General features: G+C 40.2%; 4 protein-coding genes across 6 annotated transcripts; 3 read left to right on the top strand and 1 right to left on the bottom strand.

The window, feature by feature from the left end:
• The first annotated feature begins 15,810 nt into the window (after positions 1-15,810).
• Positions 15,811-54,076, top strand: ACSL1 (acyl-CoA synthetase long chain family member 1). The gene is made up of 21 exons (XM_030946946.1): positions 15,811-15,914; positions 24,868-25,095; positions 31,026-31,140; positions 31,513-31,577; positions 32,800-32,901; positions 36,492-36,591; positions 36,759-36,937; positions 39,646-39,678; positions 39,856-39,907; positions 40,672-40,745; positions 41,509-41,586; positions 43,891-44,025; positions 45,633-45,767; positions 46,503-46,598; positions 47,613-47,685; positions 48,380-48,468; positions 50,818-50,934; positions 51,294-51,437; positions 51,972-52,073; positions 52,175-52,246; positions 52,446-54,076. Exons 2-21 carry the CDS (start codon positions 24,901-24,903, stop codon positions 52,584-52,586), a joined length of 2,097 nt encoding a protein of 698 aa, XP_030802806.1. The 5' UTR covers positions 15,811-15,914; positions 24,868-24,900; the 3' UTR covers positions 52,587-54,076.
• A 1,247-nt stretch (positions 54,077-55,323) lies between these two features.
• CENPU (centromere protein U) lies at positions 55,324-68,053 on the top strand. Of its 2 annotated transcripts, none has more exons than XM_030946949.1 (12): positions 55,324-55,587; positions 55,692-55,760; positions 57,118-57,235; positions 58,572-58,677; positions 58,998-59,088; positions 60,129-60,201; positions 61,107-61,224; positions 61,606-61,684; positions 62,725-62,772; positions 64,073-64,134; positions 65,343-65,499; positions 66,157-68,053. In XM_030946949.1, the coding sequence occupies exons 2-12, from the start codon at positions 55,710-55,712 to the stop codon at positions 66,289-66,291; spliced, it is 1,038 nt and encodes a 345-aa protein (XP_030802809.1). In that variant the 5' UTR covers positions 55,324-55,587; positions 55,692-55,709; the 3' UTR covers positions 66,292-68,053. The 2 variants fall into 2 exon arrangements, with proteins under 2 accessions (XP_030802809.1, XP_030802808.1); XM_030946948.1 differs by having other exon boundaries at positions 55,328-55,587; positions 55,689-55,760; positions 66,157-68,051.
• PRIMPOL (primase and DNA directed polymerase) lies at positions 66,614-78,867 on the bottom strand. Its single transcript, XM_030946947.1, has 12 exons — positions 78,673-78,867; positions 77,528-77,619; positions 76,442-76,583; positions 74,969-75,116; positions 73,396-73,680; positions 71,592-71,754; positions 70,296-70,393; positions 69,806-69,892; positions 69,612-69,720; positions 68,361-68,443; positions 68,236-68,282; positions 66,614-67,252 (listed from the first exon to the last, which is right to left on the bottom strand). The coding sequence occupies exons 1-12, from the start codon at positions 78,850-78,852 to the stop codon at positions 66,947-66,949; spliced, it is 1,740 nt and encodes a 579-aa protein (XP_030802807.1). The 5' UTR covers positions 78,853-78,867; the 3' UTR covers positions 66,614-66,946.
• A 3,754-nt stretch (positions 78,868-82,621) lies between these two features.
• On the top strand, positions 82,622-94,839 carry CASP3 (caspase 3). 2 transcript variants are annotated; one of them, XM_030948125.1, is made up of 8 exons: positions 82,622-82,750; positions 86,840-86,973; positions 88,043-88,135; positions 88,979-89,103; positions 89,608-89,736; positions 91,588-91,763; positions 92,249-92,366; positions 93,441-94,839. In XM_030948125.1, the coding sequence occupies exons 3-8, from the start codon at positions 88,062-88,064 to the stop codon at positions 93,665-93,667; spliced, it is 849 nt and encodes a 282-aa protein (XP_030803985.1). In that variant the 5' UTR covers positions 82,622-82,750; positions 86,840-86,973; positions 88,043-88,061; the 3' UTR covers positions 93,668-94,839. The 2 variants fall into 2 exon arrangements, with proteins under 2 accessions (XP_030803985.1, XP_030803986.1); XM_030948126.1 differs by having other exon boundaries at positions 82,643-82,738; positions 93,441-93,778.
• Positions 94,840-108,884: the final 14,045 nt, after the last annotated feature.

The raw sequence follows: 108,884 nt of genomic DNA on the forward strand, positions 1-108,884 counted from the left end.
ATCTGGTTTTGATGGCAGTGATCTGTAGTGCAGAAATGGAAGAGAGCTGCTTTTGCAGATAGTGGTGTGGAGGCATGGGCTGGTGGAGTTCCACTCACCATGTGCACCTGTGTTAAGGAGAAAGGAAGCAAGTATGTACTTATCAGAGAATCTGCAGTTAGAAAATAATTTCCTGCCCATCCATCATCTTTAAATTACTTTTTAACCTTTGCAACTCTGCTGTCTGTAGACACCACACCTGCACAGTGGATGTGAGTGGGTAACCACACTAATAAAGAATTAGCAATCCACACTGAATAAGAGGATGAAGTTATTCCAGGGGAGCAGCAGCTATTTGAATACCTTCTTTCAAGATATTACTGTAGCTAACCTTTTGTTTAGGTAGTCAGGGAGTTTTTGCTCCTAGCTGAGCTTGTCAGAAGGAAAGAGACAGACAACTGTGTAACGTGAGAAGGTAAGTCAGAGTTGTGCTTACTACCTATGGAGACCAATGGCTTGCTTAGAGATGTAGTTATGACTGTCTTTACTGTTGTGCTCCTCTCCTGTTGTGGCCTGACTAATTGTGTGTAGTGGGCTATGTCACAGATCTTAAAACAGTTCTTTCCATCTCTTTGTGGGTATTCTGTCTGGTTTTATGTGTTTGCAGTGCTGTGTGCCTCAAGGGGTAATGATCAAGCACTCTGCCACTGTTGTGCCACAAATGGCTGAAAAATAAGTCTTGCTTTTAATTTTATCCATCTCAGCCAAGCCTCAAATGCCCTTCTTCCTGTGCACTGGAGATTTTTGGCTTGTTTTATTTAAACAATAAAAGAGATTTTGGGAGATTTTGTTATGATAAAGCCTTCATAACAAAATCCAGGCTTGCATTTTTACCTGCCATGGAAACAAAACCTAAATAACTGTTAAGATTGTTAATGGTTTGCTTAAATGTAACACTTCCAGATCAGCCCTTCTTATCAGTCAGAAGTTTCTGGGACCTTTTGTGTTCTGGTCCAGCCTAGCACTACATTACCCACTCCTGCCTCGCTGAGGGCTTATTATTGATGCTTGTAAATAGCTCTGATCATAACAGACTGCAGGTGTTTGAGATATGGATATCAATATTGCACTCAGAATTTATCAATCAACCTATCTGTAGATGCTTTGTACTATTATCTCCTAATGAAAATGGAAGTGCAACCCCTGGAAAATGGTAGGGGACTTGAAAAGAAATAAGGAAACTTGCCAGCAATCCTTGTGAGCCCAGGGTTGTTGAGCCTTGCACTGTGTAATAGAAATTGATGCTGGTTTTGGATATACAAGTGAACCTGACGTTTCACTGGAGATGTGAGGAACACAAAGTAGCAAAATAAAAAGATTCAGGTAAGCTCCTATTACAGCACTTCCACCAAAATAACACTCAGATGCTTGGTCTTTCAACAGGTGATGGCTGCAAGCAGCACAGTGCACTTGTGCATGTCTGAGTTTCAAAATTTAGTTGCTGTGTAAGTGAAGCTGGGTAGGGGAGTGGAGAAGAGTAGCCTGTTACAGCAAAGGCTCAGTGTGATTTCATATATCTTTGGAAGGTGATTAAGCTTTGTTTTGGGCTCAGCTCATTACACAGAAGATTGCTAGAAAGAACAATTATTGATCTTAATTTCTTCTAGAACTTAAAGGTTAAAGGAGAAGTTTAGTCTGTCTTCACATAATTGAAGCTTGCAAGCTTTTTGAGGAGAAAATGGTGTGCATTCTTGAAGGAATTGTAGAGGAGTCAAATGCATTGACACACAGTATTTGGCATTTGACTACTCCTGAAGTCACTGCAAGGTGTGGGATGCTGCGCAGGGCAGACCGAGTTGGAAGAATTCCCTGGAATTAGAAACACTTCTGCTTTTCCCTTCCTGCAGGACAGTAGGGTAACCTACTTCTCATCTTCTAATGGCCACGAAAGATAATGAACAGCCCTCTATGGCTGTGCAGTGGCACTGGCTTGGAACTCAAAGTGTTCCTTTTGTTGCTGCTGTTTTTCCCTTAAAAATGATCCATGCTGAGTTTTGTGAAGCCTGCTGTGAGGAGTCTTGGATCTTCTGTAATGGAGGGGAATAGAGCTAAAGCACAGACTGGGGCACAGTATGAAGAGCTGCACTGTGCTGTTCTCTGCTGTAACAATGAGATGAATGTCCACTGGTGGCTGAGCCTCTCTAACTCCTAGTGACTGCAGAGAGGGAGCTGCATTTGTTGCACTTCTCAGGTTCTGCTTGCTCTATGCAACCATGATGGATAATGAGCTATTCAAAGCCATTTGGACTCATTTGTCTAAGTAGAGTGTCAGCTCCAGGCTAATCCTGTGAATTATTTAATCATCTTCTACCCCTGAGAGCACAAGTGCGGAGATGTCTCTGGAGCACTTAATCATTTGCGTGGTGTTTACTCAGTTTATACCTATGCTTCCATTTTTTTGCTGTACTGTGTGAAGATGCATATGAACTGCCTGCAGGGCCTGGGTGAACTGAAGGGAAAGGTTCTGCAAGCCTTCCCTGCACTGGGGTTTTGCACCCAACGTGTGGGGTGGAGGCTTCATCATGAGAATGATGAATTTCCCCTAGCTTGAGAAAAGCTTCTTGGTTTTCTTTCCTTGTAACCATGCTTAACCCATCAGCTGCTTGTGAATGTTTTAATTCCTGATTTATCTGTCTCACAGTCATGTTCCTGAAAGCCAGACTGGGGCTGATTCCCAGCCTAGATGTGATAGTAGCTTTCTGCAGAGAGAGAAGCAGAGCATGTAGATGCTTCTAAGTAACCCAGTGATGCTGGTTTCAGAAGTCCTTGCTGGCTTGTTCTGTTTATGCAGCCTGGGATTTGGATTACCTCAGTGTATGTGTCAGCTCAGCCCTGTGACTGGTTACACATCAGGGTCCCTGACAGGAACCCCAGACAATGTTGTTTTAAACACTGCATCTTTCAACTTGGTCCACAGTCTGCCAGTGTTATACACTGCCTGTGTAAAACTGCTCATTTCTAATCCTCTAAAATAATTTTTGATGCCTAGAGTGACCTGTTGTCCTGGCATGGGACTTGTGGAATAACTGTGTGGGGTAGCGGTGTAGTGGAGGAAAGGAAAAATGAGATCATGATGTGATAACAGCATGCAGACTGTCAATCCAGAGATTCACAACTGAACAAAAAAGTTTGGAAGTAATGATTAAGGTATTAAAACAAATTTTCATCAAGTAATATGCTTACCCTGATGATTTCTTCTTCCTAACAACGATCCAAAGATTTTGCTGTTGCTGTTGATTTTATCTGGAGAGCACTGTCAGTATTATCACAACAATTAGCCTGCTGAAATTTAAGATGGATATACCATTCTCTGCTGGTGTTTTAGTGAATACTTACTACATCCTGTACTTATTTGCAAGCCCATTCACTCAAGGCAAGATGCCAATTGCATGCTTCTTCATTGGGCAGAGATCTTTTGATCAGTTATCTCTCCATAATCTTTTTGAATTTCACTTGCACTTGGTATTTTCAGATGCTGTACATATAAATGAGAATATTTTCCACTTTGTTGGTCCCTTGACAAACGTAGATATTGGCTGAACAATTCTTTTGCTTTCCACTTAACACAAGTATTCTTGTGAAATTTGTAGCAAGTCTAATATCACTGTATACACGAAATTTTCTTAAGTCCATTTCAACTGTATGCACACAATGTATATGAATGAAACATATAAGGAAACTGAAATTCTACAAGATCACATAATGTTGAAAATGAATGTTTCATAACCATCCTGAAACAAAGTGTATGAGTTCTGGACATTGCAAACTGGAAAGAGAAGAACTAATCCTGACTAATGTCCCCAGGCAAGTGATTTTCTATGACCTAAAGGACTGATTTTTTTTTTATTTTTTTTTTTGCTTTGGGAAAGAATCAATTTTTCTGCATGGAAGTAAGCAGGACAGAAATGTGGCTCCTGGGGAAGAAAGCAGAATTTCTCAGAGGTGAAATCCCTTTGGTTCTTCCCACTGGTCACATATTCTCACTCTTGATGCTCTTCCTGCTTAAAAGCCCCAGGTCCTAATACAAGTTTTTTAAAAGAACCCTCACACTTTCCCTGAGAAGCTGAAACGCTTTTATGCCAGAAGGTTACTGAATAAGCAAGTGTACACTGAGCTGAGTAAGAATGTCTGAGGAAGAACAAACTCTTTTTACATTTCTTTTATTAGGGATTTAGGTCTGAATTTGGAGTTGCTGATTTAAAGAGGCAATATTAGGCAAGTTGGTGATGACCTTCTTTTTACCAGGCCATACCACGTGGAAAACCAGGGGAATCTTAGCCTAGATTTCAGTGGAAGTAGGGCTGAGAGAGTCCCTCAGCATCAGTGGTAACTTGATTCTGTTGGACTGGGAGTTATTTGCAAGAATTTTGATGCACAAAAATAATCACATAAATCTTTAAACTGCAGTATTATCTGAAAGACACTAGTAGCTTCTTATTAATGAAAATAGTATTTTTGACCTTCCACTTTGAATTTGTTTCATGTTTTTATTTCTAAAGGGTAATGAACAAATTACTTTTACTTAGTTGTTGTCTCAAAAGACTAAAAAGAAAGACATTGCCTCCAAAAAAAGATACCTTGAGTATACCTGCTTCTGCAAATTTAGACTGCTCTTTTTCAAACCAGGTTGTGGTTGTGCATCTACACAACTGCAGTTTGGTGAAGAGGCCCATCCATATTTTCATGTCCTGCAGAAAAAACCCTACTTGGTGGGAGGGTGCTGCTGCTCTATCAACATGCCACATGCCCTATCAGTGGAAAAGCTCAGTAAAGGTTCTTTCTTCAGAAATACTTTTGATACCATGAAGAGTTTAGATACTTGAAGTTTTAAAAATTTCAGAGACACTTTGGTCAAAGCCATTTGCATTGGGACTCCAATACTCTGGGAATCCTTTGTGGATGCTCAAGTGAGTTTTCTACTTGTTGGAGGACTTGCACTTTAAGATATGCAAATTCTTTAAATTGTATGTGCATTTAAAATCTGAGTGTACTAAGGGTAAATAAAACTGTGGAAAACCAGTGCCATTTTACTACAGATAAAAGCTCTCTAAGCAGCAATAGATCTTCTAGGCAATACTCTGTGTATAATTAATATCCTAATCTAGATTCTGCTGAAGCTAGGGGAAGGATTTTCATCAACTCCAGAAGAAGTTAAATGAGGTTATTAGCTGACCACAGTGTTCATGTGCCCATGTAATCATGCTAAAGGACTTCAAAAAATCCAGTGCTGCCTTATTAGTTAGTATAGTGATAAGGACGAGACCATTACTGAGTATTGGCCTATTTGGACTAGTTGAAAAAAGGTTGAAGATGATCTCTGCATTCTTCCTGCTCCTTTTGTATTTCTATTTCACAATTCTTATGGAATTGACCTGTCGGAAATGTCCCTGTGCTTCACCACCCTATGCTGCATAAGGTGATAACATATGTCAGGAAACATCTGTTGAGTTGCTTCAGTTGGCTGGCTTTTCCTGAAGTTTAGAATTATACAGCTTTCACTCTGTGTTCTGAAGGATTGCAGCACCAGTTGGACACCAACACACCATCATGGCATTAACAGTTGAGTGGAAGTTGCATTCAACAAGTGTTTGAAGGTAAAAAGAGAATATTGAGTGTATTGAAGGAAACTGAATGAACCTGTATTTTTACAAAGCTAAAAGCTACTTTCAGCTTCATCACTTACCATCAACAATCCAAGATTAGTGTGTGCTTACTAAGAAGGACATGCTACTGGACACACCTGGTGTTGTTTTCTTAGCTTTCTTTCTGAAGGGGGCACAGCATATGGGGATCATGCACCCTGCAGCCTTGTCCAAGGAGGCCACAGGCCAGCTGCAGGCAGAACAGTGCCATTATGGACAGTAAAGCACTTGCCATGAAGGTGAAAATATTATCCCACTTTCTGGAAAGGTTATTTGCTATTGGAAATATTTTTGGTGGGTTTTTTTTGTTTTTCTTACTTTAAATTTCTAATTTCTCTAATTTGTTACCAGCTAATCTCTGAGTTGTTATTGAAAAGTTACCTCTGCTTTATGTTGCCAGTTCAGGTGTGTTAGCCAAAGAGAGAAGAGGGAAGTTTGCATTTGCAATTCATTTAATGTCAAAACCTGAAGGGGAATAATTGGGTAAGGAATTCTGGAGTTTGTAGTTTCACTCTAGGACACCCTGGGCTGTATTTAACCTTGTAGGTATTCAGTTAACAATCTAAGAACAAAAACAAGAAGCAAAGGCTTCCTTCTATGGGCTTATGAAATAATTTTCAGCTTGTCATTAACTCTGTCAAGCCAAACTGATATCTGTTGCAGTCTTCAATAATTTGTGCCAAATCATATGTTTCAACCCTTAGTAATTTCATCTAGGAGTGTTTCAATCTTACTCTGGGTTTTGTTGGTTTTTTTTAATGTACTCAGTGCTCAAAGCTAAGATCCCTGGGTCATCATTCTCCATAGTCACATCTGGAAATTAAAATTTAAAAAAAAGAATTGCCCTAAATGTGTGGGGGTTTTAAAGTTCTGTCAGTAAATGCTTATATAATGAAAACTTCATGTGTAACTACAGCCATACAGGCTGCCATGCAGGTGAACTGGGAACATGAAGTCAGTTTTCCTTCCTGGGCAGCTGGAAGGCACAGGCTTCTCTATGACCTTGGGGTGAGCCTTGCCACCTGTTGCCCTTTTTATACAAAAGTAGCCTGTGCCAGCCAGCAAGGGCAAGCACTGACCTCCCTGGGGAGAAGCAAGAAGAGCTCAGGAGGGCAGTGAAGCAGTTTGGCAGAACAGTCTGGGTTGGAGCACGTGAAATGCTTGTGAGTGGGACAAGAGCCCCAGGCCTCACATGCTGCCAGCAATGCTCCTGCCTGCTGGCACTGCCAGCACCTGCACCTGGTACTGCCACTACCATGGCCAGATACAGCAGGCACTGCTGGCTGCTGCTGCAGGGAGCCCAGCTTAAAATTACTCTTTCAAAATGATTGAGTGTATCATTTCTCTTCAAGCATCTTTGTAATATTAATAATTTCAAAAAACAATTAATGGAGGATCAAATAGGAAAAGAAGCCATAAAATGTTTATATAACTTGACATAAAGCAATTGCCTTTAGTTTAGCTAATGTAAAGTTTGGCTAGATCAGCTTAAAAAAATTTTATTTAAAATTAAACTTTAAGTCTGAACTTAAAATCTTTGCTGTTTTCATCTGTCATATTCACCTATCAATTTCTCAGCTTCTAACTGTTTACAGCTCTCCTGCTATATATATATATATATATATATATATATATATATATGCTGCCTTTGCCTTGTGGAGAAAAAGAGTCATTATCTAAATAGTGACCCAACTGCTGGGTTTTCTGCCTGTATATCAGCATTCAGGCTGGTAGTGATTCAAGGCTCAGAAATACATACGAGATGTGGTCAGATAAAATTTGCATTATCACACAGAGGTTAAACAACCTTGCAGTAGGATTTGTCACTGCTTCATAGATGAAAATATCAGGAAGAAACTTGATGTATTAAGTTTTGAGACAGATAAAGTTTGGGGATTTTCAGTCTAGTAAATTTTTGCTGCTGCTAGATATTTCTAGACAGAGATTTTGAAAAATCAGTTTTCTAAAATACCAATATGTAGGTGTCCATTAATGTAATGTAAAAATAAAGCAAAGCATTTCAAATAATAATTTTTAGTACCATTAGGTGGTTTGTTACAAGAAGTAATAGTCAAATATTCCTACAGGCCCATCTCTATATAAAGAAATGGGCATTTCATTACCAGGATGCATAGTAAAAGATATCTTTCCAAAAATAAATAAATGCCTTCTCATCACTCTAGGAGTTTTGCATCTTAAAATACAAGAAAACAAAACAGAGAATGAGCTCTGCTCCAGTTGGGCTGTGGTGTTACATGGGGCAATGGAGGGTTGCATGGATGGCAGGCCATGGCTGGAATAAGGAAAGATCAGGCATATGATAAAGTGAGATCTCTCCAATAGGTAACTGGAGTGGTAGGTGTTGTAAGTGGGATGTGCTGGGGAAGCAGAAGTGATGGCCTGAACAGCTCATGCTGTTCAGGAATAGGATAGGGGAGCGTCATTTCCAAGAACTACTTGGTGTCCCAGCTTTAAAAGTTTCTTGGGTCCATGCATGATGGCAGAGTTCATGATAGCCAGCACTCACCTGCAGGGAAACAGTGCCAATACCTGGTACCTGTTTTGTGTAGACAACTGGATACATGTGCTACAGATAACTTGATTTATGGTGGTTCCTTATACCATAGACATGGCCAAAAAATGCTTATTTTCCTCTCATAACCAATGTTTAACTAAGGAGAGGCATATTTAACCTGTTTTTCATGTCCATTTCTCATAAACACAAGTTTGTGTAGGCAAGTTTGCTATTCACAAGCCAGACCTATTTTTTTTCCCTGCAGCAACTCTGTGAATCACCCCATTGCAGTGGAGGAAGGAGGGTGGAATTGCTTCCACACATTTTCAGAGACAATGCAGGTGATTGATGATGAAGGGCCTTGACAGGTTGTTCACTTAATCCCTGGATTGGCTTTTATCCCAAATGAAGGTGTAGTTTACTGACATACCTTGCTGTGGAATACTTTCATGGGCTATATGATGATCTTATCCATATCCCTCAAGCCTTTTATTGAAAGTATTCCCAGGACTTTTCTTCACCACAACATTAACTCGTGAGTTGGCTTCTCTCTCAGTGTCTAAACACTGCTTTGCACAGAAGCAGGAAAGAGTGTACAACCTCAGCTTTGTAGGTGTGAAGGAGCATGAACCAACACCTGAGCTACTCCAGCTGCCAGCCTGAGCTCCCTGCACTTAGTCCCCTGTTCCCACAGAAGCTAAGCACTGGATTAGGGCTTGCCACACATGGGAACTGTAAGTTTTTTCCAGAAGCCTGTGCTTTGGCATCTGTTTTTGCTTACAGGGGTGGCTCCTGTGCATACTCTCCATTCATTTAAGGCAGGCAGCTGATAGCTTCCAATGCCTGCTTGTCCATTGTTTTGATCTGGCATCTGCAAGCTTGATTTGTTTGGCATTTGATGGCCTGGGGCAGATGAGATGTGGGGCCAACCTTTCAAAAGCAGAGCTCTGTTTACACACAATTCAAGTATTGTGACATAAGTGTTACATGAAAATGCAAGTGACAGGATTAATGTACATGTTCCAGTCTGCAGATGAGTTTCGTAAGAAATAAGAGGCTTTTTGGAATGCTAGGCACTAATTTAAAATCAGAGCCTCAAAATCACTATGTACAAGCTCTTTGGCTTTGGGAGAAAGCTTGGGGCTGATTAATTAATTCTGTTTTCCCTTTCTGTCTCCTGTAGGCACTAGCATTGAGTTGGAGGAGCCCAAATGAATCCTTGCAAAGGTGGAGCATGCTTTTTAGCTGACAGCTTTGGGGAGGTGAGCACACTCAGATTGAGACATCTTGTAGAGGAGATGTTCCATACCATGACATCTGGCCTGCTCCTGGGGCTGAACTTGGCTTGTGCATCAATTCTCATTTGAGATAGTTGCAAGGAGGTGTGGGTATGTGAAGAATGTGAGAACATGTTGTGCATTTAGAGGTCATTGCTGGTGAGGGATATTCAATATACTGTAGTCTGGCACTATCTGGGGTTCTCCTCTTTGGTTTTGTGTTAAACATGTGCCAGTGAACTGTAAATTCTACTGAATAGAACAACTTACTCCTTTTGTCAGCCAGAAAAGACTGTGATCAAGATATGTTTCAGCAGAATTGATGGTATTTTATTTTTCATACACTTTGCTTCTTAGTTGGAGTCTAAACATAATAAATATTTAACTTCTGAGCTTTCTTGCTCTGATTATTTCTGTGTAATATTTTACTTGATATTCAGTTAAGCAGATGAAACATTATTGTTGGTTCATCTGTTTTAGCAATATAGCTTTATACATTTCAATGTCTCAAGTAGTTATTAGAAGTAAAGAACATATACTTTATCTCTTTTGTGTGATGTCTTTAACCCTCAAAAAGATTGAATAGTGATTGGGGAAAATTTTTACAACAGAAAAAGTGAACAAGTTGGCTCGTTCATATTGCATTGGCATAAACAACCAGCAGAACATTCTTGTTATATTTGTCGTTTCACTTAAATAACTTTCAAATTTGAAAAGCTTTCTGTTGATCATTTTGATGAAGTAAGTAGTAAACTTACTAGTAAACTTGCACCTGTGTACAGCTTAGAGGAGGAAAGGGGTGTTCTTTCTCTGAACTGTGAACCAAAGTTCAGAGAACGAGGAAGCACCAGCAGTAAATGAACTGGCACAATTGAGTCTGTTGCTGTTTTAGGCTGACTTTTCCAGTGCTGTGTCATTACATAGGGACCTTGTCATTTGAGGAAATAACATTTTTGTTAGCCTGACATAAACAAGCTGAATCAGTTATGACCAGATTGTCTTGTTTTTACTGGACAGAATACTGTTTCCATGGGACTCCTCTGTTTCCTTCATATCTTCTGGGATTCAAACTGACACCTTAATGCTGTGCAAAGGGCAGTTCCTGTGTGCTGAGTGTGAGCTAAACAGAGACTTTTTCCAGTTCATTCAGAATTCCTCAGATCCCAAACCATAAGATACACATTTATCTTATAGAGGGTAGGGAGCAAGAGATGGAGAAATATTTGATAAACAGAGGCAGCAACAGAAAGTGGAAGGAGTAGTCAACATAGCTGAAAAATCCTTCCTGTATTTAAAAAAAAAGCTGCAAAGTCCTCAAAACCCAACAAAGTCATTACATGCTTAAAAACATGGAATTGCTATTTTAATTTGCTTTGTAATTTCTTTCCTTTTTTTTTCCTGAAAAAAACTCTCTAGATATCTTTTTATATGTATGTATCTGTGTATATATATATCAGGTCTCCTTTCAGGTCTCCTTTCTCCTTGTGCCATAGAAATGTCACAATTTTTTATCTGTGCCTTTATACAGAGGATTTTTAAACATTTTATTTTCCTGATTAGGTATCTCATTGTTCAGAAGACTTAATACTCAACACACTCATGACTTCCTTACTTCTGTCTTTCTAAGTTGAAGAACTATTTAAGGCAACATACTGAGGGTAAGTGAAGCAAGCTTTAGGCTGGCTCTGCACAGACCTTTATCCAGGACCCTGCCAGTACAGCTCATTCATTAACTCAGTTTGTCTGAGTTTGTTTTCATCCATGTGAAAGGCAGATGACTGTAGTTTGTGGGAATTCCTTTACATATATTTTTCATCTCTGACCTAGGACAGAGTTTCTTACTTCTGGGCCTCTCTTACCTTTGGGACGTTTGCTGCAGTGCCCAATATGATATGTTGTTTCTTAGATGAAACTGCACTTATATGATGATCAGGGGAAAAAAGACATAGATCAGGGGAAAAAAAGGGTGTAGAGATAACCAAATTCAGTTGTCCTCAACAAACCAGTTCATCTGTTGCCTACAGTATCTTATTCTAGTATCTTCTTCACAGACTACCTTTTTATTCCAGCTCTAGTTGTCATAGAATCATGGAATCATTTAGTTTGGAAAAGACCTCTGAGGTAAAAATCCAACTATTATGTAACTGTCATATAACCTCAAACTTAGGTTCCCATGTCACCATTGTCTTTCGATATACGGCAGGAATATTATGTGCACTTGCAGCCCAGAAAGCTGAGCACATCCTGGGCTGCATTACAGGAAGAGTGCCAGCAGGTCAAGGAAGGTGGCATATGTCCTAGTCTTGTCCTCAGTCCTAGTGTTGGTTCCTGTTGTTCCTCCCTGGGCCTCCACAAAGACCCCAGACATGACCTGTCCCCTGAAATTGCCCAAGGCTGTTGGTTAAACGGCTTGGTATCACCTGTCTGGGTGCCCTGGGGGACAGCAGAGCTCCTGGGGAAAAGCATCTCTTCTGCTGGAGTTGTCCTCAGGTCCTGCTGGTTCCTGACTCTGGAGGGACTCCACCCCCCTTTCCTGCTCCCTGGCGTTTCTTGTCAGTACTGACATTCCATTTCTCAACTGTATGAAATTTACAAATGCAAAATGAGCATTATTCCATTTCTTACTAGGAAGAGGGTTGTCAAGACAGAAGCAACTATTCCTGCTCCATAGACCCAGTAGCTCATGGGTTTTGATTGCTATATATGTTAGATATTTTGAAGTGCTTATTTATATAACATTTCTTTGGTTTTCTTCTCTTGAGATTGTACACAAATGTTAGCAGATGCAGATATAGTATGGTAGAAGGCTAAACAGTCTGTTTTGTGTAAAACTGATACACTTGGGATGGTTCTGAGATGATACACTTAGGGTTACCTGATTCAGTAGAGTGATGTGCATACCCTGTAAAGAAAAATAAAAGGAGTACAATTAAATAAAAAGAAAACAGTAATGACAAACAGTACATATATATAAGAACAGTACTCTGATATCAATATTACAGGGGAAAAAATACCAAGCTGAAAATTCTATAATGTTCATATGCTGAAATGGAAATCCTTTGGTTTGGGTAATCTATGGGATAATTATTAACGCCTGTTAACATTGTGTTAATATCATCGTCCTGGAGAGAGAAGGGATCCAAGAAAAAGGATTGATTTTCTAAGGATCACCTTCTCCAAGCTCAAGAGTGGTCCATCCTCACATGCAGTGAAGCAGAGATGATCATCCCCCTCTACTCAGCATTGAGGAGGCCACAGCTGGAGCACTGTGTCCACTCTGGTCTCCTCCATACAAAAGAAACATGGAATACTGGAAAGAGTCCTGTTAAGGGCCATGAATATGGTAAAGGGACTGGAGTTTTTATCGTATGAGGTGAGGTTAAACCTCAAGAAGGAAAAACCTGGGGCTAGGGGAGGATCTTGCTGGTGTGTAATACCTGTTTTGCAGGGAAAGATGGAGGCAGATCCTTCTTGATGAAAGGACAAGAGGCTGTGGACACAGACTGGAATACAGGGGACTCCCTCTAAACAAGAAAGCCAGAATCTCCTTTTGAGTGTCTTTGTTTACTTATTTGGTATAGCTGATGTACTTAAAGAGCTGATTTTCTTAATGAAATGGGTTCAGGGCCTGTATGCCCTGTACACCAATAAAAAGAGTTGGTGAAACCTCAAATATAGTTAAAATGTGTATGTAGTTGGTAAAGGGTCCTAGACCCATCCTGATCCAGAGGAACACCAGGTTCCCTTGCTCCCCTGTGTAAGACAGTCCAATATCTTCACTGTAGATTTTATGCTCCTACTTCCATGTTACCTGCGTATTTTTTCCTACACAGTTTGGTTGAGACTGGGTCCCTATCTTTTCTGATCAGCTGGCAAAAAGCTGATTTCAGACAGTAATGTAGTCCCTGGATGTATAATGCAGTGAGCATCAAGGGGCATCAGAGAAGTGATACCTGGAATTACTGAGATACCTATTTAAATATTGTGTTGCTGAGAATTTTGCAATTTCATGTTGCTGACAGAATTCATTAAAAGGTACGAGACATACAGAAAGAGAGAGATTTTTTAGAGACACTCTTTCCAGTGAAAGACGAGAGAAAACCAGTTCTCTAAAGTTTCTTGGAGAAAGCACTAAAATGTGGCCCTTAGAAACCCAGTTGTGGAGAAACGTGCTAATAAAGGATTAACTAGCATAGTAAATAAAATAATAGTAAGCTTTGGTGTTTGGCAGATGGAACATAAACACATTCAGGACAAAGCATTAAATCACCTGTGCCTGAGATGTGTATGCAACTCTACCTCACTTGTTTCTTTCATCCAAAATCCTGAACAAAATGCAAAAATCATTTGGCAGAGTCTGGCTGTGTCTATATGAGCACAAAGTGTGGTGCAATAGGAGGGAAGCAGGACAGCCTACCCATGGCAGAGCAGCTGATGTCCATGCCGCTTGTGCTCTGGGGCTTTCCTCAAGTAGCTTTAGTGTGGTACTACAAACTCTGTGCCCATTAGCAGCAACAGTCAGGGAGATGTACTCCTGGATTAAACGCTTTCAATTCCTTTCCTGAGAAAGGGATTTATTTTGAATTTCTGAGTCACTCCATAGTGTGAACCAAGTGCAGTTACGTGGGGACTATCAGCAGCTTCACAATTGCCCTCCTCCTTTGTTCTAAAAAGTGAATATAGGCTCTTTCCTTTCTTAAAATGCTGTTCTGCAGGAAGTCTTTTGCCTGGTTTATACTCCAGTATAAACTGAAGCATTAAGAGACACTAGTTGCCTTTATGTAAAATAAAAGTACCTCCAGTAATTTATAGAATACTATATATATGTATGTGTGTGTATATATATATCTCTATATGAAAGTGTACAGCCTTAACGCCCATACACACACTTAAAATAAAGAATACCCAGGAAACAGGGAAATTATAGCAATGCAGAATGTGCAACATAGTGGGACTTTGACATGTGAGATGATGATTTACACGTCGAATGGACCAATGCAGCACATAGCCAAACCGAAACCAGTTGAGGTAACTTAACTGCCATCCAGAGGGGCCTGGACAGACTTGAGAGGTGGAGCCATGACCCTCATAGAGCTCAACAAGGCCAAGTGCAAGGTCCTACATCTGGGTTGGGGTGATCCCAAGCATGAATACAGGCTGGGCAGAGAACAGATTGAGGTGTAGCCCTGGGGAGAAGGACTTGGGGGTGTTGGTGGATAAGAGGCCAGACGTGAGCCAGCAAATGTGCACTTGCAGCCTAGAAAGCCAAATGCGTGCTGGGCTGTATCAAAAGGAGTGTGGCCAGCAGGGGCTGGGACAGGATTCTGCTCCCGCTCTGCTCTCATGGGACACCATCTGAATACTACATCCCGCTCTGGGGTCCCAAGCACACGATGGACATGGACATCCCCAAGCAGGTCCAGAGGAGGGCCGTGAAGATGATCAGGAGCACCTCTCCTGTGAAGACAGGCTGAAGGAGCTGGGGTTGTTCAGCTGAGAGAAGGCTCTGGAGAAAAATACAGCAGCCTTCCAGTATCTGAAGGGAGGGTGTGGGGTCTGCAGGACAGCTTGAGAGAGTCTCCTTACACAGGCATTTAGTGATACGAAAAGAGGTTATAGCTTTTAAAATGAAATAGGGTGGGTTTAGATTAGATCTGAACAAGAAATTCTTTGCTATGAGATAACTCTGAGACACCAGAACAGGTTGCCTGGCAAAGCTGTGGATTCCATGTCCCTGGAAATGTTCAGGGCCAGGTTGGATGAGGCTTTGAGCAGCCTGGTGTATGCAGGCAGAAGTTCCAATGGCAGAAGTTCCAATGGCAGAAGCATTGGAACTAGCCGATTGTTAAGGTTCCTTCCAACCCAAACATTCTATGATTCTGTGATAACTATCGGGGTCCTGATCAAGCCCCAGCCGCCTCAATATGCCCCTCAAATCCACAGCAGCTCACAAAAAAAAGTTTGGTAGAGGTAAGCAACAAATTGCAACAAGGTCGTTGTCCTCTTCCAACACCTTCGTACTTCAACATATGTCCATTTAGCATATTTATACCAGATGAAGATGTCCTTTCGGGAGCCGTAAGAAAGCCCTTGCTTTGCGAGCTGTCACCTCAGACCTGTAACGTGTTAAGCGGCAGTAGAGCCAGTGCTCCCCTCAGCTCCCTGGCCATCCCTGGCACAGTACATTTCCACCGCCCTCCCCGCGGGTTCCGGTGAGTTACTGTGGGCAGGGGCAAGGGGAAGGGGCGGGCCGGGAGACAGACACGGGGAAGGCCGAGGGGCAGCCCCGCCGGGCGGCGCGGACGGGAGGAGGAGGAGGAGGCGGAGGCGGAGGCGGAGGCGGGCCCGGCACACGCACACGCCGCTCCCGCCGTGCAAGGCTTAAAAAGGGCGGCGCCGAGGCGGCGCGTACAGCCGTGGTCGCTGCTGCTGCCGTGGGAGGTGAGCTGGGTTCGGGGGTTCTGCTGCCATTGGGGCCGGGGGCCGTCAGGGACGCGCCACCGAGGGAGGCGGCCGGGCCTGCTGGAGCGGCCGCCGCGGGGCCGGGGTGGTCTGCGCGGCCGCTGTCACCGCGGGGCCCGGCGGTCCCGTCCTATCCCGCCGCCGGTCCCTGTAGGCTGTCTGTGTGGGGCCGCGGGGCTCTCCTTCCCGGCCCGCAGTGGGATCAGCGTCCCCCGGAGCCGGCTGGGCTTCCCCTCGCACAAAAGCCTTCAGGAAAGCGTAGCTGTCTGTCTCCGGCCTCCCCCCGGCGCTGCGGCAGCTCGGGCTGGCCGGGCATTGTTCGGCGCCGGCGCTGCCCTCCAGCCCGGCTCGGCTCGGCCTGGCGCGGGGTGAGCGGCTCGGCCGGGCCGAGCAGCAGGTAGCGGGCTGGACAGCGCGGTGCTGCCCGCTGGCCCCGCGGCTTCGCGTTCGTTTAGCTGCCGGACTTTGCCTTCGAGTACGTTGTTCTTTCGGGTGTGAATGTAGCATGTACTTGATGCAGCTTTTTTTCTTTTTCCTTTAAAGCAGTTTAGAGTGTGTGTGGAAATGGAGCGTGAACCAAGCTGGCCTAAAATGGAAGGTTGAGTGGCTTTGACTTTGCAGGCCTCCTCTGCTGCTAGGTAGGACTTGCAGTGCTACAGCGCAGAGATTTAGCCTGGTTACCCGACGCTTTTGTTCTAGGATGCATACATTTCTTATTCCTGTTGAACAGGAATTGCAACACTTGAAGCCTTCTAAATTTCTAAACGGCATGTCTGTGAGCTGTCTGGAGTGTTACGGACACCCTCCTGGACTATGTAATCTAAACATATGCCTCCCTTGGGTTAGCGTCCGAAATATGATGGTCAGGTTCTTGATACTAAAGAACAGATCTCATCCATGTGGTGTTAATAGATTGCCTTTTTCATCTGCATTGCTTTACAGGGAATCATGCACTCTCCTCAGCCTGGTCAGGAAAGTTTATTATTGCCTCTTTGCTTGGGAACGTGCTCTCAAACTCACAAGCTGAGATTTCTCAGCCCCAGGATTTGGATCAGATTTCTTGCATCAAGAAATTGAATATAAGAGGCCATTGAGTTTACTGAAAAATACCTTTCTCTTTCTCTTGCAACAATAGCAGTATTAATAATGCAAAAACTGATACATAGAGTTCTTCATGGACTCTTGCTGTTGCTGCCTTTTTAAAGTTTAAGGATATGTAGCTTGTTTGTTTTGGGATGGGGAAATGTCTGAAAGATGGCTGATGGGAAAAATCTAAAGCTTGTCATTACAAGTTGCTGTTGTGTGTAGTGTTATCAATTCAAGGTCTTAAGCAAACAGCCTTAACCTAGTCTGAGGACTGCATGATTACAATGAATTTACAAAGGTGGCTTCTAAATATGGTAGATGTTGTTTTACAACTACAGCTTGAGCAATATGAGGTTGGAAATAAGTCCTCAGTTTTTAAGAAGGAAACCCCCAAGTAGCTTTTTGCTTCAAGGACAAGTACAAGGTTGATATTGATAGAAAAAACAAACCCAATAATTTATAGTGGATGGCAAGACAACTTTGAAATACTTTTGTGGGTAAGTGACTTGCCTATTTTTTGAGTGAAGTCTGTGTAGCTGGTTCTCCCTTCTCCTGGCCTTCACTAGAAAGGAATACTTCATGGGATTTTTGGGAGGAGGCAGAGGTGGGTTGTACCTTCCCTTTTTTGTGTGTGTTGTTCTCCAGTGGGGCAGAGTAAAGTTTTCTCTTTCTTATCCTTCCAAGAAAACAACACTTTTGCTAAAGTGAACAACAGAAGGTAATAATAGGTTTTTGTGTTTTGTTTTTCTTGATAATATGGTTGATGGAATTGGGTAGACTGAAGAAAACTAATGACATGAAATTTTTTGAATGTGCAGCAGAGATGAGAGATATTCTGGGCAAAGGGATACATTGCTCGATAAATTGGGCTTCTGGCGGTCTTATGAACAGACTGACTGCCATATCCTGCTTCCCTGCTATGCTAAATTAAAAGTTCAGATATGTTAAATATTTCACTATGGTAAATATAACCAGTGGTAACTCCCTAGAAATCCTCACAAGTAAGAGGGGTGATGCTTTATTCATTGGTGAATGGTTTCGTGGGGGAGTTTACAATGCTGTGTGGCTCAGGGAAGCTCTGCTGTACAGCGTTGACCTTTCCAGGCTGTAGGCTGAGCCCTGTCAGCGGATGTGGGGCTTGCATTTCCGCAGATCCCACCTGACTCCTGAAACAAGGACACTTGATAGTATAAGCTTCTGCTCTCTTACTGCTTTTCACATTGAGAGTTACTCATCTACACAGGGAAAATATGATTTCCTACCCCTGGCAGGGAGTTTGGAGCTAGATAATCTTTAAGGTATTTTTCAAACCAAGCCATTCTGTGATAGTAATTTTTTTTTTGTTTGTTAGGATTTGAATCTTAGTAGTATTGGTAGTTTGCTCAAAACTGATTGAAAACAGCTTGCATGATTTTACAGAGATGTAGAGGAAAAATGGATTTTGCTTTTGTAGTTGAACCGTTTAAGTGCTATACCAGAAGTGCATGATGTTCTATTTCCAGAAGAGGATTTCTCCCTTTTTTTTAATGAATTACTGTTCTTGAACCCAGAACTGTTAAGCTTTTTAGTTTGATACTGCATGTGCTGTGTTTTGGAAATTTGGCTTCTGCAGGCGGACTGCAATAATAGCCTAGTAAGGTTGAATTAGTTTCCTAGGAAAGCAAGAAGAAGATGCTTACTATCACTGACTCAGAGTAGATGCAGGCATACTTTAATACCTGTTGTCAGAAGATTGTTCTGTTTGTCATACTATTTTTTGGGCTGCTGGTGTTGGGAGGTCACTCAGTGAGCCAATTCTCTTAAGTACTTACTCATAAGCTTCTCATAAGTACTTACTGATCTTCCAGTCTCAGAGTGTTAAGGGTTATTTTTTTGTAACAACCTGCTGGATGTGAACCCTATCTAGTGCACTGCAGTGGGGCTTAGTGTGCCTGACCCAGGTTGCCTTCAGCAAGAGTTCAGATATCAGAAGTATGAGTGAGAAACTCCTTCTCACAGAGTCTCAAGTGAGCACTTAAACCATGTGTTAGCTTGATACTGCATACTGGGCTTTGTGAATAGTAGCCTTTTCCTGGGAGGAGCAGAACGAATAAGTTGGTATGATCTACTCACCTTGAGTATGATCTACTCAGCTTGAAGGAAGTAGCAGGAAGAAGCTGTTTGGTTCTGTATGGTGGTTTTCATCTAAATGGTGTTTGGAATGACACTAGATTGACAGAGTAGTGCCATGATGTACTTGCAAATCAGAGTTGCAGGGATGCAATTCTAATGGATAGCAGTGTAGGCTGAATAATAAATATTTGCAGGCATCTTATCTGGTTTTTGGAGATGAGAAACCAGCAAGACTGCTTAGTGCCATGTTGTGTATGTACAGGCATGGATTAAAGGTAACTCAAAGTGATCATTCTCTGAAAGGTTTTAGTGGTAAGTGTTGGTTTTTGCTTTATGCACAGGGTTGGTTATCAAATATTGTTGGAGGACTGTAATTGCACAGAAGGCATTGAGCAGATTCTTGTCACGTGTTTCAACTCCTGAACTGGAATAAACTCCAGTGACCTCACCAGTGTGCACTCAAATTACTTACTGGACCTCACTGAGAGGCAAGAATCCAGGTGGAGTTCCACTTGATTGCAAGGGGACTGAGGCCAAATGTCTGAGGATGGGCCTGTGACTTTCCTTGTTGATGTGAACAGAACCTTGACACACCCATTTCAGATTTAGTGCTCCTTAAAGGTTGCAGCAGAAGCCTTAACTTTGATTGCACTTTATGAAGTAAGTCAGTGTCCTAACTTATGGGTCTGAATCCAGCTTGTAGGTTGTTTCCCTCCAGTTCTGCCTTGTCCCAAATGCAGGAAGAGAATCTGAACCAGTAGAGGGAACCTACACCCTGGTATGTGATGCCCCATGGTTGCTGAGAGCCTGACTTAGGGAGCTGAAGAGCAGTTGGATGTGAAGTGTGAATATTAAGGACCTGGTGGTTCCTCCTGCCTGGGATGTGTTCCTAGTTCTCTAGTTCTTTCCTCTTCACTCTTGCAGGAAGGTAAATAGGTTAGTTACTGATTTAAAAGAAGGGTTTATAGCTCTCATGCTTGGCTGGATAAACTAGGTGATTGCTGGGTAAGATTTAAAAAAAAAAAAAAGTTGAGGAGAGGCCGGGGGTGAGGCAGAGGTGGTGGAGGAGGAGGTCATAGTAGTGGATTAGACAGTTCAGTGTGTTTGGTTTTTTCAGGCAGATTTTCTCTGGCTGAGGAGTCATATATGACTCCTCATATATGACATGACAGGCTGCACCACAGTAGGCATCTTGCTGTCCTGTTTGTTATACAGAGCTTAAACTAGGATTTCTTCAGGTCTCAAATACCAAAGCTCCTTTGCTGTATCGTGAAGGTGGTTGTGGTTTGCTTGCTGGTTAGTTTGGCTATGTTACAGGTGTTTGCAAGACCTCAGTCAGATTCCCCTCTGACTGCAGGACAGGCAGAAAATCCTGGGAGGATTTGTAAGCAGTGTTTACGGTTTTGTGCTTAATGTGTAGTATTACAGTAGTCCACCCTCTTCCCCAGCTGTGCTGTTGTGTTTTCCTTCTGGGAGCTAATGGCTATCTGGTCATTGAAAAGAGAGTTGATCTAGTTGAGAACTAGCATCATGAATAATATAGAGAGATTGTTTGCCAGATCACCTCCCTTGTGTCTGCCTGGCTAGTGGGGAACGGGTTGTGGCAGCATGTTACCTAGGACAGGGTGAACTGACTCAAATTTAAGGTGATTATAAATGCACTCTGAGATTAGGGTTATGTATTTTATTCAGACAAAAGGATTGCTCAGGTTAATAGCCAAAGCTATTTGTTCTACCTGGTTTTTTATTCATAATAAAGGGGCTAGAACATGATTCTGCACTTGTTCTTTCAAAGGCTGAGTGGAGAAAGGCTTAAGTAAAAAAGAGATCCTTGGGAGCTGTGCAGTGTAACCTGTAAGAGTAAGTAAAAAAAACTCAGACTGCAGTGGCAGGTAGCTGTCAGGACAACTCAAAGGTATGTGGGTGGCTGGTTCCCTGTTTCAGCATATCATAATGAAAACATCAAAACATCATAATGCTGTATTGCTCTTAATAAGAGATAGGCGGCTTGTCTTGTAGATTTCTCCTCCCTGCAAGAGGCTGTAGAAATTACACAGCCTGTTCTTTTACACCATGTGATGGACCTTCCTTTATGGCAGTGCTAGTGTGTTGTTTATCTAAATATTAGCATAGAGAGAAAGAAAGGCCATTGGTTCTTGGGGTTGTTTTCTCTGCACTACAGAAGGCAATGGCTGCTCTCCTGTTCTCTTCTGTTGCACTCGAACCATGTCTGGCTATGGGCAGACAATAGGCAGGCTGCTGCCCACTGTAAATAGACCATTGTATGCCCAGAGTAGGAGCAGCAAAGAACGGCAGAGCCCTGCCAACTTGGGTCGCTGCCTTGAGATACTGGCTGTGCTGTAAAGAATGAGTCTTGGGTGCTGCAGGGTGGGTGGGTATGTGTGAGCAGAGAGAGCTGGCTTTGTCTGAGACTTACAGAACTCCTTAGCCACGTTGATATGGTGAGTTCAGAGGGATGCCTTTTTGGGCTGCACTGGGGGAATTGTTTCTTTGGAGGTGTCAAGGCAGATAGTTGTCTCTGAAGCAGTTTTGCCTCATTACCCAAACTGCTTTCCCTCTGGTCTTAAAAAAAAAAAAAAGCAAGGTCTACTGATTGCATTGGGAAAAAAGTGCTTTTGACCTCAAATGTCAATTCTGCTCTTTCCCCCACTGCATGTAGCAATCTGAGTATTACAGACTGGTACTGTTCATTTGGCATCTCCTTCCTTTTGGTCTTCAGCTGTGTCTCACACTGGGGCTTAGTTTGAGTCTGTCCCTTGTGTTCCAGATCCTGCTTGGTAAGAAAGAATTGCAGGACTAGAATTTGTGAAGAGAGCATGGCCTTTTTTGCTTGTCTTGAGTGAGCAAAGTTAGCTGGGCCCTTCCTTGAGGAAAACAACTGAAAGCTAGATGCAAGCTCCACTGTGAGGATCTTTGTATCTCAATGTGAGGGCTCTAAACCATTCTCCTTGGTCATGATAAAAACCCAGGATGTCTGATGATGTTGGAGCATGAGCCAACTAGATACTGAGATGACTTGAAGGCTGGAAGTCATTTTCTTCATGGGGTATATTTGGATGCATATGTTAAGAACGCGAATTTATTGTCTTGGTTACACCTGGCTTTGCCCTAAATGCAGAAGACAGGCTCATATGACTTAACAGATAGTGTTAAAGCTTGCAATGGCTTAGTCTTGCAGAAAACTGTGACCTCACCTTGTCTTTTGTGTGGGTGAGGCAGAAGGTATAATAAGATATTGTTTCGATATAAACATAAGCAGCAAAATGTATCGTTGTATACCTGATAACTTGTGGTGTAACTGCTCAAGAATGGTTTTATGTTGCAGGCTTCCCTAGAAAGAGCTGGTCAAGGAAATGAAAAGCAGAGGTGTGTATGTCTTCTCTTCACCCAGGCTGAAATCATAGCTGATCCTTGACTATAATGGGACTGTTGTGTGAATTAAATTATGTTTGCTTCAGTTCTTGTTACCTATAAGGGCATCACAGCCTTTTGAGTAATTCAAATTACACTGCATTCCTAAATCATAGTGTGTGTGCAGGACACTTCATGACTAATGCAGACAGAAAAGCAGTTTTAAAAGTCAAAGGTGCTCATTGTGGAGCTTGAGGAAGGAGCGGAGCTAAGTTTGGTCTTAACCATTACCCACATCATAGACCCCCCTTGTCTAGTTTCATAATATGTTGTCTATGAGAAATGTGAAGTTAATCAACTTTTAAGTCCAGACTTCCTTGTTGATGTATGAGGTTTTTTTATTCTTACTGTTCATCTGTGTATAGTAAAACTTAAGAAGTAGTTTTCACACCTGCAATGCTAATGAACATGATTAGGCATGTAAAAAGCAACTGCGTGGTGATCATAACTGTTTAGTCAATAACTGATTCCTTTTTAAAAAAGGGAAAATGAAGAGCTTGTTTATATATTCAGTTCATCTCTACCTTCTATTGCTACCACCTCATGTGTTGTGGATTTTGATTTTAGTCTGCTGTGTATCACTGTGCAAAGAACAAAAAGGCATTTCTGTAGTGGACCTGCACTGCCTGTCAAGGGGATGCAGCTGTGCCCTAGGGCTGTGCCAGAAGAGAAGAGTGTGGGGGAGAGAGAGCAATGCCTGCTGCCTGGGGATTACTCTATGGGTCTAGGACTGTTCCAGAGATGGAACTTGACTCCATCCTGACTGCCCCCATTCATGACCTTGCTTCAGCCTGTCCTGTTAACACTGTGAAAGCATGGGCCCTTTGAACTAATTTTATTACTATTTTGCTGTCTCTAGCAAATCTTGTCCAAATACTGGTTAGACTTTTTGTGAACTAGACCACGTTTCTGTTGTCTGGCTGAATAACTGATTGCAGCAGTAAGGATTTCAAGGTCAGACTGTAAACTAGAGATTTTCCTGTAGAAATATGAAAGGCTAACCGGGTATAGTTGGTCCTAAAACTTATAAACATAATTCTGCACGTTTAGGTGTCAGAGTCTCATGTGTCACCATCCTGCAGCGGTGGCTCCTTACACAGTATGATTGTAGCTGTTAGCTACCTCTTTTGACATTCTCTAGGACCTTTGTTTAATTCTGTTGTCCGTAGGCAATGGCTAGGACCTAAATTACCTAAGTAAATACATCTCTTTGTTCTTCAAGCAGGCGGGGCAGCGCTGCCGGCCGTGGCGGGGTGTCGGGCGGCCGTGCCGGTGCCGGGGCCTGAGCGCGGTGGGGTGAGCGCTGCCCGCTGCCATTGGCCCCGCGCGGGCCGGCTGCTCCCGCTCACCTCTCCCCTAGTGGGCATCGGCCGGCCCTTCGGCATGTGACACACGTCCCGGGAGACCTTGGCTGTAGAGGAGAGCAGAGAGCACCAGCTGAGCGGACTGCAATCCTTTTTTTTTTTTCTTTTTTTTTCCTGCAGCTGGTTCTTGCTGTGGAATATCCGTGTCAGTGAGTGCTGGCAGGGATCAGCCTCTTCCAGCTCTTCTTCTGTGTGAACGTGACAAATCAAATGTGCTTCCTGTGCTTGATTGTATTGCTGCGTGCTGCTGCCGTGGGCCTCATTTGCCACTGCCTTAGTCTGCCTCATGACCAGAGATAAATTACTGGCATGGTGCTGGGAGAAATAGGAAACTTGCTAAGTACCATGGAGGAGCTATGGGAGGATACTGGCTTTGAAATCAGCTTGTTGTACTGACCTTTCTGTGCATGTCTGAACGGGAGAGTAGAAAAGAGTTTATTTTACTGGACTTAGGAAGGGAAAAATCGTGCTCCTGCTATGCTCCTATACGATCAGGATACTCTCTGTTACATGCAGGCAAGATAACGTATGTCCCTGCCCTTCGTTTCCCAGACTTCCCTGCTTGATGACTAACTGTTTAAACAATCTTACAGTCCGTCTACTCTACAAATAACTATTTTACCTTTGTGAAATTCTCTCCTTTAACGAAAGGTCTTCTTTTTTAAAAAATTTGAGTGCTGTCTCTGCTGAAAGCAATACTAAAACCCTGAAGAAACTCCCTCTTCTGAGCCCCACCTATTTTTCTGGAGTATAAACTAATAATTGCTTGCTTACTTAATTGCAGAACAGATTTCTAAAGATTTTGCCTGCCTAGTGGCAGATCAGGTTATTTTGACAGTGGGAAGCCAGTAGGACAAAGCATACATTGCTGCCCTACAGCAACAGCAAATCAAAAGTGCATTTCAGATTTTTTGTGCAACTTTTTTTCATACCAACAGATTCCAGCATTGGAACAAGTGCAGTGAACTGCAATGCAAGCGCATGAGTTGTTCAGATACCTACGGATGCCCGAGCTTGGGGATGTCAGGCAGTATGTGCGCACCCTTCCGACAAACACGCTGATGGGCTTCGGCGCCTTTGCAGCCCTCACGACCTACTGGTATGCAACAAGACCAAAAGCAATAAAACCACCATGTGATTTAGCAATGCAGTCTGTGGAAGTAGAGGTAAGTGCCACTTGATGGATGCTGTAGTTCACTGAAATTTGAGCCCTAAATGCAGCATTGAGGGAGACCAAACACTTGATTTACATTAGGGTGTTTCTAAACCTGTAGTGTGGGGAGAATACATTTCTGAAATGTGGCTTGAACTCATTATTTTGGCTTTCTGAATATGAAAACCAGCTTGAGGTTTGAGGAAATGACTTATCACAGGAGCAGAAGATTCTGCTGAGACAACTGAGCTTCTGATCTCACTAGTGACAAAACTTGTTAGAATTGGCACAGTGTAGTTTTCAATTCCTGGCCACATGATGACCTATTAAATTAGGTCTTGGGGTCAGAGTAGGTATACTGGTATATACTGATTAGGCTAATAACTCTTCTGTTATTTTTAGTGTATAATAGCTGACACATGAGACTTTATATTGTGTTACAAGCATCAGGAGGGTACTAATTGTCCTCAGATGATCTGTGGAAAGAAATACTAGTCTGCCAAGAGATCCCAGCCATAGAGTAAGTTGAAATTAAACCAGCCACCTGCTAAACTCTGGATGTTAGCTTAGCTTTGTCTTGCACTTTTTAGAAGCAGAGTTACTTTTAGGTGGTGGCTTTTAAAAAGTGAAGTCAAATAGTCTGAGTGGAAGAAACTGTTGCTTTGTGAGCAAATACAGACAGCAGATTGCAAGGCTGGTTTTTTTGGGTGTTGTGGTTTTATTGATTCTCTTGCTCACTACAGAGTCAAATACTAATTCTTTCAAGAGTGTTCTTTCTTCAGGAGAGACAAGGTGTTTCTCCTTTTGAAGGAAGGGGAATTTTGGAAGGTTGTGATCTTTAAGGGAGATAACTAGAAAATGTAGAATTTTAAAGCTAACAGCTTCTTGCCTTACTGATAGTCAGAGACTACTAATATAGTTTTTTATACATATATATATACTTGGAACTGAAGTCTCCCTTTACACTACATTCTTCTGCATGGATAGACTGCATCTAGTTGTCCTATATTGAATGAAATGAACATGACTTTGTGCTTAAGACCAGATATAACTACAAACTGATGTAAACAAATGTGGCAGAGTAGGTCAACTTCATGAACTGTAGCAAACTTCTGTCATTACTTCAAATTGGGCGCTTTTTTCAATGTTTTATACTGTTGAGATTGAAGAATGACACATTAGTTGGCCCCTCCATTCACAGTTTATTTCCCAGTCTTCTCAGTGGAGCATGCAGCAAGTGTAGGGACACATCATGTTACTGTAGCACATAATGGTCTGCTACGAGATGTACACAAAAGGGAAACAAAAAAATGCAGCCACAGTGTCATAATTGTTAAAAAACACCTATGTTCAAGCAAGGTGTAGAGTAAGGGTCTGGGAGTTAGATCTCACTTCTTGGTGAACTTTTCCAAGTCTGTCAGCAGATGTGTAGACAACAGGTAGAATAGTCTTGTAAACCAGCACATCTTGGTTGCTGGAATGAGCTAGCAGTGCAAGTTTTCCAGCTGTGGAGTGCCTCATTAGGCAGTGTAGACTTCAGCAGATTTGTGGGGGGCATTGCATTTTAAGATGGTAAGACAGTAGCTTTTAGCTGTCCATAAATCCCATGACAAATGCTTATTTGCTTGAGACTCTTGACACCAGTCTCAGTTCACTGGCTTTACTACTTCAAGTTAAATTACTTGTCACTGTTGGATTCTGAGATTGAAATCATTGTTTGGCAGTATGAGACTTCACTAAGCTACTTAATGCATCATTGATCCAATTACACTAATTGGCTCTCTGATCAGAGCAAGATAGGTATAACAGTATTATTTTTCACTGCCTCTTTAGAAAGTATGTTTTAATGGGCTAAATACTAGTAGGACTTAAGTGAGAAACAACTGAATGTGTTAGCATGTTGCAGTGATGAGAGCTCAAACTTAGAAAATATCTTGAAATGAGTAAGATCTGTCCAATTTTGCGTTCATTAAGGGCAGTATCTGAACTATTAATAATGCTTAAAATGGTAATCAAATGAGCATGTATGCTTTGAATCAAGTTTCAAGTGTATGTTACAATTGCTACTCCTGTAATAGTGACAAGACTTCATTACAGTGCTCAGGATTACAGGTTCTCACTACATTTTGCTTGAAATTTAACTTCATATGCTCCATTTTCCTATGTATATGTTAAGGTGGGTTGTCTTCTACGGGGGGGGAAAAATCAAATACTGCTCTGAAATTGTCTAAACATTTTTTTCTGCCTCAACGATACAATTTTAAAAGGCCTGAGCAGTTGCTCCAAAAAAGACATGTCAGAAGGCAATGCCTCTTTGCTATTGTTCTATCTAGTCTACCTGTTCATTTACAGAAAGAAATTTGAACTAGAAATAAGCTTCTACATTATTCTTACTTGTTGACTTAACTTTGTTAGATGCCAAGGAAATAAGTGAGGTCATTGACTGGAGTAGGGTTTCTACATGTTTTGATATTGTATCTTCATAACTTCATATGGGAGAAAGAAGATCCTATTTACTGTTGTTCCAGATCACTTCCCATCTCTCCAAAGTTTTGATTTGGTAGGCCAGCACCCTGTGACCCATTTTAACAATCCCTGGATGAACAAAAAGATTGCACATGTAGTTGAAAATGAGTGCAAAGAGTTACTGAAGTGGCAGGGGTACATTGCCCAGAGCCCCTGTCAGCCTGGCCTTGAACATTTCCAGGGATGTCATCCACATCTGGATCTGTCTGCCTGTAGATTGCTTTCCTTCCACTGGTGACTAACAGCTGAGTAACTTTGGCTGTTGCTTTTGTGTGCAGGTGTATGGCTGCCAAATATATTAAATCTTGCTTTAAAATTTTTTATTTGTCCCAACTTATGCTATGTAGAAGAATAGGATAGAAATAAATATTGGGATGTCAGTATTTTCTAGAAATAAGACCAGATTTGACTGGCTTTTTTATTCCCTTAAGAAAAAATATTCAAATATGGTGAGAAGTATTCAACTCATGAAAACTTTGTCTTCTTACATTTTTCTGGTACATTACCAGAATTCTAGCGTGCCTTGTCTTTCAAGAATCACTTGATTACACATGTGCTTATCTCCCTATGAATGATCAGTTTTAGGTGCTGTATGCTTTCTTAGGGAGTAGCGTGCTTAAGATTACATGGCTGGTTTGGAAACTCTGGTTTATACTACTTGCTGCTCAGAATAAGTATGTTGGTGACCTAAGCACCACTTGCTAGTATACTTTCCTTCCCGGGTAAAGGGAAATTTCTCTCCTCTCTGAGGCATGGTGGAGTCTACAGTGTGCTTTGACATTACTGCTAATCCTAAGAACCCTGTGTCAAATCCATGGCTTGAACAAAAGCAGTTACTTTATATGACCTGAATAGGCCTTGATAGAGTAACATACACTCTGTTGTAAAATAAATCTGTTTCCTTCAGATGCTGCTATTTTTAACCAATGCCAAGGTTTTACTTCATGACTAGCACTTGATGTGCAGTAGGGTAATTTCCTGCAAGTCTCTGAGCTGCTGCAAGTGCTGCTTTACACAAGTAACTAGAATCTGTTCTCAAATTAATCAGCTTTTATTGCCTGGCTATTTTAAAAACAGTTATTAAAACTGACAACCCTTTTGACTGCTTATCTTTTTACTGGACAGATCTATTAGATGCCAATCAAACTAACCTATGTGAAGTCAGCCAAACATTCCAGTCCTGAGGTTCAGATACCTGGTGGTAATGACCAGTGATTTTTTTAAAAAGTTTGCTGCAAACAGAACTTTCCCTCATATTGCACAAACATTCTGGATAAAGAACTGTTTTGACTAGGTCTTAAAACAGTAGTTCTTGCTGCTTTCAAGCAAAATGTAGATGAGATCTGTTGCTTAGTAGATGAGTAAGTTTAGACCTTGCATTACGCTCCTGGTTTGATCTTCAACATACCTGGGAGTATTTCACTGCATCAATAATGTTGAACTCCTTATGGCCTTCACACAAGGAGATGGGTGTTTTTCTGAAAAACTTTTATTCTAAGACTGTTGAAAATCCAGTCAATTCTACTTTACTATAGGAAAAAGAACAAAGTAAAGCAAAAGTGAAAGTTGTCTGTTTCCCCTTACTGAAAACTTACAAGAACCAATGGGAACTTTTCAACAGCAGTCTGTTAGAGAGTTCCTCTTTTTTCAGGACAGTGCCATCATTCTTGTATCTAAGCCGTGTACTGTCTGATAACTCATATTCAAATTTGGTTAGTGCCTCAGGCCCTGAAAAAGTTGCTTTTGTGGTGCTGTGTAATAGGGCATGTAAACAAAACAGTAGTAGCCCACATGAGGAGAAACAAATACTTCTTGACTCCTCTTGCTGAGGAATGGCTTAGGCTATTGTATTTCACCTAATGTGGGAATTATACCACGTCAGACGTGGTACATGTGATACACTGCACTTGTTGATATTACCTGTGGCCATGGTAACAAACTACATTGTGTGATCTTTCTTAGATTAGCTCCAGAGTGGCAGCACTGGGAAAATCTAGAAGATGACCTTGATTATCCAAGATCTGAGAACCCAGTGAAATAAAGCATGCAGTCTTGCTTTTCTTTCCGGGCAGAGACATGTACTAGTGATCTGTAAATTTCCTGTAGAGTAGATGTTGGTCTGAGAGCAAGTACACTCTTGAATTTCTAATGTTATGAATTTTTAGAGGTAAGCCACTCATTAACTTGTTCTGGGTCATGTTCACAGTGTATGTTTCTGCTTACTGTCAAAGGAGTGGCAAGCTCTGCATTACTCATACTGTTTTGCTAAAACAAGTCAGGCTTGTTTTAGTGTAAAAATATTTTTCCTCTCTGTGCCTTTTGTGTGCTAGCTGATTTCTACAGACATGGGTAATATGGCATCTTCTGCACACAAACCTGTATTTATCTAGCTTATACATGAACAGGGGATGTCTGGTCTTCCAGGATACTTTGAAAACCGGAGAAGAACCTATGACTGCATATGAACAGGTTTTAGTTGTGGAGGGTAGACTAACTAAATCTGTGCCTGAATTGTCTAGGGTTTGACTTTCTGAAAGAGCCAGAAATTGATTACGCTGATAGAGAAAATCCTACGCAGTGTTTACTCAAGGCCCTCTGTTAAACCAGCTGGGCTGTTCCTGATAAAAACTTGCTTGTAGGTGTCTGTCATCATAACAGGACTAATTAAGAACTGTGGCCTAATAGTAATTGCATAATTGTAGTTTGTGAAACTTGATTGCTCTCTATAAAATGAGATTATTTAATCAGTCACTCTAGAAAAGGCAGTGTTATATCTAAATTATAGATTCTTGTATTGACTTCCAATTTTAGCTTATCTAAGTGCTCAACAGCTAAAAAAATGGTGATTTCAATTTTGAAGATAGTATTGTCTTGACTGCATTTAAATAAATCAGGAGGAAACCTTTTTTTATAAGATGCAGCTTTTAATTGGATTAAAGGACTCTATGTGGAACAGAGTACTTTGCTTATGAGAACACTTGTTTAGAGTATTGGTGACCATGCTTAAAATAATTTAGGGTTTGAAACCACATATTGAAGTGTGATTATGTTCTGTCATCTTAATTAGAAAAATATATTGGGATTGCACAATTAATATTCTGTCTAGACTGCTCTGAGGCTGGATTTAGGAAGCTGGATGAAATTAATTATGGTGTATATTGCACTTATAGAGTAAAATATTTCTTAAAGTGTTTTGGACAAAATGCCCCTTGTTAGACTTCACTATTCTCATTTGTGCTGTGCTATCATAGGTAGCTGAGGAATAAGATTTTGCCTGGCAGGTTTTTGGTAATGTAGGGAGCAGTTTGACTCTTGAAACAATGTCCTGCAAAACCTTGCATAGTTCTCAAGTTCTCTCAAGAAGAGTATTCCTTCAAGCCACCAAGGGTATCTGACCTTTCTGCTTGCCTTTCTTAGGGTAGTGAGCATGCTCGAAGGTCCTCTCTTCTCAGCAGCGACGAACTGTTGTCATACTACTATGATGATGTGAGAACAGTTTATGATATTTTCCAAAGGGGTTTACAAGTATCAAGTAAGTCTAAAATTAAAGATAATATTTTAAATATGTCAGGAACTACGTATTTGAACTCTTTTGAAGTGCAGCTGGGCTTAGAGGGTCTCTGTCTAGCAATATGATGAATGTATTGGATGTGAATTTTCTTGAGGACAAATTAAATTGCTGTTTTGTGAAACAGAGTTCTGTGAATAAAGTCAGTGCTGTATTCCTTGGTCTAAACTTTGTGGCCTCTGTCCTTTCTCAGCTTCCTTCCCTGCACCCCTGAAAAAAACCCATTTTTCATCTGAAAGTGTGTGCTGAGAATCTAGGGGCTTAACACCAAGAGTGGTGTCAGAACAGAGGAGTTGGAGTTGAATTTTGAGTGACTATCTTTTTTTTTTTTTTTAGATAATGGTCCATGTCTTGGTTTTAGAAAACCGAACCAGCCATATGAATGGATCTCCTATAAAGAGGTAGCCTCTTAGTGCTAGACTTGCTTTTGTTTGCTGAGACCATTGATACAAAATCCAGTAATGTGATATAACAAATTTGAATTATTTATATGTTTTAAAGTAGTAGCAGAATATTGCAGAAAGGTGCTAGTTCCTATTACAGTGTCTTAAAGGAACAGCCTTTATGTGCAAGGGAGAGAAAGAACACCTCCTGCACCTGTTTTGTGAACTCCAAACAATTCTGAAATTAAACCATTATCTTGGCATCTCAATGCTGAATTGTTTAGAACTTGGGTGAAGCAGCAGCTTTGAAGTAATGTTCAGGGGCTCAGACTGTGCTTGCTTCCAAGAGGCTCAGTTTATGCCAGGAGTTCTTTCTACAGGTGATGTTTGGGCTTGCTGACACCTTGTCTCCATAGTCTGAATGACAGTTGTATGGGGTGCTAGCAGATTTGCTTCTAACTAGCAGCATGCTGCTTCTTGATCCCTGAAAATATCTGTATGCAAATCTCCATTAACAGCTGTGCACACTTAGGTTGTTCCTGATTTAATCAGTTGGTCTTCTAATTTGCATAAACCTTGCCTATTGCATGCTGTTAAGGTCATTAAACACCTTCTGTGTGCAACAGACCTCACTTTTTTCCCAAGGTGACTTTGCTGTGAATTTGTTAGGCACAAGCTCTTTTATTAAAGCTTTGCTTTTGGGGTCATGTGACTAACATAGTTTCAAGTCACGTGCTATACAAAAATAATTAAGAAAATTGCCTTCCCAAGCTTTGTTAATAGAACTAAGTGGGTTTTGGCTCCTTGTTCTATTGCTTTTTGAAGGGAGAAATGCTACTCTCATAGGCACTGAATGAGGTAAAAGGAGGGTGTAAGTAATGCCTGTGATTAAACTGAAATATTATGTTTAATCATTCCAGGGTCACTTCTTGGGTTTAACACACATACAGCAAAACAGCCTTTTCTGTGTTTGTGTGCTGAACTTCTAAACTTATACTTAACACTTTCAATTTTCACTGGATCAAATGTTTCTTCTGCTGCATATTGAGTGCAAGTGTAATAATTACAATCAGTGCCACGTAATGGCACTGCAATGTTTAGGCTGTCAGTCACAAAGGGCATCCAAAATAGTCTAAAAAACTTCTCTCTCATTCATACCAATTAATAATTGTTGAGGAGAGTTAGCAGTTATGAGCTTGCTCTTATTTTTTTTGTTCTCCCTCTTTTTTTGCCCCTCCAGGTTTCAGACAGAGCTGAGTATGTGGGTTCTGCATTACTGCACCGAGGCTTCAAACCATCTCATGTTCAGTACATAGGAATCTTTTCACAGAACAGACCTGAGGTAACTAAACTATCATTTTGTGTATTTGTGGTCTGGCCATTACTAAAAGGGCCTACTCCTTTATCTCTTGGTAGTGTACTTCCCTACTGAGAGCCCATTTGGTGTTAGGAGAAGCCTAAAGACTGACATTGTAGACCCATGAGCTATAGACATGGCACCTTTTACCTAAGAACCAAAACTAGTAGTTGACACCATGGTTGTCATATATTGTTGTGTTTTGGTTGGAGATTTTTTTTTTTGTTTTTGCCCCTAGAGCTAAATGCAGAAGGCTGGAGAGCAGAAAAAAATCAGGGAGTTCAGAAAAACTTAACTAATTATCTTTTTTCCACGTTATAGAAGCAGCTTGTTTAATAGGAAGTGAATGTAGTTCTTAGTGAATGTAAACACTGTTTGGTTTCTCTTTAAAAGTAACATAGGAGAATCTAGATAGTTGAAAGTGACAGGAAGTCACAAGGAGGTGTTTAAACTTTTAAAACACCAAGGAACAGTTAGTGATTAAATATTTGGACAAAAATGTGTTAAGGTGATAATTCTTGTGTTTGCCAGAGGTCCTGGGCACAAAGAATCTGGGAGGGGAAAACTGCTGCTGAAGGCAAAAATTGGAAATAAATTTAATAGAAGTGGGTAGAAAGACTTAAGGTGGCACAATTAAAAATCACCTGAGACAGCCATGGGGATATTCAGGTTGATGGTGCCTATGCATTTTAACCCATAAAGTGGTTCTAGATTGCCCTTTCTAAAAAATTGTAAAATATTCAGTAAGTATATGTTCTCTAGACTTGTTTATTAAATCTGTTTTATAGGACTGAATTTCTCTAACCTAGGTTTGTGTATAGTAGTTTGAGCTAGTACTTGCTGCACTGAGCTAGTTCAGTGTAAACCTATATCAAGACAGGGAACTGCTTCTTACCCTTTATCAAAAGGATACTGTCCCTCTTAATTAAACACTCTTGTTTATGTTTGCCATTATCAAAGGACATCCACAGTTCTGACAGGGTTAGAAGTTCTATCACTGTCTTGGTCTCTTGTTGTCACTAAAATGCAAGCTGTATGACAAGTGACTGTGGCTTCCTTCTTTCTCTCTCAGGCTACACCCTAAGAAACTCCCAAGCTGTTGGGTTTTCCTGATGGAATTCTATTTCTAACAGCCGTAGATTTATTTCTGTAATAAAGAAGGCTGGAATATTCAGTTAGGAAGCTGTTAAATGACATGGAGCTACAGACTCTACAGTTCAGCTTCCTGTGCATACAACATGATGAACCAGAAGTAAAAAAGGGAGACAGATGTTTTTGTTGTGCCCATTTGAATTGTTTCTCTATAGAGCTAAGTGTGCAAGGTCTCTGCTGGGTTAGTGTATTTCTGAAGGAGAGCATGGAGTTTTGCTCTTGGATCACAGAAATACAGTGCTTAAGTTGTATTGCTTTGAGTTGGTTCAGGAGGAAGATTAAGAGATTTTTTTTAACCATCAATTTTAAATCTGGGATTTTCCCTGCTCAAAAGTACTGGATGGGTGTTGTGACACCCCAGTCATAATCACTAATCCAGACAGGAGAATATGTGAAGATTTTTTTTGTATGAAATTATTCACATTTGTTATTTCAGGGAACAGCTGCTGGGGAAATCCCCTAATGGGGAAAATCCTAGCAAAACCAAAAATTGGATTTGTAAATAAAAGTACTACTTTGAGTTCCTGGAAAACAGTCATCTCTTCTAGAAGTGGGGAGGTTTTGTTTTGATTGAGAGAAAACACAACAATGAAGTATGGTTTTCCCTTACAGAGGATCAGAACCATGTGAGAAAAGAAACTAAAAGTCTGACTGTCTATATTTAGTACTAGTTGCTTGCTTGGGCTTTGAGAGCACTTGAGTGTCATGGTTTGATATTTACATTTACTCATAATTTTAGATGCAAAATGGAAAAAAGTGTCTTGGTAGCCCAGAAAATAAAGATGCTGGTTGTACTGTTGAGAATGATGTGCAAGAGTTGTTGCAGGTTGAAAAAGGAAGCTTTTATGGCTGTGTGCAGTTTCTGAAGTCTTTTTGTAGTAGACCCCTACCCTATTAAAATAACTTCTAAACTTCTGGCTGCTGAACAGCAGCCCAGTTGTTCCCTTTTTACATGTCCTGGAGGATGCCATTTAGCAAGAGCTATTCAGTGGACCCTTTTATGGCTATTATAAATGTGCCTGCTTAGACTTACCAATATGTGTAATGTCTTCATGAAAGTCTAGTTACCTGTTAGCTGGCCTTGCACTAGTTTTATAAGAAGTCTTTTTGGACAAGAGGTGTACAACTTGCCCATTGCATGAATGCTGTTAGAAAAATTTCCTGTGTTTAAGGCTGTCTGAATCAATAGAGTACTTTGGGAAACTGACCCCTAATAAACAGTTTGTAAAACTGAGATTTGACAACTTTGACATAGTCTCTATTAGATATTTTATGGAATAATCAGCTGAATCATATTTAAACTTGTCATCATGAGGGGGTGAGGTGGCTGCTGGTCCTGAAAAGCCCTGGAAAGTGTAACAGTTTGAGGGAGGGTAAAGGAAACACCCTTGTTAGTGCAAATCTTGTTGAGTTGTAAGTTCTGGTAAGTTTTAAAGATGCATGCTGTTTTGTTCCTGTCATTGGGACTGACTAAAGGTACTGAGAGTTTTTGCCAGTCATTGATGGGAAAATCAGAAGTTCTAGTTCTGCTCACCTCTTCATGTGTCTGGAGGTTCCTGTTTGAGAAGTTGCATGCTATTCTGTATTTTGGTGTAGCTAGTTGGTTACAAACTACACCCAAGAGTTACTATCAGAAAAAAAGAGTTGCATTACTGTCTTACCTTGATGATACTTTGGATGAAAATAGGTTGGCTGTAAAGCATAACTCACAACACATCATAAAGCTGCAATATTCATTATGTTTATTGAGTACTACACTCGTTAGCAGGTAAATCCTTCTTACTGCAGCTTGCAGGGATGTAATTGCATTTTTTAATAGAAGTCTTCCTATAAATAAGAATGGTTAGTTTTGAGCAATGCTGAGAAACTTTCTGGGGCTGACTCTCCAAAGGACTTTAATTGCATGTGTTGCATGTCTGACCATCAAATGAGATGTGCATTATGTAGGGGTAGGAATACTGTGTGTATATAAATTTAACGTGTGGTCAAGACATAAGTGAGTCCTTCACTGATTTATGGTAATAAGGAAAATTGAAAGCTTTGCCTACCTCAATAACACAAACCCAATAAAAAGTACTGTACTCTTGCTCAAAGTCTTTCTGTTAGTTGGTAAACTAAGGAGACAGGTAACATTAACTGCTTTTTTCAAAAGTACTTAATATTATTTTTACGGATAGGATTGAATTTTATTGGATTCTTTCCTAGAGCTCTTTATTATTTGGGGATTTTTTCTTTCTTCCACAGATAAAAATTGAGTAGGTATTCAAAGTGAAAAAACAATAAAAACTGCCACTTTCTAAAAAGACTTGTCCATGTAAGCTGTGTCCTGTTAGCTTCCTTGTTAGATTTTAAAAATGAATCTTTCGTGGAGGTCTGTTGCAATAAGCAAAACGTAGTGACTTCTATCTCTTCTCTTTGTGCAGTGGGTTATCATTGAACAGGCATGCTATGCGTTCTCCATGGTGGTGGTGCCACTCTATGATACACTGGGAGCTGAAGCTATTACATACATTGTGAACAAAGGTAGGACACTTTCAGTAGCTCAGCAACTGAATATATGAGGGCAGAGCTGAGTGAGGGCAGAGCTGTAGCCTTCTTCAGAAAAGCCTTCCATTGCAACATACTGAAGTACGTATGGATCTAGTCTAAACTGAATTTGTCATCTTGATAATATAGTTCTTTTTCATCAGCTGACTTGTCATTGGTTTTCTGTGACAAACCTGACAAGGCCAGACTTCTGCTAACCAGTGTGGAAAAGGGAGAAACTCCAATACTCAACACCATTGTTATCATGGATTCTTTTGATGTGGATCTTGTGGAACGTGGTAAAAAGTGTGGTGTGGAAGTCTTCAGCATGAGAGAAATAGAGGTAAGAACTGCTTAACTGCTTTAATCCCATTTGCTTGCCATGGATTAGTTTCAAAATCCTTAATTATCTCTTGGATTGAAGTTTACTCAAAATATAAAAAATAATAGGAGGAAAACAACTTGCTAATGGTATTTCACAATGCTCAAAGTATAAAAGTGGATATACCAAAATGACAGCATGAAAGCTTATTAGCATAGTCCAAGACTGAAGACTAGATCTGAGTGTTAAGGCTTGCCCATGTGAAGCATAATGTAATAATTATATACTGTGACTAATATTTCAGAAATTCTTATTTCAAGAAGAGCCTGTGTAGCTTTTGGTCTTGTGAAAAATGGCACTTTTCCCTGTACACTGCATCTACAAGATGTTTTCTGGGAGAGAAGGAACATGTCAGTCAACCTCTTTCAGGATAAGGTTATGGTGATATAGGGGGATGAACTTTCAGGCTTTGAAAGTAGCAATCATTTTTATTAACCACCTGGTGTCAAGTTTTCGTTTTGCATGTAGCTTTTGTGTGCGTAGATCTCTTATGCAAGTTTATTTCATAACTTCACTCATTTGGAGAACCTTCTTCCAGGATCAAATTGCATGAGGTATCTTTGCTCTGAGATTATGAAATTGGGGTTAGGCTGGTTCCAGATGCAGTTCTGATGAAGGCTTGGCTCACTAGACTTTGACTATCTCCAGATAAATGTACTTGTCTTGTGCAGGTGCCAGTAACTGGTGTGAAATGTCTCATTTCACTGAACTTGTTTTCATACCAGTTAAGACAGCTATGTTAATAGGGCCACCTTCTGGTAAAGATACAAACATGTCAGCACACCTTCTCTCAAAAGACTGACTGGCAAACTGGCCTCATTAAGAGTGCCAGGTTAAAACAGGGCTAAAAACATGAAGTAGGGCTAGAGTTAAATGGCTTACAGTTCACTGGCGAAAGGGTTGGGTTAAACTTTAAAAAAGAGTGGTCCAACTGTAAATTGTTAGAATAAAATGAGATTTTTTCCTTGAGCTGAACTGCAGTTTTTGACAGAGGAAGGTGCTATCCACTGGATCTTGTAGCTATGGAAAAACAAAACTGAGGGTAAATGTTGCCTTTAGAAAAGGTGTTTGTATGTGTAAGTAATGATGTTCAGTAGTAGTATATAGCTCTTATTTCATTAATGCAAACATCAAGTGTTAAGTAATAGGTGTTCCAAGAGCCTTTTGTTTAAATTTCTGACAAGAAGTTAGAGGCAAGCTTAAATAATTGTAGTAGTCCTTCCCTGAACAGGAAAGTTTTGTCACTTGTTTTTTTTAAGGGGTTAGTGACTTAGATTGTCTCCTGAAAGGTAACAATGAGCTGTTTAGGAGCTTAGACTAGAATGATTATTTCTAGCTTTGAGTAGTTGTTTTCTGGATTTCTGGCTTGAGCTTCTTGCTCAGCTGTGCATGGGTTGTGTGAACTGTTCTGCTGTGAATGCCCTAGAAGCCATCAGCTTAGTTTCTGATGCCCAGTATCTGTATGTATCATGTGGTTACTTGTAGCTGAGTAAATAAATGGCTCTTTAGTGGGAAGAGATGGTGGAGTTTCGTTGTAAGAGATCAAAACAAGTGTCTGGAGACTTGTATATTCAGTAAATCCCAGATTTTACTCAAAGCAGGTTGTAGGGAGGTACTGAGCTTATCAGTGGTATGTGGAGGTGTGTTTTGAGCAGACAGCTATGTTGCCATAGTGGTAAATCTTTGCATAATGCACCCTTTCAAAAAGGCAGGCCTACAGGTATGGGAATGTTAACTGTCTTTCCAGACATTCCCTTTGTCTTAAACCTCCTTGGGTAAATCCAAGAGCTACATGATACTAAAGAACTCTAGGGTTCAAAGGAATGCATATGTTATTATTATATACTTGGAATGTAAAGGCAGTGGTGAAGTTGGTGTCTGTCCTCAAAGATACACTTCTTCCAAGGATACACTTAACAGAAGGTCCTCTTTAACTTGTCCTTAAGCCAGTATTGTTTCTAGTTTTAAATAGGCATGACAGTAGTTAAGTCTTGGTTTGAAACTTTAAAGCTCATAGATACTGAACATTGGTTTGCAGATGTTTCCTCTTATTTGCCATACCCTTGATGGTAAAAGGATTGTTTTGGTATCCTTTCCCTTCTGCCTAAAGAACCCTAACATCAGTGGTCAGGTCTGAATAACTAAGGAGGAAAAAGGGTTCTGGATGAGTTTCTCCTGTATAGAAAGTTCAAACCAGCAATGAAACTCAGTCTTCCTTCATTTAACCAGTAATTGTTGGTGGCACATCTTTTGCATGAGGTATAGGATTGATTGATTGTCTGTCTTATCATAACCTTGAGTTTCCCTGGGGAGTGACTTCTAGTTTATTAGCTGGAGAAAAGCCTTGTGAGTTTTAGATAATTTATCACTTTTTCATTTGTAGAACATGGTAGTTATTCTCTGTATTTTTGAAATGTGCTTTAAAGCCTTTGTTACTCTTACATTAACCAGAAAATCACAGAATGGTTTGGTTGGAAGGAACCTTAAAGATCTGGTTCCCATCCACCCTCCAGCCATGGGCAGGGATTGCTGCACTGGGTTGCTAAACAGGTTAAAATGCCTTAGCAGAGAGTCTAAATAATGAAGTATTACAGTATTTAGTAATGTTTGGTAAATTTAAAACAAGAAAGCTACATGTTTATGTCTACACTTTCTTCTCCTTTCTGCAGGAGCTAGGAAGAGCACACAGGCAAAAACCTATGGTAAGTGTGACATTGATTCAAGTGGAAATGTGAAGCTGGTTAGCATTCTTTAGATCAAGCTAGCAAATCTTCCTATCTCCCATAGCTCAGAAATAACACTAGTACCCTGATGTTTCGTCCAGGAAAATGTTTTCCCTTGCTGTCTTAACCATACTAATACTTTCTTAACTCTTGTAGCCTCCAAAGCCAGAAGATCTAGCAATCATCTGTTTCACCAGTGGAACAACAGGTACACCTTGTTACATTATGTGGAATTTATTATTCTGTGTGTGCACAATTAATTCAGAAGCCCTCCTACTTCCCCTCCAAGATTTCCCCCTGCTGCTGCACCTTTCTGGCAAGTAGCAGCTGGGGTAGTGTTACAGTAAAGTTCCCTTGGATTTTTAAATCTTTTTTCCTGTTTATTAATACAGAGTTGCAGTATTGGGGGGTGGAGGTGTTAATGTTTTTGGGTTTAGAAACAAATAATGAATTTATATTTACAAAACAATAAGGGCTCTGCATCAGACTATCAATTCTTCCATAGTGGTTTTTTTGTACTTTATCAGCAAAATTGTTCTATAGGTCTAAGAACCTTGCTGTAAGACCAAAACAGACTGTCTAGGTGTCACTCACTTGACATTTGTGATGTTCATACCCACTGGCATGGAGCATAAGGAAAGAATACAGCAGCAAGCTATATGTTTAAAACAGATGTGAGAACAGAAATTAATCTGGATTTGATAGCTGCATCTTCACAGAAGAGTTGAGTTTTGAGTAAGAGACAGATCAAAAAATATGGTTTCTTAAGGTTTCAGCCTCCTTAAAAAGTTAAGACTTCATCATAAACTGATTACTTAACTGCTGCCAGCTGTTCTTGACAGTGTTTTGTTTAATTGATACACAAAGAAATGTATTCGTATCAAAGAATGCTATCACATTCGTTTTGCCACTGCTACCTTAACTTCAAGGATCTGAATTTCCCTGTTGAATCCTGATGTCCTTCTTCCTTAGGAAACCCTAAAGGAGCTATGATCACTCATCAAAACATAGTCAGCAATGCTTCAGCTTTTATCAAATCTACAGAGGTAAACTGAAAGTATAAACATTGTGGACTTGCTTGAAGGGAAATAATCTCATGGGTAAACAAACATTGAAGTCTCTACCTTTGGTCTTAAGCTTTAGTAAGATCCAAGTGAAAATGTTGCTTGACAGCACTCTTGGTCCACTAGTCAGAAGTCAGTGTTTATTGGTTATTCTGCCAGGGTCAAGAACCCAACAGATTTCCAGTCTGTTCTGATGTAACCAAAATGATAGGATGATCCTGATGTGAATGTAGGTTACCTTCTGCCATGGGTTTACAGTGTTTCTCATTAGTGCAAGGAGTACTGTTTCTAAATTAAGCAACTGGTCTCACAGTTAGCTCATGTAAGGTACTTTTGATATTGACCTTGGGGTAAATAAGGTAAACAAACTTCCTAATCTTAGATGAAAGTATATTTTTTCAAACCAATGCTATTTTAATCTCTATTGTCCCCCTACTCTCCCAATATATGTAATGGAACTCTGTGTGGTTTATATCAGAATTTATTTCTTTTCAGAATTCTATGAATGATAAGTTGTAATAATTTGGTCACTGTACTCAACTCTAAAAGATTATTGTTTCTGCTGTGTCTTTACTCACACTAGAAAGTCGTTGCTGTAGTCTTTAATAAAAAAAACAATGCAGCTTCATTACAAGCAAAACCAAAGTAGGGGCTGTGCTCTAGAGTTTAGATGCTAGATTTTACTGTTGTGTTTATTTAGGCAAAATAGACTCAATGAGAATTAAACTTTTGCTAACACTTCCAGAAATCATTTACGCCTTCTTCTGATGATGTGCTGATATCATTCCTGCCCCTGGCTCATATGTTTGAGAGAATTGTTGAGGTAAGCATCTGTTTGTTGTACTAAATTACTGAGAAGCTTACTTTTCTTATAGAATGCATCCAGGTGAAATATGCTCTTCCTACTTGACTCTTATAAATGTGTGTGAAAGCTTGAAATAAGGTTCAGGAAAGTAGTGTCCCATAAACAGTACATGGTGAGCTCTAGACAATTGGTTTTCATGCCAAAATATAAACATTAACCTTAGAGCTAGGGTTAATTAGAAACTGGTTTACTAGAACATGAGGCAATCCCTTAGCACATGTACACTGCCTAGAAATTCCCTCCAGAATAATTAGTGCATTATTAAAAATCCATGCCATTCTTTAGTCTGCAAACTTAAAAATTTTATTTTATAAGGAGGCATCCTGTTTGCTTACACAAAACTAATTTTAAGTTAAATTCACCATTGCTTCCAAGGAATTTCAGTAAAGAGGAATGGATTTTGTTTCAGGGTAGTTTTCTTCTAGGAAATGGAAGTGTCGTTTAAAGCCATGTCAATGACAAACTTTGAAGTTCTCTTGGATCACTTGTTTTACCATATAGCAAAATCTGAGGCTTAGTTTTTGAGAATGAAAGGGCTGCAGTTGTCTTAATGCTGGCAGTCTTGAAGACCTCTGGGCCCATTTTGGGTGCTAGTCATTATTGAATGGATGCAATTCCATTGTGCCTTTACAGTATGTAAGAAATCTATGTATTAATTACTGCACTTACTGAAGTTGAATTAACACCTTTCCCTCAGGTGAGATTGCAAATACATATGTTGAAGTTTTATAGAGGGAGCATCTGTGCAAGCATGAAAAATGCATATGAAGCCAGAAATTGTTGCATGACTTCCATTAGGAGTCCTATGTTTTCTACAGAAAGTCCGTGTGTGTATATATATATAAGCAAAAATGTCTGCATTCATATGTGTGTGTCTCTGTGTGTATATATATGTTACAAAGATTTGGAACAGTACACAACTGAGGTCTACAGGTGCCTTTGGGCATTCAGCACTTTTTCTTCCTGGTCACCTTGATATCAGTTATACGTCAGTGTCTGTCTTACTCCCCTGTCTTACACCAGAGCATACAAACAGCTCTGCTCTTGATTATGCAGTAGAAACAGGATAGGAACTTTCATTTTAAAAGAAAAGGTGAAGAGTGTTTGGATTGCAGTATTCCTTTGCTGGTTGAGGCCTGTACAAAATAGGTGGCATAGCTACATAAGGAAATTAACCAAGGCATTATTGGTAAAAAGTAGAAAAGATTTCTTGCTGTTTGGGGTAGATATGAACACAGACTCTGTGAGAACCAGTCTTTACAGTCCTGTTTTAAAGTTGATTTTTCCTTGGTTTTGGCATCATATGGAAGTTAGAGGGTCAATGAACTTGGCTTGACAAATACACTGTTCTTGCTTAGTAAAGGCAGTTGCTGCTCAGTCCATACGGACTGATATATTTGCTGCTTTTAGCAGATGCTGGCAAAATATAGGTAGAGGGGGAAAGTGACACTTTAGCATGTCTCATGCAGTAAATAAGAGGATGGATATTAGGGAATGAAGGAGCAGGTGTTACTGAGGAAGCAGAAGAAATAAAAGCAGATAGGTATAAACACAAGGGAGAGAAGAGATGTTAAACACTAAAAAAGTAGGAAAATAAGGTGAGGTGTGTAAGGTAGGTGGTGAAGCTCCTAGTCTCCTAGCTTCTAGACATAAAATATCGAACACAACAGGATTAAGTCTGCCTACCTTTAAGTGGGTCTGAAGTGTTACAGAAGTAAGCTCTGGCTCTGCTAGAATCTTCTAAAGAGCATCTTGATCAAGAACAAGTCCTCTGCTCGCATCAGTCCTGTGAAATGAGAAAGAAAACCAGAGTGCAAGGATTGGAAATGAAGTAGCAAGTAGGCAGAAATCCTCACTGGCCTAGTAAATAGCATGTGTGGACTATAAATGCAGGATTTCTAGGTACAAAGCAGGGGATAAACAAGTCTAATATTTTAAAATAAGCTTGCTAATTATTTCAAATGGAGAAGTTTTCCTTTTCAGTCTTTTGCTAGCTCTTGAGTCACTGGCATTACCTTATTTGACCAACTGCTCTTTTTGGATAGAGGCTTCTGTGCTAAGCTTGAAAGTGTGGTTTGGGTACACCAGATGTGTCTTGCTACTTGATCTCTCTAGTGCTGTCTTAGTGTGAGAATGCTGTAAAACTAGTCCAGAAGTTGAGAGGATTTAAGGTCAATCTGCTCTGCATAGGACTGTCATACATACAGAGCTGGAACACATTGTACCTCCTGTGTTTTCAGAGTGTTTACTTTTTCCTAACAGTGTGTGGTTCTGTGCCATGGAGCCCGGATAGGATTCTTTCAAGGAGATATCAGACTACTCATGGATGACCTAAAAACACTGCAGCCAACTGTATTTCCTGTAGTACCAAGACTGTTGAACAGAATGTTTGACAAGGTAAGTCTACAGGCATGAGTGCAGGCTTTTAAGAGACTTCATAAAGTTTCTGCTGCCAGAGTAGGAGTAACTGCTTTGTCTAGGATATTAAATTGGCATGCTAACAAATATCTACATCTCTTTCTAAAAGAGAGCTGAAAGTGCAGGGAATAGTACTAGTTGCATTAAAACACTTTCAGGCAGCAAATACTAGTGTTGAAAAGTCTGACTAGGGGACTTGATTCTCTCTATCTTGATTCATGACTTAGTGTTTGCTCTGAGCAAGTTATTTAAGTCTAGTCTACAACACGAAAATGAGGCTTGGCATCTGCATGCCACACTTTTAGCATCTGACTCATGGAGTGGAATTTGCAAAGCAAGGTCAGGTGTTTGCCTGTGTTTGCATGGACACATACAAATTTCCTACATGGCAGCCAGAGTGTGTTCTAGCTGGGAGAACTGTAAACCAGCCAGTTGGGAGTGCTGGGGAGGTGTCTGTAGCCTCACTGTCCTGTGTGTACTGCGTGCCTGCTCACTGTTAACTGAGATGGGAATTTGAAAGTAGATTCTTTCCTGAGCTTCAGATTTTAATTGGCCTTTTGCATATTGGTGACTGAGTACTTTTAGGGTACAACCAGGGGAGCTAAAGGATATAATAAATCCTATGACTGCTAAAGAAATGGCAGAGCTGTCTATGCTGTCTTAGCCAGGAAATTTCTCTGATCATGAGGCTAGAGAAACACCAAGTAACACAAGGTTCTGTTTGGCTTGGGAACAGATGGTGCAACTGGAATCCATTTGGAGGTGAGGAAAACCTGAGACTAGCTTTTAGTACTTAAAATGTAGCTCCTTATTCTGCTCACACATTCTCTACTGGAATTGGAGAAGCACAGTCAAAGCTTGGGACTTTGTTCTTGTGATTTCCTCTTGCTTCTTTAGTCTGCTGCCCTGAGGCTTCCACTGTTTCAGCCTCACCCGCCCTTCCAGTGACCTAGCATGTGAAGCCAGCAGGTTGGGGAATTGCCATAGCAGGGGGGATAATGCTGCAGTCTGCATGGTTTCGGTCATAATGCTGAGTCTTCCTCTTTCCAAATGAATGTACTAATGTTTGGCTTGCTGTTGAGCCTGCTCTCTGGCTTCCTAAGAATAACTGGAAGGAGCCTTTGAAAAGTGATCTTAAGGGCAAATTTATATATGCAAGACAGATCTCCATTTGGTGTTTCTGAAGTGACCTGCATCTCCTCACAACACCATATTTTACATTATGTATTATGGTAGGGTTCTTTTCAGAAAATGCTGAGGATTATGCTCAATTTGAATTTTGATGATACTAGAATAGAGAAGTAAACCATCCATTTTCATTCATACATTTTAATGAAGAAATTATGCATTGAAACAACATCACACAGTTTGATGGATATCAAGAATTAGTTAAGTGCTGATTTCAACTCTTGAACTGAGGTCAAAATAAAAATTCACAAGTATTTCTTACTAGAATTAAGATGCCTATCAATAAAGGTTGTTTTAATTTATTTGGTTTTCACTGTTGAGTCTCTATGCATGCAAATGTAAGAAAAAGGGAATGGTAGTCCATGAGAATTCTAACCATAATTCATCTTTCTTAATAGATTTTTGGGCAGGCAGATTCTTCAATAAAGAGGTGGCTGCTGGACTTTGCTTCCAAGAGGAAAGAAGCAGAACTCAGAAGTGGCATAGTTAGAAATAACAGTTTCTGGGATAAAGTCATCTTCCGTAAAATACAGGTATGCTTGAAAGCCTCTGAGTTAAACTTCGCAATTGTTGGATTTCCTACCAATACTTATAATCTGGTATGTCTTTTTCACTGAGTTAAGACTACCTGGCTACTCAGAGTAAAAATCAGAGCTGTCTTTTTATTTTCAACCTCATTTTTTCAATTCCCTTAGTTGTCATAGTATCAGCTCACTGTATTAAGGAAGTCACTCTGAAACAGTCTGGTGCTTCTCTCTTACTACTTTGAAAGCAAACATTGTCCTTCTGAAGGAAGAATGCTAAGTATGACACAGTGCCACCTGTAACCCCCACTGTCTTCTCCCTGTTTGTCCCTAGTAAGTCATGCCTGCTGTTATATCTGGCACTCACTTGCTATGGCCTTAACCTTGCTGTACAACATGCCTATGTTGCTGCTTTTTGTAGCATTTAGGATGTATGAGAAACTGATACAAGGCAGTTAAATATAAAGCCATCACTGTAAGGCCATGGCTTAAGCTCCTTTTTGCAGAGTCTGCATTGCAGTGACCCCATGTACAGATACTTTGTTTGAGATTCTGTATCTCCCAGCCATTAATGAGACTAGAAACACTGCAGAAAAACAGCTTGCAATAGCAGACTAAACTTCTACTCTCTAACATTTATGGGTGGCACTGTAGGTGAACAGTGGCTAAGGGTGTCATAGAAGATGACTCTGGAAATATTTCTAAAATGCTTTTGGTGTCCACAGTATCTTGTGTCTGTTGTAGGCAAGTTTGGGAGGAAGAGTAAAGCTGATGATCACAGGAGCAGCACCTGTGTCTGCAAGTGTACTGACCTTCCTGAGAACAGCTCTTGGCTGTCAGGTGAGTTGCCTGGCCTTAAGTCCTAAACCCTAAATAGTTTAACACCTGGCTCCAGCTTTGTTAGAGCTTTTCTAGCAGTCTGATTATATAGATGGCTCTTTCTAGTGTTCTTGGAGATGATACAAGTGGATGCTCTTTTCTTGAGTTCCTCTCAGTCCCCTGAAATTTCTGTATTCATCCCAAAGTCTTTTAACTGAAGTAACCAGCTGGCCTGTCTTAGAGCAAAGATTTTTTTCGTGGGCTTCAGTAAGCAATAAATTTCCTACTTTATTTAATTTTCTGGAGTTTGCCTTGCTTACAGAACTATTTTTAACTGCTGTAGAAAATCTTATAATCAATGTGGTAATATTGTAGTGTTGCTGTTTTGAACATGAGGTGAATCAAATTGCACATGTTGCATTCATCTTCAGAGCCTCTTAAAAGTATAAGATTTTGGAGGTAAAATTTGAACAACTATGGCATGAAATAGAACAAATATGTTGAAATTAAATAAATTCAATTAAAATTAAATTTCAAGGATAGAAAGCAAAAAAATCTAAAATGTCAGGCTTCCATAATTTCCTGAAGTTTTTCAGTGGTGTGCTGGTGTATCAATGCGTTTTGCATAGAAAATGGAAACCTGTCATGTGTATAGCAATCACAGAGCTGTCATGGGGCATAGGGATTCCATTTCTGGCTGTCTCAGACAAACCTATTTTTAAATTATGTGAATGAAGTCACTACTAGTGCTATGGTTCTTCACTTCTTTCTTGCTTCTTCTGCTGTTTTCTGTTTTAGTCTAAACAGGTGTCACGTGCTGTGTGAAAGTACATATTGGAACTGAACATGGAATATTAGCACTTAAAACTGTGTATTGTGATAAAACTAATATTTCAGGGTTTTTTTAGAAGGTGAGGGTTTTGGTACTCAAATTTAAACAATTAGAAGAAAATAAACATAATATTAATTGCATTTTAATGAAGAAACTGTTGAAAAGTAATGGTCTTTAGATTATATTTCGATTTCACCTTCTAGTTCTATGAAGGTTATGGACAGACTGAATGCACAGCTGGATGCTCCCTGTCATTGCCTGGTGATTGGACTGCAGGTATGATGTTCAGCTGTCTACCTGTCTGTTAAATTTTAAGATTACTGAAATTTTTAGAGGTTCCTGATCACTTTGTTTAATCTTCACTAACTTTATCCCTGATCACTCTATTTAATCTTCACCTATCATGAAGGATAGGATTGGTTTTCTTCAAGAGAAATAAAAAAATTTGAAGAGATCCCTTGACATTTCTACCCCTAAATAGCTATGAATGTTCTGGAATTCAGACTGCTAATAGGATTTTTTCTTGTAAGTTGAAGTAGCTTGAGGAGAAGGGAGGTCACAGTATTAACCCTTGTAGTTTCTATCAAGCACAAATCTTCTGTGTATAAAGGCAGTACTGGAAATACAAATGGCATTTTTTGGTGTTAGGAATCAAGAGTTTGCACTTCCCTGAGCCGTTACATCTCCAGTTCCCGAACTGAAATAATATTGCTAATGGAAACTGTATGGGACTTCTGCTACTTAAATATGTCTGTAGAGTGAGGATCCTGATTATAAGAAAAAGCAAGCTTGAATACATGGTTCAGCTTGTAACATTCTTAGAGATATCTGAGAATTTAATGTTTCAGTCCTGGCGATCTTAAGCTACCAGAAATCAGTTTTCCATCTTTCTTCAGTGTATAAGCAGCTTATTTTTTTCAGAATCTGACTAAAAAGCATCAGGCGATTGAAATGTTACTCTATTTAATAGGTCATGTTGGAGCACCAATGCCATGCAATATCATCAAGCTTGTTGATGTACAAGAAATGAATTACTTGGCTGCCAAAGGAGAGGGTGAGGTAAGTAGTTTCAGAAAGGCAGTATGAGCCTCTTGGGAAATTTTGGAAAATGTTTTTTTTTCCTAAAATAACTGAGTTTTGTAAAAGTGCTAAACATGGCCTGCTACATAAAATCTAAGATGCCTGCATGCCATACCAGTTAATGATTCACAGAAGCAAATCAGGAAATAGTAAATGGGAGGGGAGAAGAAAGAGCTTACATAGCAATGTTATCCCACAGGTTAACAGCTGGTTTTATGACCATACATAAGGCTGTTTGACAAGGCAATGTCTTCCAGCTGTGGAATAGCTGGGACGTGTGGCCACATCATAGTGCAGCTACCCTTCAGCAGAATGCTGGCAGAGGGCTTCCCTCCCACCCTGCTGCCAAGGGCCAGAGAACAGCTGATGCATACAGCCAGTTACCCAGCTTGTGATGTGTGAGATGAGGTCATTTAAAGTGGCTGGGAACTTCTGAGAAACGGACATCAAGAACCATGAAGGTTGCTGATGATTTGTGATGTCTGCCTGCACATTTTTATGAACTTTTTTATGCAATCTGCACAAATTGAACACGTATGTTTTACAAATTGCATTTTGAGGACTCAGCTTTACATGTGATGCTATATGCTGTCTTTTACAATATTTTTTCAAAGTTAAGTGTATACAGATTTAACTTTGTATATACTTTGAACAGATGTTCATGTAGTAATTTATTTTCCCCAAGTCTTGAAAGCGGGTTAACTGTGATGTCTTTCATATGCTTTCAAGAGGCTCTGGGGGCAGCTGGGGGAGCAAGAAATTAAAAGTAGTTAAGCAAGTAACTGATTTATGGCTTATAGGATTTATAATATTTCTTTGTTTTAGTTGTGATTCGTATGAGTCTAGAAACAAATCATTGAGCTTTAATTCCCAGAAATACTCAAGGATTTAGTTGGTCTTTGTGGTGGGAAGCTGCTTGCAAGTGAAGAACAATGTCAAAATTCTTCTATCTTGCATATGACTCCATATTTAGTCTTCATCAGCAAGTTTTGCTTCACTTTCAGTATGTTCTTAGAGCTTGGTTTGCCAGAGGAACTGAGTATAAATTCTTCTAATAAGAAATAGTTAAATAGTTTTAAAAAATACCCTAAAAGTGTTTTGCTTTCACTTAATGTGAAAATGTGCTGCATTAGGAATTACTTTGGACTTACATTAAGGGGCTACCATTTTTATTCATCAGGTGCCATCTTAGTCTTTCAGGCCTAACTTCCTCAGTATAAACTATTCTAAATATAACCAAAAAGTATTGTAACTTGCTTCACACAACTCAAAGCCCATGGCTTTTGAATTGGCTCTCCTTGTGCATTGGCCTAAAAGAAATATTCTTCCTTGTTTTCCGTTTTTCATCTGGGTTAAATATTTCTAGTTCCCTTCTCTGAGAGTAAGCGTGCAATATCTGCTCTGACAGCCTTGATTTTCACTTTTGCCAGTCAAGAAGAACAAATATGTGAATAGAATTATATATGAGCATATGCAGCGGAGGTCTCAGTGCCAGCTAGCAGGATACAGATAAATGGTTGGCTGTCTCTACTGGGAAAAACTGTGGCCTACTGCCTTCTGTGATCTCAGGGGCTGTGAAAAATTAACGTTTGATTGATCAGTCTTTGACTTGACTGGGACATGTAGAGTTTTCTTTTATTTGTATCCTTGAGATAAGGTCTGTTTTAGAACAGAAATTACTTGCTTTGCAAAATACTACTTTAGTTTGGTCCCAAGTTTGTTACTGTCTCCATAAGGTCATGAGAACCCTCACTAATACTCTGGTCTCCCTCCTATTGACAACATCTCATGTTCATTATATTGTAGCTCACCAGCATACTGGGTAGGCACTGAAAGTTTATCAAAAATTGATTGCTGTGCTATATTGGTAATTCCTTCTACCCTAATTTTTGGACAACAAATGTGTCATTTGCTTGAAACACAACTGGTTTTTTCTCCATTGGTTTTTGCACAATGCCCCTGCTGTTTACCAGAGCTGAAATGAACATCTTGCCAGGCTGAGAGACAGTATTTCTGGATCTAGCAGAATTTTTTCGCGTAAACAAAACCAAATTTCTTCTGATAGGTTCCAATTATTCAAATAGTGGGTAGGAAGACTACTGCTAGACTGGAACAGATTAGATCCTTCCAATTGCTTCTTATTCTGTTTCATACCAATGGAAAACATTTGTTCTCTAAAAACCATGAGTAGAAGTTCTTGTACAAACACAAACTTCTTCTTGCCTTTATTAAAAAGGCATTAAGAACTGTTGGAGGATGAATTTGTTTATAGTAGTGATTGCTAACCTCCCTTCACTATAGCATATATTAACAAATGGCTCTTTTCAGGTGTGTATTAAAGGGGTAAATGTGTTCCGTGGCTATTTGAAAGATCCGGAAAAAACAGCGGAGGCTCTGGACAAAGATGGCTGGCTTCACACAGGAGATATTGGGAAATGGCTACCAGTAAGTTAACTTACACAGCTGCAATGATACCTTCATAGTTACTGGCAGAAATTTAATAACTAGATTAGAAAACATTTGGTGTTGAACAGAGTTAGTTAGGTGAAGGACAAGAATTTGTGGATAATTGCTGTTGTAGCTGAATCTGTGTGCCTGGGCCTAAAAAAGTATTGACAGTGCTAGTGCTGAGGCTTTCCCCACTATAGATTAGATGGATACATAACCTATTTTCTTCGAACACTAGTTTGACTATTCTCTGGCTCTAACACAGTTTCACTGTGCCAGTGTGGCATGCCTAAGGTGTGTAGATTGGTTTTTCACTTGAAGTGCCTCCTCTAAGTGAAAGTTATTTCTGCCAACAGAATGGTACATTGAAGATCATTGACCGGAAAAAACACATATTTAAACTAGCCCAGGGAGAGTACATAGCACCAGAGAAAATAGAGAATGTGTATCTGAGATGTGAAGCTGTGGCACAGGTATTTGTCCATGGAGATAGCTTGCAGGTAAGCATTTTTCAGGTAATTTTAAAAATTAATGCAAAAGGAGACTGCAGAGAAGTCTTCCTTTCTTCCTTCCCCTCCCCCAAACTTTGGGACTGAAATGTAAATTTTTATTGTAAACTATTGTCATTATGCATTTTAGTTCTGATTGGATTCCAGCAGTTACATAGCATGTTTCTGGATTTAGTTTCACACCAGGTAGTGGAGCTGAACTAACTTGCATATTAATGACTGTATATAAGTTGCTAACAGTGTGCAGTGGGAAAAACCCAAAAAACAAAAACCAAAACAGAAAAACCCATGCACACCAAGAAAGAACCTGGATATCTTGGTGGTTTTCAAGTGTAAAGAAAAATGTGGGTCTTAATTCTTTCAGTTCAGCTGAACTGAACTGCACTTGCTGTGTTCAGGTAGGCATCAGAGAAAGCTGCTGACTTTACAGCAGGATCAGAAATGCTCCCCAAAGAAATGTATAGGAACTAAAGTGTTGCCTTAGGAAATTTTGTCAAGCTTTTCCCTTTTTTTTTTTTTTTTTAGGCGTTCTTAGTAGGTGTTGTGGTACCTGATCCTGATACTCTGCACAACTGGGCCAAGAAAAAGGGATTTGAAGGCTCCTATCAAGAGCTATGCAGAAACAAGGTAAGGCATATCTAACTGAACAGTTAGCTGCTCTGCATCAGCTTTTTCAAGTTGCTACTTATGGAAGCATGAAGCTATATAACGTATTTCTGTATCTACAGGATGTAAAAAAATATATTCTGGAGGACATGGTGAGAATTGGGAAAGAATCTGGTTTGAAGTCATTTGAACAGGTATGCTGCTTATGAGAACCAAATACCTAATTCTTTAAACTTGTCAACACCAATATGATCTGATTCTCCAAGAACTGCTTTTAATTTGTGTCTGGAAAACTTTTCAAGTGATGGGCTGTGGTAAGATGTCTGGGCAAGTTTTTAATAGTATTGTCTATTTCAAGGAATACAGCTTGGCTAGTAACTTTTTATTTTCCAGGTGAAAGACATTGTCCTGCACACTGAAATGTTTTCTATTGAAAACGGCCTGTTGACACCAACACTGAAGGCGAAGAGACCAGAACTGCGAAAATACTTCCAGTCACAGATAGATGAACTCTATTCTAATGCCAAAATGTAACTGCAAATGGAATGAGGAAAGTGGCACATGTCTGTCTACTGTTGGCCTTCGTATCTGTATTTTGACTACAGCAAAAATAGGGAAGGAAACTGTGCAATCATTAACTTGTACAAAAATGGGTACTTGCCATAGGAACATTGAAGAAATGGAACACTGCCTTACTGTCAAGTCGTGTTGCATACTGTTTTTATGGTGACCTACAATTTCCAAAAAGAGCCTTAACTATAAATGGTAACTATATGTAAGTTATTTAATATTTCCTTGGTCAAAAATGGGACTCACCTTCACCAAGGAGCTAAGGTTTTATTGCCAGCATGTTTGCTGTCTGCAGTGTGTTTTGCAGCTGTCAATTCCATAAAGGATTTGGCAGGTTTGAAAATGCCTCTAAGTATCTTGCATTCTCAGAAAAATTACTTTAAGCTGTTCAAAACCGCCCCCCCCACCCAACCACCAAAAAACCCAAACCCTTACAGTTTGCATGGCTGGTATCACATCTTTTGTTAATCCCAGTATTAACTGGGGCAAGGCGTCTGAGCTGTATCTCCCCTCTACATCTGCAGCCAGTTATAGGATGTACTTCTATAAGGTAGAAGACAGCACTCCACACAGAGAGGATTGATGAATAGAAGTTCCTCAGAGTCTGCATATGGTGGTTCTGCACTGTGTGGATGCAGTTCATTCAGCAATTGTAGCCTCTGCTACATTAGCATGATTCTGGAGTGGTGCCAGCCCTGCAAATGAGCAGATCCCAACTCTGGCAAGAACACTAGAGACCTAAAAACCAAATCAGAAGGCTGGGCTATGCTAACAGTCAGGGTAAACATTGCACCTGTACTTGTTGCCCTGTAATGAACTTGTATTTAAAATGTGTTTTTATAAAAATGTGCCAGGCCCTCTCTAAGTGGAAGAGCTTCTGACATAACCTGTTTTCTGTGCTTTATGTATGAGCCACTGAGTTCTCTTCACTGAATAGCAAAATAGGTCAGGTAGAATGTTTTTGCCTGATGCTTTGCAGCAATTGGAATGATTTGTACATGCCAACAGAACTGTGTGTTGGCCCAGGATAGGTATTTGTTCAGGGATAAAAACCTAATTCCCAGATAAATTGCAAAATAATAACCTAGTTATTATCTTTTGTTTGGAAAATCAGCAGAAATACGCCTTATTACAGCATAAGTCTTTTGCTATCCTTAACAGAGTTGGTTTTGCATTAACATCCATTGCTGTTTTTTGAAAACATGGATACATGTAAAATACAAGCACAACAAGGTTTGCACTAAGATTTGTGTGTGATTGTAATGCACTACTCTGTAGCATAATTTCGTATGTGTATACAATTCAGGTACACAAATCCAAGTCAACTGTTAGAGCAGTAGTTTTACATTGAAATTCAAATGTTTGCTTAGTGTTGGCTATTTCTATGTTTTATAAAACCAAAACAATTTTCAAAACCAATGAAGGAAACCAAAATAAATATTTCTGCATTTCAATGCTGTGATGTGTTTGTTTATCAAGGAAAAATGCTGCTGACTAAGAAGTCCAGGTGTAATATTCTAACTGACAGGGTGTAAAACTCCACTGATACAGACATACTAAATACAGTATAAAGGCTGGTTGTTTACACTTGTGCTTTTGGAAAGTGACTTTTTATGTTTAAGGTGTTGGCCAATATTTGTAAGAAAAGGATGCTCTTGTATGTAACTTGCTCTTTCAGTACTTTACTAAACAAGCAAATCTTTTGTCTTTTTCCTGGCAGTTGTGTTCTTACCATCACCTCAAATGACTTAAGTGAAAGGTGGAGTTTTCTGAAACTCTGCCTGGGTGGTAGTGGGTTTCCTTATTCCTGCCCTCACACCATGCATTTGGCTTAAGTCAGGGATGTGGTTTGAGAGATTTCAGGGATGGAGTTACCAGACCAAGGTAGAGGAAGCACCACCACCCACACATTATTTAAAGCTCCATGAGAATATAGATGTCAGTGCAAGATGCTAAGCAGACTTCTGCTCCTACTCACTGTAGAGTTTCTCCTGTCAAGTAATTTTGAATTTTCATTTATACATTTCTTCCATTCTGAAGGATGCCTAATCCAAATTTGTCACTTACTGAATAACATAGTCAAATCTGTGTGTATGCTGCTTGGAAAGGCAGGGAAATGTCACCACACGTCACCTACTGGAGCTAGCTGAGAAATGGATGAGAAACTGGATCCAAGGTTTATGTTCTTAACAACATGCTATTGACGAAACCTTTCTGGAAAAGCATCTATCACTACAGAAACAAATTTGTACTGTTATTTGTGGCTCATGGGGCTAGGCGCCACAGCCAGCAAAATCGAAGTCTAAAGAGAGCTTACCACCTCTTAAGCCTAAAGTGTGTATTTCACAGTTTTAGTTTGTCTGGCTAAAGCCAAAGGGGTGTGTGTGGGTGTCAGTGTCACCACCGCCAGTGGATAAAGAGGTGTGGCAGTCCCTCCAACTGACGGGACGTGACAAATTGCTAAATCTCTTAATTCAATTGCCAGAGATGGATTTTTAAATTTTCAAGCTAAAACCTACTTTTTTTTTTTTTGGTGCTGTTTAAATTAATTTCTGAACTGTTTGTGACTGTAGCTTTATCTTTGTAGAAGCGATCTCTTTCGCTTGCTTTTCCAGATACACAGCGTCAGTTTAGGGAAACGGAGGAGAAGAAAACGGGAAGTTCTTGTGGTTTGTTTTTTGTATTTAATCAGAGCTATTGACAGAAAACGGAGGAGAGTGGTGGTTAGGAGAATTCTTCGGAGCGTTAAAGGGACTCCGGCGGAGCGGCGCTGTGGCGGCGCTGTCCCGTGCCCCGCTTCCCCTTCCGGCCGGCAGCTCCTCCCCTTCCTTCCTTCCCGCCGCGGCGCGCGCGTTCCAAAGGCGGCGGGAGGCTGTCCTGAGGGGCCGGGCCGGCGGGGACGGGCTTGTACCGCTTCTGAAGTGAGCTGAGCGTAATAGCTTGAAGCAACAAAGAATAGTTTGAGGTAACAAAGATTTCCCGTTCCCTCCCAAGCACCGACACAGAGAAAGCTGAGTTGTATCGGGGACAATTTCTCACTAACTTCATCCTCGGTTTTGTATTCAGCAGCGTTTACTGAACAGCGAAATGTCCTCAAAGAAGAAAATAAAGAAGAATCGTACCAGCTATAAGCCAGAGGTAAGTTTCGCTAGGCAGGGCAGAATTCAGACAGCCAGTGTTTCGGTTTTCTAGTGTTCAAAGGCGGGCAGGGTGAAGGGCCCTGAGGGGAGGCCGTGTGAGGGGCGGCTGAGGTCTTGGTCTGCTCAGCTGGAGACTGAGGGGAGCCCTCATCGTGGGCTCAGCTTCTTCACCGAGGGATTGCGGGGACAGACACTGATCCCTCCTCTCTGGTGACCAGCGAGGGGACCAAGGGGAGCGGCCTCAAAGGACGAGGTTGGATATTACAGGTTTTTCACCCAGAGGGTGGTTGGACACTGGCCCAGACTCCCCAGGGAAGTGGTCACAGCACCAAGCCTGACAGAATTCAGGGACTGTTTGGACAGTACTCTTAGGCACAGGGTGTGGCTCTTGGGGTGTCCTGTGCAAGGCCTTGTGGGTCCCTTCCAGTGCAGGATATTCTGTGATTCTGTGTTGTGTCACTGTGCAGTCAGGGCATTGTCTCTGAGGTGGGTGCACAGGGCTTGCTTTGCACTGGGAACTGCTGGGGTGGGCTTGGGGTGCTGGTGTGGAGTTTTCTTTTTTCCTTGTAGGAGTAGCACAAAATGGACCATTGACTTTTAAACAGGCAAAAGTTGAAGAACAATCTCATAAACAAAGATTTATAGAGAAAGTAGTTGATGTGTATATTTGGTACTAGAATGGAAATGCTGGGGCACTGCTAAGTATTGGTAAAATTAAAAACCACCAGAGGTCAGTCTTTTCTGGTAATAATTCGCCCTACAGGTACACACAGAAATTAGTGAGGAAAGTCGCTTGTACATTTTGTGAATGGCTCACAACGGTTTCATAAACAGGTGTCATTCTCCCTTACCCTTCTGCTTTACAGAAGTGTCTCTGTAATCCTTGATTTATAAATTCCACTCTTTTTTTAATAAGAAGTTACTCTATAGCTTTTCAGTTTCTTAAGATGAAAGTAATTAAATTGGACAAGGGTGGAAGTTTATGTGGTATAGAAATGAAAGTAGAAATATTTTAATGCATGAAAAGAAAAAAGACCACAGATCATAGAAACCAGGTATTAGAGTGTTATAAGATTTCTAAGCTTGTACGCTTTCATGAAATAAGACAAAGCTTGCAGTAGAATACAGTATCAAATAGCAGAACATAAGTATTTTGTATCATCCTTCTTTTAGGGGAAAAACCCCACAGCCTGAGACAAAAATATGCTTTAAATCCTTATGTCATAGCTTAGGAGTCAATATGGTTCTGGTTAAGTGTATTCCTAGCCAAATGTTCTTGAAATGTATTGTCGCATTTAATCTGTTGTACATACAAAGAGCTGGGTAAAGTGGCTGTTAATTTCATACCCATCCAGGAGCACAAAGCCAACTCCAATCTTCGCTGGAAATCGCTTCCACTTGAGGAACCGGATGTCTCAAGGATATTGAAGGTAGCAGAAACAAATCAACTTGAGGAGCTTGATGATTCCTTTGGTTAGTATTATCTTGAATGTCATTTTATGTGTGTTTTTCACAAACCAACCACACGCACAAAATACTTCAGGAAAAGGTTTTAGTTCTTTGCAAGAGAAAGTAATGGAGAGCAGAGACAGATGGGATTTTGTGTTATTTTCTGTAATTTAGGAAGTAACAGGAATAATGCTGTAGTAAATGCAAATAACAGTCAGTGGGAAAATACAGGCTATTCCACCTTTATAGTCTGAATGGTAGAATTTCACACATCATAGTATTGCAGTTATGCAGTTAAAAAACAAAGTTCAATATCTTAACTTATTCTTTATTAAATTACACCAATTATGAAGTGACATTTTTACCATTGTAAGAGTATTCATGGTAGCAGACTTGGATATTTGCGGGGGTGTTTTTCTGCCACTTTCAGATGTTACTTAAAGAAATAACGTAAAACTATACAATTTGTGGTGAAGGATTAAAACCACTTGCTTTAGATTGGACTTGTGTAATGAGGCCTCAATGCACAGGAAGAGAATCGATTTAGATGGGGTAGATGCTCTTCTGTGTGGAGTCCTCTGTTATAGCTATCTGTACTTTTTTTTTAAGAGCTATTTCTCGATTGTAATAATTATTACTCTGAGCAAACCACAAAATATAAATGCAACTTAGGAACAGCATTGACAATGAGCTATAAAAAACAATTTAGCAAAAGGGTTGTTTGTAAGGCAAGGCTGCAAAATTAACAGCTCTTTTCCTTATGTCTGTGGTATGTATTTACACTGTAAAAAAGATGCCCACTGACGCTAATGTAAACTAACACAAAAGTTTTGTGGGAGTGTACTTGAAAAAGAAAGTTATACTGTGGAAGGCATGCTAAAACCTAAATTCTTCAGAGTTCTAATCTATTTTGGTAGCTACCTTCAAGAATTCTACATTTACAAATATTCTGTAGCAGCACTGATTGCCTTCTCATAACATCCACTAAAGCAGCTTAAAATCTATATTAAAAAAAGAAAGAAAGTAGTTGTTTAAGTGTGTAGAAAGCTTACATATGCCATAGCAAAGAGGGACTTGAAATAAACTGTACCAAGTATTTTACTTGCCCTGTGCCATGTGTACGTGCTGAGCTAACTTTGGTTTGGGTTCATAAAGAAATAGCAGGTGGATGGGTACAGAAACTATGAAACCTTTCACTCTATATTTTTTCATAATCCTCAAATAATACTTGTAACAAGAACTTCCTTTTTATTCGTTAGCAAACCACAAATATTCTAACTAAATGCTTAATGACTGGCAGTGCTCTTTGCCTTAAAAGGGGGGAGCAGTGCTCATACAGTTTATTTTTTGTTCTTTATAGATCACCCTTTGCACAGTACTGCTGTGGATGCTTATGGAGAGGAACATTCACAAAACGAGGCACTCAGTCGTGTTTCAGCACCACAAAGGCAAAATACAGACAGACGGTCTGTTGGAAAAAAATAAAATTGTCAGCATTTAATTTAATCTTTAGATATTTAGATTTAAAGGGAAAAGTGTTCTACTTAAATTATAAGTAACAAAGAAAATTATTTTTAAAATATTTGAATTAAAATTTTAGTATATTTCTAATATGTTTTATCCAATTGGTTTAAATCTGAAATTGTCTTGGTATTTAATTCAGGTAAGAACTTTAATAGTACTCATATGAGATACAGCTGTACAAAGTGTATCCCAAACCACAAGGTTCTGTGTGTATGGCTCATCCTTCCTCAGAGGGTAGCAGTGTATGTTTTTCCTTTCACAGTAAAAAACGGCGTCACTCAAAGCCCTCCAATGGTGATGTTCAGGAATTCAACACAGCTGATGCTGAAGAGGAACCCCTTAAGGAGACTGTGGTACCAAAAAAGTTTCATGATTATTTTCAATCAATTTAATTTTAGTTTACTTCATGCCATGCCTGCATTAGCGGGTGGGGGGAGAAAAAGACCTTCCATTTGTTTCTTAGTACTTAATTGTATTCCAAATAATCAGTCCTCAGAGTATTCCAGTGAGGTGACCAAGCAAAATGCTTAAAGCTACAAGTCATCACGTCATCAAGAAATATAATAGCCAGGTGTTCTTGGATCCTGTAGCCTGTTCTCTTGCTGGTTTGGGAGTATATTCTTTCCTTTTTTCAATTATCTCCTTTGTATCTGGAATATATGTTCTCGAGGAATGGCATACTAGATGGAAAATGAATCCTTTGTACTTGTTTGGTATTGAAGCAAAACAGGTTTATGGGAAAAAGAATATTGATAAAATTAATTTTGAATATGTGTTAGAATTAAAAGCCATTCAGTTTTGCATGAGTGTTTTTGAACACTTCACAATTAGTGTAAAATGCTTTTGGCCCACTTAGCTGCGAGACATACAGCAGGAATCAACTGTCTGCAGGCTCAAGAAAGTAACCTGTGATGAAAGAAGCTGTGCAGTAGTTGGAACAAGAGTTTTTTATGTATTGAAATTTATCGGAATTGTACACTCGGTACTGAATGTTAGTCTTTCATCAGTAGGCTGGATGCAAGCAGCACTCTTGTACAAGTGCTGTTGTGGGGTCACAAAGGAGTCAAAATAGAGAAAGGATTGGGACAGAATGTGGGTGAAAAGCAAGGTGACCAGGCCCTGTTGATCAGAGAAATGTTAATCCTGGGCAATGAGTGTGCTGCACCAAGGGTCCTGAAGTGGCTGACAGATCAGTGGCCAGTGCAGTCAGGCAGCCTTTGTCCTGCAGCAGGGTGACCACTGGGCTGGGACTGGTGGAACAGGCCAAAGGAAATGTTACTGATGCTTCTGTCAGGAAATGCTTTCTGCATGCTGCCTGATTGTCATCTCACAGGAGTTCAGATGTGTAAACCTAGGGTTTCTGCTGGAAGTTAATCTGCTTTTTGTGTCACAGAAAACTCTGAAGACTACTCAATTGCAGGAAAAAAAGGAGCAGTCTTCAGAGGAGAGCACATCAGATCCTTCTGGTAAAGTACACTTTTCAGAACTCCCATATATCTTTTCTTCAAGATTCAAGATTGAAGTTTTTCAATGGTTTTCATTTCTGGAATGTAGCAACACAGTGCTTCTAGAAATGGGAAGTTTCAGTTTCAGTTTTGATGTAGAACCCCGTTTGATCCCCATGGTTTGCATCCCTGGACATGGCTGTTCCTCTCGTGAAGGGGTGAGGCATAGGTGTGCATTATACCTCTAAGTCAGCATCCCTGGCTGCAGTGCAGGAGCAGCTGTCGGTGTAATGTCCCTTGAGACAGGGAGCTCCAAGACAGTGACATTTTTCAGTAGGAAGAAAGTTTCCCTTGGGTCATCTTGCTTCCTTTGAACAGGACCCCATCACGGTTTAGTACTGAATTTACACTGAGGAGTGTGTGAAGAAACATGGTTTAACTTTTTGTGGAATTGGTTTATAATGCTATTTCAAAGTTTAAAGAAATGTATTTGTGTGTAGTGGGTTTTTGAAGCATATATGGTATTAATAAAAGAATGGATACAAATATAAAAGCTTGTGATTCTTTTAGTAATGCAAATTGCAAATTCAGGCTAATAGTTTTTTAACACAAAAAATCACATCTACAGTACACTATGTAGTTTATTACTTAGTTTACTGATGTGTTCCTGGGCTTGAATCAATAAAGAGTAAGAATTAAGTTACATGTCATTGATCATCCCAGTTCTAAGGTGTTCCCAGTTAAATCTATCACAGTTGCACAGGCAAAGACAGATGAAATAATTAGAATATTCCTCTTCTCAAATTTCATGTTAAAATACTCATAACTTTTAGATGGTTATTTTGATGGTGGGCACAAGAGTTTTTCTATTGTTTTACAATGTGTACCAGAATTGTGCAATGCTTATGTTCATTCTGTTGTTCCAGTGGATACCCCACATTCTGTACAGGTTTGGTGTCCCAAAGGGCTGAAGAGATCTCCTAGAGACATTACAGAACTGGATGTTGTTCTGGCTGAAGTTGAGAAGATAGCAGCAAACTACAGGTAAATATTCTGCTTTTCCATGGCTGGATATTCAAAGTTTCAAAAGGAAATAGCTGTGGTTTTGGTAATGGGCTCTCCTTTGGGGAATCAGTATTGCATGGTTATATTCTGATGTTAAGGATTATTAAGTGTCTATGATGTAAATGTTTCTTCACATGTAATCTTGATGTGGTCTCCAGGGATTTGATATTTTTCCAAACATGAACAGCCCATCTCAGCTGCTATTTTTCAAGGTAGAAATGAAGCTATTGCTAGTATATGAAAGATCTGCCATTGTCTAGCTGCTTAACTTTGGGTTTTGTTTCTAACTCAAATGAAGGGTTTTGGATGAGATTTCCCCTTTACTAAACCAAATATGTTTTGTCCCTCTGACTTCTCCAGACAAAGCATAGAATCAAACATTTGCAGAAAGGCTATAAGTGACTTTTCTTCTGCTTTCAAGGATCAAATCACTGATCTTGTAAGTACACCAGAGATAAAATCAGTTTTGTGGTCAAAACACCTATGGTTTTGTATTGCCCTTTACACATTCATTTTACAAGCTGTAAAAGTTTCCAATCTCTTGTCAGTATAAGTAATATGAAAACACAGTTTGTTGTGTGCAGGTTAGAACTGGCTGCCCCTGTGCAGGTTTTCACAAGAATTGCCTCTAGACCCAACACTGGGATGATGCAAGTACTTTGCCAAATTGTCACCTTTTTAGAATAGGGAAGCATCCAATAATCCTGAAGTGTTGGCCATATTTAAATCATTATGTAGTAAAACTGGTGAGCTGCGTAATTTAGGTGAGCAGGCGGCTATGTCAAACACTGTGTTCAAAGCTCATTGACTAGAGTTTTAAAAGGTGGGTTTAATTTTTGTGCTGGCTCAGTGACTTCTTAGCAAGGCCTCTAACATATTCCAGGGAAAATCATCCTTTTTTAATTAACATTTTGAACATAACTGTAAGTGTAAGATATTCAAGAACCATCTGGACACAATCCTGTGCCATGTGCTCTAGGATGACCCTGCGTGAGCAGGGAGATTGGACCAGAAGACCCACTGTGGTCCCCTCCGGCCTGAGCCATCCTGTGATTTATTGGCTGGAAAGATTAAGGTGATCATGATGAGTAAAATGAGCTCAAAACTTTGCAGGACTTGTGCCAAGTACAGTGGCCAAGTACTAAAGCTATAGTTCTGAGTGGTTCATTAGCAGTAACAAGTGTTGGGAGTACCAGATTTAGACTTCTATATAAAGATACAGAAAAATTAAGGAAGGTAGTATTACAAGAATTGGTACAAGGAGCATTATTTGCACGAGCTCCTTTTGTGCAACAGTTTTCCTCTGGCATGAGGAGAGAGGAAAGAATCAATACACAACTGGTGATGTCCCTTTGAACCAGGGTTGGTTTTTTTAAAAATAAAAAGGCAACTTTTTATGTTATTCCAAAGTAATTCTTGCAGCTATGTTTTTAGGAGGATAGTGATGACTTGTCAACCTGTAATTCTTCTTCTCTGTAGATAGCAGGAGTCCAGGAATTAAAGAATATGAAGAAAAAAAATGCTAAGGTAAACACATACATATCACTAGATTTTAGAGCATATAGGTTTTTTTGTGAGCATTTGAAATGTTGAGAACTTTTGACTGGAAGAGACAAAATAACTTCCAGAAAGGTGTACTGTATTCAGAATCAACTGCACAAACAGAGGTTAGGAAACCACAGGAGGTTTTTTGGAAAATATCTGAGCAAATGTGGTGGATTGCAAGCTCCAGATGTATACTGCTATAGGGTGTAAAAAGAATGAGTGCACATTAGGATGGGTAAGATCTATGCATGTCATTTACTCTTTTGGCTTTTTGGTTTGTTTTTTTTTAATGAGTGAGGCCTCTGGAGAGCCAGTTAAATAATGAGAGCTAACCTTAAAGAAACATAAATGAATATAAAATCTAGGAGAGGAGCAGAGATAGCAACCTGTGAGGATAGAATGGGATTGCTTAATTTAAAGAAGGGAAGACTCAGGCAGCTGCATTCCCTAAATAGATGCAGAATTTTTGTTCAGAGGAAGACAGTTCCTCTCTTCATTTATAGCAAGTAGGAATTTGCTGAAAATGCAATAGGAATGTTGCCAGAAGGAGGCACTAGTGTAAGGGCAGAAAAACATTGCAGTGGTTTCATCAGGGAGAGGTGAATGCTCTACAGAAGAGAGATTTAAGAGCAGCTTAGGCACTGTCTGGATTTCTGCCCAAATTAATATCCTTTGCAAAATTTTCAATGGCAAAATAGCTTTAACAAATAGTCAACATAAAGCTTCTCCTGGGCAGTAGCAATTGATATGCTAAAGTCTTGTTGACTTGGGGTGATATGGTAAACTGATCTGCATGTAAAATGAAAACCATAATATACACCTAGCATTCACAGCCATTCAGATTTATCCTTAGTTGCTTCTTAGACATTTGTTTAAAATTAAATTTTTAGTTGCTAAATTTAAATTTATTATGAGTTTTGGGTGTTACTTTTTTTTAGTTGCATGTTATATTAAAGAAAGCTTACTTAGTTATGGCAATCATCCTGAACATACATTTGCATTAATTTTCATTTTTAAACCTAAAACCTCCTAAAGTTCATAATGTTTGAAATCAAGAAGTCACAAGCCCCTTTTATGCTTGTAAATCTAATGTTTCTTAAGAAAAATTTTGGATGGAGATTAGAGTTTGACATTTTAAACAGCTTTGAATTGTTTCAAATACAGAGGTACCATATGGCAGTTTATCAGATCTGGTATCTTAGAATTTTCTACAATGACAATCAGCATAAAAAAAGCTTCAGAGAAAAAAAAGGCAATAAAATTCGCTCACTGTTTGTTTCAGGCAATAACCAACATCAAAAAGAAAAGGCAGCAACTGGTGCAAGTCAGAGAAGAGCTAATTGGGTGTGTTTCTAACGATGGACTATAATAGCCTGAAGAACTTAAAGAGTCTGGTATTTTGTAACTCGGAAGGGAAAGTAACTTCTTTTGTTCTCTCATTTTATTTTGATGAAATTGCCACTTTGCTTTTTTTTTTTACAAAAGCTCATGATAACCTCTCCTTTACATATTTCAGTTGCCTAGGCAGTCATTCTTGCAAGTCCTCTTAGCTGACTAGTTACTGGGAGGGTGTTTCTCACCATATGTTGATAGGAAGAACACCAGTGTTAGGATTTGAATTGCAAAGATGCTGGATCATAAATTACAAAGGTAATACAGAGGACTTCTTTGGTTTTGAGGTGGGAGAGTGTATTTCAGCTCTGCAGGTGGGCTGGGGTTGCTCTTAGTACATGGCTTATTTCCTTCTCATGGCCACACAATTCCCCCTCTCTAACTTGGCATTAATCTTAAGTGTCATTTAGATACACAGCACAGGAATTATGTGGTTGGAAGAACCATTAGACTTCCCCAAATCCCTCGGGTTGCTAGTGACAAGCTTTGTACTGAAGCTGCATTTAACACATACCCTGTAAGGTAACTCTGTAGGGAACCATGGGCTTGGATCCACAATAACAGGGTAAAAACCTTTTCTCTATGGCCATGAGAGGTGGTTTTCTTTGTAGTACTATGGACAAACTTTTCTCAAAGAACTATTTGAAGCCCCTGAAGGCTGTCTTCACATTTTTATATCTTGTGTTTTAATTCTTTGATCATTTTAGGTTTTTTCCTGCAACCCTGTTGTGTGAAAATCACTGTTGGTGCTCAGTTCTTGGAGTGCTACTTTAACGGATTAAGCATTCCAGTTTATTTAGCAGAGGTGTAGGTAGTTTGTAGATCCTGAATATGCTTCAGCATAAGCACTGAACAGCTGAGATTTGCAGGCAGGGGTGTGCAGAAGCAGAACACCTTGTATTTAAGAAACTACACTTCAAAAACATAAATGCTTAAGAAAGAGTGGCAGACTCAGAGGAGAGGTTTGAGTCTTTTTGGTGTATTTGGACTCATGCCCCTGTTTAAGTACTATGCTTGTTCTGCCTAAGCACTATTCCATAGTAACCTGTGTTTTGTATTTCTGACCAACCTTTTAAGAATTCCTTCAGAGGAAATAGGGTCATAGTTATTCATGCAATAAATATGCAGATGTAAGTATCAAAGTCTTGATCTTCTTTCAGAGCTGAACCGCAACTGACACAACTACAAAGAGAATATGCTGAGTTACAGGAAAGGAAATCTTCCTTGAGGCAAACAATTGAATTAATTACTGATCTAAAGGAGCTACAGCAAGACTGTTTGGATTATAGAGAAGAAAACCCCAAACAAAAAGTGTTAGTAAGTACATATTCTGCATGTTTCAGTTTTCTAAGTGTTTTTCTTTTAATTTACGACATTTATTTAACATCTCTTAAGTAGCAGAATTATGTTAATTGTCTTTGTGGAAGCAGCTTGAGAATCACTGCTGAACTTTACTGTTGTATCTCACTTGTTTTTTTGGTCTCATATTAGGAGCTGGAAAATTTCAGAGCAGATTCTGCTGCCTTGCTCTCAGTATCCAGGAATTCAAAGGACATAGAAATAAAACAGTTGCCCTTAGTTGTAACTTTTTTAATAGAAATTGAAGATTAACAGTGGGACAGAAGTAATTATTTTTTTGTGTTGTTGTTCAGAAGCAGGGAAAGCTCTGGCACTTCCATGTAAGATATTTAATGCTAAGAACAGTGCTGGTATGTCACGACCAGAGTAACTTCTCATGTAGCCTTAGAACCCATTCCTGTTGTACCCAGGACCTGGTGTGGCATTTTCTGTGGACAGGGCTTACACACCTGCCCTGTGCAAGGGAAATCCTCACATTTCAGAAGGCACTCTAATTGTGGCTGTTCATTTTTAAGGTCATCTTGCGCCACTTTAGAGGAAAAATAAATACTGATATGTAAGTGATCTTTCAAGAGTTAAAAATGTTGCCTTGTAATTTTATTTCCTTATCAACAGTATGGAACTTCCAGCCTCCCTGCTCTTCTGGTGGAATCTCGGAGAATTCTAGGAGCAGAAAGGCACTTTGAGAGTATCAATATAAAACTTGAAGAGGCTCTGGCTGTACAAAAAGAGAAATCAAAGAAAAATTAAGTGTCCTTTTAAGACTTTCAGACATTCAGTAGGAACAGTTATTAGAATTGTCAGTGCTTAAAGCTTGTTTAATCATTGTTATTCTGTTTTGTTTCAGCATTTAAAAGAAGTCAGCAACTTAGAGATTTTTTTTCTTGTCAAATAGTCTCACAATATCAATGAAAGGAAATAGTCATCACAGTTAATAAAACTTCTGTACTCTGAACAATGTTGGGTGTTAATCTTGTATTAAAGTAATCTTGAGAAGAATATATTCATAAAGAGAACACAGACTCTGGTTCATCAAAGATGAATAAACAAAGATTTTTATTAAATTGGTATTTGAAATAAATTATTTAATCTTGTTTATGGAAATAAGAAGTCTGTTTTGTTGGGTCCTCAATAAAACTTGGACATACAACTAACAAAACAGAAACTGTACAGCAAAGAGCGTTAAAAGTGCTAAGCTTGGAGCAGCATTCGTAATGAGTATTTTAGTCCAGTTCTCTTCAGCCCCCACGTAACCTTCCATTATCTCCTCATGCCTGCTGAAGTTCACCCAGGCACTCCGTTCTTTGTCCTGCAGCTCTGGAGCAGTGCCTGTGAGCCACCCTGCAGGACCTTTCACACTAGCATGAGCCACACAAGTGTCATCCACTGCTGGCCAGGCCTGTGCTTAGCTGCCTTCTTTAGTGTAGAGGTCTTCTTTCCTTAAAGCTTCCAAAAGAACTTCATCTGGGATTTCTTCCATGGCATAATTCAGACTGTCATCTGCAGCTTCCGCTAGTTCCACATCTTCAGCAGCTTCTAGGAAACAGACATCATCACTTGTGTTTTCCCACTCACTGTCTGACAACAGGAAGTCTTGAGACCAGCTGTTCTCTGGGGATACTGAGCTTTTTGACAAGTCTGACACATTAGAATGTGGATGTACTTTTCCTTCTGTGTGCCCCCTGTCATCCATTAGCATGGACTCTTCTTCCTTTGAGAAACAAGAACACTACTTATTTCATATACAAATACTCTTGATACCTTCAACTGCTCTGCAAGTTTGGAGTTTGTGCTGTCACACAGAATGGACACTGCAGAAAGCTGGCCAACACTACAAGATTCTACAGCATATTCATATATAGCCACATTAATGTGTGGAAGCCTATTTTAATAGGAGTAGAAATCCACTGTTTTTCTAGCACCCTACAAGTAGCCTGTTGAATACACTTCATAAAATAATACAAGGTTAAGACTAACTTAAGTGTTTGTTCAAAGATACTGTCAGGACCTGAAAATACAGTTAAATGACATTTTCTGAAAATTAATAGCTATTGATGAACTGCTTGAGTAGAGCTTAACGTGCCATTCTGCTGTATGATATTTAGAGCTGTGTAGTTAAATTTAAAAGTTGAAAAAATACCAATTCTTATTGCCTAAGCACTGGAAAAACTTGTCTGTTCAGGGAGTTCACCTAGAGTCTAGGTGCAGGATCAGGTCAGTTTAAATATTCTGTCTGTCTGGGGAAATCTGCTGCTTTAGTACACTGCAGTGGAGATAAATGAATTTCAGAAATGAGAGCTGCTGCCTTACATTTGACTCTGACTGACTCCAGTGTTCCAGAACCAGTTCTGTTTTACCTTGCATGAAGTCAGACATGCACAGCAGAGCTAAACTTGGGCAGTTTCTCTGTTCTGCACCTGGAGTGACCTTGTGGCTTAGACACTGGGAACTGCTGTTCACATCAGAACAGAAAGTCCCAGGTGAAGTCACACAATTCCAGTAACTTAGCATTGTTGGAGAACTTAAAAATGAATATATGGAGCTACCACACCAGCACAGCTGCTCTGGAAACCTCTTCTATACCACTGGAACAGTGTGTGGAGCTCTCCCAGCAGACTGGGATGTTAGTGGGAATATCCAAGGACTTCCAGAGCCTCACAAGAACTTGAGCATCTCAACAGGACAAAAACGTACCTCTTTGAAAAGAGATGGGAGGCATATCCCAGGCAGCAATGGGAAACCTAAATCAAATATAAGATGTTAATTAAAGTTAACATTCCAAAATGTATTAAGTATAATTGAGATCACAAGCTACATACTTTGTGATTTGAAGTTTTGTTCTCTGCAGACAGGATCGTGACACTTTTGATACCAGACTTCATTCTTTAGATCTACCAGAATCCTAAGAATGAAATTATTTTGTTTTTTAGTAACAGTACATAAATGATGTGAATTCATATGGTAGGAAACTCTTAACAGTAAATGAACAGGTTTTGTTTGTCCTCAGCTATGGACATTGCTTTCATACTCTTGGCATACTTACTACGTACTTGTTTTATACAATTTTAAGTAAACTTCATGTTTCTTAAGTTTAAAGAAATACATTCTTAAGACTAACACCTGAAAGTGAAATTTAGTCAATTTCATTACATTAAGCTTGGAAGAGAAAGTCATCAAATTAAATTAGCATATGGGATTTAATTGTCAGATAAGATTTTGCTGCTGCTGCTGCTGTTACAGATAATTTCATTATAAAAGCCTCATAAAATCACTATTTTCTGTCAACTGATTAGGCCACCCAGCTTTTTCAACTGTGCTTTAGAAACACCAAACTTCAAGCAACTCACTTGAGAAACAGCAAGTTCATCCAGCTGTGGGGTTTTTTGAATATCTTTGTTTCTCAGAAACACATTCCTTATGTTTCAGTGATTTTAAATGTTACATAAATTATTTATAAGTTAAAATATTTATACTAATTATATATCGTAATTCTAATATAATCTAAAAAACTGACTTCCCGTCATTTATTTTGCTAAAACTATAGGAAGTCTGACTACTTGTAGAGTCACTACCAAAACTCATCTTGATTCATGTGGCAGGAATTACCATTCTAAAATAGCAATTCTCAATTATTAAAATGACAGAGTCATTTTAATAATATAAGAATGTAATTTAAGAAGCAATGTAAATTAATTTAAAAGCAATCTGCTTGCTTTCTTATTTTTCAGCTTCCTAGCTGGGAAGTATCAAAACATAGTACTGTTTAATAGTTTTAACATTTATGTTAGCATCTTTGAGCCCATATTTTAAATACCATGAAGATTACTGCAAAGAATTATTAGAAATAAAAGTCCAGTTATCACAAAGTAAACTTGGGGAGGGCATAAATAGTTTCTTTGGTTTTGTGGGGTTTTTTTGTAATTAAAACATTGTATCCCCACAGAGCAAGACAGCAGAAGTTGTAACAGTTGCTGACTCTATCCATAAGAGTTTTCTCAGCATTCTAGAGAATAACAGTTGAACAGGAAAATAAATAAAGCTGTTTTAAACTGAATAGTTAAAGAACATACATTATATTGTTACTTTTGTGAGCTCTTCCGATATTTTCACACCAACGATAACCAGAAATATCATAAATAAGTAGTTCTTTGAGAGAGAAGTAACTCCATTGTCTTATCCCTGAGGGAAAAAAAAAACCCAAAACTTTAAATTCTTTAGAAATAGTGCTGCAGAAGACTCATTAAATGTAAGGTGGTCTCTTTACCTCCTTGTAGCCCATCTTTATTAACCAAGGAACGAACAAAATTATCAATTTCTGGATATGGCGAACCCTGGTAACCTTCCATGGGATCTGTAAAACCAAAGGCCACAAACACACGCTGTTAGAGGGTTTGCCACTGTAATATGCCACTGGAACGCTTACACTTTATATAGAGCATAGGCAGAAAATGTACATGAATCACATCACACTCTTAAATAAAACCAGGGACAAAGCCACTGTTACTTTCTTGTAGATCTTTAAAGTGCCACCCCCAAGGTGTAGAGGGAGCTGGACAAAGCAAGACAGCTGTGGTACAGGAGGGAGGGTCAGCAGCATTCAGGCGCTGCAGAGCATCCTTCAGTGCAGATGCACTCTGCCTCCTGCAGAAAGGCAGCTGAAGAAGGGCCCTCCCAGAAATTACCAGGTGTACCAGTCACACAACATTTACATTAGGAGTATTTTTTTTCTATGCAGTAGAAAAGGCTTGAGGTACCTCTGCTGCTTCTGGTAGTTTTACTGTTTAAAAAAGCAGACATTTTTCTCTCCTCCTCTGAAAAGCCAGATGACAGAACTTTTATGTCATCACTTGCTCTAAAGGAAGGGGAGAATACAAAGAGACGAGTAAGATTCTTACAGCATAACACAGTACAATATAAATCCCTGTAACATCCCACAGGCTGGCACAACATGACACAGCCCTGGGCCCAGGGGTGGGCCAGGGGACCTCCAGGGGTCCCTGCCTTCCTTGACCAGCCTGTGATTCACTGTGCACCTTTCCCTTTTCCTGGAGCACTTTCCCTTCTGGCCTTGGCAGTTTCCCTGACTCCCACCACAGTACAGGGGTTCCTCCTCCTCAGCAGCAACATTTGGTTCCTGGCCAGAGTCCCAGGACCCACCCATTTAACGACTGCTGGTCCACACTCCTACAGCAGGATGTGCTCTAGATGTAGTATTGATGCAAATATACCCTTTGGAAGGTTTCTTTTTTTTTTTCCTCTCTACAATGAACTGTTTTTCCTTGCCATATTGCTAACTGGAAGCCAGATGATAACAGAAGTCTGAATTCAACCCAGCAGAATTTCTCATCCATATTTATGATGGATTCAGCTGATGCCTATGATCTGAATACACTGTTGAGTTTTTTTCAGTTCAGGATAATGAATGTTTCAGGATATAAAATCTGAAGTCAGAATAAGTACACATTTTCAATAAAAATATTAATACTATTTTAACCTTTCTGCTACAGCAATGATTAGGATCTTCTTAAGGTAAGGTATGACATATCAGAGGTTTAGATTAGATATAGAAAACTTGATTATTGTCTGTACAAGTACCCAGCATATGGAGGGGTCTGCATCAAATGGGAAATCAATGGGTATGCAAATAACCACAGACAGACCCTCTGTATTTCTTATCCTACTTTGAAAAATATTCAGAATTCTCATATTTAACTGCCTAGAAATCTGTTAAGTTTTGCTTCCAGAACTACACAGAATCTGACCAAACCTAATAATGGTTATGTTTTGGCATTTTGAGTGTGTATAGAGAAATGAGGCACAATTCAGAGGCTGTAACAGATTTGAAGGCAGGTTTAACAAAATAACAAGACTCCCAAGAAATTTTTATCTTCAAAACCAAGAAATTCTACTAGGAACTCCTAAATTACACTATAATAATGTTAATTGAATAATTGCTTATTCATAATATTTATTTGTAACTGCTACAGGAGAATTATCATTAAAACAGATATTTAAAAATACCGTATATTTGACTGGAATTAAATAATTACCCAGTGTTGCAGATTAAAGAGGAAAGAAAATATGCCTCTTCCAAGGAAACATCCTTTTCACAGTTGGGGATAAACTTATTATCCTCTGCTATCTTCAGAATCACATTTTTTCCTGCTTTTGATGACTTATACATCCGGAAATTTCTATTCTTTGTATAAACTCCTACGGGAAAACAGATATTTCTTAACACAGCAGTCCTGGCTAGGAATTAAGATACTGAGCCCTTGTAAATGAAACCATTTTCCTTAGGCCCAGCTAAGAGTCTAATGAATGGACAAAAACTGTTACTGACTGGCTCACATCCCATAGAAGAAATGCAACACAGCAAGATCATGCACACATGTACACTTTTATGTTACAGAATAATTAAGACAAATGCTCAACACCTCTACGTAGAAATTTTAATCATTCTGACATTAGAATTGTTAGAAGTTTCCCTTCAGTACAAGAAATTGGTTCTTTCACAATAACTTTTTGAAATACAGCTGAGCCCAAAAAGCTGCACAATTATTTTAACCAGAAAGAACTTAATCAAACTTTCTGTTTTCTGTGGACTGCTTCACAGCTTTTCTGAGGCATGTATCAGGAAAGCTTAATTCCAATCTCAAACAACGAAACAGTGATCAGGTATCTTAACATTATATAATCTAATAATAATTGATTGAGAAGGTGAGTTTTATTTGCAGGTTGCATTTGACTTTCATTAAAAGAAAAGCACTTACAGAGCTCATACAAGAAGAACATCACAAAGCTTTCAGTCACTCCAGCCTCATGATGTAATTCAGTAGTTCAGCAATTTTTACTTTAGCTTTCCAATTCTGAGGTAATGTGTGTAACATAAATACTGAGGATGGCTAATTATGGGAAACTAACATCAAATTCTTAAAAACTGAGGCAGGAAACAAATTGTTTGGATTTAAATTCCATTTACAAATGTGCTTGAAAGAATTTGAAACAGTAGGTGAAAATAACCCTTCTGACTCAGTAACAGAGAAGCCTACTGTAGCCAACTTTGGGATTATATTTCAATAGATCAGACATACTGAAGAGGCCCCATAAAAGTGATCCTGAATTCCATGAGAAGAATTTGAAATTGAGGTTCTTCAGAAGAGTCTGAAGAAAAAACCCAAGGTAAAGTCCTGAAATGTGTAACACATTGCTGTGCAAAAGCGTGCTAAGCTATTTTCATTTCCCTGAGATAAGGCAAAAAGCAAAAAACCAGATATGGAGTTAAAGAAGGGTGGAACTTTCAAACTCTAGTTTGACTATGGGAGTTGTGCTCCTGGAGATTTGTAACACTTTAATACCATGAACAGGCTATGCCCAGCTGGGCCATGAAGTGCCCAATCCAAAATTTCTATTATTCCATCACTGAAAGCTAACAGCTGCCATTCCAAACAAGGAAAGAAGACTCAATTAATACATGTAGAAGAATACAGAAAGCCATGCCTGTAAGACTTCTTCTTTTATTAAGCAGCTTCTAATTCAACTGAAATAACAAAAATGCAATATATGCTATCCTCTTTCAATCCAAATGGGAGCACTAAGCCCTTAAGGGGAAAAAAAAAATTGTCTTGTGTGAAAGAACTACTTTAAACTTCAGAACAAAATAATTAAATGTAGTAATATAAGAAGTTCCATAGACCATGAATCTAAGGTCCCTTTAAAGCACAGCACTTACAATGACAGTTTCAGCATGTATTTAAATCCTGACCATAGGGACAACAGTAATCTAAGATTAAGGAACATTTCATTCTTAACCTTTGTTGCATCCCAAAGAGGTTTAAAACCACTTATACCTACCTAGATCCACAAAAAGCTGCTTGTTGCCTTCTTTATCGTTTACTATTAGGAAGGAAAAATCCAAATTTTCTCCCTGGTGTGGCATTTCCATATCCTTTGTTTCATGAGCAATGGCTGGCCTGTCTTTAGAATCATCTTCAACAGCTGGGAGGTTTGTAAGAGAACCATCTAATCCAGCTCCTGCAGAACACTGGAAAACATTCCCTGCTTCTTCTGTTGGAATCACAGCAGCCCTACTCCGCATTAATCTTATGGCAGGCTGCAAAATGGTTCTCACAAAGTTACCTTAAAAACAACCAAAAAGGCCAGAAGCAGAAGAAGTCAGTTATGAGTCAAGAAAGAACTTAACAGAGTTTCTGTGCAAACATTTCTCAGAACAGCCAAGATGGAAGTGGCTGAAGTTCGGGGTCTTTTTAGCCCTTCTGGATTTTTAAAAAGAAATATTTTGACCAGCCCACTGTATAAAATGGTTCTGGCCAGTGACTGAGAAACCAATGCCTCGCAAGAATTTGTACTAAACAGCTTAAAAAAACCCAAAACTAAATACTAACAAGCTCAGATTTAGGATTCTAAAAAGCTTGTGACTGTCTCCTCACTACTGTTTTCCCTAATTTCACTTTCAGAATGATCAAAATGTTGTATTTACTGATGTAGAGATCGACCAAAGCTTACTCAAACAAAAAATTACTTTTACAGAAGTATTTTGTAATGACTTTTCAAACTCCCAGTATTGTAATTCAACTCCCATTGTAACTCCAGGCTCTGCTAGATGGTAACCAAAGACAGACAAATAAAAACCATGGCCAAATTAGTTCTAGGGAGAAAGCAAGAGAAGATAATAAATACAGATGTGGGGAAAAAACTATTAAGTGGAAGGAATACTGGCAAGGATGATTCTGCACTGTTGGATGAAGCTTCCACGGGGAACATGAATGAGTATGAAATACTGTTCCTCCCATGCTACATCTCAGCAGAATGATTCAGCATATCAAGCATCAAAATCATCATCCTCATAATTCATTACAGGACTACTGGGGCACACAAACGAGTCAAGACAACCCTAAACTGGCAATTATCTATGTTGGAGTTGCTGTATCTGAGAAATCCCGACTCATGAAAACAATTAAAATTGCTTTCAGCTTTCTCTTAAGCATGTTTATGCACAGGGGGCTTGAAATCATCTTTGTCCTGCCTTTTTGACAATGTGCTGAGCAGAAATTAACTGTATTTAGAGCAAAAACCAGCAGCTTTAATTGTTAAGACTGACATTAATCTGAAAATTAAGGAGCCATAGACTTGCCAGTTTCATAGAAATCAGTATTTTTGTAAATAAAACATACAGGCACAAAAAAAATTACAATTTTGTAAACACATGCTAATTACAGGAAAAGAAAGTAGAAGATGAGAAAAAATGAGGCTTAATGAAATAGAGAGTAATTATGTGTATGCTGGGAATACGTATTTGTTTCCACATATAATTCCATTAAAAAAATACTCGTATGGGAGATGGCACTGTATAAAGTCAAAACCTTACCTTTTATTTCTACGGTGTAAGAGAAAAGAACACACTTACCAATATGAGTGTTATCCTTAAATACAGTCTTTTGGGGTAGAAATATTAAATGCCGACTAAATTTTTCATCAGTACTGGAATCCAAGTTCAAGACATCTTCCGATGAACAATTTACATCATAAAATTGTTTTAATTTTTGACTGACAAGCTGAAATTATAAACATTATGTTGTTTTACTCTAGTAGTTGTAACTACAAAACCTAACACAAATTCAGATTCTACATTTTTCTCAAGTTCTTTTTTTTTCCCCTCATTTTGAGCATACAAATAATTTAATTCAAACTAACCCATATCGAGTTTTAACCAAGTTTGAAATAGACTTTATTTCCTTAAATATGCAAGTCACTTAACACTTAACAGTGATAAGCTGAGAAGACTTCCAGTTTCTCAGGTCAAAGTCTGGTGAGGAGGCTTTACCCTGCAGGTTGTTTTCCACCACCAAGCAGTTCACACCCACAATGACAATGTTTGCAATGCAGACTCACAGGAGTGAAAGATGGAGGCTGTCATGATACACAGGGCTGGTGAGCTAATTCACTGTGATGATTTAGCTAATTCAGTGGTACCACCCAATGAACAACAACTAAGCAGAAAACAGATTTCACTCTAAATTAGCTCTAAAAAAAACCTTTCATAAACCAAGCTAGTGATTACTCATGTTTAGGAGTCGGACTCAGAACCTAAAGATCTGGAAGCTTTGGGTTTCAGCAGCTCAGATCCTCCACCCAGCAAATCCAAAATCCTCTTCTTAACCTGAGGAATGTCTACATTTCAGAGCAGAAATCCACAATGGATAAACCCCTCCAGATTCTGTATCAATGAAGGGTTCTTTAAGAAGGAATTACCTCAATAATCTTTTACTTTTCTTCACTTCTAGCTAGAGACAGGTAGGTGACAGAAGTCTCACAAATAGATATCCACTCAACAATGAGATCTTATTAAAACCAAACAAATTGGTAAATGCAGTCTCATGATGTTCTCTACATCATCATTTAACTAAATTATAATGAACTGTCATCTAAAGAAACTTCCAGGAGAGATTCATCTAAGCCTTGATATAAGACTGCATGATTAGGCAAAGGGAATGAACTGAGGAATACATGAATGGACCTTTATTGATGCTACTTTAAAGAGTACCTAAACATTCCTTCAATTTTACAGCCTTGAAGTGGCAGAGCACATAAAACAATCTTCAAAAGTACGCCTGCCATGTCAGTAAACCTGCCATGAATACAAACAGTCCAACAGCCATCATTCTTTATTTCTGTCTTTCAATTAATTTTTTGTCTCACTTAGATTAAACCCTTGCTTTGTTTAAAACAGTATTTTTACTTAATTGAAAATAATCACTGGGTCTGCAATTCTTTTAATTTTACTATAGCATAATCAATATAAAGTGGTAAATACTTTTGCTTCTTATTAAACTAACAACGAATTCATATTCATCCACAGCATGAGTTTGCTCCAGTTTACCTCAATTAACTTCATGACCATACTCTTGCCATCTGCATCAGGATTTGCTGGTTTGTAAAACTCCAAATCAAAATAAAGTTTGCAAGCATCTTTTTCAGGAATTACTTCATAGCAATGCATAAGACTTGTTTTGCAACCTTGACTAAGGAGAAACAAAAACAAATCACAACCTCTCATGATAAACATGCTTATCAGTTACAAACAAGGATCCTACGTATTTTTTTCTGTAATCAACCATCCATATTTAAAAAATGTAGTAGCCCTAAAATGCTTTGAAAAATTTGTAACTAACACCAGCATCAAGCGTCAGCAAAGACTGTGCGGCCTAGAATTTAATTTTGTAGAGTACTCTCCTCCCCATGCCCCCCAGTCTTACAATACATACAGAAATGTTGAGAATTCAAGGAACTATGAAAACTACAGTAAAAAAACTTAAGTTATCACTCATATGTGTTTAGCACACAGAGATTATATGGAGTTGTTTCTAACTAAATTAAAAAATAATCCCATCATCAGTTTCAGAAAAAAATCAGGCTTTACATATAAAAATTGACTCAGATTTCTTTCACTTCACAGCCAAATGTTTTATTCTAAAAGAAACAAATGGGGAGGAAAGTTCAGTACATGACTGAATTGTCAGTACTTGGAACTACATCATGCAAATGCAAACCCATAAATCAGTTTCCAGACACCTGCATTAACGCCCACTGAAATTGGTGTATGACTAGTCAGAGAAGTATGTTTTTGTCACGTGTTGGTACGATCCCCTGAGGAAAGCTGACAGCAAAAGCAAATCTACTCTTAATAAATTTCAGTTCAACAGATAGAGTACTTAATTCACAGGAAATAATGGCAACCTGCTACTCAAAAGAAAGTTGAAACCCACTATAGAATATATTGTTTTGTCCTTGTGAAGATTTTTCCCATTGCCAAGATGAAACCTCAGGTAACCCATTACAGCTCTGTGCTACTCAGAACAGCAGATGGCTTCTGGGAATACCTATCCACTGATAGCTCTTACCAGGTAGGATATCCAGTATACCACTAATTTTTAGTAACATACAGGGCACCTGCTCAAATACTCACGTGTAATAAAACCAAAGCTCTTCATATGTTGTCACAAGGTAAAACCTCTGTCCACTCTGTGTGTTCTTTTCCAAAGCAAACACATGAACATCCTTTTTAAGTAAAAACATTGAATTTTTTTTGTTAGTTTTATTAAAAAAAACCAGTTTAAATCTTCCTAAGTTCCTACTTGGCATCAGTTACAGGTTAGTAAATACTAGAGAACTATAAACAGATCACTTATCCTTTTCCACACTCAGTAGCATCTAGTTTTAATTTAGAACATCATTCTGATTTCAGTTACATGGGTAAACCTCTGAAGCTTTTCTTTGCTGTGCAGTAATTTAAACTGTTTTCTCTCTAAACTCTTGTTTTTTTCTGATCAGTATCAGGTGGATCTAAAGGGAGGAGGAACAATGTCCTGAAAGGAGCAGCCTCATGGCCATGACGGCAGGATAAGCTTTATGGACAAATATTCTTCAGACATCATGTTGTTTAGATCCAAAAACGGAAATCTGAGAAGAAAATAGAAAAAAACTACTGCCAAGCCAATGAGAACGCATTTTGGAAAACAGGCTGTTAAGATTACTTAAATACCTGAAACAGGTATGGAGAAAAACACAATACTTTCTTTAAAAATAACAGTCAATTTAAAAAGTGTTAAACTGAAAACAGAGGATACCTTTCACACAATATTTATTTGGCTAATCACTTCTAATCATCTGAACTTGCTACTCAGATGCCACTGGAGAGTTCTATTGTTTTTATTTAGTCTCTGCCTCTTCTTTATCTCTTTTTCTTCCTCATCTTTCTTCCTACTCAATTCTCACTAATTTTCCCATTCTCCTGCCCACCCTGATAGCTTGTTCATCTTGAGAAGGAGCAAATTTATCATTACAATGTTCCCAAAAAGCACTTTTACTGTTCAAAGTTAACACCACATATCAGCTTGTATGTTAGAACAGAACTAGTACTTCAACTTAGAGAGACCTCCAGTGCAACGTGACCTACAAGGGCAAAAAAAAAATACTTGCAGTTACAGGATTGGGAGGAAAAGATCTTGTAAATTGAGAAAGACTTCACTTGCCAACAGCAATTTTAAATGATGTTCAGTCTTATGATGAAGTATATAAAGAGTAGAGACATTTCCCTAACACCTAACATACCTCTTCGCAGGCTTTTACATAATTAAAAGCTTCAGCCTGTCGAGAAAATATTTTCCAAACAGAGGATGGCATAGAGGGTTTGGAGAGTCTTGGTCTATAAACTGTAGGAAGAGGATTTCTTTCATAGTGAGATGCTAGTTCTTCCACTTTCTTCAGTCTTTCTTGCCATTTTCTCTTCATTTCTCCTAAAGCAATTACAGATAGTCAAATCAGTATTAATCCATTTGCAAGGCAATTTTATTTTGAACATATCCTGTACTCCTCACTGCTTTTGATTCTGGTTTTGTTTAATGTAATTTATTAATTAACTGGGAGTAACCAATATTCCAAATCAACGCCCAACTTTGCTATGATATTCATTTTAATATTAAATGTCTCTACACTGTTTTGGAAGTACAAGAGCTTCATATTAACACTATCAAAGATAAACACAACAGAATAAAGACAGTGAAAGAAGGCCTAGGAATTTTCATTTTTGTCTACAGAATGGTATTACGCTCCTCAGAAAGTATACAAACTGTTGGCTAGGCACATTATATCAGTAAGGGGTAAAAAAATACTAAAAGTAAAAGGGCTAAGAGTAAAAAAATATTTTTCTTTTGTGGTTGGGGAGACAAATTAGATAATTAATTGTATGGGAAATACAATATTTGAGTTCATAGGAGGAGTTAAGACATCAGCACTTCAGCTCTGAGCTCTGTATCTTGAAGTAAAAGAACTGAAATCAAAAATGAAGGCTCCATTCTCCACTGCTGACCTTTGCTATTGATCACTCATACTTTCACCTGCTTTAAAAGCTCATGTATTTTCCACAACCTTAAAACAGCAATCTTATCTCTTTTCAAGAAATAGAACCATGCAGTAACTCTTGCTATCTTGCAACCTTTAAGCTTCTAGTCCCATAAAGGAATCCAAATGCTGCAGAGTAATGTAGTAAAGCATAAACACACATATGTACAATTATCTGTAAGTAGAACACCTGCAAATCATAAAAGCACTGCCAGGAAACTGTGAAACAGAGGAAGGGAGGCAAGAAGTAACAAGCATGAAGGGGAATCTTCTTGTTCTGCCCAGCACAACCACTTGGTTCTCCTAACAGCTCCTGGGTTGCAGTGAAAGATGAAAATGAAAATGAGCATACTCAAAAGTATTCAATCCTTTAACAAGCTGGATCCACAAGGCAAATTTAAGTACTTAAATATTCTTGTGGAGCCCCAAAGCCCAAATTTTAGATCCTATCATTTCCCCTTCCAAGTTTTCCACAGCAGAAGTTTCTGGACACTTACATCTCTGCCCACTGTTCTAGGCCTGCCAATGTCTTGATAGTCAGTGCCTGCATCAAGTTTAAACCAAAATGTTTTTTCTGCAACAGGGGTCAAACATATTACCTCTATCCCCCTTGTCCATCTTCTGACCTGTGCATTTTCTTCACTCCTTTTTTGTGCTCTTAGTTTTTTCTCTGGGAATGAAAAGTTACATTATAGGCAATCAGCATTTCTCAGAAGTGCTAACAAAACTTTCAGTTTCATTTTGATATTGCTGGCTGTAAATTAACTGGGTGGGTGAAAAAGACATCCCTACATCAGCATTTTCCCACAAGGTGACCAATAAAAAAGGAAAGGAAAGGAGAAGCCCCATAATTGTTTATTAATTTTAAACTTTCTAGTTATATCAGGCCTTATTTTTGCAGAAACACAGTTGGGAGGATACCTGAACCTGGGAGAAGGGCAATGACCCTTACTTTAAACTGAAACCTACATGGTTCTTGCAGTCCAAACACTTGGTCTCTCAGGAGTCCAACATGTCAAGTCTTTTCAAGGCAATTTCAATTCCTGTGTGAACCATACCATAACACATCTATTTAGAGCACATACAATTAATACTTACAGACCAGCCTTCTGAGCTCACTGGGAAATTCTCACTTCATCCTCCTCGCCTATGTCTCACCAGAAGTAAGGGCAGTACTTATTTGTGTTTGACTTGACTGAAAGAAATTTTGTCACCAACATGTTTGGACTTCAGTGTTAGTGACTCAGCAGGATGACTGCATGGAGAGTCTGGAAAAATGTCTCCTGAGCAATGACTTAAAGAACTTGCTATTTCATCTTCTCTATTTTATGGGAGACTACTTCTTCTCCCTTTACTTCTCATGATAATGACAAAACATATTACCCACACCCGCTGACAACTGAAGCTGAGACATGCAAATCAGCTGCTACTCAAAATAACATTACACTTGTTTTCTGGCTGGTGTGTATCATGCAACATAGTTCTATGGCAGAATTCATGGTCCTTGACACAAATAAATCCATGAGATTTTCTCCCAGCTACTGATTCAGCCTTAGAAGAACACATTAAATTCCTTAACGTTAGTGGAATTCGCTATCCTTATGTTGAGCTGATGAGTGGCACATTAACAAACACTACTCATCTTCCCAACAACAAATGTTCTTCTTGCCCTCCTAACAAAGGAAGTGGCCTCTACAATTACAGAATCATGGAATGGCTCAGGCTGGAAGGGACCACAGTGGGTCACCTGATCCAACCTCCCTGCTCAAGCAGGGTCATCCCAGAGCACATGGCACAGGATTGTGTCCAGTCAGTTCCTGAGTATCTCCAGTGGAAGAGATTCCACAACTCCTCTGGACAACCTGTTCCTCAAATTAAGATTGCAAGTGCAAAACTCAGTACATCAGACCTGGTGATAAGACCTGAAAAAGTAGGTTAGTACCTGTTATGAGAAGCTGGAATACACAGCTTCCAATGTTATCTGACTTCTGCTACTGAAGGTCAGCGTACAAATATGAAACCAACTGACCTGAAAGTTGATGATGAAGCCAAAATCAGCCCTCAGCGTCCGAGCGCTGTTGCGCAAGGCAGGTCTGTGGGCAGCCAGGGACAGTCACCATGCAGGTGGGCAAAAACCCTGTCCAAGGGTGGTCCTGCCATGGTACAGGCCAGCTCACCCACAGGGATCTCGCTCACTAAGGTCAACAGGGGGCTGTCATTTAGTAATTATCCCCACTGATTAGTCTAAACGGCCATTTTCTTTACAAACCACCATTCTTTCAGAATGACAGAATATTTTGAGTTGGAAGGATCATCTCTCATCCAACTCCCAGCCCTGCACATGACCACCTCCAAGGGTCACCGTGTACACCATGTACATAACAATATTGTCCAAATGCTTCTTGAGCTCTGTCAGGTTGGTGCTGTGACCACTTCCCTGAGGAGCCTGTTCCAGTGCCCAACCACCCTGCAGGTGAAGAACCTTTTCGTAATATCCAAGCTAAACCTCCCCTGATACAGCTTCAGGCCGTTCCCTTGGCTCCTGTCACTGGTCACCACAGAGATCAGTGCCTGCCCCTCCTCTTCCCCTCAGAAGGATGCTGAAGACCACAATGAGGTCTCCCCTTAGCCTGTTTTCATCTTGGTCTGTTCATCTTCTCCAGACTGAACAGACCAAGTGACCTCAGCTGCTCCTCATATGGCTTCCTTCCCCCCAAAGACCTTCCCCATCCTCACGGTGCCCAAAACTGCACACAACATTTAATATGAGGCCGCACCAACATAGTGTAAATGTACCAGAACAGCACATTTGTTTCAGCAGGCAGAGGAACTCAAGCAACAGCGCAAACCTGACAAGGTTTGGGTTACATCATTCACACCCAGGAGCAGCAAGGACAGCCGTACGCGGCTCAGCGCTCAGAGCCCGCAGGGCGCGGTAGCTCAGCGTTCCGCCATAGGGCCCGGCCCGGCGAGCTTCGCCAGGAAAGGAGAGCAGAGGACAGCAGCCACCCCGTGCCTTCTCAGCCCGGCCTCGCACGCCTCTCTCCGCGCCTGAAGGGCCCACAAGCTGCTCCCGCCGGCACGCACTCACCCCCGGCGCCCGCCACCCGCCGCCATTGGAGCGGCCTGCCCGCCCAGCGCGGGCGGGGCCAAGGGGCGCCGGGCGGGCCGGGCAGCGGCGGCGGTGGCGGCGGCGGCGGCGGCGGGGCTTTTCCGCGCCGAGCAGCGCTCAGCTAAGCCCGCCTCGGGAAAACGCCGGTTGGAACGCAGCGAGCAGGTGGTGAAGCCGGTGGGTGGCGGCGGTGCCGGGATGCGGCGGTGCCGGGGTGCGGGCGCGGCGGCGGCGGGGCCGAACAAAGCGGGGCGTGGGGGGTGGACCAGGCTGTGGCTCTCCAGGTCCGCGTGGCCGCCCGCATCTCTCCCGGAGCAAGTCGGCTGAGGGGAGCCGAGCGGAGCAGCGTCTCGCCCGGGGCGGGCCCGGCTGAGAGCGCCGCTCCCCCGGCTGCCCGCGGGGCTCCCTCAGGCCCGGCGGTCGGTCGGTCTGTCGGTCGGTGGCGGGGGCGGATGAGCTCCGGCCTTGCCCGCGGGCCAGGCGGGAGAGAGCGGCCGCGGTGCCAGCCCAGCGCCCGCCGCTTCCCTTGCCCGGAGGCAGAGCCATGGCCTCAGGTGTTAGCTTTGCAGAAGCTGACGGTAGCTAGTTTGTGCCCTTTCAGCCTGTCTCTGTGGAGAAGCTGTTGAAGCAGAGGGCAAAAAGAAGGAAAAGCAAAGAAAGGCGCTGTAATTCCGAGCTGCTCTGGTGACCCCTCGGAGACCATTGACCGGAAACACGGGGTCAGGAGCTGTATTTGGGTCTTCCAGAAGAAATCGTGTTAAACCCCGTCTGTCCTGACGGAAAGCGTGCTTGGGGCCGGGGCAGGCACCGTGGCTGACTTTCGATAGCGTGATAGCACGCCCGAGGTGGGTTGTGTCCTGTCTGTTCCCGGCTGGGCTGGAGGATAGGGCTGGCCATCTGTATCCTTTACCCCGTAACTCACAGTTCTTCCTTCAGGTGTCTGCTTGCCAGGTGGTAGGTTTAGAACTGGCACACTGTGCCCTTCATGTTAAGGAACATGATACGGCTGTTGCTTATAGCGGTGGTGATGTGATTAATAGCTACACATGAATTAATAACTCAAGGGTTCCAGCAACACTCGGAGTAATTTCAGCTGATTTTACAGCTCCATGCTGAGTACCTAAAAGTCTGTGTGTTTTGGAAGATCAGAATGCTGGCCCAGTGTCAGGGCTTTCCAGCAACTGCATCCAGACCAGAAGCAATGGGAAGAGCGGTCTCAGCCTGCTTCCGTCTGTGGTAGCAGTATTTAGTAGGGGGATAGTGTCACACAGAAAATGTAATGGTATATTTCAAGTGTTCTTTGTTTTTTCGTATAGTCTGCATCTATATTTTCCTTCTGTTATTAGTCAGATAATTATTGTTTAGCGTTGTACATTGTAGAGAGGAAAGTTTTTTAATTTGCATGTCTGCATTAGTATCATGATATGTCGTGTATATGTTCATGTACAAAAAATACCTTCTTTGAATGCTTGACATTTTCTCTTGCAGTCATGTGATGTGGAAAACTGCCCTTTTCCTATCTTTAGGGAGATGTTTTACATTGCTGATGTCTGTTTTGAACATGTGTTTTAATACTGCTGTACTCATTGCTTTGTAGCGGCAGATAGATACTAAATATGTGCTGTCTCCTGTGGTTTGCATATTTCAGGATCCAGCTGGTAACTAAAGACAGTTTTTAGTTATTTGCTTTCTCCCGTCTCAGAAGCTTTGGTATTATTTTTATCACTATACCACTTATTTCTGTTGTTGATTGTAATTTCAATGAAATATTGCTTTAAAAAGAAACCTGATGGTTCTTATGGCAGTGGTGACACATGATGATGTGAATTTATTTTCATTAGGTCCCGATAGAATAAGTAAATCCAGTCTGGAATGGAGTAAAAAGTTGTTTTATTTATTGTTTTTTTATTTGTTGTTTTCTCTTATCAAAAGAAAAGCATTAGAACAACTGCATTTATGCAGGGGAAAAATATTGCTGTACAGAGAGACATTGGTCATTTTTTGGTAGCTTGCAGAGCATAGCTTTGGACCTTTTTGAGCCACTTAATTTCTTACTACTTAGTATATATAAAGATCATTGTAGCATCACTTTTATATTTGCTGTCTCTGTCTCATTTTTTTTAATTGTATTTTTTTCAGATACAATATTATAAAATAAGCTTCCTAAAATCCACAGAATATATTTTGCTGGATTATAAAAATGCTGTTGTTCTTTTCAAGAACTTCTTTTTTATATTTCCTTTCAGGCAAAACTTTCAGAGAAAATAATATCAAAGAGCAGAATAAAAATCTGTAATAAATTTTTAAAGCACTGCCGTGGTTTCTTCCCCCCCACCAGGATGAGATCATCCTCCACAGGGAAATGCATGGCATCACTGCATTACCTAAAGCAAGATGAGGCAATTCTTAGTGGCCTGTCAGAATCAGCACCATCCTCCAGAGAGCATTGCTGTTACCCTGACCGATGCTTTAGAGCACAAAATACCCTGCTGGCTCCAACACACATTTGAGTGTCTAGCAACAAAAGAGAAATCTCTTTGTGGGTGTCTTTTGTTCTTTAAAGAGTGCAGGTGACCTGGTGCCTGAGGGTGCTCAGGAATTGATGGATATTAAGAGTTACAGATTGTGTTCTGAAGATAAACCATGTGCATTTCAAGTACTCAACGTGTTACAGCCAGTTTTTCTAGACAATCCCTATAGCTTCTGTAAAGTCTCTCAGACAAGCTCCAGTTGTGATGAAGTAGAGTGCAGGAAGCTCTAACACTTCACTGAACAATTGAAACTGTAGGCTGTGAACTAGGCTCCTGGAGATCTTAGTAAGAAATATTTTTATGATACGGTATTGCAAGTCGTGTTTTACATTTTTCAGATAGAAACTAATATAGTTTGTTGTAATTGTAGGTTTTGCTAGCTACTTCCAATTTCTTTCTTTGGTGCTGGATCAAGGACAGCAGTTTGAGAGCTTTAAAATTTAAGGTCGCTAAAGTGTCAAAGACATAAGTCTTATTTTAAAGTCACTTAAATGTTGAATATCTCTCTTAGTGTTTGCATCCTGCCTTAGCATTTATGTTGTAAGAAGCATTCAGTGCTCTCAGGGGTCTGCTAAGTTAAGTTTGCTAAGTTAAGGCTGCTGCTGTTCAGCAGTTTGGTTGATGTGAGTGCAGGAGAACCCAATAAGCCACTCAGCCTCCCTCGAGATTCCAAGGGCTCATCTGTTGGCCAGAGTGTGTTAGCCTGCCCTGTACTTTGGCCGAGTCTTTCTTCAAGTAGCTCTTGGTAGGTGGCTCATCTGATAAACAGGAGCTAGCCACAGCTTATGGAGGCACATGTTTACTAGTTTGCACTCTCTCCTTCATGGACTTGCAGCACTGGCACTGCAGAACTTCACAGTGCCAGGCAGCTGGGCTCAACACCTGGGGTTTAGCAGAAGTTGATTTCTGTGCTGACATGGCTACACTGCTGTCTGTGTGCCTGCTAGCTGGTTTTGATAATAGAGTTGGCGCATGATGCTGTGCTTTTTTATATGGTGTGACTGTTTATTACTGTTGTTAGCCAAAGAACAGATGAAGGAAGTTAATAATTTCCCTGTCTCTTATTAATCCGTCACACTGGAGGGTTTGGGTTGTGCTCGTGCACCTAGTTCTTCTCCAGGAGAAGGAAGAGTATGAGTGGCATCAGAATGGTGGGTCAGTCTGCTTGGGTGTTTTCCTACAAATTCTGCTCAGGCTGAGAGCTCAGGAAAGCTGAGGGCCAAACCCAAGGACATTGTAGTAGGGGTGGTTGAAAAAGTCATAGAAGCTCCTGAAGCTGGGCTGTGCTGGAGCAGAACTTTAAAGCATCCTTGTCAATGAAAGGTGTTCTTTCCAGTTGCTGTTGATCAGCAGCTCTGCTCTTCAGTTAGAACTGGGTGCACACAGCAGTTGTCACTGTAGACTAGACTTTGCTGGCAGTGCTAATGTTCCCTGCTCTCTAGGGCATAGGGTTGGATCTCTGTCATGCCACAGGTCATAAGTATTTGAATTTCCCTTTGGAGATTATTGCCTTTTTTCTTCCCACAGGGTGCTTTTAATGAATTAGACTTTGAAGTTAGGATGGATGAATCCAGATCAAGAGGCTAGGCAGTCTACTTCAGCATTGTATGTTTAGTTCTGACCCTGTGATACTGTCTTTAAAGTAAATTTCTATAATATAATGATAAAATGTGTTTTAGACATTTTATTTCTAAAATACTAAGCTTATTTTGTATTTTGGTAATTTGATTTACAGGAAATTTCCTGTTTGCTGCATTGCATAATACAGTTGCCAAGTCTGGAATAATTTGGTGAAGAAGATTTAATTACACAAGTGCTCTGAAATAATATTCAGAGTAACACTGAAGATCTTTTGAAGCCACTAAAAATGTGAGTAAATGTCTTCCCAGAAACAGGTTAAGCATGCAGGTTGTGCATAACCAAATTAATGCTTCTGATACATCAGTAATTGTTTCCACAAAAATGGGTGTTTGTGTTGTGCTAACAAAAGTACAGATACAAAGCTGAGACTTAATATAATAATATCATTATGTAAGATGGCAAATATAGTTTGCCCCAAAGAACTTAAGCCTTAAATAAGAATCTCTGTCATATCTGACCGGCAAATCTTGCTACTTGGTCTGGTTACTCATACCTTCTTATGTACCATAAATATACCTGCTGAAGTAAGTTTTTGTAAAATTCTTGCTTTGTAATGCCTTGTTTGACCTTCTTGAGGTCTCAGCACTACTAAACATTTATTACTTTGTCCTATCTGGTTGTTTAAATCTATGATGCATAATTGTTTTCTGACTCTTGAGTTTAAGGTAACTTTTGGTAGTATATTCCATGAGTATGCACAAAGTAACTGTGGAGTAGGTTGAATGCTTTTAAATTGATTTCTGATTTGGTACCCCTTATAATTTATTGGCCTGTATTCTCATAAAGGTAAATATCCCACGGCATAGGGGTCATTTCATCAAATGATTTAAGTTATATTGTTGTGGTTTTATTTTACTACTATTGCAATTGCCTTCACATACACCAGTTAGAATGGGATGCAGTGATGTTTCATTTGAAATGCAATGCAGAGAAATTACTCATGTCTCAAGCTACTATGACCTAATTTCGAATCTATGTTAGTATTTGCACATATCTAATAACTTGCATTGCTTGATTTTTGGTTCTTAATTTCTAATGCATCTGGGAACATTACAATGTTTTAAAGATTGTTTTTGATTTGTTTCTCTCTTGCCTTGCTTTTTGTAAGTTTTTTCAAAGATTTGGTCGTAGGGATCTGCAGACTTTTTCCCAGAGCTCTTTTAGAAGGCAATAATGTTCTTTCAAATATAAAATGTGTAGACATTACTCAGAAAGCTTTTTTTTTTGTCTACTAATATCCTAGGCTAAAGTTATTGTGTGAACTGTCATAATACTTCTATTTTCTTGCATTTTCAAGCTGATAATTGAAAGCAATAATGACAGAAATGGGAGATGGACCACATCTGGGGGAAGATCAGGCAGATGCAAAATCTATTCCAGCTTTTAAAGGGTAAGTGAGGTACTTTTGGTTTAAGTCTTCAATTGAAGTCTGGTCAGCAGCTTATGTCTAAGGGATTATATGTGCACAATCAATCCTGGATATCACTGGGCTAAGATTTTTAAGTTTAGCATACTATCAATTACTTACCAAGAAGCTGTTGTGGCAAGGGGTGTCTCAGCCTCGAGGAGTAACTGAGAAAGGCATCTCTACTCGATGGAGATCCTGGCGTGCAGCCTGCTGTATGTGGAGGAGGACAAGTGACTTACAGTCAAACTTGCATATGAGCCATGTTTTGGGATAGTGCATGCTCAGCTAGCCCTTACATGTTGAGGAAGACTTATGGCTCTTAGCCATTGTGTTAACTGTCTCCCAAAGTCCAGCTTCATTGAGGTGTAGCCATCCCGCTGACAGCTATTGCTTAAGCAGAAAAGGAGCACACATCTGCCACATTTCTTTAGGTTTTGAATGTTGTCTTGTGGAAATTCAATGATAATAACTTCTGTTTAGAATTCAGAACAGATTTGCTTTCTCAGAACTAACCTTTCTACCAGGTACATAGATTTCAAAAGATGATAGTAAAAAAGCCCAACTGATTTCTTGTTGATACAGTAATTGGCATCCTTAAACTAAGTTTTCATAGTTTTCATATTCTCCTGTGCAGAGGCATTACAATTTTAAACACAGTTCTTCCTTGATTCTTTTAATTTCAAGCTTGTTGCAAGTTCCACGGAAGGTTGCTACAAATGCAACCTCACCAGTTCCATTGGGCTTGCTAAAATAACCTATTGTTGTCATTATTTTGAAAAGAGAGATCAAAAATTAACACCTACATTTTATCTGGTTTCTATACAGAAAGAGCCTACCTGCTAGCAAGTCTATGGACTCTGGAATTCTGCCAGACTACAGTTACAGAATGGATTATCCAGAGATGGGGGAATGTGTAATAATAAACAATAAGAACTTCCAGCCACATACCAGTACCACTCACAAGTTTTTTTTACTTTTTTCCTTAATTTAGATAAATTTGTGCCGTGTGTTACTCTTCAAAATTAAATATGCAGACCAGTTTGGATTGCACTCTAAAATTAAGTCATGGGTGTGATTAATTTCAGTCCATTCTTCCAAATATGCATAGAGGTGTAGCAAATATGCATTAGGGTGTAGCAGTAATGAGGAGGAAAACTGATCTGCAGTACAAGTCTCTCTTACCTTTTAGTCATGATTTCTGTTTTGCAAATGAAATTCTTATGTCCTTAAATAGGGAAGTAGATATAAAAATAAAATGCAGATAAATCTACAATAGGTACAGGGGTGGGAGATGGTATGCCCATGTAACAGTGCAATGTTGTCTCTGCTAGAGTGGATCTGGAATAATGGAATATTTCAGACTGATACAGCTATAAACAAGAAAAGTAATTTGGCTCAATCAGACCATGCTATCTATATATTATGAAAAAATAACACTTTTCTCTTGTGTATAGGGATGTCGTCCCGTTCAGGTACAGATGCAGATGCTGCAAGTGTCAGAGAAGTTTTTATGAATTTGGGATATAAAATAAAGATCAACAATGATCTTTCATGTGGGAACATTTTTAAACTATTGAAAAAGGGTAAGTTATTATATGTTGTGTGTGTACATTAAGTCAAGCACTGTTTCCAAATACATCTCTTGCCCTCACATCTCTTCTTTCTGGGTTCTTTTAATGCTATTTCACACCTTCTGGTGATTTATTGCTAAGGATGACATGTACATCATAGTTTCTATGTTTATTCATCTTAGCTGTCTCTCCATCTTTTGTGCCATGACTGTTGTCTCCGTATCCTTTCTCATCTTCTAAAGAAGGATGGAAAAAAGGCGGAAACTTAAATGCAGACTGATTTATATTCTGACCTTGGGATCACTGAAGCTCTGTGAGTTGGAAAGAAAGCTGCTAGATTGGGTAGCGGGTTTCTGTGCTTAATGCTTAGTGGTGTGGCCCAAAGAGGGGTTCTGATTGAGGGACCAGAACTGCAAGTGTGTAGACTGAATTTTCTTTTGGATAAACAGCTCACATTTTGTTTACCGTGTGAAACAAAACACCCTTCTTTCAGGTGAGAGCTTTGTACTGCTGTGTCAGTCCTGCTTTTTTTGGACTTGGCTGTGTGTAGACCTAGACATTAAATGGTGCTGGAGGTATCAGTGCCCTGGAACACAGGCCATTCCAGTTAACTGGTGCAAGGTTCTCTGCCATGACTGGGCCTCATGCCCACTAGTGCTCTCCCACACTGTTCCAGGTCATACTTAAACACTGAAAGTGTTCCAGTGATTATTCCCAACAACAGTTAGCCTATAGCAATCCTGGTCTTGGTTTTTGTGTTTGGTTTTGTTTGGAGTTTCCTTGTTTGTTTGTTTTTAATGAAAGTGTTTGCTAACATAGGTGTAGGTCTTTAGTGCCAGTTAATATTTATGCCAGAAAATGTTCCCAGACATGGTTAATTCATTAGTATTGTTGTAGCTGGTCTGTTGAAAGTAGCTGAAAATGTGACTCTTCTGAATGCAGTGCTTGGCCATAAATTGTAGAAATGCCCAAGTATACATCACTTGAGTAAAGTTGAAACAATTCTTTTCTTCCAGAACAGAAATGTAGTGTTTTGTTAAGCACAAAACAGTAAGACTTCAGATTTAGAGGCTGTTTTTATTTTTCATCTACAAACTCTTGCATCTTTTTGAGTTACCACTCATAATTTCTTTTGGATCCTTTCTTTTAACCTTGTTTGTATCTTCTCATAAATTTGAAAAGATCCTTGGTCCTCAAGTACATTTCCCATAATGTCAGGCAAGAGAATATAGATTCTATGCTATTTGTATACCACAAGATGAAAAAAAAGTATAAAACTACAAACACTTTATATCAAGCTTAAATAACTGTCAGTACAAAATTAAGAGGATTCAGAAATCTTTCTAGACCTCAGGACAGGTAAAAAGTGAAAGAGAAGTGTACTGCTAGAACCTGCAGGAGCAGCAACAGCTGTGATCATGCTACATTTAGTTCCCATGTAATCCAAGTAGTTGAAGCATCCCCAGTTGGAAAGAGAGGAAGGACTTCTCCTTTCTTTCCCAAAACCCAGGGTATTCCATCAGTCCAATCCCAGACCACAAGGCTGACCATTATTGCATGAATGAGGTGTATCATTCCAAATTGGAGACACTGTGGGAATACCCTTTTTGTCTCCTGACTATTCCTGGCCTAGTTCTGTGGCCACGTCTTGCAGTGGGGAGGGTTGGCCCTTAATTTGGGGTTTCCTGTGTCCAGCCTCCTGACGTAAAGTAGGCAGGCTTCTTGTGTTCAGAAGTGAAAACTCTTTGGAGGTTTCTAAACATGCTAATTAGTTCTTAAAGACTTCTGTGACCTAGGAAGGATCAAATGCTCCAAATTTTTACAGAGTACAGGAAGTTAAGATAATTCTTTTTTTCTTTCAAGTTTCTGAAGAAGATCACAGCAAGCGAAGCAGTTTCGTTTGTGTCTTGCTAAGCCATGGCGATGAAGGATTGATCTATGGTACAGATGGGCCTCTTGAACTGAAAGCATTAACAAGCCTTTTCAGAGGTGACAGGTGCAGAAGCTTAGCAGGAAAACCCAAGCTCTTTTTCATTCAGGTGATGTACAGCTGAACAATGATGATCAAATCAGCCAGATAGTTAAAAAAAATACCATTTCCCACTAATTATTAGTGCAAAAAGTTAATCCTTTCTAAAATAGATTCGAGTGTAATTACTTTCAGAGTAAGATTCTCTTCAGATCTAAAGTGGCACAATTTTCCCTGTTAGGTAGGCTGTATTTATAACAGCTGGCATTGCATTAATTCTGTGTATTAAATAAAATATTAGGTAATATTTTAATGAGTTTCTGAGCGCACTTTTTAACGAATATCTATCTTACTTAAACTGTGTAATTGAGTTAAATAAATGTTACTAGTTCTGAGTCTGTCCAATGGAAATGTGGCACATAAATTCTTGTTGTTTTTGCAGTTTTTTAATCATGATATAATTTTTAAAACACAACATAACAATGTTTTTATCATGATCACTGCCTTTACTTTTCTATTTTAACATTATTTTCCATTCTTCTTTCTACCAAATAGGCTTGTAGAGGGACAGAATTAGATGCTGGTATTGAGACAGACAGTGGATCAGAAGAAACAATGTGTCAGAAAATACCTGTAGAGGCAGACTTCTTGTATGCCTACTCTACAGCTCCAGGTGAGGGACTGTATCCATGTCAGCCTGTACTCATGCTATAAATTACAGCTTGGAGTGGCACCCAGCCAGTGGGTGAATTCACTTGTGTGCAATGTCCTTTGGTCAGGGTCAGCTGTCCTACTTGTGTCCCCTCACAGGCTCTTGCCCAGTCCCGGCCCCTTGGTGGGGGAATGCTGGGGAGGCAGCGCTGCTCCCAAATGTGCTGATAACACCCCAAGGCACCGGGGTGTTATCCGCACATTTCTAGCTGCCAGTGCAGAGCACAGCACTGAGGGCTGCTGTAGGAAAATGAACTCTTCCTGCTCAGCCAGACCAAATACAGTCCTTCATGGAAATAAATATTTACTTCCCTCAATCACTTTTTTTAATTTGACTTGATTTCTTGTTGAAGTAATTGCTATCCTCAGTTCCTACAAAACCCTTACCAAGCCCTGAATATATCCTTCTCACTAGCAAACCCTCAAATGTTCATCTGCTGGAAATTCAGTTAATTGGAGTTGTGCAAATAATTTACAGCAAGAGGAAAAGATATTATTCTCAGAGAACAAAACAGTCAGATATGCAGAAGTGAATGATAAGTACCAGCATATTATTTTTCTATTGACTGTATTTGTATTGCATCCTTAAGCAAAATTGGTAGTGGCAGAGCCCTTCATATGTCCTATTTCCACTTAGCAGAAGTAGGTTCAGTCTTTAATTCTGCACATATTTGTGAAATTAGTGACACTGAAACCCATTTTCCATCTGTACTGTCACCTCTTTGTATTTGTGTACCCCATGAAAAGTAGTAAGTGGTTAATGACTAAGATTGCTGCAGCAGAAGATAACTTTCCTGACTTTTGATTTTCTTCCTACTTAAGGTTTTCTTAGATTATAAAAGATGACAGGATTAGAAAAAAAATTTCAGTTGGAATTTTTGGAGATTATAAAATCTAAATGTTGTTGACTGGTGGTTTTGAGTTATTGTAAAATATTGGTTGCCATTGGAAACAATGCATTGTTCTCCTAATTGCTGACCTGTCCTGTATGAAAGGCTACTCTGTTTCATCACTTTGACATTGCTCTCTTCCACAGGCTATTACTCCTGGAGGAATTCAGTTCAAGGCTCGTGGTTTATTCAGTCACTGTGTGAAATGCTGCAGAAACATGCAGGGAAACTTGAACTCATGCAGATTTTAACTCGTGTCAATCGCAAAGTGGCAGAGTATGAGTCCTGCTCAACTCAACAGGATTTTAATGCAAAGAAACAGATTCCATGTATTGTCTCTATGCTCACCAAAGAATTTTATTTTCCTTCCTAAAATAATTTTTCAGTTCATGCTATTTATCTGCATTTTATATGCAATATTATTACGAAATACCACTTTTAAATCTGAATAACTGTTCACTACTGTATGTGGCACAATGAAGTGTCTCAAAGTTAGATATATGTCTGTTGTTAGAGATAAAACATAGTATGGCTGTGTAGAAATGCAAAGCTGAGTAGCTGAAGCAGATTTGAAAGTAGTGCTCTGAGTATTGCAGAAAATTAGGAAAGGGAGACTGAAGAAGGATCAGATCGTTTATAGGAGCGATCTGGTGCTACATTTCACTTTGCCGAAGGGGCACAGAAAATAAACAGCTCTTGTAAATAGTTTGGTTTCAAATCTTACAAAGAAGATTCAGAATGTCGTTGCTGGTAATATGATAGTAGTGTCATCACACATTTCTTCTTAACTCAAGTTCTTAAAGTTTAGGTTAGTTTATAACCTAAACTATTTTTACACTTCTGGGCATAAACTGTGGAAAACAGCCATTTCATATTTTTGCATACAATTACGAGGCATATCTAGAGTACAGTCAGTTTTTCCTGATAATTTGTGATAATTTACTAACTTTGTGTATGGAATATTAGATAAAACAATTATATCAGCATGGTAGCTGTTTCAAAATAAATTTTGTATTCTGACCTTGAAGCTGAGAGCCCAAGGGACCAGTCTTTCAAAATGTCTTTTTCTGCAGCTTCCTAAGGGTGGAGCTGTTGGGGCATATTTGGGGCTATAAGAACCAGTGCAAAAGGAAGTCTGCATTCTGAGCAGTCTGCTTTCCTCTTTTTAGCCTTAAATAAGAATGGGTTGGCTCTGTGTATGTCACATGTAATCTGTGAGACCTAGATTTGTGGTACTGGAGAAATTTCACTTCATAATGGTAATTCCATGTGTTAACAAATAGTAAATTTATATCTCTTGACTCTGAATTTTGTGAGACAGACTTTTACAAAATTGCAAAACAATTTTGCTGATATTTCAACTTGTAGCAGTCTTTTTAAGATCAGTGGAAGACAGAATATGAAATTATTATAGGTGCTTGCGAAACAAGACTTGAAACCCTTTTAAAATTCTGTAGCAAAAACAATGCTGGAAAATTGATGTCCACTTCCAGAGGCATTTTGTACTTGTTTTTTTTTTAATTAAATACTGTTTCCTGGATTGTATCATGCTTTTCTATGTGTGTTATTTGTTTAGGATCTGATCGCTTTTGCAGATTAATTTTAACTCTAATTCTATCCTTTCCTCAAATTACTGTTGTCCTTTTTCTCCCCCATCAGCCTTACCACCTGAAATTGAAAAGAATCCACTTTAAAGCATTGTATGCCATTGTATAGCCAGGTAGTAGGATAGTGACTGAGACATGGGAAATGCAGGATCAAAAGGGATGCAGAGGAGGCAATTTTAAACATTGTAGATTAGTTCCTTGATGACTGCCTGCTGGATAGGAGCAATTCTGTCTCTCTCTTACAGAAATGTTCTGTGAGAGAGGGTAGGTCTATTTTAATTCCTTGAAATTTCACTTCTGGGCAGATTCTTGCCCATGCTCCTGTTGCAAAATTAAATAGGCCTCTTCTCATAGGTTATGAATTACAACAAGCATTTGCAAGGTTTTATGTTGTAAATAACTGACAGGACTTCTCTTAATCTGCTTGAGAGTAATGGGGCAGAGGGATGTTCCTTGAGTTATTAGTTATTTTGCTATGAAAAACTCCTGTCACAGTGTTTCCTCTTCCCTTAGATTTAATAAGTTCTGGTCTGAATTTGTCTTGGTCCTGTAAAGGAAAATTACTGTACAGCTTTTCCAATGGTCCTTAAAACAGAGCAAAGCAAAACCTAGGCTAGGCTGCAATGAGTAGCCAGTTGGAGGAATGAGGCCTGCAGCCATGAGATACAGAGGCATATGTGGTAAAGGGATTTCCTGAGGTGTGCCATGAGATGGGTGCTGGAGGGATTACAGTGAGCATGCTGGCCTGGTGATGGGGGGCAGGGGTTCTCATTGAACCTTAGCTCTGCAGTTGGCCACAAGGAAGAGGGAGTGATGCTACATGTTCTACCCTGGGCATGACCCACAGACTCTCTAGTTTCTCTCTCTGTAACTCTCTCCATATCTTTTATGTATAAAAGTGGCTGGACCACCCCAGTGTTCATGATGACAGTAACAGGATACTTGACTACAGTCTCACTTTCACTTCTCCAGAAAGTATTTGAAATCTTCCATGGCAGAGGATGGGAATGTGACCACCATGCAGACAAGGTGATGGGCTTGCTCCTGTCTTCTCCCTAAAGCAGGGGCATCTCCAGTGAGATTTCCACCTGTACCAGAGCATGCCTGGAAACACTTGTGCATAGTGCTGTGCTCTCAGATTATGTAGGTCTAGTGAATTTATCACTGGCAATCCAACAAGAATCTGTTAGATTGCCTGTTTCTCCAGTGAGCTGCACTATTTGTTAATGTGTGGTCATGAATGAGACCAGGCTTAGAATGTAGCCCACACTGTGCATCTGAGATCTTTCTGAACACAGCCAGACTTACAGTGCTGAATTGGTTATAATCAGAAATTAAACCTAACCCCATCCAGCCTCTCTGAGGACTAGTTGGAAAGCAGGGGAGTTTATTTTCTGATTAATTTCTATACTCAAAGCACCAATCATTTAGTAGAGGTAGGGCTTAGGAAATGAGGTATTCCCATCAAGTCCTTTCAGGACAAGAGTCACATTTTACTCCAAGTCAGTAGATTCCTTCACAGTGCCAAGGAGGCACCTAGATACTTCTGAGAGATGGTGTTCCAGTCTGTAGGACTTGCTTGTAGAGACAGAGCCTGTTGAAGAAGGCAGAGGGAGAGGTGATAACATCCTTTCTTCTCATGTCTTACTTGCCTCTCCTATTTTTCTCATGTCTTTCCTAAACATCCTATTTGTAATAATTCATCTCACTGTCTCCTACCCAAATTCAACCTTCTTACTGGATCACATTTTCCTAATTATCCATGAGATCAGTAGCTCACCACCTCTTTGCCAAGCCAAGTCAGATGAAAGGCTGGGTGAAAACACTTCCATGAAAGTGAATATACCAGCCAGGTGGGAGCAGTTCACTTCCACAAGGGAGCCCTTTCGTGCCAGCCATGGCTGCAGTTTCCAAGCTGAGCCAGAAAGTGAACTGTTTTCACCTGAAAGTCTGTGACTATCTGGATTATAAAGAACAGTTAAATCATGTCCAGAAGAATACTGACATTAGTATTTTGCTGACTTGAAAAGCCAACAAAGCCACAAACTTTTCAAAAATTAGTTAAGAGGTTAAAAAAGATGGCATACAGATACCTAAAAACTTTTACTGTTTTCTAGTAAAACAAAACAAGCAAAAAACCAAACCAATAAAACCAGCACCAATTTCTTTTCTGAATAAACATTTTTAATGTTAAGCAATGGAAGGAGGAAGAAAGTAAAGACCCAGTCTGAAAGTGGGGAGGCAACTTATGCTGCCTGGTTTACAGCAGGTCAAATACTCCCTTCTGGCTAAGCAAATCCTTTTTTTTGAATGCAGTCAGTCAGTCTGCCTTCTTCCTAAAACAGTCTCTGAGAGTACCCATTTCAAATATGAGTTTGTTAAAAGAAAAGAAGGCAAGTCAGACACTAAATGCTAGTAAGCCCCATGGAAACAGTCTTGCCTTGAGAACAAAATCCACACTTTTAGTACTCTGCTCCATAAGAAAACCATGGAACTTACTTAAAATACCAATTTGGGGTTGCTCAGTCTAGGGAAGAGATGGCTCCAGGGAGACCTTAGAGCAGCATGTCAGTATCTAAAGGGGGCTGGGGACAGTTTTTAGCAGGGCCTGTTGGAACAGGACAAGGGATTATGGTTTAAAACTAAAAGAGGGTAGATTCAAATGAAATTTGAGGAAGTAGTTCTTTTATGATGAGGGTGGTGAAACACAGGAACAGGTTGCCCAGTAAATGCCCCATCCCTGGAAATGCTGAAGGTCAGAAGGTCAGTTTGGACAGGATCTGAGCAACCTGGTCTAGTGGAAGGTATCCCTGCTTGCTGCAGGAGGGGTGGACTAGATGGCCTTTAAAGGTCCCTTCCAACACAAATCACCTTTTTCCTCTATGATGATATGGTTGTTAACATGTTCTGGATCTCCTTTTATACATGATGCATTGCTCTTGGAAGTTTCTGTGGTTTCTCCCTGAATTTTAAATTGCATTACTATACATTCACTGGATTACAATACAATCACATGCAATTCATTTTTTAACTATAATATCAGTTAGTTTTTGCTAAAGCCAGGCAGTCTGCATATGAAATCACATCTAGTGATTAGAAATATTAGCAGTATGAATAGTAACAGCTAAATTAAGACTTATCAGCTCATATTCTGTGAGGAATGGTACTAATTACCAGGAAAAACAACCTTTCAGCTTTGTATTTCCTCCTGCTCTTGACTGCAGATAGCAGAACAATCACAGAACTCTGCCTTTCTGAGGGACCAGGATCAGAGGTAAACAAACTACTTCATCACCACCGGGTGTCACTGCAGATAGCACAATAATCTCCGAAGCCCGCATTAATGAGTCATGCAAAAGGAAATCCAAAGGCCTGCTGAATGAAGCAATGCTTTCACAGCTGTCACTGGTTGGTTACTGTCAGCTGGAGTGTTTATTACATCCTGGGACTCGCATCCCGAAGTATAGGAGAACATTGTATTGCTGCTTCCCAAGAAAGCCACACTGTCTTTTTGCATATCAGAGTGAAAAAGAATTGGCTGATTTTGGGGCAAAAAGGGTTGTCTTTGCTGTCCTAGACCTACACAGGAGCATGTCCCCCTGCAGATCCCTATCATACCACTGATAGTCCTGTTACATTTAATTCAAAAATCCACAGCACCCCCCCAAAACAGGTTTCTGCTGTATCTGTCGTGATGGTCTTCAAACAAGACTGGTGCAATAGCTTGCTTTGCCTCCATCATGACAATTAGTGGAAACAGAGAGAACAAAAGCTTGCAAGCTCTTAATTTTAATTTTATGTCTTCAAATCAAATTCTGAAGTTCAGATTTTCCTGCATAATCACAAAAAAATTAGGACCCGTCTTCTCCTAACAAATGAATCAATGTTCTTCTCTTCCTAGAGACCAAGATGCTCTGTCATAAAGATGGTTGCATGTTGTCTCAAGAGAAAATGAGATGCACAGATGGTTGCAAGTGTCTCAAGAGAAAACAAGATGCACAGCAGTCATTTTCCAAAAGTGATTTTGCTTAGTTTTTGCAGGCAAGATTTGACATCAGGTTAACTTGCTCACTAGTGCTGCCTCCACTGTCAAAGGGCTGGCAATGATGCTCTGCCTGTGCTGCTGAGCACAAGACCAGAATATTTCTCTCTGGTTGAACATGGTGAGCTTTACAGGGACTTACCTGATGAAATTCCATAGGATGGAGTGTTAGAAGACCAACCTAGATGATCTAATAAGTCCTCCTGGTTTCAAATTGTATACAGAAAGGTACCTTGCAAATCTGTCCCATTATCTCTGAAGGATGACCAGTAACAGGTTTTCCAGAATATGCATAAAGCAGTAGTAATATTGTCTGAGTGGTTTGAGAGTATCTGATGCAAAGATGTACCAACTGCAGTGCTCCATGACCATTAAAAATTGTCAGTTCTATTTATTTGACCACAAGACCTTTGCAAAGAATGGAAAGAGACATCACTGTGCAATTTACCAACATGTGCATAAAAACATAATTAATAGTAAACACTAACAGGGTGATTTAAATTTGCAAGATCCTTCTCAACAGACACAAGCATTTCCTCTTTCTATTTCTGATACTGAACACAGAACATTTTGTGTTCCCTTTTATTCCATTCAGCTACAAGCCACTTCCTCAAATGCACAGCCCGTACCTCTCCTGCATGATGCAATGCAAGCAGCTGGCTGAGGGCAGGAGTAACCTTCTCTACATTGAGTTCTTTTCCTGCTGAGCCTCTTCCCTCTTCTTTGCCTCCTCATCCTCAGCTGGCTCCCTGTGCCCAGCACACTCCCACCTCTCCTCAGCTGAGGCCATGAGCTTTCTGGATGAGGGATGACCCTTAGGTGATGGGGATGCTGTGGCTGCAGGAGGTCCTGAGCCTGGACATGCACTCAGGACACTGTGGCTTCCCCACTTGCCATGTGGTCCCATTGCAACTGGTGACCCCACAGGTGTTGCTTTCTTCATTCAGCCTGCCTGTTATTAAGACCTCAGAAAGCCAATAAAATCCCCAAGTGGGCTTTGATCTCACTTCTCTTCAGGCTTGACATTTAAAGCCAAGAGCCCATAATTCTTGGTTAACCTTTTCTTTCCCAGAATGGGTTCTATATAAGAATGCATGCACTGTTGTGATAAAATTGTCTCCTGAGATCTATGGAAAATGGGAGAAGTGTCAGAAGAAGGATCCAGGTTTGCTGAGTCTCCAGCAGCACAGCAGGAGCTCGGCCTTATGTTTGGTAGCTTCTGCTTGCTGAAGTGCTGCTGGGTGAAAGCACGGACTGACAGAATGATTCGGGTTGGAAGGGACACAGCAGCACAGCCACAGCCAAACTCTGCAGCTCAGCTCCCTGGGGTCTCCTGGGCATTTGGGTTGGGAAATGGGAAAACTGAAACTCAGATCTAATGAGATAAAGTGAGATCCTGAGTGGGGGCTGGGAGGGGATGGGAGAAAAGGCATTTTAAGGCACAGGCAGCCCTGCCAGGCTCATAGGCACAGTGTTGGGCAGCGAGGAGAGGCCTTACCTGGCGTCTTATCTGTGTGCCCCCACTGACTGCTGTAGTACCTGGCAGTGCATCAAGCCCTGCTGTCTTACAGAAGTTTAACTTCCAGCAGGGAATATCTGGCTTTGGCCTGGTAAAATCCAGACAACCATGTTGGGTCAAGTGGGCTGGGGGTTGTGCATCCACTATTCCCAGTTTTCCACAATCATGGAATAACAAAGGCAGGTGGACAGCAGTCCTGTAATAATGGACACTCAATGAGCCCTCCAAGCCCTGTGGGTTTTGTCCTTTGTGCATTTCCTTTAAGTTAACAAAATAACCATCCTTAGCATGCAAGAAACAGCATTAAAGTTCTGGCACAAAGTGGGAGATGAGGATCTGAAGAGCACTGGGTTTTTAGGGAGAGGTCATGTCTTCACCAGGACCATCAACAAAGTGGGACAAAGGGGCATTTTGAGCAACCTTCCTCATGTCTTCAGCTCATCCGGGTTATCACAGCTACTGCATCAAAAGCAGTGTGGCCAGCAGGTCAGGGGAGGTCACTCTGCCCCTCTATCCCACTCTGGTGACACCCCCACATGGAGTATTGAGTCCAGCTCTGGGGTCCTCAGCACAGGAAGGACATGGACCTGTTGGAGAGAATTTATAAGAGAGACACTAGGATGTTTAGAGGGATGGAACACTTTTCCTATGAGGACAGGCTGAGAGAATTTGGGTTGTTCAACCTGGAGAAGAGAAGGCCTTCGGGTGACCTATCTGAGGCCTTCCTGTACCCGAAGCGGACCTACAGGACCGATGGAGAGAGGCTTTTTATAAGGACGTATAGTGACAGGACAAGAAGGAATGGCTTCAGACTGAAAGAGGGCAGGTTTAGATTAGATGGTATGAAGAGATTCTTTACTGTGAGGGTGCTGAGGCACTGGAACAAGTTGCCCTAAGCAGTTGTGGATGGTCCATCCCTGGAGGTGTTCAAGGCCAGATTGTTTAAGCCTCTGAGCAATCTGGTCTAATGAAAGTTGTCCCTGCCCATGGCAAGTGCGTTGGAACTAGATGGTCTGTAGGGTCCCTTCCAACCCAAGTCATTCCAGTGATTCTATGAATCCAGACCCTGTGACTGAAGGAGAAAAACAGTGCATCTTGATCAGTTCTGGTTGGTGTTATGGTTTAGCTGTGCTGTCAAGTTGAGGGACAGTATAGCTGAAGTTCTTGGCATGAGTAATCAGATGTGATGATAGGCCATGTAGTGAAGCTCTTCTCAGAGCTATCTTCCATGTCTGCTCCCTTTTGCACATGAAACCATTTAATGCACTGGTATTTGGCTCTGGCCAAGGGAAAGAAGCCATTGACTGGACAGACTGTGACATCTCAACTGGTGAAGTGAAATGTTTCTGCTGAGAGTGCCAGGTGCTAAAAGTCACACTGCTTTGGACAACTGGTCATGAACCAGTACCAGCAGATGAGCACGTACTTGCAGATGAGCTGAAATGTTCTTCTTTCAAGAAGAAGAACAAGATTCCCCGGGTTGGAAGGAAAGGGGAGAGAATGTGATGAAAACCTTAAGGTTTCCAAGGCTGTTCAGTTGGGAAAGAGTGGGGAAGTCTGCACAAACACTGCCAGCAGATCTTCTAACAGCTTTTGTGTAAATGTTCTCTGCAGCTATACCACAAACTATTTACAATAGGTTTATGTGCAAGATTTGGCTTGCCAAGCAGTGAACCACTACCCTTTCTTTGAAGCTGATTGGGAACTATTAGCACCTGCTTATCAGACTTTTACTTATCCAGACAAGGTATAATTTTATAAGGCCTTCCCATACAGAGAGCTCTCGACTCTTCAGCCAGATCCACTCCACAAGTGAAATGGCAGTGCAGGAGGAAAAGAAATGCAGTGAAATTATACATAATTGCTTTTTCTCCACCTCTATTATACAGGGAGCAGGTGAGTCAGCATTCCCATGGAACTACTTTACTGTGAAAGAAGGAACTCTGCCTCAGCCTGGCAGCTGTTTGCTCTTGCCTCTCCTTTTGGTATCTGCATACTAAAGCTTTCCTGCAGGGCTGGTTACTGCTTATAAGCATCATAACATGCATATTTGTGGAGTATTCCTTTCATTAGAAGGAGGATTTGCCACTCCACATGTAATTACTGAAAGCAAAGTGCAAATAGTGACCACAAGCCCCTGATTATGTTTTTCAAAACAGCCCCAATATCATAATGTACTACTGAAATCCAGTTGGGTTCATGGGTCCAGGTGTCATGCCATGACTTAGGAGCTAAGGAAACAATCTTTCTCCTAGATTTGCATTGCCTAGATTGTTGCTTCTGATTGTTGTTTATTTATTTGAAATTCTAAAAAGACAAGCACAAATTGCGCTACTGGAAAACCACCATACAAAGCAATAGTATTTCTTGTAGCACTGCACAAGAGCAGGGTTCCTGAGACAGAGACACTTTTGTACCACACACTGTAACACTGAGTAACAAGAGACAGCTGTTATCTCTGGGAACTTATCGTCCAGATAGTCTGAGAGAAATAAAGGTAATGAGAAAACTCACAGCAGACAGGTAAGACTGGGAAGGTAACTTAAATTTCCTGAGTCTGAGCTGGCATTGGCTCCACTAGCCTACCTTAAGAGACAGTCCCTCTGAAGATCAAGGTTGATAGATCTACCGGTTATTTTTTAATTTGGGCATTTTAGCTTGGCCTATTCAAACCTCCCCTGCATGGCAATGGTCTTTTATCTGCCTGCCTCTCTCTGATCTGTGCTGGGGGCGTCAGCAGGTAGAATGCATCACGAGCCTTGCCTCTGCATTGCATGTCACTAATTAAAGAAGCCATTCAAAATAAAGCTCCTACTCATGCTCTCTATTAATAGCCATCTACCCCATCCTCCCACGACCTCTTTCTTTTAAAGTGATAAAGCAGCCCTGTCCATGGTTTTGAGATCCCTTGCACTCGGATACCAACTCAGCATTTTCCCAGCTGCATTACAGCAGTTCTCTGAAGAACTCAAGGCAGTTTCCTCAAAAATATGCCATATAATGCCCTTGTAACCCTATCAAGATACCAGTGGCAATGGAAGATTCTGGGAATAGATTACTTAAAATTGATGTCAGCTTTTACTGTGCCATGAAAGGTTTCTTATTCAGACCCTGACACTGATTATCCACTCACTTCTGAAAGCCTCAGTTCTGTGGGCTTAGCAAACCTGAGAGCAGGGCAACGGCCAGAGTGGCAGAAATGACTTGTCAAAAAAGAAGTGCAGAGAGATGGCCTGCAGGAGACATGAGTCATGGATGAGCTGCACTCCAGAAACAGCTCAGCAGGGCCAGCTGCTGCCTTTCAGAAAATTAACTTGCTGGACTCGACAAGCCAGCACTGAAGGTGCAGTAGGGGAGCCCAGCTTCAGCTAGTACAGTGCATCCAAAAGATGCTGTATCTGCTCCTGCTTTGGGAGGATGGTCAGTTGGATGTGCAGAGGGTATGGAGAAGCACTCTGGACATCAGTGTTGCCAGGCCACATACATGAAGGCAGTCAGCAGACAGGACTTATTATCCAAAAATTACTCTTTTGTTAATAATTAAACACTGATTAGAAAAAGTGAAAGAGCCAAAGCTTTAAAGAGAGTGGTCAGTTGGAAACGGATTTGTAACTCATAGTGACCGTTTTAACTTCAGATAGAAAAGCCTTAAATTAACTGTTTATAATTGAGTCCCTCTTTTTTTTTTCTCTTTTTGTGGTCACTTTGGGTGGTGTTGCAGCTCACGTTGGTGAGCTGGAGAGTGCACTAAGGAGGAAGGGCTGGAGCTATATTTAAATAGCCCTCCAAAGTTGTAGCATAGGAGGCTGCTGCAGGGTCAGACAAGTTGGGGGGGCACACAGAGAATTTCCTGTTTTGTCTTCCTGAGGAGGACCCCCCTTTTTTGACACCCCTGTGCCTCCTTCACCATTGAGAGGTCAGTAAGGTGACATCCCAGCACATCCCAGCACCTCTTGCCTCTCCTTCTGAGATGGGCAATGGTCCCTGACAGCCCCCATCACCCAGCAAAGGGGTGCACTGGCATGGACAAGTGGGGAGGGGAGCTGGGGTGCTGGTTTGCCCATCTGTCAGGGGATGCCCAGCACAGTCTGGGGTAAGTCCAGTGGATGAGTTGGCTCCCTCTGTCCTCCTGTCCTCCAGTTTTGGAGGGGAGGAAAACACCCGTGTCATGGGGTGGAACTTTTCTCCCCACAAAGCCATGGGACCGTGGCAGGATTTAAGGAAGGTATCATCTGTCTGGGAGAGTGATAGATGGGGCAGTGTGTCTGGTGAACATTTCTGCAATGCATATTCCTGCAAAGTCTCCTTTTAATGTAAAAATCCACTACAAACAGGAAGGTGAAAAGAGAAAACTGTCGTTCCCCTCTACAAAGAGAATTGAGCTATTTTTAACAATAAACAAGTTTTGAATTAATAAATCAAAGGATGTGTTCATAGATGACATGAAGCAAAGCTCCTAATACCTGATTATTATCCTGAAGGAACACATTCATTCTGCTTTGTCAAGCCAATAGGCAACATATCAATTTTCTTTATATTCTACCTCAGTTTCACTGGGAAAATTGCCATAAAATCTTCCACTTCAGTGAAACACTCTATTGAAGCAGGGCTAAGCATGATCACTTTCAGGTGTGATCTGCTGAAGCAGCCTGCCTCCCATCCAGGTTTTCTCTGCCGAACTCCACTCCAGCCCTGAAATGACAAGATGCTGTATGTGTTTTTAAAGGACTTCTTTCCTCCCTAAATTTTGCTGTGTGGGCCAAGAGATGTGAGTAACCAAAACCATCTCAAAGCTTAAGCAAATTCCTGGTTCCCTTTCTTCTCTTCTATTAAATAAAGTAAATTGTGTCCAGCAGCTGAGCTGGCAGAGCCATGGGCTGAAGTAGTGCAGCCAAATAAAAGCAGTGACAAGTGAAATGAACGGGCACTATAGTCCTCAGTAGTGTTCTGCTATGTCATTTGTTTGGTTTGGGCTCAGGAGACAGGCTCTTCCCAGTCACCTGTCGTCCTGCAGCACCTGCATGCAGCCAGACCGTTATGAATGGTAAGGCATAACAATTTCTTAGTAGAATAATGTCTGTCACAGGTTATTGCTTTATCTCTTGGCTCTTTCTGACCGAATTTGCTAAGGGCTGGATAAAACAACACCTTTGTGAAGACACTTGGCTTTCCTGAAAGTACGAGAGGCTTTGAATTGCAACAGAAAAGTTTTATTTTGCAGTTTAGAGAAGCTACTCTTTAGAGATCTGGTCTGAGCAAATAGATTTTTCCATCTGGAACAGTTTTCTGTAATTATTACCAATAAAAACAAAGCCACACTCCCACCATCTCATTTCTTAGCAATCAGAAGAACAACACAGCTGGAATATGAGAGCTGAGAAGTACTCAGTAGTTTAGACACCCTGTTAAGCCTCTCATAGGTGGGTGTCCCTGCTGGCACAGCCCAACCAAAACCAAAGGAAATATCCCATGGATGGATTTGCTCCGAAATGTAGGCACTCAGGAAGATGTAGGGAATTCTCTTAAAGTAAGGATTATATAACTCTTGCAATTGATATATTTTCTTGATACTGGCCTGTAACAGGTCAGCTGTAGGTGAGTAGGTAAGCTTGAGTCCCAGCTCCATGGGAAAATTCACCTCCTCCAATTCTACTTATGAATAGTCCCAATGCCTGCAACAGTGATTTTAAGAACAAAAATGATGGTATTGTCAGCTCCACATAAAGACAGGGTAAAACCCACAAGAAAAGCACCAGAAAAGGAAGATGTAATGTTATGAAACTTTTCAAAAATACTATTAAACTTACAAAACAAAACAATCAAACAAAAACAACAACAACAAAAAACCAAACAAACAAAAAAAAAACCAAACAAAAACCCACACCAAAATGGCTGGCATATTGCATATTTATTTACCTTCTGGAACTTAAGGGATTCCCAGTCTGAAGTTTTTTCTCACAGAAATGAACTCCAGGCCAGAAAAAGACTCATTTGTGAAGGAAAGGCAGGATACTAATGGAAGCAACTAATGCCAGTATCCAGATCCCTAAAGAAGGTGGTTAAAAGAATAAGTTGCAAAGTTTGGCAGTTCTGCAGAGGAAAGGCAGTGGATATGTGATGCTTCTGGGTTAAATTTTCTGATTTTAAAGCTGCCATATCTCACTGAAACAGCAAACTCACAAGAGGTTAAAGTCTCTTTTTGGAGGCAATGAGTCACTGCTGAAAGTTAAGTTTAGAAAACTAAAGCTGCCCATTCCCCTTACCTTTCAGCACCAAAAAAAGGAATCACAACAGAAGATTTAACTTCTGGTATAACTTCTGATTTTTTGGTGCTAGGAGCCATGCAGGGAAAGGCCTTTGTCAATGCACAGAATGCATCAAGATCCTTGAATGTGCTCCACTGAGATCAGATGAAGGTGGTAGGAGGAAATGGCAAGAGTGAGCTGCAAATTCTGCCCAATGGCTTGGTTAGTGTTTCTCAGGGAAGGCCACCATTTCCTTTAACCAAAACCAACTCATGTCATTCATAGCAATGACACTTAGTGAATAGTGTCCTCTGAATGAGACATTAAAGTATTAAAATGATGGTATTTTTTCTACACAATATTACTGATACATAAACTACAGTGTTTTTCACAGCTGGCTCATTCTGCAAACAAATTAAAAGCACATACTAGAAAAAAATAACACCTACTGAGTATTGCAAAAGCCAGTCCAAGTCACTCTACTCTTTGCTTGGAGGGAGGTGCTGGAGTAGCATTCCTGCCCTGAACCATTTGCAGGCATTTCTAGTCAGGATTTTTTGAAGGGTACCAGAGAGGTTTTAGCCCCTAGAAATCTGTGGCTTTGGGGGCTGTTTGAGGCAGAGTTGATGTCTTTACATTTAATAGACCCCATGGAGTTTTTTCTTCTGTGAATGTGTACAGGCGCTTTTTTGGGATCCCCTGTGAACTACTGGCACCTCAAAGGAGGATGTCCTACTGCATGAAGATCCACCTCCTTCTGTTTGCTTTAAATTGGCCACCTGCTAGTTTCACTTTATGCTCTCTAGTTCTTATATTAGAAAAGAAAGCAAATAATCCACGCCTACTCCTCTCTACTCATTATTCTCTCTGGTCTGACTGTTTTCTGTTGTTTATCACTTCTCCACCCTGTATAATCTTGGTCACTTAAATCCTTGTATCACTCTAACATCAGGGTGGCTCCATATTTTTCGCTATGTTTGTTGCTTTTCTGTGGACCTTCGCCGTTCCTGTTACGCATGGGAGAGAGTGATGGTCAGGAGGCATGTAGCAGCCCTCCCCATTCTGTTCTTTGCATTTCATCCTGCCATCTCTTCCACCAGCTTTGGGACATCTTCTGAGTGCTGAACCAATTCTTCCATGAGTTATTGCAACTGTTAGATCTTATTTCTGAGTGGGAACAAGTTGGTTAGAAATTTCTCATTTTCTATCAGTGTACTCCTCTCTAATCCAACCTGGCCATAGTAACCATCTCCAGCCTGCTCAGAGGGCACTAATACTCTACTGTTATCCTGGTTAGACCTTCAGTCTGTGAAAATTTGCCTTTAGTTATTGGAGTTTGCTGATTTTGCTGCTTCTTTTGTCATGGAGTTCATAGTCCCTTTCCCTATAGCCACAGCCTGGTCTGACCCTCCTACATAAGCTGTGGTCTGTTGCTACCATGTCTTGCAGGGAAAGGAATATTTCCTTTCCCTGCACATCTATTCAATCAAAATGCCAGTTTGAGCCAGGCGTCCCATAACCCTCATTCTCATTCCACTGTGGCTTCATGGAAATCAGTCTCTTCTGGAAGTATCTGGGGGTATTAGCCACGTGAGTAGGACCTTCCTTGCTTCTCTTGTGCAGCTGCTCTGGGAATCTGTGTCTCTCCACATGAATGTGGATCTCTCCTTACTGCTGGGAATGTTTCTAGAGAAGTTTAGAAGGAGATGCTTGATTTTACTGTTCTATCTAGCATGCTATGTCTTACTGCCCAAACCTCTTCCTTGACCTTTCCTACTTCACTAGTGCACATGTGGACCACAGCCACCTTGTAGGCCGCAGTGGTTTTTTGGGAGGTGGTAGATTGCTGACATCCATGGTCTCTGCCAACCTAACTTGTTTTGTGATCATGTTCTCAGTGCAAGGAAAGCCTTTTCACAACAGGTCTCATCAACCACAAGGGTGGACTCCCTATCTCACTGCTAGCTCGGTGTCCTCTGCATGTCCAGGGATGCTGCCACAAAGGATCCTCAGTGCCCACAGCACCTGGAGAACAGCTCCTCCTCCATTTGCCGCGCAGCTGGAGAGCACACAGCTCCGTAACCACTCCCTTGTGGCACTCCTTGCACAACCCCCGGTGTCCCGGCACTTCTCCCGCCGCTGCCGGCTGCGCATCGTGTGCAGCACAGGGAGCTGCA

This window comes from Camarhynchus parvulus, chromosome 4 (genome assembly GCF_901933205.1).
Source record: "Camarhynchus parvulus chromosome 4, STF_HiC, whole genome shotgun sequence".
NCBI lineage: Eukaryota > Metazoa > Chordata > Aves > Passeriformes > Thraupidae > Camarhynchus > Camarhynchus parvulus.

Bases quoted from the DNA above. Each gene is read 5' to 3' on its own strand.
- ACSL1 (XM_030946946.1), top strand. From the start codon at position 24,901: ATGCAAGCGCATGAGTTGTTCAGATACCTACGGATGCCCGAGCTTGGG. The intron at 32,902-36,491 runs GTAACTAAACTA...CTCTTTGTGCAG, and splicing joins TTTCACAGAACAGACCTGAG to TGGGTTATCATTGAACAGGC. The intron at 47,686-48,379 runs GTATGATGTTCA...TCTATTTAATAG, and splicing joins GCCTGGTGATTGGACTGCAG to GTCATGTTGGAGCACCAATG.
- CENPU (XM_030946949.1), top strand. From the start codon at position 55,710: ATGTCCTCAAAGAAGAAAATAAAGAAGAATCGTACCAGCTATAAGCCA. The intron at 60,202-61,106 runs GTAAAGTACACT...CTGTTGTTCCAG, and splicing joins GAGCACATCAGATCCTTCTG to TGGATACCCCACATTCTGTA. The intron at 64,135-65,342 runs GTGTGTTTCTAA...ATCTTCTTTCAG, and splicing joins GTCAGAGAAGAGCTAATTGG to AGCTGAACCGCAACTGACAC.
- PRIMPOL (XM_030946947.1), bottom strand. From the start codon at position 78,852: ATGAAGAGAAAATGGCAAGAAAGACTGAAGAAAGTGGAAGAACTAGCA. The intron at 71,755-73,395 runs GTAGGTATAAGT...GTTTTCCCGTAG, and splicing joins GCAGCTTTTTGTGGATCTAG to GAGTTTATACAAAGAATAGA. The intron at 69,721-69,805 runs GTAAAGAGACCA...TTTTTCCCTCAG, and splicing joins TAAAGATGGGCTACAAGGAG to GGATAAGACAATGGAGTTAC.
- CASP3 (XM_030948125.1), top strand. From the start codon at position 88,062: ATGACAGAAATGGGAGATGGACCACATCTGGGGGAAGATCAGGCAGAT. The intron at 89,104-89,607 runs GTACCACTCACA...TCTTGTGTATAG, and splicing joins GAACTTCCAGCCACATACCA to GGATGTCGTCCCGTTCAGGT. The intron at 91,764-92,248 runs GTGATGTACAGC...TCTACCAAATAG, and splicing joins CCAAGCTCTTTTTCATTCAG to GCTTGTAGAGGGACAGAATT.